At 45.3% G+C, this 143,682-nt stretch overlaps 4 protein-coding genes across 22 annotated transcripts in view; 2 read left to right on the top strand and 2 right to left on the bottom strand.

The window, feature by feature from the left end:
- Positions 1-1,193: 1,193 nt before the first annotated feature.
- On the top strand, positions 1,194-6,934 carry LOC119846141 (aquaporin-5-like). Its single transcript, XM_043506634.1, has 5 exons — positions 1,194-1,614; positions 3,465-3,629; positions 4,095-4,178; positions 4,715-4,896; positions 6,444-6,934. Exons 1-5 carry the CDS (start codon positions 1,252-1,254, stop codon positions 6,472-6,474), a joined length of 825 nt encoding a protein of 274 aa, XP_043362569.1. The 5' UTR covers positions 1,194-1,251; the 3' UTR covers positions 6,475-6,934.
- A 20,337-nt stretch (positions 6,935-27,271) lies between these two features.
- LOC119846095 (exendin-3-like) lies at positions 27,272-32,183 on the top strand. Of its 2 annotated transcripts, XM_038379251.2 has the most exons (4): positions 27,272-27,372; positions 29,125-29,277; positions 30,366-30,431; positions 31,859-32,183. In XM_038379251.2, exons 1-4 carry the CDS (start codon positions 27,272-27,274, stop codon positions 31,866-31,868), a joined length of 330 nt encoding a protein of 109 aa, XP_038235179.1. In that variant the 3' UTR covers positions 31,869-32,183. The 2 variants fall into 2 exon arrangements, with proteins under 2 accessions (XP_038235179.1, XP_043362568.1); XM_043506633.1 differs by lacking the exon at positions 27,272-27,372 and having other exon boundaries at positions 28,786-29,277.
- A 6,383-nt stretch (positions 32,184-38,566) lies between these two features.
- SLC4A8 (solute carrier family 4 member 8) lies at positions 38,567-119,635 on the bottom strand. 9 transcript variants are annotated; one of them, XM_038378398.1, is made up of 25 exons: positions 111,387-111,579; positions 94,948-95,029; positions 89,533-89,667; positions 87,031-87,166; positions 85,819-85,979; positions 83,446-83,634; positions 81,854-81,945; positions 79,819-79,976; positions 79,321-79,408; positions 78,066-78,212; positions 75,647-75,738; positions 72,955-73,129; positions 69,761-69,894; positions 68,514-68,759; positions 64,830-64,935; positions 60,205-60,366; positions 58,286-58,399; positions 57,357-57,518; positions 55,910-56,161; positions 54,216-54,284; positions 53,559-53,732; positions 52,586-52,723; positions 51,492-51,592; positions 49,391-49,493; positions 38,571-39,114 (listed from the first exon to the last, which is right to left on the bottom strand). In XM_038378398.1, the coding sequence occupies exons 1-24, from the start codon at positions 111,498-111,500 to the stop codon at positions 49,406-49,408; spliced, it is 3,315 nt and encodes a 1,104-aa protein (XP_038234326.1). In that variant the 5' UTR covers positions 111,501-111,579; the 3' UTR covers positions 38,571-39,114; positions 49,391-49,405. The 9 variants fall into 9 exon arrangements, with proteins under 9 accessions (XP_038234334.1, XP_038234326.1, XP_038234330.1 ...); XM_038378402.2 differs by lacking the exons at positions 38,571-39,114; positions 111,387-111,579 and adding exons at positions 48,411-48,829; positions 119,493-119,635; XM_038378399.1 differs by lacking the exon at positions 38,571-39,114 and adding an exon at positions 48,411-48,829 and having other exon boundaries at positions 111,429-111,579.
- Positions 119,636-135,151: 15,516 nt separating this feature from the next.
- The window catches only part of LOC119845727, a 10,692-nt gene continuing 2,161 nt past the window's right edge, over positions 135,152-143,682 (bottom strand). For 3 of the 10 annotated variants that reach the window (XM_043506628.1, XM_043506626.1, XM_043506627.1), the window contains 3 exons: positions 142,924-143,050; positions 140,066-140,490; positions 135,152-135,692 (listed from right to left, as the gene is read on the bottom strand). In XM_043506628.1, the coding sequence (XP_043362563.1) occupies positions 135,597-135,692; positions 140,066-140,490; positions 142,924-143,035 (633 nt within the window). In that variant the 5' untranslated portion in view covers positions 143,036-143,050 and the 3' untranslated portion in view covers positions 135,152-135,596. Of the gene's footprint in view, positions 135,693-138,446; positions 138,507-140,065; positions 140,611-142,693 lie in introns of all 10 variants that reach the window. The other 7 variants (XM_038378409.2, XM_038378410.2, XM_043506623.1 and 4 more) reach the window with 4 other exon arrangements.

Here is a 143,682-nt window from a genome sequence, read left to right as displayed (position 1 = left end):
GGCCCTAGGCTGCGACCCAGCCAAACGCATTCCACTAGGGTGCTGAGACAGGATTTGAACCCCAGCTAGGAGGCAAGAAGTGTTTTAACCTCTGTTCCCCACAACCACCCACCTGCCAGATAGGATCAGAGCAGCTGCAAAGAGGAAAATATTTCCCTTTAGAGCACTGCCTCTCAACCTTTCCAGACGACTGTCCTCCTTTCAGGTGTCTGATTTGTCTTGTGAACCCCCAAGTTTCACCTCACTTAAAAACTCCTTGCTTACAAAATCAGACATAAAAATACAAAAGTGTCCCAGTGCATTAGTACTGAAAAATTGCTTCCTTTCTCATTTTTACCATCTAATTATAAAAGAAATCGATTGGAATGTAAATACTGTACTTACATTTCAGTGTTAGCAGTGTAAACAAGTCATTGTCTGTGTGAAATTGTAATTTGTACTGACTTCGCAAGTGCTTTTTATGTAGCCTGTTGTAAAACTAGGCAAAGATCTAGATGAGCTGCAATATGCCCTGGAAGACCTCTGTGTACTCCCCAGCGTTACGTGTATCCTGATGGAGAACCACTGCAACCATGCAGGAGACTGGTCTGCAAAGCCTCAGCATTTGTTCTACATAATTGAAGTCCCAGTTCTAATCCCTGAGTTCCTCCGGTGCATTGCTGGTCTGCACAATATAAATCCTCTAGCAAATCCCCACCTACCCCCGCAACATCCTGCATCAGCTAAGCACCAGGGCCCAGCTTCTAATCTCAGACATGCTGGTGTAAATCAGCAGTGAGAGTCACTCGGGATGGACCCTGAGAGGAGAAAATGACAAGGAGAGCTTCCCCCATCCAGGCAGTGAAACTGGCCAGAAATATGGACTTTGCCACCTTAAATCTAAGGAGGCAAAAAACCAAATACATGCTCCAGTTTGAAAATAAAAGCCAGACCCAAAGAGGCAGCCTGCTAGTTATGCTAACGACCACAAAGACATCGGATAGGGGGCCATTGTCTGGAGAGGAGGAAAGAAACACTGCCAATCAGCTGAGTCCTTCACTCTCTGAGAGGCGCTGAAGTTCTTTTCAGCTGTAAACTTTTCCAGCTGCCCAGGCGGGCTGGCCAATTCCTTGGCTCCACCCACCACTTTGGCAATGCAGCTACCTGCTGCTCCTGTATATATATGGCCCTGCGCCTGGCTGTTGTTTGCAGAGCCCAGACAGAAGAAGCCTGACACTCCTTTCTCTCCGATTACCCCCTCCCAATCCCACCATGTATAAGGAAATTTGCACCATGGCTTTTCTCCGGGCCATCATGGCCGAGTTTCTAGCCACCATGATCTTCGTCTTCTTCGGCCTCGGCTCAGCCCTGAAGTGGCCTTCAGCCCTGCCAAGCATCGTGCAGATCTCCCTGGCTTTCGGCCTGGCCATCGGTACCTTGGTCCAGATGTTTGGTCACGTCAGCGGTGCGCACATCAACCCAGCGGTGACCATCGCGTTCTTGGTGGGGAACCACATCTCCTTCCTTCGGACGGTGTTCTACATGGTGGCCCAGCTGGTGGGGGCCATTGCTGGGGCAGGTATCCTTTACCTGGTGACCCCAATCAACACCCGTGGAAACCTGGCCATCAACGCGGTAAGTCTCTTCCTGCCCACGGATTATTAATTGTGCCCAGGGCCTCAGCAACCCTACGCATGGGTTCCCAGCTTTGCGTGAGGAATCGGACCCGCCACGAGGGTTGATGAAGGCCAGTTCACCCTGGCGCTGGAGATACCTCTGTCCATGCAGATGGAGAGAGATGGGAGCACCATGCCGGCAGTCTTAGCATAACTGACATGGCGCTGACAGCACAGATTTATTATGCTGTGCAATTAATGAGGTGGGTTTTTTTTCCCTACATACTTCTCTTATCCTGAGGGCACGAGTAAGTCACAAGCACCTTTCAGATGGGCTTGACTCCAGCCTCTCTTCCTGGAGCCAGGGAGATCAGAGCAGGGAAAGGAGCTAAGCCAGGACTGGAGGGGAACCCACTTAAACCAGTGTGGGGGTGTGGGTGGGGGGAGAGTTAGGAGCCCTTTAGACCAGTATGCCCAGTCAGAGGAAGGAGGTTAGAAGACCCCCTTAAACCAGTGTGGAGGGGATGATAGGCGCCCACTTGGACCAGTATGAGGAATGTGGTTGGAAGATCTCTCTTTCCAGTATGACCAGTCTGAGGAAAGTAGCTGGGAGACCACTTAGACCAGCAGAGGAGAGATTGGAGGAGAAAGGGGGGCTCTTCATTTTTTGGGAGGAGAGGGTGAGATTAGAAGCCCACTTAGACCAGCATGAGGGAAATTTTGGGAACCCATCTGGGGGCACTGGGAGATCTCTTAGATCAACAGTGGGGAGTGTGGGTGACGGGAACCCCAGTTAGACCAGTAAGAGGCGGATTCCAGCCCCCTTTCAGACCAGTCTGAGGTGGACTGATTGCTGTGCAGGTGTTGATTCTTGGCGCCTTCAGCCTCGAAGGAGGGTTTGCAGGGGCTGTGTGTTCCTCACTGGTTGTTCTGTGCCCCTCCAATCCCTAAACTCCCCCCGCCCCCGCTAACTGTGCCTTGTGTCCCTTAATTTCCCAGTGCTTCCTCGCCACTTCCCCCTAACTGGGCCTCAGCCCCTTCCCAGCCCAATAGGGCTGGATCCTTCTGCCACGCAGCTGGCAAGAGATGAAAACAGGTGCACTGACACCAGGTGGTGATGGCTTATCCCACCCCAATGGCATCCCCGCTGGATCCCCGCTGTTCCCCCCTCAAGTCCCCGTATAGGGGGAGCTTACTCCAGTCCTCACCTCCTCCTCCATGTATTGCTCATGCCCTCACTCACTGAAGAGCGGAGTGTCTCTGGCTGCTCCGGGGCAATTTGGGTGTTAGCAAAGGGAGAAATCTGAAGGTGATAAGTGATTTGTAAATGCCTAGAGGGAGAAATGCACTTCCAGAAGGGGGTAGATGGAGGACACATAGATAGATAGGTTTCAGAGTAGCAGCCGTGTTAGTCTGTATTCGCAAAAAGAAAAGGAGTACTTGTGGCACCTTAGAGACTAACATTTATTAGAGCTTTCAGAGTAGCAGCCGTGTTAGTCTGTATTCGCAAAAAGAAAAGGAGTACTTGTGGCACCTTAGAGACTAACAAATAGTCTCTAAGGTGCCACAAGTACTCCTTTTATTTATTAGAGCATAAGCTTTCGTGAGCTACAGCTCACTTCATCGGATGCATCCGATGAAGTGAGCTGTAGCTCACGAAAGCTTATGCTCTAATAAATTTGTTAGTCTCTAAGGTGCCATAGATAGATAGGTAGGTAGATCAGATAGACCCAGTGGCATCTCCTTGCTAGGAATTTAAATGCAGTTGGGGGGGGAATACTGTAATCCACTGTGTTTTTAGGGGGTCGCAAAACTCTTCAGTCTGGCTCAGCTCAGCAGCCATTCACAATCCTTCTTGTTCACGTGCAGCTGAACAACAATACATCCCCAGGCCAGGCGCTGGTGGTCGAGATCATCCTCACCTTCCAGCTGGTGATGTGCATCTTTGCCTCCACGGATAAACGCCGGACTGACGCCATAGGCTCCCCAGCATTGTCCATCGGCCTGTCAGTCACCCTGGGTCACCTGGTTGGGGTGAGTGTCTGGGTGGCCGGGCAGGAGAGCTGGCCATGGGAGAGCTGGCCCAGCTACTCTCATCCCAACCTCTCCCAGTCGGGGGCGCTGTAAGTAGCAGGGCTGAAGGGCAGGCGATTGGGGGATTCTCCCAGCTACTCCAGCCGTTGGCTCTCCCAGCAGGGGGTGCTGCAGGGAGCAGGGCAGGGGGAAATGAGGGCTGTTCCAATCCCAGCAAGAATCCAGGGAATGGTGCATGGAACAGCACTGTAAGGAATGGGTCAGGAATGCTGGCTGTGGGGAAGCGTCCAGTTATTCCAGTCCCAGTCTCTCCCAGCAGGGGGTGGTGTAGGGAGCACGGCAGGAGCACTGACTGTGGGGGGAAGCCCCCAGTTCCTCCAGTCACACCTGGAGCAATGCCCCGGTCGCAGAAGGACTAGACCAAAGGGAAATGTGATCAGACTTAATTTCCATGTCGCTTTACAGATCTATTTTACCGGCTGTTCCATGAACCCAGCCCGATCCTTTGCACCTGCTGTTGTAGTGAAAAGATTCAGCACCGCTCATTGGGTAAGAATCCCCCTCCAGTAACAGTGGCTCACAGCATGGGGTCTGCAGCACACTGGTTGCTGGTTGGCAGGGGCTGGGCCACTGGTTGTTGGCAGCTCAAGAGCGAGTGAGGTCAGGGCTGAGAACGTGAGGGGAGGGTGTTTGAGTATAAGGAATTTGGGGCGGAGGGGAATCTGCTAGGAGATGACAACTGAAGGGGGCCATTAAGGAAGCACTTAGAGGCCAGTGGCTCCACTGCGCTAGGTGCTGTATGAACATGGAAGGAAAAATCCCCTGGGCTTTTCCATGGCTTGCTGTGGGGAAGCAGTGTGGCCTAGCGGATAGAGAAGTGGGTGGGACTCAGTACATGGGGATTCTATTCCTGACTCGAACACTGGCCTGCTGTGTGATTTGGGACAAGTCATGTCACTGTGCCTCAACTTCCCCATCTGTAAACTGGGGATAATGATACTGATCTTCGTACAGTGCTTTGAGATCTACAGCTGGAAAGCGCTACTGAAGGATTAGAGATTAGCATTCTACCCTTGGCTTCCCAGGTCTTCTGGTTCGGACCCATCATCGGTGCAGTCCTGGCTTCCCTGCTGTACAACTACTTCCTGTTCCCCTATTCGCTGAACGTGTCCGAGAGGGTAGCCATTGTGAAAGGCACCTACGAGCCAGAAGAGGAGTGGGAAGAGCAGAAGGAGCAAAGGACGAAGTCCATGGAGCTGACCTCCCCGTAAGAGCGATAGCTGGAAGGGAAAAACCAAAGAACAAGCCAAGACTCTCAATCTGTGGCCTTACAACCCAAAGACCAATAGTCTCTATACGCAAAAGAAGGGTGCATGTGATATCTGTGCACATACCCTGCAATGTGTGGGTGACTGATACAAATATTCCTGGCCAAAGAATAGAGACCTACACCCAGCAGAAGGGGTCCCACCAACGTCAGCCCTAGGCCAGACTGGCATTGACCCACTGCACCTCAGAAGGTCTTGTCAATTGCTGGGGTATGCCAGGATTTTTAGCATTATGCAATTGTGCCTCAACTACTTGACTTTGTCTTGGGACGAGCCCCAGATCTAAACATTTCCCCCGAGCCAAATACCCCCAGACTCTCTTTTTTATTTTTTTTTTTTGGGGGGGGGGGGGAGAACATTGGTGGAGGTGATAACCTGGTCTGAATTTCACAGCTCACCTCAAATGGGTGTGGGCGATTTCCACTTTTTCTTTTAATGCTCCATGGGTGCCCTGACAGGGTGCCATGCAGTTTTGTTGTAGCTGTGTTGATCCCACGATATTAGAGAGACAAGGTGGGCGAGGTGATGTCTTTTTTTGGACCAACTTCTGTGGGTGAGAGAGATGAGCTTCTGAGCTACACGGAGCTCTTCCTGAGCAAACCCAGCTGTGAAAACCAGTTCTGTGCAGCTCCAAAGCTTGTCTCTCTCAGCCATTACCTCACGCGCCTCATCTTTCACTTAGAGGGTCAACATAACAGGGTCCCCTCGTGATCCTGGATGATGGAAACCTGGACCGTCCTCTGTAGGGTCAAGGAGACATTCAGTAGCTCTTGGTGGGGTGGGGTGGGAATCTTAGAAACAGCCTGGCCTGAAGGGATTGGATCTCCCATTTTGGTGGCCCCATAATTGGCTTTGGGGGATGGAGGGGGTTAATTAAAAAGCCCATGAGAAACAAGCACAAGGCCTTTTAGATTATCCAGCTTCTGCCTTAGAGCATGACTAGGCCTCACCTCTGGGCATTGGGTATCCCACCCCCACCCAAGCAGTGGAGGTCTCTGGGCTTCCCCCTTCAGCCGACATTTGCGTAGGGCTGTACCCCATGGCACAGCAGAGATGGGAAGTGGGGGAGGGACAGAGAAAGGGGAGCAGGGAACAAAAGGAAGGAGACACAGCAAAGGGGGGAAAGGGCCGGGCAGATGGGTGAGATTAACGGGCCCAAGTCTTTCTGTCATCCCTAGGGCCTGGCATCTTCTTGGCAGGGCTGGAAATTCGATTGTTCTCCAGCCACGAAGCACAAGGTCACAACTGCCCAATTGGGAGGTAGCCTGAGGAGCCAGGAAAGGCCTGTAACCTGCAGTCCTAGCTTGCTCCATAGTCCTGACGGCATATCCCGTAAGCCCCAACCACACCCTCAGTTTCTGCTTGTTTTCTTCCCCTTCCTTCTCTTCCCAAGCTTCTCCTGAGAACCACATAATACTGACTAAGCTCTAAGGAGTTAACCCGGGGAAATAGCCTTTCTCTGAATTTCTCTCCACCCTCTGCTTAGGCCCTTGGAAAGGGCAAGACAGCAAGTGTAAAGGAGCAAGACTAGGTGGTTTGTTGTAGAGGATGCTGCTGCTTCTTCAGACGCGCTCATCTCCTCGCTAGCCTGCTGCGTCTTTACCTCCGTATAGCCGTATGCCTGATCTTTCACAAAAGACCACGATACAGGCCGGAGACCACATTTCTCGTGCGTCCAGAGCTCCCATTAAACCCCATGGAAGCACGGGGTGCCTGGAGCGAGGGAGGAGAAAGGGATGGGATGTGGCCTAAGGGCCAGCATGGCTGGTTTCGACAGACAGTTACGGCAAATATATTTTTCCCGTGGCGCATCCTATGTCCCAAACCTTTATCCCCCGGGGAAGCTGCTCTTTCCTGCATTGGCGATTCCTGTTTATTCGGTGCATGAAGGATATGATTTTGGACATTGTACTTGGATCTCTGTAACGTATTGTATTATTTATTGTCAATAAAAGACACCAAGGGTTAATCCTGAAAGCACAGCTGCCCCAGCACCTGATCATTTTTGTTCCATGATGTGTCGCACTAACCCTGGGCAACACCTCTGCTAGTCTCAATTAAGCCCATTATGCAGATGGGGAAATTGAGGCACAGCCATGGGTTAATTTCCAGGGGAACTGTGGGCACTCAGCCCCTCTGCAAATTAGGTCCAAGGTGTGTCCAGGGTGGGCACTCAAAAAATAGAGGCTTAGGTATGAGGCAGCTGCATGGCAGAGCTGGGACTGGAATTCAAGATCACTGTCCCACACTCTGCCCGCAGGTCAATGCTCTCTCTAAATGTGTTAAGAGGAGTCTGATGTTGTGCTAGGCCTGCTCACCACATGATGAGATTTCAGAGCTGGCGTTGAGGCCAGGGTGCAACAATCGCCAGAGGATTATTTATAATTATGTTTTGGAGGGCATTTAAGTGAGCTAAGAGGGAGAGCACAAGTAGGGTTACCAACGCTCCAGGATTGTCCCGGAGTTGCCAGGGAATTAAAGAGGAATCTTTAATTAAAGAGGACATCGTGTGATGAAACCTCCAGGAAGAGGTCCAACCAAAACTGGCAACCCTAAGCATAAACATACATTGGACAAGCGTCCCGCAAGAGCTCTCCCAGTTTGCCCTGAGCAGCCAGACCCTCTGCTGTTCCAGCCCTGGCCTCAGACACATGCAACTCGGCCAAACACACACCTTAATCCCAACCCACAAATCCTACCCTCTTGCCATGCCAGTCCTGAGCTCATACACCCGCAGTTTAGCCAAATACACACCTTAATCCGGACCTTCCGCAGTTTGCTTGCTTTTCCAGTTCTGCCACTCGCATTGGCCAATGCGCCTCATTCCTCACCTGGAATACCCCCTGCTATCCCACTTCTGGGCTTTCACCACACAGCTCTGCCAATGCCCCTCCACCCTGATCCACAGCCCCTCTGCTATTCCACCCACCCACAGCTGTGCCACTGCCCCTCAATCCTGGCCCACAGTCCTTCTGGCAGGGGTTCTCAAACCGGGGGTTGGGACCCTTCAGGGGGTCATGAGGTTATGTGTGGGGTTGCAAGCTGTCAGCCTCCACCCCAAACCCTGCTTTGCCTCCAGCATTTATAATGGTGTTAAATATATTTAAAAAAAAAAAAGTGTTTTTCATTTATAAGGGGGGTTGCATTCAGAGGCTTGCTATGTGAAAGGGCTCACCAGTACAAAAGTTTGAAAATCACTGCCTTCTGTTATTTATTCCAGACCTGTGTTGACCAATATATGATGGGCTAATTATATACATCACATTATCAATATGTATTAGTCACATGTATATTAATATTCATTAAGCACACAATATTAATACAACATTATATTGAATATATATTTCTAGCAGTTGCATGGCCTATGTTTTCTATAATCCTATGCAGGTTAGTTCTAGCTATGTCGGTCCCGGGGTATTAGACAGAGAAAGTGGGCGAGATAATCTCTTTTATTGGACCAACTTCTGTTGGTGAGAGAAACAAGCCTTCAAGCCACACGGGGCTGAGCTCTTCTTCTATAATCCTGTTCACTTATACTCTCTATCCCATAATACTTTGAAAAAACTGAAGGCAATATTGGCATGAGAAAATAAGAAACGTATCAAAGGCAAAAGACTTGTGTTCTGTTCCAGTACAAGATGGGGAGGTACCTTCACAAATTAGTACCTGGAGTGCTGGTCTCCAAAACAAAGGTAATCAAAGTTATAGAACAACAAGTTTAGGAACCGGTCCAAATTGATGGGCTGGATTTTATGTGATGTGCAAAGAGTTTTGTAACTTGTAAAACCCATCCACTCAATACTCCAAGCTGAAATGTGTAACTCGGGCAGCACGCTTTCCGTATGTGGTGAATTTAACAACGCTGCACAAGATGGCTTCCCAGAAACTGGTGTCCTTTTGCTTTCTTCCTGGACTGCACTATCATTGACTTTCAGCAATAAACTTTATTGGTACAGATTTGGTCTCTGGAGACTGTATATTTCATAATGAATCAAAGTGTGGTCACGCAGTTGACTAAGCAATTTACCTACACACACACAGCTCTGCCACAGTATCTCATTGCTGATTTTCAGCAACTCTTGCTGTTCCAGTCCTAGGCTCCCTGACACACAACTGAGCTGATCCATCTCCATCCTGGCCAGAAGCAAACCCCTCCTGCTATTCAGGCTCCACAGCATACCCCATTCTGATACCAGATACCTGTACATTTCCAAGGCCTCACCGGGCTGAACATAACAGGGCCACAGATATGATGCTCAATCGGGATTAGACTGAGGGTGGGCAGATTTCCTGATGGAGGCACAAAAATGTGGACAATGCTAATGTTCTGCTCATCACAAGAGCTTTTCCTCATGGCTCTAGTGAATTAAGCTGACCAGAAGGGGCTAGATCCCCTTGTGTGGTCTTTCACAGCAGTGCAAATCTTGACCATTCCAATCTAGTAGCGCTTTATACCCACTGGTGAAAGTGACTACGTCAAGATACAGGGCACTGTGACCTACAGGCCTGGCGATTCTGGGATGTTTGACAAACGCTCATCATGAGCGGAAGCATGGTCCAGCGTTAGGAGAGCTGGATTCATTACAAAAGGAGGTGAAACTGAGGCCCGGCGACTGGACCGGGGTCAAGGCAGTAGCAGAGATGAGATTCATAGACTATAAAGCCAGGAGGGGCCATTGTGATCATCCCCTCTGCTCCCCGTATAATGCAGGTCACAGGATTTTCCTGAATTAATTCCTGTTTGAACCAGAGAAGTGGTTCCCAAACTTTTTGCCCCTGCTAAGGACCCCTTTGGCATCTACCTAAATGTTGCAGACCCCATTCATTTCTGGTACTACCAGAATATCCCCACCTGTGGGGGAATGCCCCCCGTCTCCCCGCCAGCATTGTGCGGAGGTGGCCATTTTGAAAACAAAATGGCATCCTCCATGTGACAAAACAGCCGGAACACCCTTTCAGTGCATACTGGCCCTGGCTCAAGGCCATGACCTCCCACGTAGCCCACAGCAGACCCTCCTCGGATCCCCACTTCGGGAACCACTGAACTAGAGCGCTCACGGAGGAGAGCCTAGGCCGGCAGCGGCAATGAACTAGTTAGCTCCTCTGGTTCCTAACCAAGCCTTAGCCATGTGGGGTGTGCTCATAAACCGCATGTAGGGGTCAACCATGCCACAAACTGGTGCCAGCTGGCAGTGTGGACAAAGACTAACGCAACCTCCTGACCTGAAGGCCTCATCTACCATATAGATAGAACCATGGTAAATGTAACAAGGCGACGGGTCTACCTGCAGCTTGGCAGCTCCCATGCTGGCATTTGGGGGGTGCCCAGGGAGAACACTGTAGCTCCCCAACACAGTTAAAACCATTGTGCCTGGAGACAGGACCAAGCTACAGTTCCACTGTGCTCCTTGCTTTGCTACAGCACTATTAATGCACAGGGGTGGAGCGCAGCTGTGAATATAGCCTCTGTGACTGGGACTCAAAACACGGAGGTTCTAGTCCCAGCTCTGCTACTATCCTGCTGCATGACTTTATGTAGGTCATGTCCCTGATCTGTGCCTCAGTTTCCCCCATCTGTAAAATGGGGATAATTATGCTGATCTCTTAGAGTAAAAAGTGCTTTGAGAGCGCTTTTGCTGGAAAATTCAACATAAGAACCAGCTGTTGCTCTTAATATAACCAGGTTGCCCAACAGGATACTAATTACAGGGTTGACTAAACTCAGAGCAGTGACCCAAAAGTGAAATATCACCCATCACTACTCTAAGGCATCCACTGTCACCCCTCAGCACAGAAGTCGATCCAGCTAAATTCTGTATACCGGGCTGCATCATCTTCCTTCAGTTAAGCCATTGGGGTGATATTAAAATGTGGGTGCTGCTGTTTATGAGGATGGCTACCCACACCCTAGAATTCAGCCACTGAAAGAGACAGACTGAAACCCACACCGTCTTGCTGCGTGACTGTGGGCAGGTGGCGCCCCCTCTCTGTGACTCAGTTTCCCCATCTCTGTAATGATACTCTCCCTTTCGGCAAAGCACATTGAGCTCAATGGATGAAGAATATGACCGCGCTTAGTTGCATTTTACGGTACCCAACCAAGATCAAGGCGTCATTGTGCTGGGCACTCTACCAACATGCTGAGAGACAGTCCTGCCTCTCAGAGCGGACAAACTAACTAGATAAAACCGGCAAGGGATAGGAAGAAAAGCAACTTGCCCAGGTCACCCCACAGGTCAGAGACAGATCTGGGAGCACCATCAAGATCTCTTGAGTCCCAGTCGGGTGCCTCAGCCATTAGCCCCATCCCGCCTCTCTGTACAAACACGAAGCGGGATTATTATGAGACTCACCAAACGTCATTACACTTGTGACGTCCGGGCTTGTCTACATGGGGACAAAGTGAATTAAGCTAAACCCAACTGAGGCCATTCGAATTCTGGACGACGGCATCCATACCAGGGTTTAACGAATCTGCTTTAAGGACATATATTTGGTTAATTCACATTGGATCTTTGTCTCTGCTGCTTCAGATTCAAAGTAGCTACACAGGGCCACTCAGAAAAATTACTGCAGCCCTTCAGGTCTGTCGGCTGAATGCAGCCCCGCTCCCTGCTGGGCAATAGGGCTTGGCATGTCCTTTATTCACAAACCATTGTGCAAATGGCTCAGGCAATTAGCAATTAGGCAGAAGAGCCAGATCCAGAGCCAAGTCTAGCAACTGTGAGAGTGACTGCAGGGGGAGGGAGGGTCCTGGAATTCAGTCAACCAGCCTGGGGGCACTGGAGAAAGCCTGCATCCCTCACCACTTTATCAGCAAGCCTTCCAGAATGGCTGCTTAAAGTCCCCCTGACTTAGGGGAGTTGTCTGCATTTCCAAAGCTGCATAGGGCACCCTCCAGGCCGCAGAGTGGCAATGGACACAGCCCTGTCTGGTTTTTGTAGACCATGCTAATGCAATCCCCAGTGCAGTGGGCTGCAGGTTGAGAACCACAGCGCACCCCTCCAACCCCCACACAGACCCCTATGCCCAGCACCTCCCGCACAGAAACCCTTCCAAAGAGTGGGGCCAGGAGTGGAGCCCCCGATGGGGGGTCATGCAGCAGGGACCCTAGACTCCATTGTGCGGGGCCAGGTAGCAGCCCTGATCTCAGAGGGCCGGCCAGCCTAGAGCCCACCATGCAGGGCGGCCAGGAAGCCAGATCCCGTGCAGCTCGGCGGCCTTTAGCATATAGCTGGTGTCTACAATGCGGGGGCACAAACTGCATGTAAACCGGGCTAAATACTTCAGCTCCACCATCTCCCCTCAAAAAGTCATCCTTTCTAGGTCTTAACCCTGTGCCTTCCCATTAACACACACAATAAAGGGGGTCTGCAGATGGGGGGGGCTGATCCACCAATCCCATGATCTCGTAACACACATATGGATGAAAGGGTTGCCACATCCTCTTCATCTCTGCTTCTCCCTCCAGCCTTCCCCTCACGCCTTTCAGAAGCAAGGTTTTAACCATTCCTTCGGAGCTTTCTTTGGGTGCTTCTTGGTTCCTTGTAACCGTGCCGCCCCTGTGGGCAGTTTTCGATTCTGGTGAGTGACAGGCGGATAACAAACCCAAGGCAGCTGTCAGGAGGTAAGCGCCTGGAGCAGTTACAGCACCTTCCTCATCTGAAATCTCTTTACATAAGTGGGATCAACACCTGGAACGATACTTAATACCGTGCATTTCTATAGAGCTTTTCGGCAGAGGAGACCACATGGAATAGGGCGGCCTCGAGAGGAAAGGTTTCAGAGTAAAATAACAAAATACTTTTGTTAGTCTCTAAGATGCCACAAGTACTCCTCGTTCTTTTATCTTGAGGGGAAAGGCACTGCTCTAACCACTAGACCCCCTTCTCCTTCCTGGAGCCAGGAATCCTGACTCCCAGACCCCTGCTCTAGCCAGTAGAATCCACTCCCCTCCCAGAGCCAGGCATGAAACGCAGGATTCCCAAGCCACCAGCTCTGCCTCTCTCACCACTAATCCCTCTCAGAACCAGGAACAGAACCCAGGAGTCCTGACCCCAGTCCTATGATTTACTATGCTGTGGAAACACCAATTGCGATCCCAACTCCACCTTCTAGAGCAGAGGTGGGCAAACTACGGCCCCCGGGCCACATCTGGCCCATGGGACCGTCCTGCCGGCCCTTGAGCTCCCGGCCGGGGAGGCTCGCCCCCGGCCCCTCCCTTGCTGTCCCCCCTCCTCTGCAGCCTCAGCTCGCCGTGCCGCCAGCACTCCAGGCGGTGGGGCTGCGAGCTCCTGCCGGGCAGCGAGGCAGGCTCTGGCCGGGCGGCGGGGCTGCCAGTCCTGGTGCTCTGAGCGGCCTGGTAAGGGGGCAGGGAGCGGGGGGGAGGGGGTTGTATAAGGGGCAGGGGGTCCTGGGGGCCAGTTAGGGAGCAGGGGGCGGTTGGATGGGGCAGAGGTTCTGAGAGAGGGTGGATCAGGGGATGGGGAACAGGGGGGTTGGATAGGCTTGGGAGTCCCGGGGGGCCTGTCAGGGGGCGGGGGTGTGGATAGGGGGCTGGGCAGTCAGGATACAGGGAGCAGGGAGGGTTGGATAGGGGGTGAGGTCCTGGGGGGGGGGTGGGGGCAGTTTGCGGCACAGCCTTCCCTACCCGGCCCGCCATACAGTTTTGCAACCCTGATATGGCCCTTGGGCCACAAAGTTTGCCCACCCCTGTTCTAGAGGCAGCTGTTGTCAAAGAAACGCCGTGTGTTGAAGTGGGGGGTGGAGAAAGCCTCAGTCCTACATTTGCAGCAGCATGCTCCAGGCATCAAAGCCAAAACCTCCATCCTGGGTGTGAGCCACTCTCAACGATAGGTTTCAGAGTAGCAGCCGTGTTAGTCTGTATTTGAAAAATGAGAAGGACGACTTGTGGCACCTTAGGAGACTAACAAATTTATTTGAGCATAAGCTTTCATGAGCTACAGCTCACTTCATCGGATGCATTCGGTGGAAAATACAGTGGGGAGATTTATATACACACACAGAGAACATGAAACAATGGGTTTTATCATACACACTGTAAGGAGAGTGATCACTTAAGATGAGCCATCACCAGCAGTGGGGAGGTAGGGGGAGAAAGAAAACCTTTTGTGGTGATAGTCAAGGTGGGCCATTTCCAGCAGTTGACAAGAACGTCTGAGGAACAGTGAGGGGTGGGGGGAAATACCATGGGGAAATAGTTTTACTTTGTGTAATGACCCATCCACTCCCAGTCTCTATTCAAACCTAAGTTAATTGTATCCAGTTTGTATCCTCAGCTCTTGTCCCCTAATGCCCCTACTCTACTTGCGCTATATTGACGACATCATCATCATCATCTGGAGCCATGGAAAAGAAGCTTTTGAGGAATTCCACCATGATTTCAACAATTTCCATCCCACCATCAACTTCAGCCTGGACCAGTCCACACAAGAGATCCACTTCCTGGACACTATGGTGCTAATAAGTGATGGTCACATAAACACCACCCTATACCGGAAACCTACTGAATCGTGTGGTGTGATCTGGGTGAAAGCTGGAGGCATGTAGGTAGGAATCTTATCCTCCCCAAGTCATGGATGACACAGGACTCACTATCTCCTGTTTAGGATTAGCAGCCATGTTAGTCTGTATCTGCAAAAAGAAAAGGAGGACTTGTGGCACCTTAGAGACTAACAAATTTGAGCTACAGCTCACTTCATCGGATGCATGCAGTGGAAAATACAGTGGGGAGATTTTATGAACACAGAGAACATGAAACAATGGGTGTTACCATACATACTGTAACGAGAGTGATCAGGTAAGGTGAGCTATTACCAGTAGGAGAGAGAGAAGAAGAAGAACCAAAAAAAAAAAAAAACCACACACACCTCAAAGTGGTCCATCCACAAGTTACTTCTCTTCCCCAGCACAAGGGAGAGTGGCCACGCTGCAACCGGGTGCTGCAGGGGTTGCTGAGATATCATAGAATATCAGAGTTGGAAGGGAACTCAGAAGGTCATCTAGTCCTACCCCCTGCTCAAAGCAGGGCCAATCCCCAGTTTTTGCCCCAGATCCCTTGCTGGTACACCGGACTGGACTGGCTTACTTTCACCTCTGTTGCCTCCCACTTGCCTCCTGCCAGGGCTAAAGCTACTGCTGTATCATTTGCTTATGAGCTACCCAGGAAACAGCTCACATGCATCTCAACAGATACACTTCCTGTTATTATAGTAGATTGCACTGAAAAGCTAGAGCAATCTGCGTGTGCCTATTGAATGCTTAATTTGTATTAGGATAGCACTTATTGCTCATCACCACCAGTTCCAATAGAGGATCACGTTCTCACCAATGTAGAAACGTTCACATACTTGGGCAGCAGCAGCAGCCGCCAAGATGGTGGAACAAGCCAGGACATCCGGAACAAAATCAATAAAGCCAGGAACACCTTCAGGAGCTTAAATACCATCTGGAAATCATCAAAATACACCACCAAATCCAAGATTTAATCACAGCTGTGTACTTTCAACACTACTTTATAGTGCAGAATGCTGGGGAATGAGAAAGTACGACATGTTCAAACTGTCTTCAGTCCATACAACCTGCCTCAAAAAAAAATCCTCCATATCTTTTGGCCCAGAACAATCTCAAACCAAGATCTATTGACACAATGCAGCCAAGAGGATCTGAGCACCATCATTGCCAGTAGGCGTTGGAGATGGATCGTTCATGCGCTTTGGATGGAAACTGATTCCATCACCAGTGTAGCAATAAGATGGATTCCAGAAGGCAAGTGAAAACAAGGCCACCCACAAACAACATGGCGAAGAGCTGCGGAAGCCGAGCTGAAAAACCTGGGGCACAGCTGGGGAACCATTGAAAGACTTGCCAGAAACAGACAGGAGTGGAGGAGCTTCGTCACTGCCCTAAATGCCAGAGGTGTAGTAGGATGATGATGATGGTGGTGCAGACCAAGATTAGGGCTCCATGGGGCTGGGTACTGTACAGACACCCAGGGAACAGTCTTCACTGCAGAGATAACTCGGGTGATCGGCTAAGGTTAGCTTAGCCCTGGTATGAGGAGCCACGCTGCAAAGCCCTACCTGAGTCACTGGGGCTACTTCTGAGGGCACAGCCCCAGGGTCTTTGAGCTGAAGTGAACTGAGCCATGCTATATTTTTTCCCAGTGAATTGTGAGAAAATTTGACTGTCCTTCTGGATACACAGGGGTTTGGGGGAAGGCACTGGAGGACTAGCAGCCCTTGAGTGGTTTGTTAGTTTATATCCACACTGCAAAATGGAAGGGTTACCAGCCCAAATGAAAGCCTTGCTCGGGTTTTAGCCTATAACCCAGGAAGGACCATCTCGTTCAGGTGTAAAGCTTCATTAAACTCTGATGAGAGAGTTGCATGTGTGGACAAGAAGGGGAGTTAAGGGCAACACCCATGTAATAGCCCAGGTTAAGTGTGCAGTGAACATATAGCCATAGTAAGAGAAAGTCCCTGCCCCAAAGTGATCAGCGCTGGCCTACCTCATCTCCCATGGAAGTCAATAGTTGCTTTCAGTGGCCCACGCTAGCTGGCTAGTGCTGCATTCCCCCTACCTCAATCATCAGGGGTGTGTGCTCACTGCAGGGAAGAAGGTAAGGACACGTGGTATGGTTTGTAACCCGGCTGCAACTTCATTAGTCAAATTACCTCCAAGGTTCCCAGATAGGTAACAACCCAGTACAGTCACCCGCACCCCAATGATCCCTTTGACAAGTCTTTGGGTGCTTCCTCATCACAGTAAGGAGTTCTCCTGGTACCTCCACCCTTAGCATCACCTCCCCATTTTGGGGGTTGAGGCAAGAGGGGACCCTGCCCCCTGCCCCATGAGCACTGCCATAAAGTGCATTGTGGGGGCCAGAGCTTTCAGAGTAGTGTCCTGGCCCCTGGTTCACCCCAGGGCTTAAATTCAGCTAGAGCTGTTTAGAGTGGAGCTCTGGTAATTATTTTCAAAGCTGCGGGGCTGAAGCCCCAAGCCCTGGCACCTCCTGTGGGTGGCTCTAGGAAATGCTCTATGAGAATTTAAGCCCTGGTTTGCCCACTCTATGGTTCTTGCTCTTTGGGATAGAAGGGTCCAAGTTCTGTCCCTGCCACTCCCATGAAGTTCCAAGTGTCCACAGCAGGACATCCAGGAAGCCCTGGATTGGTTACAGGATATTTGGACTCCCCACCTATTTAACTACATGACTTGGCATCCTGCATCCATCCCGGCCCCCATCTGCTTGGCACCTAGCTAGCTTGCCACCTCCAGTAATCGTGCCAGGAAGTACAATACCGTGGGATAACTCAGTGGCTCTTTACCTATCTTTGCTGAACAATACGCTCCTTGTCATGCGTCTCGTGTTACTGAGGGTTGGACTGGAACTAGAAACAAGTTCAAACTTTTAAAAATTTCTTTGCTAGGTCATTTTCTGCAGTGCTTAAAAAAAAAAAGATGATAATCACTAGCACATCCTAGGATACAATAGGAATGAAAATTAAACAAGAGCACCAAAGTATTTTCTCAAGAGACTTCTATAAAAATCTTATAGCAAGAGTAAAAATTCTATACAAGTAGATTCTATAAGTAGGGCAGAATTTGATTTTTATAATTATGATGGATAATAGCAATGTTTATTTTTAAGCTTTTTTTTCTGGTTTTGTCTATTTCAGTGTTCACAGTAGCAGGAAACTGTGGGGGGGGGGGTTGGACAATTATTTAATGACCGTTGTTGTTTAGATGCAAAAAGTTGTTAGTCTCCAAGGTGCCACAAGTACTCCTTTTCTTTTTGCGAATACAGACTAACACGGCTGCTACTCTGATAACCATTATAATACAGGTTTCAGAGTGGTAGCTGTGTTAGTCTTTTGTGAGTCTCTAAAGGTGCCACAAAGACTCCTCATTATAACAAAAATTGTCAACATCACAGGTCAAACGATCCAAAGTCAATAGCCTTAAAAAAAAAAAATCAAACTCCAATAAGTTGTCCAGCAGCATTTTTCTTTCTTTGCCTGTCTAAATTTTGGTTACTGTTGATGGAAAAAAAGTCTCCTTTCATTGGTTCATACAGCGTACAGTGAAGTCAATATTTACTGACATTAACCAATAAAAATCTAAACCTTCAAAACCTACCTCTACATGGATTCTGGACAGGATATGTCATCAAAATTTTCCAAATTTTTAATTGTGGGATGAAATTTTTTATTGAAATTTAATCAGAAGGGGTGAGGAATACCACAGAAACCCACCACAGTTGCATTTGCTTCAAAGACAGGAACACCACAAAAATGAGGAAGGCAGTTAAATGAATATTAAAAAAGGGTCCCAACAGTGAAATGCCTACAAGCAGCTTGAAAACTTTAAGCACACCATAACAGAGGCTCAAACTAAATGTATACCCCAAATTAAGGAAGAAAGAAAGAGTACCAACAACAACAACAAAAAGCCATCCTGACCAAACAGAGTTAATCAAAAAGGCATCCTTTAAAAATTGGAAGTTAAATCGGACTGAGGAAAATAGAAAGAAGGATAAACTCTGGCAAGTCATGTACAATTAGGCAAAAAATAATTTGAATAGACAGCTCATAGTTGCAAATCCCAATGTCTCCTGACCTTGCTTCAGAGAATGGCTTAAGAGCTTAGTGCCAACGGCACCTGGATGCAAGGAGCAGAGATGGACAAATGGCTCCCAGGGCTCAGGGAAATGTTCGCTGCAATCTGCAGAAGGAGCCTCGCTCTAGCTCCTGGGCCAGAGAGCAACACGATGCCACTCCGACAGCCAGCCATGTGTAAAATTGTGTCTAACTGCGGTTGCGAGGGAGGAGGCAAAAACTGATCAATGGGAAAGGGAGTAGGGCTGATTCACAAGGCACAGGATGTGGCTCACAGGAGGTAATTTACAGGGTGGGACTTTTCCTTTCCCCCCCCCCCAACCCCCATCCTTCTATTTAGTGTGATATGGTTTTAGACTAGGTTGGAGTCTAACTTGCAATAAGGTCAGGTCTCATGTTGTGCTCATCAGGAAACTGGCTGGAACATCATGGGGCTCCAGTCCATGGACTTTACAAACCGCAACAATTGCTTTGTTATGTTCTGTGGCTGAATGCTGTGCCCCAGTGTGGCCTCACAGCAGTCATGCTAAACTCCTCAATACCTCTATGTGCATGGTGTCAGGGATGCTCAAATTGCCTCCAGTGGACTGGCTCCCGGTACTCTCTCATACCCAGCCGTCACAGACTACAGGAGCTTTCTCAACCCTGTCAATGAAAACACAAGGATCCCATTGCATGGCAGTCTTTCAGAACCCACCAAAGACAAGACTAAAATCCCACAACCCTCTGTGGAGCCACATGGAGACCTTTACAATCAACTTCGACGCCAAGGCTCAATGGAGAATCACATGCAACGTTTTGACTGCTCAAAAACTAGCATTGCCAACTCTGACTGAAGCTATTCCAGGAGATGTTTCCCCTCTCCCCCCAAATGACAATGTCATTGTCTTAAAATATCCTATTAAAATCTCCCGGATTGCTTTCAATAGTCACCAGGAGATCGATGCTGATTCCGACAGCCTCCAGGCCAATCCTGGAGGGTTGGCTACCCTATCAAAAACAAACCGTTCGCCGTCGACCCTGTCGAGAAACCAGCAGGTTTCGATTTATGTCAGAGAGACTGGTACAGATTGAATCGCATCAGGACAACTCATGGGAGATGTGGACAAGCCCTCTTCAAATGGAAAATGAGGCAGACCCCCATATGCAACGGTGGTCGCCAGGCATAGATGTTGGAGCTCATCGTATCCGAGCGTCCCCTTATTTCACTGGGGGTCTGGAGGACCGGCACCAGTTCACTGCTATGGCAACGTGCTGGCTATCAAACCTAGATATCCATCTGTAATTGCATTCAGAGGTGTAATTGCTGCACATGTAGACATAGTGAAGCTAGCTTTACTCTAGCTAACTCAGGTACCAAGAGCAGTGAAGCTGTGGCAGCCTAGGCTAGCTACCCAGTCACAAGCCCGCGGCTAATTCATGCTTTAGCACCTTCACCACTAGTGGTACCTGAGCTAGCTAGATCAAAGCTAGCTCAGATCCATCTACAATTATAGTTTAGACATAGTACCCTAACCAGTAGGCCATCCTTCCTCTCTACCTTTTATTGCCAGTCCCCATCATCTGCTCTCATCTAAGGATTGAGGGGAAAGGTTCCTCCCCTGTCACTGAGACCAAGTTATCAGAGGCAGTGCAGCCCCTAAAGGGAAAGGCACAGATTAAGCACACAGGACAAACTAGCACTGACAGAATCTACATACATCAGTCATAACATACGCCACACAACCCCTCCTCTTGCCAAAGAGATCACCGCTGGAAGGCTTCGCCACTGAACAGACTCTCAGGAATACAGACAGCAACCAGGGCCTGCAATGAAGCCACAGTCGTGTGTCTCTACCTGTTGCAGATGCTCTGCAATGAACATGTCTGGGATACTTACAGCAGGCTGGGCAGGTGAGATCTGGGCTGAACTGTTCAGCACAGCTCTGATCTGTTCAGACAAGACAGGCTGGGAGAAGGTCCGGTTTACAAGGTCCGGTTGCTGCACATGCACAGACAGTAGGCTGGCCCTCGGAGAGGTCTGCACCATTTAGTTACACCTACTCTAGGATATACAATAAAAGGTACAAGCAGCGGTTGTGTGCTCCAATGGTTATGGGAGGAACTAGGACTCAGGAGTCCTGGGCTCCATTCCCAGGTTTGGGATCTAGTCCTTGAGGGGGCCATTTAGGGATCTGTGGCAAAAATTGGGGACTGGTCCTGCTTTGAGCAGGGGGTTGGACTAGATGATCTCCTGAGGTCCCTTCCAACCCTGATATTCTATGATTCTATGATTTAGAGCAGGAGACCAGGGATCAGGATTCCTGGCTCTGAAAGGGAGTGTGTTTCCCAGTGTTTAGAACCAATCCATGCCTGCTCTGTATTATTGCTATGCTAGGGAGACACCCTGTGGTGAAAGAAGATGGCACTGCAACCCTCCAAAAATTAGACTACGTATGGGCTGGAAGAAGGATCTTCTTCGTGGAAGCATTCAGTATCTGTGAAATAGCTCCTCCCCTCCTGTAAATGTGCCTCTCCCCAGTGTTGCTAACTCTCACAATTTGCTCACGAGTCTCACAAGATTTGGTGTTTTACTTAAAGCTCCACCTCCCAGAGCCATGGGATTTTGTGGCATTCTCAGCTTTCCTTTAAAAGACTAAAGGCTAGTTTCTAGCCCCAGCAACAGCAAAGATTGAAAATGCGACCTGAGTGCACCTTATTATTATGATTTACCTTCAAGTCTCAGAAACCAGCCGCCAAACAAAATGAACCCCCGAAATATATATAATTTAAATCAAAGGATTCGTTTAAAACAAACTCATGATTTCTGAACGTTTGGGGTTAGCAATACCACATATGTTCCCTTCCCCACTCCATGTCATGATCTCAGTGCCCTGCAGGGGATTGGACTACGTGACTCCTGAGGTCTCTTCCAACCCTAATGTTCTAGGACTCCCTTCCAAGCATGCATGTGCCAGGGTTACTTACTATTCTAGCCAGCACAGGTGATGACATCTATAGTTAAGTTAGCCCAACACTTTCCACCATAAGACCCTATTTTCAATGGCTTATAACTCTGCCACATTTTAATCACTTTGGCTGAAGTTTTTCCAGGCCGGGTGTCTGCCTCAAGCTGAATTTTTTAAGTTTCAAACTGCCACACTTCAGATGTTTCCCAGGATGAGGTCAGGGAAAGTTACATTATTTCACTCATGGTAAAAAACACATTTTTACAACTGTTGGGTCGAGAAGCTCCAGCCCCTCCATGCTTTGGAGCAAGGGCTTGAAATTTGGCAATACAATGACAGAAGTCACCACCTGCGCACCCCCTGGCAGCAGAATGCAGTATTACAACTCCCCTCATCTCCTCCTTTGGCTCCCAGGGGCCTGTTCTGGCACGTTGGCCCTCCAGCCAAATCAAGCTCAGTTCGCTACCCCTCCTGGGGTTCAGGGGTGGTAAATAAAAGCTCCAACAAAAGAATCTTCATGTCCAACATAAACCAAAATTATTTCCTGCTCTGCCTGGGCTCAATGCAAAGTCCTTTTCCCAGACTGCCAACTCTCTGGTTTCTTCCCCATGGAGAGTTCAAATTTAGTCAACATGCAATGGGCACCCATTGCTTCCCACCAATCATAGCCCGGCGGCTTTCAAGGGCTAACCTAGTTCAGTCTGTCTGGGCTTCCTGGATCACACCTTGCTCCCCTGACTTATCCGACAGGCCTTTTGCTGCTCTCTGCTGCTTCCTTCTTTGCCACTGAGTGCTCTCAGTACAATCATAGAATATTAGGGTTGGAAGGGACCTCAGGAGATCATCTAATCCAATGCCCTGCTCAAAGCAGGACCAATCCCCAATTTTTTCCCCAGATCCCTAAATGGCTCAAGGATTGAACTCACAATCCTGGGTTTAGCAGGCCAATGCTCAAACCACTGAGCTAGCCCTTCCACTCACCCAGCCTCCTTTTAGCTGAGCCTATTAATTCATGCAACCCCTCTAACTGATATCATCTAAGGGCATGGCAGCTGAGCCAGCAAAGATGTGGATGGCAGAGCCTGGCCATCTTTAGAGGCCTAATCAACCTCTGACAGGCAAGGGAGTGGCCTCTGTGTCTGGAATGCATCTTTTGCTGTCCCCCTGGGAAAACCGCCCAAATCTAACCAAGTGATAAGCCGTTGAAAAAAATTCAGTTTGCACATGCTCAATAGAAATTTGTTGGTGCTCAGCATCTACAGTATATGAAGATGCCATCTAGCACAGAGCATGCTCCATTCCCTCACAGCTCCTATAGGCCAACCAGCTTGCACATGAACCTCCATCGCAAGGCTCCTGGGCAGGACTTTCTCTACAATTGCTATTCCTGGCACCAGTACAATGGTCCCCCCACCTCCCCAGCAGAAGCATGCATTGTCAGTTATGCCCAGATGTCAAATGTTAATATTTTCCAGAGCTTGGCAGATCGCTTAGAAGAACAAAATCCTTCCCTGCCAGGAAAGGAAGGGCTCAGATTTCAAACACAACTGTGTTAAGAGCCACCTATTTTGTCTCGGGGCTAACTGTTCATTTTGGATCCAAGCCATTTTCTTCATGGATTAATGCCTTTCAGGAAATTCTTAAAAAATGGCACCCCTTGGACAATGTTCACCCTAAATAAGTATATCCCAAACGGTTGAGTGGGGTGTTCTTGTAGCTCATGCAAATCTTTGTTACAGTAAAATTCACATTTTTGATCATTACTGGAGTGTTCATCTCATTCTGCAGCTATAAGAATCATGATGAACCTTCATATTTTTAGATATACTGGTTGAAACTGGATTTCCCCCCCCCCCCCCCAATCCCTAGTAGCTGTCACAGTTGATGTCTGGAGTTCCTTACAAGGTCATGAGATCATTACACTATATCATAACAATGTCCCTGCAAACTAAATTGGATAGCATTAATAAACAGGTAATATGGAGTGACGTGCTAGAGAACAGTACAATTTGGACCTGTTTTCCAAAGGTTGAGCTAATTAATCTGTTATTGCCTTGCTTTTGTGATGTCAAAAGCTTTCTTTTAAAACCATGATTATACCTAATTAGCAGGAGGCTCTTCTAGTCCAGCACCCATTTGAACCACAATGATATTTGGACAGTGATATTTAAAAAAATTCCCTCTTTGGTGGAAAGATAATTACTGGCTGCAATAGGACTGTTCCGAGACTGAAAAGCGTGAAGAATGTAAACAGCAGAGAAGTTAAAAAGTGGAGCCATTGCGTCTGCATCAATACTGAAAGTTATAGGAATCAGACTGGGTTGAGTGGTCTGAGAAGAAGAAAGAAGAAGAATGAATCAATTCTGCAACAGAACAGGAAGTAGGAGATTTTCAAAGGTGCTCAGGGCTGTTCCCAGTGAAGTAAATGGTCAAACTCCCAGTGCCAGATTCTAATCTCATTTATACTAATGAGTTGTCTACATGGAAAGTTACTGCACGGCAAGCCATTGTGTGAATCTACAGCACCCTAGCTTGTAACATCCGGTGTGGACACCGCTACGGTGGACATAAAGTCCCTGAGTGCACCTTGATGTACATGTAGATTCACATCCTGTCAGAGCGTTAGAGTAGCACATTGCCCTCTGTTTTGGAGAGCATACTTCATAGTATCTTCTTCCTCTTCCCTCCTTGGTCCATAATTCTTGCTGTTTCTCTTTTAATCCTTTTCTTGATAAACTTTGAAATTCCTGCTTACTCAAAGGAATCAGTTTGTTTGGCAATTTTGAGTAGTTAGGGTGGAAAATATTATCGATTTAGGGTCAGACCAAAAAGGAAAAAATATTGAAACTTCTGGCAAGTCAGAGACAAGGAGGGGGAAAAAAAAAAAAAAAAAAAAACAACCCCAACACCACACACTTCATTTCTGGTCAAATGAAATGTTTTGTTGCAACAATATCAAACCATTTTGTTTCGATTTTGGCCATTTGTAATGAGGATGTTTTTGTTTGTTTTTCCTGCAATGAACAATCAGCCCCCCAAAAGTCAACAAATACCAACAATTTGGCAAAAGTCAACAAAAATTCACAAGACATCTCTGTATTGCCAAATCTGCTTTATTGGGGGGGGGGGGGGCGGGAGGAGGAAGAGGAAGAGGGCAAAAAAAAAAAAGTTTCAGCCAAAAAATTCTGGCCGATTCCACATGATTAAATGCCAGTAGTTTATCTAAAGAGCGGAACCTATTGTTAAAAAAGGTATGCAACATTGTCCATAGATTTGGAGGACCAATAAAGTCGGACTCCAGTTTACACAGCTCTAAACAGGTGGTGAAAATTCTAATTCCCACTGGAGTTCGGCCATTCAAACATTTGCTCCAGAATAGCATTGTAATCAACATGAGACTGGGAGATCAGGGAAATGAGACAAAAAGGGCCGCCGACAGGCCCAGGTCTTAGGGAAAGAGGGTATAGAGTCCCAGGCTGACCTAGCTCACAGGGGTAATGGGAAATCTCCCACAGTTCCAGGCAACAGAAATTCTCCACCAGTGTTTAATGCTAGACCTGGAAACTCTCAGAGACAGGTCTCTCAGCCCTTGCTTTCCCCAAAAGCAAACCTGCAGCTGCCTCACTCCCTCCAAAGCCAGTGGACAGCTCCTTCAAATAGCAACAATGGATGCAATACAGGCACTGACAATTATCTCCCAGCAGCCCCCTTGACTCCTGGGTAGGGGGTGAATAACCTGACAGCATGATTCCTCCCCAATAGGGCTGAGGAGAGGGTGTAAAGTTGCTCCCAGTTACCTCCCAGCCTGAACGAATTTCTTGCTGGAGGGAGTTAAAAGGATTTGCAGCAAATGTTGCCTGTGTAGAATTTTTCACTGCAAAGACTAGTGTGGCATTCACGCATTGGCAGGGAGTGCTGGGGCAGAGGCCATATTGGATAATCATGCCCTGGCAGGGGGCTGGACTGGATGACTCAAGCAGTTTTCCTTCTCTAGCTTCAGTGATATAGAAATGATTAGAACAATATTCACAGAAGGGGAAAAAAAAAAAAAACAACCCCACACTGTGTCCTTTCCCCAGGACACAGCTATCAAAACAAGCTGGTCTGATCAACTCCAAAATACTCTCCAGAGCTGGTCTGAGAACAAGCACCAAATCAGAAGTGGGACCAGATCCTCAGCTAATTTGAATCAGCTTTGCTCCATCAAGATCAGAGTGATGCCAGTTTACACCAGCCAAGCATCTAGCCTGTTGTTTCAGGGGAAGTTAGAGGTGGCCAAAATAGGGCTTGGGATGGAAAGTTTATCCTCAGTAGACGAGTTCAATCCAGGACCCTAATTTAAGTAAGTCATTGTACGACAGTGAGATTCCTTATTTATACTGCAAGAGTGCCTAGGAGGCAAACTTGTGAGCCAGGACCCCAACACGTGTTGAATCCATGTTAAGTTATTTGAGATTCATGACTGATCTTCCAGAGATCAAGGAAGATTGTCAATTTAAGTATTTTTGTCCCAAAATGGGGTGGGTTTATTTGGCACTCTCACTCTTTTCTTTTCACTTGAGCAGAAAGGTGTTTGGAACAGAAACCCTGCAGGCTCAGAAATCATTTCTCCACATAAGATGTGTTGTGGCAATAAGGGACTTTATCTACAAGGAAAAAATTGATAGGTAGGTTGATTGGTCCGAGCACTGTAAAAACAAGTTGCTGAAAGCGTACGTTGAAAAATGCGGCAACTGTATTTTTTGCAATAGACCCACTTAAAAAAAAAATCATGTAATGATTCATAACGACCCATGCAACTAAAAAACGGAGTACCGGTGACCCACCTGTCATCTTTTAGCATCCTGCTAACAAGCTTAAAAGCACTGGTGAGGAGCAGAGTTTAGCCACAACCGGTTTGTACAAGGAAAACAAGATTCTGATTTTAGGAGAACATTGGTTCTTGTGCAAGGTAAGCCTTTTCCCCCTTCTTAGTATCCAGTTTCAGCGCTTTGAAGAAGTGAAGTCAGGGTGATGTATCTGATGGTAGGGAAAGGATTAGAAATTCTAAATTATTCATGAAACTAGGGAGATTTAAAAAAAAAAAATCAAATAATCATTTGGATTTTGACTAACCTTCTCAGGAAGCAGTCTGATTTACTTGCTTCAATAATGTGTCACTGTCCTAGAAGTGACCAGCTAAAGGAAGATATGGGGATAATGAGCAATTTCAGACATTGGGGCTGGAACTAGGGGTATAGGGGACACAGCTATGCCTCCTGGCTTGAAGTGGATTCCATCATTTACTGGGTTTATAATTTGATTCAATGGCTCTCAGCACCCCCCACTATAAAAATTGTTCCAGCATCCCTGATTTCAAACCTTTGAACCATTATTAATTAGACCTTCTAAAGGGTGTGTGGATATATATAAACAAAATATACTAAAGATTGTAAGGTGCTCAGCTGCTGTGGTAATGGGGACCATATAGACAGGAGTGCAGGGTAAGGTTTATTATTATTAAACGAGTCTTTGAAATATACAGCTGTTTTCTTGTAATCATGTACTTTTGTTTAACCATTATATATGCCTATAGGCAATCAGGTCTTAGGATCTAATTTTCTACCTATCAAAATGCTAGAAATGCAGTTTAAAATTACTTGTGTGTTGTGATTCATCCAGCTAAGGCTGGCTTTAATTTGTTGGCAAATTGTAACCTCGGGTGTTATTGTCTTGTACAGAAGGCCAAAATGAAAAGCCTACAGTGGCTCTACCTATATGGACTAGTAATCGCGGTGTTGATCCCAGCCAGCTGGCAGATTGTCCTCAAAGATTTGTCCGATGAGTCTAGGTAAGGTGCATTTGAGACTGACAAGTACACTGCGGGTTGGTGGTACTGGGCTGAAGTAGGTGGAGATACCGGAAATGCTACCATCAGATACAGCTTAACAATGTCAATTACTCTGTTTTATTTGGCTTTGATGCCAGGTGATGGTACGGCATATTACAATGTACGGCAGATGAAAAAGTGAATAAGATGGTGAGATGTATTAGGAAAGGAGCACAGAATATGGACCATGTCATTATGCATTGCAGTATCGTCTAGGAGCCCTAGTGATCATAGAATCATAGGACTGGAAGGAACCTCAGGAGGTCATCTAGTCCAGTCTCCTGCACTCATGGCAGGACTAAGTATTATATAGACCATCCCTGACAAGTGGTTGTCTCACCTGCTCTTAAAAATCTCCAGTTAGAGATTTTACAACCTCCCTAGGAAATTTAGTCCAGTGTTTAAGTATCCTGACAAGATGTTTTTCCTAACGTCTGACCCTAAACCTCTCGTGCTGCAATTTAAACCCATTGCTTCTTGTCCTATCCTCAGAGGTTAAGGAAAACAGTTTCTCTCCCTCCTCCTTGTAACAACCTTTTATGTACTTGAAAACTGTTCTCAGGTCCTCCCTCAGTCTATTCAAGGCTAAACAAACCCATTTGTTTCAATCCTCCCTCATAGGTCGTGTTTTCTAAACCTTTCATCATTTTGGTTGCTCTTCTCTGGACTTTCTCCAATTTGTCCACCTCTTTCCTGAAATGTGTCACCCAGAACTGGACATCATACTCCAGTTGAGGCCTAATCAGAGCGGAAGAATTACTTTTCATGTCTTACTTACAACACTCCTGTCCTGCTAATACATCCCAGAATGATGTTTGTTTTTTTGGCAACCGTGTTACACGGACTCATTTAGCTTGTGATCCTCTATGACCCCCAGATCCCTTTCTGCAGTACTCCTTCCTAGGCAGTCACTTCCCATTTTGTATGTGCACAGCTGATTGTTCCTTCCTAAGTAGAGTCCTTTGTATTTGTCCTTATTGAGTTTCATCCTATTTACTTCAGACCATTTTGAATTTTAATCCTATCCTCCAAAAGAACTTGCAATCCCTCCACAGCTTGATATTGTCCTGATGAACCAGGACCACATTGTGCTAGGCACTGTGTAGATTTAGTCCTGTAAAATACTGACCACACAGTGCCCAGTCCTGTTGTAGTTATGTGGGTGACTAAGATGCAGTGGGTCCTAGTGGGTAGAGCACTATACAGGGATTTAGGAGAGCTGGGTTGCTCCTAGCTCTGCCACTGGTCTACTGGGTGACCTTGGGCAAATCATTTCACTGCCCCATGGCTCAGTTTCCCCATCTGTAAAATGTGGATATGATGCTGACCCCCTTTGTAAAGCACTTTGAGATCTACAGTAGACACACTAAAGAAGAGTGAGGTATTAATTGTATATAGTGTAGCTCTACATAAGGAAATGTATGTTTTGGTTTTATGGTAGCACCTACAGGCTCAGACCAAGATCAGGGCCCTGTTATGCTAGATACTATCCAGAAAGGGATTGTCTGGGCCCTGAAGATCTTAGTATAAACACACACGGGACAAAAGGGATATGACTTACATACAGTTACATTGCCATAGCAAGTCAGCGACAAGGGCAGGAACAGAATTCATGCCTGCCAACTGCCGCTATGGTGTGCTATCCATAGGACCCCGTACCCAACCCAGCACAACACCCTCCTTAACGTTTCCCCATCCCTCTCTCCCGAACAGATGGCAATCTTTCGAATCAAAAAGCGCTCGGAGTTTTACTTCCAACATCAAGAGGCATTCCGAAGGTACCTTCACTAGTGATTTTACCAGATATTTGGACAAGATGAAGGCCAAGGACTTTGTGCACTGGCTTATCAACACAAAACGTTACAGGTATGCAAGTAGAATACGGCTGAAATGGTAGAACAGGGACACGGTTCTAGGTGGACTCCTGAGAACTGAGCAACTTAAGGATTGGAAGGGAACAGCCTCAGACTGCTTGAAAGATTTCTGTCAAAACTGTTTCACAGTGGAAAATTGGGGGTTTTGACAAAATGAATTTTTTCATGCAAGTATGGGCTTTCTGTGGGAAATTTCGATCTTTTGTCAAAAAGCCAAACACCCACCAACCGAAATAGTTTGGCCAAAAACCAAAATAGTTTGGCCCAAGCCAGAAAATGGGTCAGTTGGTGACCCACTTTTCAGGATTCAAAATTTCCACCCAACCAAATTTGAAGATTTTCTGTGGAAATGTTTAGAACAAAAAAAAAAAAAAAAAAAAAAACCCAAACACACCCCACACAAAAACCATCTCTCTTCATTTGTCAAAATTTTCTTTGGAAATTTTCTAGCGGGATGGGGAGTGAGTCAGATTCCCACAGAGAGGAGTCAAGGCTGGGTTATTTAGAACAAACTCTGGGGCTGCCAGGCCAGGCAGACAGACGTGGCTAGCTCTGTTTGAGCTACTGCACTAAAAATAGTTGCTTAAGTACAAGCCCACCTGACCCCCTGGGTGTGTTTTGGGTGGCTGGCCCAGGTCATAATCTCCACACTAGCTTGAACAGAGGTAGTACATGACCATCTACCTGGGCTGGAAGGCCTGCTGTTCCCAGCTGCAGAGTAGACATAGCATAGAGACAGGGCCTCTGAGGGTACCAGAATCCCTCTCTGATCACCCAAATGGCAACACTCCATGCCAACCGAACCCAAAGTGGATTGGGCAGCTGTGGGGGGCAAGCACATGGGTACAGGTGTCTTGGGTGGAAGAATCAGACCCCTGTAGAACAGAAGTCAATGAGGGGCAGTTTTTAAGGGGGGGGGGGGGGGAGTTTCCAAGAGATCGGGCAGAAGGGCAAGATGAGGCATAAATAAAAAATAATTTCTTCTGCTCTTTAATAATGCAGTATACCAAGGAGTGAGGGTTGAATGGCTATTTTGCACAGTTAGTACATTCACAGATGGGTTTTTCTTACTTTCCACAGCTCTACAAAGAGGTACATAAAAGGAGACCACGTTATCTCCTTCCCTTCTGACCACTCACTATTTAGGTAAGTCAAATACACTTTGAATTTCCAAACGTCTATTTCTTGCAAACTGCTCCCACAGCTGGGTTGTCCTGACTTCTGAATCAGACAGCATGAGCTAAAGAACCAGTACATGAGCTTGAAGTCAGTAACAAACTTTGAGCCCCTGAAGCAGGGGGGAAAAGTGTTAGCCTGGATTACACACTCCCTTTGCCTGGGGAAGACTGTCCCAAGCAGAGCGGATTGAGAACATTGTGTCAAAGTCAAAATGTTTCATGTGACTGTATCGATATCAAAGATATTTTCCCAGAAATTGTTTGAAATCATTCAAATTTGCACTGGCCTATTTTGTTTGGACAGTCCTGGTTTATTGCTCTGATTGTCTCATATTAAAATTTTAAAATATATTTTTACATCATCAAAGCAAAAATGTTTCAATGAGATTTTTCAGTGTTTCCAAACTGAAATTTTTTGGCATTTCTGTTCTGCAGAACAATATGAAATTTCAATTTTTCATCCCAATTGAAGACAAAAACAAGTGTCAAATGCCATTTTTGACCAGTTCTAGTACCAAGCATTAGAGATCTGAGCAATTCTATTCAAATCAGCAGCAGATATTGAACTAGGGGCTTTCAGATCAGAAAGCCTGGGCTCCTACCTTCTGAGCTAGATGATCCACTTCCTAGCAGCTCCATAGACCCATGTATATAGTCTAACCGGTTGACTGGACATTGTGTTAGTGTTGGCCAGTCAATCTCCCGAGCAAAAACAATTCATGGAACTAATGCAATACTAGACTGTGGTAAGGGTGCAAGTTCGGCTCTGCTCTGGGCAGTCTGACTCCGTATTACTCTAGCCCCTGGTGCCTCCTGGCTGGCTGGGTGGGGAAGTCATACCTGGCACAGATCATTTTCCTCTCTGTGTTGGTTCAGCTGTGTTGGCCAATGCATTTGATGGGGCAGAGTCAAGGCTCCCCGCCCTTGCCAAGCCGCTCGCTGCCCACTGGCAAAGAGAAGGTAGTAGTAAACTGACAACACTGCTCGATGGGTAGCAATACTGGTAGGCTGCACAGGAGAAAAAGTGGGAGCTTTGTGCCCCGTTACTCCCCTGTGCTGATGCATGTAGAGGGGCAGCATTTCCATGAATAAAGACTAAAACCAAAACAGCTGTCAGCTGATTCTCTGTTTGTGAACAGTCTGCAAGGTGACTTAATTATCTTTCTAGCCCAATGAATAAATTGGTAGCAAACAGTACACGTTAACCAGACCCTGTCTAAAGTATTGACCTAGCAGCTACTGATTTAGGAGGAAATCTATACCTATTTTAACCCCAAAAGTAAGCTATCCATTGCAGTCCCAGGAATCGCTGAACAGCAACAGCTAACACCACTGGCATGTTTCACTGCCATATATTTCTGAGCTCCTGTGGCGTTCTGTGTGTTTGTTTCTTAGGTCCGATTAGCCACCAGACCAAGAAATCAGCTTTGTGGAAGGATCTTCCCATAGCTGTCTAGTGGATCTAGTCACATCTGACAATGATCAAAGGATTCTTCAATGAAACTGAATTGTACTAGGTGTTCATTGCTCCCGGCTATTGTCATGACAAGGTATAGTGAAATATCCAACATCTGTGATGAAATGATGTCAGCACGCCATGTTAAAATGGATTTGTTTTGACCCTTTACACTACTGTTTTCGTGTTGTCTGTAGGCTGCTTCTCTGGCACCAGAGTTTCTGCACGTTCTCGTAAATGACAATAAAAACCATGCTAAATGAAGCCTTTTGTTTCTTCAAGCCAAGATCTGCCATATTTTAGAGCAAGTCATCCTGATAATTTTCCAAGTGGAATTTTTAGTGGGGGGGGGGGGGAAATCTACAAGACAGCATCCAAGGGCCAAAGATATTTAAGGTTTCAAGTCACACACACACACCGAAGCATGTGCTAAACATTAACATAGGCCTGTGTGAGAAAAGCCTTTGTTCCAAGATAGCTATCGCTCTGTACAACAGCTGGACAATGGGGTCCTGGTCTGTGATGGGGGCTCCTAGGTACTTCATATCATGGAAACAGGAAAAGGCTGGTAGTTCTAAAAATAATTCAGCCTGTTGGACTCGAGTTAGAAAGGATACCCCTGCAAGCCCCAAAGTATGCAATTAGATGAGATTGAATAGCCATGCCTTGCTCTTATATAAGAAGACTTTTCCCCCATAGCTCTCAAAGCACTTTACAGAGGAGGTAAGTATCATTATCTCTATTGGGAAACTGAGGCAGAGGCAAGTAGAGTTACCCAAGATTACCCAACAGTCTAGCCAGGAACAGAACATGGTTCTTGGGGATCCCTGTTCCAGGTTCTAGCCACAGAACCAGGGCCATGTTCTGCCCTAAAGCCACCGCTTGAGCACTTTCTTAATTTTAAGCAGCTGCTTGAGTCTCATTGAAGTCCATGGGACTCAGCAGGCACTTTGCCAAGTCAAGGCATTAGCTCAATCCAGACGTATTCTGACTTCATAGGGGTCAGGGACACGTGGCCAAAGGTGGAGCACAGCTGCTAGCTTTATGCATTTCCCCCCCCCCATCCCGGGGTACACTCACCACAGATAGAACCTCCTCCTGGCCACTCGGGGGATTAGCTCTTTCCAGGTCCAAGGCCCCATTCCACTGCTCATGGCATTCCCTGCTGCTGCATTCCCCAGCTCACCATGACTCAGCCTGTTCCCTCTTCATGACTTGACCCTCCAGCCAAGTCACTATGTGAATTTCCCCTTCTAGGGGGACCAAAATCTTTTCTTATAAGCAGTCTTCTCCTTTGCTACTCCTATGGTGCCACTTCCCCAGGGCTGGTAGAAGAACCCAGGCTCACTCTCTGCTCCAGGTTCCAGTCCAGGGACCCTCTAATAGGCAACCGTGGGATCCTGTTGCTCTTTTCCTGGACTCCCTCCTACAGCTTTCAGGAAGTAACAGCAAATCACTCAGTTCTCCCATACCTCCTAACTCCCAGGGAACAGCTACAGGCTACTTCCCTGCAGCCCCTTTCTTTTGCTAGCCTTCATCCTAGCCCCACCTTTTCCATCTCAGCTGAGCATCCTCATCCGCACCCAATTCCCCTCAGCTGTGGCGTTAGCTGATTAATTGGCCCCTTCTCAGCCTCATTAACCTCTTCCAGGCATAGGGGCTAGAACTAGGAGATCTGCAGCTAGGGTGATCAGATAGCAAGGGTAAAAAATCAGGACCTGGGGTGGGGGGAGGTAATAGATGCCTATATAAGAAAAAGCCCCCAAAATCAGGACTGTCCCTAAAAAAATCAGGATATCTGGTCACCCTAGCTGCAGCACCCCCTAGTTTGACATGGTTTCCATCCTATCCCAGGTTTAGTTTGGTCCAATGGCTCTCAGCACCCCCACTATACAAATTGTTCCAGCACCCCTGCTTCGAGGCTGTTGTGGGGTGAACACCCTCTCCCCCAAAAAACAGCTGTAGCTGTATTAGGGATTGTAGAACTTGTTGTTGTTTTATAGCACTTGCTGGCAAAGAAAGGAGATTCTCATCACTGAATCTTGACTTTTTTAAAGGTGTCTTGCCCCTTTCTGAAGGGGGGGGGAAAAAACGAAGTGAATCTAAAATTGAAATAAAATGTCTCTCCTAAGTGGCTCCATAGAATAAAATGCAGGAATGTTGCTATAAGAACTCAACAGCCATGCTCTGTGGCTGTCATCAGTACATTTGCAGATTCCAACTTCTTCTTTTGTTTTTAATCCATTAGAAGTTGGGGGAATTCGCTGTCGTTTGGGAGTCAGGCATCCAACTCCCCAACAGGAGCTGGATTCCTTTTTTGCACTGCTGAGAAATCTTTAAGTGCATGGGGGAAGGTTAAGCCCATTGAGAGGCTTACTAAAGACATAGGTGATAAGGTCACTCTGTGTCTATCCCAGGGGTGGGCAAACTATAGCCCATGGGCCGGAGCCAGCCTGCCAGCCATTTTAAGCCAGCCCTTGAGCTCCCAGTCGGGAGCAGGGTCTGGGGCTTGGCCCACTCCGGCACTCCAGTCAGGAAGCAGAGTTCGGGACCACTCCACGCAGCTCCCAGAAGCCGCGGCATAACCCCCTTCCAGCTCCTACGCGCTCCAATGGCCTCACTCCAATGGCCCGCTCCGGCACTCCAATGGGAGCTGCAGAGGTGGTGCCTGAGGATGGGGCAGCATTTACAGCCGCCTGGCTGTGCCTCTGCATAGGAGACAGAGAAGGGACGTGCCACTGCTTCTGGGAGTTGTTTGAGTTAAGCACCACCCGGAGCCTACACCCCTGAGCCTCTCCCCATGCCCCAACCCCCTGTCCCGGCCCCGATCCCCCTCCCAGCCTCCAAACCACTCGATCCCAGGCTGGAGCACCCTCCTGTACCCCAAACCTCTCATCCCCTGCCCCAGCTCAGAGCCCACATCCTAAGCCGGAGCCTGTACCCCCCGCCCCGCCCCAGCTCAGAGCCCCCTCCCACACCTTGAACACCTCATTTCTGGCCCCACCCTGGAGCCCGCACCCCCAGCCAGAGCCCTCACCCCCTCCCACACCCCAACCCCAATTTTGTGAGCATTCATGGCCTACCATACAATTTCTATTCCCGGATATGGCCCTAAGGCCAAAAAGCTTGCCCACCCCTGGTCTATACAGTAGGGTGCTGGGAAGCTGGGCATGAAAAGAAAAGGGGAAAACATGAATAAATCTTGTTAGAAAAGCTGGGAGAGCTGGGGACGGTGTTGACAGAAATCGGTGAGGAGAGGCTGGCCTAGCCCACGGCATCAGATTAATGTCTATGTCTCTAGCCATTTATTGTACTACACAGACACTGCCCAATTTAGAATCAGCTAGTTGCTTCTTTCACGAATCCTCCCCAGCCCACCCCCAAGTTAAATGACAAAAGATCTTGTCCGCTTTTGCAATAATTAGGGGCAAGCTTTCTCTCTACTGTTATGACACCCTTTCCCTCCACTGTCCTTTTTTCACCCCAAGTAAATACACTCTTCCTACAGACACAGTACATCAGCTACACTCTGTCACATCTTTTGTGCCCAGGAAAATCAGCAAAACAGGTTGCATTCACAGTGCATTTTAATTTTCATCTCTGTTACACCCTTCAGGTCTTGACTCAGCCAGGTGTTAGCCCAACATTAAGCAAGCAAGTCATCCCATGTGACTCCTCACAAGCTTGATTGATTTCCATGGGTTTAGTGTTTGCTCCTTGTTTAAGTATCTTGCTGAATAAAAGCCAAACGCTGTAGAGTTTGTTGAGTAATACGCAGCAAACAATATTTGGTAAGGTTTTCAAATTTTTTTTGAAGGTAACTAGCAGGATCAAAAGGCACCTAAATCTCATTCATTTTGGCTTTTGAAAACCCCATTAGGGACCCAAATACCTTTTAAAATCTGGTCCTAAGTCTCTAGGAGTAGAACTGGGGTTTTGTTTTTTTTTTGGCCCCCAAAAAATGCAGATTTGATGACACCAAAATATTTCACAAATTCATGTCAGTTTCACCAAATTGTTTTAGCTGGAAAAAACCCTAAAAAAAAAATCTGAAAAAATCAAAACTTTTCAATTTTTCCTTCTGAAATTTTTATTTCAAAACTTCATTTTTTTTAAACTCAAATGTGAAGAACGGTTGAAATTTAAACAAAATGTTTCAATTGACCCCAAATGGTTTTGGGTTTGTTCTGCTGACGTTTCGATTTTCTGGAAATTTCAAAACTTTTAGTTGTGAATCTTGAAACTTGTTTCAACCTGAAACAATTTTTAGTTGTGTAGCTGTAGGAGCCTAAGTCCCATTTTCAAAAGTGATGAAGGGCCACATTTTTAAAGATAGTTAGGCACCTACTGGGGTTTTCAAAAGCATGTAGGCAGGCTCATTGAGAGAAATTTGGGGCCCCAGCACGTCACGTTTGGTAGGGCCGCACCTCCACTTCATTTGATTTACACAGACATTTGGGGAGAGGGGGCCTGAGCTCAGGTCCCCAGTACAATTGTCTCCCTTTCCCCGCTCTTGACAGTTCTGCATCTAGTCACCTAACACCCACTGAAATTAATGAGATCGAGGTGCCAAGGTGTTTTTGAAACTCCCACTAGGTGCCTAAACACTTTCATTGATATTTAGGGTAAAAATGTCCAAAAGCACTGTAATAGGTGTCCCTGCCTAGGGTGCCCTGCAGTGGCAGGCCACAGCATGACCTGCACATCTGCCTCAGTTTCCCTTTTTTCCTGCCCACAAAAGAAGCATAGCCCCTCGATGTGAGATACAAAGTCCCTCCTCTGGAGATAATTTATTCATATACACCCCAGTGCAGCAGTTCCTTCAAAAGCCTGGTCGTAGAACCATTCTCAGCAAACCCACAGTCAAAGTATACAGGTACCTCAGTTTTCCCAGTCCTCTGTATTGGGACATCACCTCCAGGTCCCCCACCCAGACATCAGTAGCAGCACTGTGTCCCCAGTTCCATTTGTCTCTAGTCCAGGGCCCCACACTCCAAGTCTTCCATCTGAGAGTGAGCCATCCCCTGACTCATACCACTGTCCCCCAAGAGAGCTCCCCACAGGGGAAGTGCTGTCCAGGACCCATCCCTTGACCTCCTCACCCCTCCGGCAGCTTTCCACTCCAGTCCTCACCCCAACGGCTACCTGCAGTAGGCAATGAAGCCTGAGGAGTGGAATGCAAGTCCGACCCCTGCTCAGGCAGGGCCTGACCAAGCTGGATCTTTCCTTTTCCTAGGGGTCCCATGGACCAAACCTTCCCCAGCTTTGGTCAGTTCTCACCAGCGGTTCTGCTCCAGCCCTTTGCCGAACTCAGCTCTCTTGACAGGGTCTCCCGTAGCTCTCTCCTGCTGCCTTGTTTTTTAGGCAGCTCTCACTTGCCGATCACCTCCATTTAGAGCCAGGTGCCTTCTTGAGCCAGGTACGTTGGCCTCTTCCTTCTCAAAGGGAAGCAGCAATGGGATTTAAGTGCCTAAGCTCCATTTTTAAAAGTCACTTAGGCGACTATGTGTCACTGAAAGTCAATGGAATTTAGGATCCTACGTGACTTTTGAAAATGTTACCCTGAGCAACTTCTGATTATTAACACCTGCTTAACTTGCCATAACTGAGAAGTCCCATTGAGCTCAATGAGGCTATTCATCTGCTTTAAGCTACGCTCATGCTGAAGGGCTTATCTGGATCAGGATCAGAGTGCACTGCCCCACCCCGCAAAACTGAGCTCCTTGGTGCAGTGCTTTTCCTCTACAAAAAAGGGAAAAGCAGTCAAACACATCTGTGGGTTCCTTTGGTTATGTCCGCAAATCCACCCCAGCACTGTTTACTCAATGTTCCCTTCTCCCCTTCCGATTCCTGCCACCTCTCTCAATGTGCAGCGGCAATCAAAAAAAGCAAACGAATCATGAAGAAAGGGATAGATAATAAGACAGAAAATATTACATTGCTTCTATATAAATCCATGGTATGCCCACATCTTGAATACAACGTGCAGATGTGGTCGCCCCATCTCAAAAAAAAAAATATTGGAATTGGAAAATGTTCAGAAAAGGGCAACAAAAATGATTAGGGATATGGAACGGCTTTTGTATGAGGAGAAATTAATAAAACGAACTTTTTAGCTTGGAAAAGAGACGGCTAAAGGGAAATATGATTGAGGTCTATAAAATCATGACAGGCGTGGAGAAAGTAAATAAGGAAGTGTTATTTACTCCTTCTCATAATACAAGAAATAGGGGCCACCCAATGAAATTAATAGGCAGCAGGTTTAAAACAAACAAAAGGAAGTATTTTTTCCACACAACACACAGTCAACCTGTGGAACTCTTTGCCAGAGGATGTTGTGAAGGACAAGACTATACGAGGGTTCAAAAAAGAACTAGATAAATTCATGGAGGATAGGTCCATTAATGGCTATTAGCCAGGATGGGCAGAGATGGTGTCCCTAGCCTCTGTTTGCCAGCAGCTGGGAATGGGTGACAGGGGATGGATCACTTAATGATCCTCTGTTTTGCTCATTCCCTCTGGGGCACCTGGCATTGGCCACTGTCGGAAGACAGGATACTGGGCTAGATGGACCTTTGGTCTGACCCAGTGTGGCCATACTTATGTTCTCTCCAACAGAAGGATTTCTTTCAAATACACTGAAGGTGGCATACAGAGTCAAACAATTTTTTTTATTATGTGTTTCCATTATTTTCAATGAGCTACAGATCAATCAAAGACAGGCACAGTTCTGACTGTTGAGGTACCACGATCACCAAGCAACATTTCACAGACATGAAGCACAAGACAACAACATTTTTTTACATAACAAACCCAAACAAAACCCCCCAACCCTGAAATAAACTCAATCAAATCACATGTCAGACTTTTAGCAAACAGTTTAATTTGTAAATAACATGTCGTTCCATTCTGCTTTCCAGTTTCATTTACATCATCTCTTACAACAAAATAAATATATTTCAGTATCTCTAGAAAGAAAATAAATTTCTCCATTTCTACATGTAGCATAAGAAGAGGAAAAAAAATACTAGATAAAATGTGCCAGCACCTTTTTACCTTTTTTCCTTCCTTGTTTAGAGAATATTATGCACTTCATTTTAGCTCTTATTTTCAATGGGACCGAAGGGAACTAGGCATCAGATTCCCTTTGCGAACTTTGGTGTCTAACTCCTCCCAGCCTTCGTCATTCTCTGAACTAAAAAAATCAGGCAAATTAGATCCATCAGATTTACAGGGGACTATTAAAATATTACAAGAGCGAGCAAAGTCATGAATTTATGTGAATGTAAAATAATCCACCCATTAGAAATCATCTCTGTTTCTTGGTACTATAGGTATTTAAAAAGAAAAACGATGCCAATTTAAAACACTTTGAGCTGATGGTACATTTTGCTCCAGGGGGAAATTTTCAAAGGCACACATGGGAATTAGGAGCCTAATTTCTAGTGAAAGTCAAAGGAGTTAGGTACCAAACAGCCACATGTGCCTTGGAAAATCTTTCCACAGTGTATTACAATATTGCCACCTCGAGTAGTCAAAAATAATGAGTCAGACCCACCCAAAATCACAAGTTGAAATAAAAGCATGAGATTTTTAAAATGATAAATTGGGGGGGCGGGGAGGGGGAGGTCCTGCTGTTTTTTTTTTTTCATGTTAGGGTTCACTGGAGTAACATTTTCAAGTTTTTCCCTGCAACCATGAGAGCTAGATTTTTTCTTAAATAAAAGCTGAGATTCTCATGTCATCACCTGACTCCAGGACCTGGGCCTTCAAATCAAAACACCAACATAACATTTGTGAGACTATCACAAGAGCTGGCAACACTGTGGGATTCTGACTTCATCATCTTGGAGGAGCTAGCTCTGTCAGTAGTGCCAAGGCAGAATGTAAAAATAATCCTCGAAGGAGAGCTATGAAATGTTAGAGCGATGCTTGAAATGAATGAAAACAAAGAATTTATTGTAAAGGAAGGGAAAGGCTAGTAATGATGCACGGGTAGAAGGATTTTGCCCTGAGATACAAAGAGTTTCCATTTTCCCTAAAGCAGAACTAATCCAGACTAGTTTTAGTGGGATTTTTCATCTTCAAACATTGGTGGAAGTATTACCTTTCAAGTCACCAAGATCATCTAGGCCTTTGACCTTTCTGGCTGAAACTGCTGTATTGTGCTCTGTCCTGAATACACCAAATTGTGTCTACACTGCAAAGAAAAACCCATAGAATCCAGTCTCAGAGCCGGGGTCAATTGACTCAGGCTCACAGGGATTAGGCTGTGGGGCTAAAAATAGCAGTGTGAAGATGTCCCTGTTCGGGCTGGAGCCCAGGCTCCAAAACCATCCCACTCCGCTGGGTTTCAGAGCCCCAGCTCCAGCCCAAGCAGGAATGTCTACACTACTATTTTTAGCCCCGTGAACCCAAGTCAATAGACCCAGCGTCAGCATACCCAAAGAGACACCAAGTGGTGAGACCACAGCGGCCTGCTTGATGATGCTACTATGAACCCCAGAACACACACTTGAATTAGCTCTGGCTGCAGAACTGGTTGCAATTCAAGATGCTGCTTCTGCCCCCAGTGGTCTTATGCAGTTGACTGCTGCATTTAAAAACAGAGGGGTTCTCTTTACCATAGACTGTCCATCACTGTGGGTGGAAGACAGTAATAAAAATTCCATGGTGCAGTCCCAGGAACCAGCCCCAGGGGAGCCCTGAGTTTGGAGCTCATCTTGTTGGCCTGGCAGGTGTTAGGGGCTGTCGGGGTGAATCACAGGCTGCATTGTTCTTCAGCCAGCTGCTCTACCTTTCTTCTTGGTTTGCTCTCACTTTGGAAGGTTTATCCTGTGGTAGGGATTTGCCGCAGCTTTGCTTAGCGCTGCCCTCTTGGGACAGCGTTGAGCACCTGGCTCGATGCACTTTGTTGCTGCAAAGAGCAGAACTGGGCAAAAATTGTGGACGGTTTTTGCGGGGTGAAAAAAATACAGATTTGGTGACAACTAAACACTAATTTGTGTGGATTGGGGAATCCACCCCCGCCAAATCCCATTTGCAAGAAGACATGCTTTGATTTTTCAAGTTGAAATGACTTTTGGTGTCCAATTTTCCTTTCATTTGATTTTAAAATAATAAAAATGCTCAAAATCTAACTGAATTCTTTCCCATTCACCAAAACATTTTCAGGGGGAGGGGGAGACATCTTTTTCATTTTCACCCTGTAACTGTGGTGGCAGTCGGTGTTCAATTTTTCATAATTGCCAGAGACCTGAAAAATCTATTATAGCATCCCAGAATCATGGAAGGGACCTCAGCAGGTCATCTAGTCCAGTCCCCGGTACTCAAGGCAGGACTAAGTAATAACTAGACCATTCCTGACAGGTGTTAGAATCATAGAATATCAGGGTTGGAAGGGACCTCAGGAGATCATCTAGTCCAATCCCCTGCTCAAAGCAGGACCAATCCCCAATTTTTGCCCTAGATCCCTAAACGGCCCCTTCAAGGATTGAACTCACAACCCTGAGTTTAGCAGGCCAATACTCAAACCACTAAGCTATCCCTCTAACCTGTTCTTAAAAACATGGAATGACAGAGATTCCACAACCTCCCGAGATAATTTGTTCCAGTGCTTAACTAACCTGACAGTTAGGAACTATTTCCTAATGTCCAACCTAAACCACCCTTGCTGCAATTTAAGCCTATTGCTTCTTGTCCTATCCTCAGAGGTTAAGAAGAACAATTTTTCTCCCTCCTCTTTGTAACAACTTTTTATGTACCTGAAAACTGTTATCATGTCCCCTCTCAGTCTTCTCTTCTCCAGACTAAACAAACCCAGTTTTTTCACTCTGTCCTCATAGGTCATGTTTTCTAGACCTTTAATCGTTTTTGCTGCTGTCCTCTGGACTTTCTCCAGTTTGTCCACATCTTTTATGAAATGTGATTCGCCCAGCTCTAGTAAAGGTCACCTAGTTGTCCCAGAGAGAGGTTCTTTATTGGTCCTTCTGCCCTGTTGTGTCTTCTATCCACCGCAACATCTCATGCTCTTCTGTCCAGCACCCTCCCAATCACAGCATAGCTACCTCCACCCCATTATTTCAGCACAGTATCATCTCTCTCACCCCACACAGCATCCCTTTGAATACTCTCCCCAGAGCACATTCCTCAGCACAGCATCCTGTCCCACAGCACAGCATCCCCCATAAACCCCTGTACCTTCCCCAGCCCAGCCCCATGCTCCTGCATTCTCCACTAAGAGCGGTCTATCACCATGCCCCTGTGAGGCCTTAGGCATGTGTGTAAGAGGAGGCGGCATGGCTAGGGACTGGACATTGAAGTGTTCGCGGAGACACTGCCCTACATCCTTCAGGGAGCTGCACAATTCGACCCTGCTCAGTGGAAGAAGAAGGGAACTTGCACATTTCTATTTGTTATCAATCGAGTGTGAAATCAGTGATGGGCCAGATTCTCCATCATTTACCCGAGTGCCAAGTGTAAAATGCAAGGCTCTAAAACACACGAGGCCAACCAGAATAGCAGCCCTTCGCATTGGTGTAAATGACTGTACAAGAAGAGCAGAGAACCAAGCCTTTCTATGGGATGTCTTTAGCTGACGAATTACAAAGTAATTAGATTCTTTGCTGTTTGCAACCTGCTTCTGCATGTACTGTTCTAGAAACAGGTCAGCTATCTAGTCATTACCGTTAGGTAATAAGTCAACCAATCATGATACGTGGTAGGAAACAGAGATATGCTCAAAACATAAGCAATGAAGATGGCAGCTAAACACTGATGTTGACCCTCAGGATCTTTGGTGTTTTCCTTAAAGCTCCTGCTCCTGGAGTCATGTTGTTATGCAAGAACCTCAGCTTTCATAAAACAAAAAAAGCTTCTAGCCTTCCTGATTGCAGAGAAAAACTTGAAATATGACCTGAGAGCACCCTAGAGGCTCAGAAACTAGAAGGCAAAATGAACCCAAAATGTGATTGTTTCCTCCCTGTCCTCCCGTTTGTTAGTTTTGGTTCTCTTAATCTCATGGTTTTTAAGTCAATCTCATGATTTCTGAACAGTTTGGGGATTGACCATACTGGTTACGTCTCTTGTCTGGGACTGTCTATTTTGATTCTAGCTGAGGGTCCAGTCCCTGGCAAAGCTCTGCAGTTTTACTGTAGGCTGGGTTTTGTTTATTTAAAAGGAAGGAATGTGGTATTGCAGCCAGCTGTGGTTGTGCTGTAAACAGTTCCACAATGTGTGTCATTTTACTCCATCCGTAATACAAGTAAAAGCAGGCCACTTTTAAAGATACAGCCAGCTCTCCCTGAGCAATGTCATCACTTTCAACCACTCCATAGTGCTCTCATTTTTAAAGTAAAAAAAAAATTGTTGCTAAAGTCACTTAAAGGGACCCAGTAGTTATTTTTTATAGAAAGCACATAGAAATAAGTGTTCTCCTGTCCAGTAGAAACAATTGTAACCATTGCATAAGCAAGCCATTTTATTATTTAACGGAACTCATATTTCTTTTTAAAATGGCAGGAAAATCATGGATTTTCTCCATGATATATTTTTCTTCCCTGGAGTGATCAGCGGGAGCAAACAATCTAACTAGTTTGAACACAGAGCTTGATACATTTATGAATACAGTTATATGATGGGGTGACCAGGAGACTGGATTGTATCATTATATAGAATAATGATATAAATGATCATATGCGATAACAGGAGACTGGACTCAATGGTCCCCTTCAGTCTTATTTAATGAAGGAGGAGATGCGATAGCAGGTCCTTACTCCTACAAGTGCTTCTGGATTTGAATGCAAAGAACCCCCCTCGTCCTCAGCTCAAAGGTTGTAGCTGACTCACGAACGTCTAACCACTTGAGGGACACAGACCGCCTTGCTGCGTAAGGATGGGTTACACTGGCACAGACGTCCAGGATAAAATAGCACGTTACATTAATGGATCCACGCCACCACGAGTTCTGTGCAGACGCAGCCAGGCAGGAGTGAGAATAAAACCCAAGCGGTCTGTTATTACCAGGGAAGCGAAAGCAGAGCTAGAACCAGAGGCCTGGCCTTTTCCTTCCTCGAGCTGACACATTTTCAGCTCCCAGGGCTGTTGACCTGAAGGTCCCTCCCCACTAATGGTCATTAGCAGAGAAGATGACTGGAATTCCTCTATGCTTCAGTGGGCCCTTGGTGGATGACTGGATCAGGAACCCCACCCCACCCCTGCATCAGACTGGGAATCAAAATGGACCCTTCTGATCCATCAATCTATGAATTCTGGGCTGAGGGAGATTCCCAGCTTTTGACAAGGGGCCTTAGATCTCTCAGACCCTAGTCCTTACTGCAGCACCTATAGATTGCGGTTGCTTGATGACTAAGTCAAGCCTATTAGCATCTTTATCATTCAATAGCTGAAGGAGGGTATTATGCAAGTGCCCGAGGGAACCAGGCAGCCCTTGCCGATGGAGGCAGCCAGTAAATGTGTGGCCAGCATCTTATTGACCGCAATAGCAAAGGCAGGAGTTGCAAAGGGTGTAATGCAGCCACGTTCCCAATGTGTACCCTGTAAGGACCCTGCTTCAGCACGGGAAACCAAAGCTGCAACCAACAGGCCAACTCTTTTAGATCCTGGCCAGCACAGGATTTTCAAGCTGCAGCCGTGCATAAGAACCACTGCAGTTCATAGCTGTAATTGCTATAGGTAGTGTGTGTGAGGGAACAGGGACAAGTAAACAGTATTCTAAGTCAGTTTTCCCACCCCATAGCACTTTCATCACTCCTGCGATGGAGCTTCCTTTACTTCCCGCTCCACCAGGTATCACGTCTACCATCTGCAGAAGTCTTCTGGGTTCCCCACCATCTTTTCTCAAGATCTGTTTGTATTTTCATGATCCCCCCTCACCTGCCAAACTTACTGGCTGCAAGCTAGGAACTTTTTTTCAAATTAGTCTATTTGTAGGCCATTGGGCTACTCTGAATTGATCATGCAAGTCTTGGAGAAAATCAATTTTCACAGAAACAGGAGCCATAGAAAAAAATCCTTTCCAAAGCTTTTGCGCTACAAGCTGTGGACAGTCTGATATATAAACCATAGGCAGGTAAAAGACCGTTCTAAAGTTTCCATCTCACAAGATGGGTGTAAAGATCAAGGGGTTATAACAAAGCTCTACTGTGATACAAGAAAACAATATAAAGCGCTGCCCAAAAATACTACCCAACAGATTCCTCTTCAACCAAATCTGTTGAGGTAGCAAAAATAATTCAATCATTCCCCCCTACCACCCCATTCTTGTTAAATTTAGAAGGCCTGATTCTGATCTCACTTCCACCATTCAGATGCCAGCATAATGATGGAGTTATGCCAAATTTACACCAGCGAGGCTGGAATGAGGCTCGGCCCTTGTGTAACACTTTCCACAGGCACTTAATAATATAATAAATCCGGCAACTGTATTGAAAGAAGAAACTTCCACTGAGACTATTTCTTTAAGAGAATGAGCGATGTACACTGACATAATGGATGCTGAAAAAGCAATTTACAAAGCAAATAAATCAAAGTACATTCATTTTATAATTCGGGGCTCCATATTCAGCCCTCTGGATGATCATAATCAGTCAGATCAATAATTCTGGAAGGAATAAATGAAAGCATTTTAAAAGAAAAGAGATATATGTTTGGAGTGAGTTTCACTGCAGGCGTAACTGTTCAGGTGAGTAAGTGCTACCATAACATCTATCCACGCTGCAGGACTGTCAGTACACTTGGAAAGCTCTTGATCATAGACTAGTCACATTTGCTTGCAATAAGCATAAAAGATTCCACCAATAAGAAATCCATGTGCTTTTTAAAAACATACGCCCTGACCTTGAAAATCAAACCTTTGGGGACTCTCTTCTTGAATTCGATGGGAACTGAGTTTTGGCTGAGTAAGAAGAGCAGAATGAAGCCCTGATTCAGCAAGGTATTTAAGCACCTGATTGAATTATAAGCATCTGAGTAGGCCCGTGAGAGTCAACAGGTGAGATTCTGAGTTGTGCCTCTAAGAGGCACCTCACAGAGGAGGGTGGGGCTATGTTACCTTTGCGCCTTTCTGATCCTGGCCTGCACCAGGGACTGCAGAGGCCCCTGCTGCAATTTAGAAACCCCGGGGGGCCTGTCAAAGTTATGGCAGCCTCCCGGGCCTGACCTATGGGCCACAGCACTGCCTAGAATCGCTGCGCCCTTTGACGCAACCTTCCCAGCTCTGGCATGCCCTCTACCAAAGAGATGTACAGAGGGTTCATCAGAGGACAGCCTTTTGGTGCTGCCCGTGGAATCCTCCCCAACTGAATCTGTGGCTTGTAGAGTCCCTCTGCTCCAGGTGAACGGGAGGGAGAGTTCTGCCCCAGACTGAGATGAAAGACTAGATGGCCCCTCGAGATTCCTTCCTCCCGTATGATTCCCTTTTGCACAGAACTAGATGTATTTAAAGTTACGTGCTTAAGTGCTTTGCTGAACGCGGCTTCAGACGAACCCTGATTTCTTAAAGGGATTCAACAGCTGATCTGACTGTGATACGCTGCCAAGCGGTATAACAAAGAGAAAGTTCCCAGACTATGATATAGCTAGACAATGTGACAGTCATCTGACAGCTAGTTTTCAGATGACATATTAATTAGTGTTGCCTCTTTCCGCCCAAGAAGTGAGCACCACGAGATTGCAGTTTTCTCCAAATCATGAAGGGTTAGAACCTATTCGCTGAAGAGCTGGTGTGAATAAATCTTGGGCTGACGCTCGCACAGGGGCGCATCATTGCAGCATTCAAGCTTTTTTGATTGGCCTCCAAGGTCACAATCAATGTTTCTGGCCCATCACGGGACGAGGGTGATTCTTCGAAGCAGGCTTATGGAGTCAATACTTACCATTATGAATTGTCGGCAATGTTCCCTGGTCCCATGTGCAGTGCGAGTTAAACACAGGCCCGGATCAGCAAAGCACTCAGGCACATGCTTAACTCTAAGCAGGCAAACAAGCAAGAAAGAAGCATTGCCTGATGGACAGAACACAGGGCACCTGGGTTTTATTCCTGGCTCACTCACCCTGAGCTGGCCTAGCAAAACAAAGCCCTACAGTCAACTCAGTGGCCTTTCTCTGTTTGCCTGCCAGTGAGTAACGCAATAACTTTTGAATGCCATGGCCGATCAATTCTGAAAGTTCAGGGAGCATGCTAGGCATCAACGGGCAGAACCCTATTGATTTTGGACCCATTTCCGCTGCTGTTTGCTCTCCTTGCAGAGAGATGCGTAACAGCCAGGGGGCAGATGCTCAGCCAGGCGGGGGAGTCAAAAAGAGGGGAGAGTAAAGGCAGCTTCATTCCTTTCTCCCTCCTTAGAGGGGAGGAAAAGGGAGAGAGAACGATTGAAGACCCCAGCTGTTCATCCCTTCCTTCCAATCCGGGGGGAAAAAGATACTTTGGAGGGGGGAGAAAAAAGGAGACACCCAAAGCCCCTGTCATGGAGCAGGAATAATGGGGGACCCTGGCCTGGGAGGGAGAGCAGAAGGGCAGTACACAGAACCCCAGGCATGGGGGAGAGGAGGAAATGGGGGTACACAGAGCCCCAGGCCTGGGGGTTGAATGGGGGACCCTGGTATGAGAGGTGGGGGAGAGGAAGTACACAAAGACCCTGGCATAGGGGGTTTAATGGAGGACCCTGGTCTGTGGGTAAGGGGGCATGGGGGTACACAAAACTCCTAGCATGAGGGAGGTGGGGATTGCAGGGACTCCCTAAACAGAGAGGGTTGGGAGGGGATACTCAGGGAGCTTGTGGGGGAGGAATGGAGGGATGCAAGGAGCCCCGGTGTGTGCACAGAGCTCGGTTGACAGAAGCAACAATGCCCGCATGACCCTCCTGTCTAGACAGACTGCAAGCTCTTTGGGACAGAGACTCCCTTTCAGCACAATGGAGCCCTGATCTTAGTCAGCGCCACTAGGGGCTACCATAACATAATCAGCAGAGCTTTTCATTTTAAGCAAGTTCCATTAACTTTGACAGGACTTAAGAATGTGCTTAAAGCTCAGATTTTTAAAGGTATTTAGAGGCGTCGCCATGCGCAGCATTGCAATGCCTAACTGATTTAGGAGCTTAAGTATCATTGCACAAGGGATTTAGGCACTCAGAAGCCTCCTGCCAACCATCCATCCTAAATTAGGCATCGCACTGCTGAGCGTGGCCGGCATGCTTTGCTGAACCCAGACCTTAGTTGCCAGAATGTGTGCAAAATTGCAAAAACTCAAATGAGCATGTACTGAAAAACCAGTTTGCAGCTTTGGTCCAGATCTGCAGAAGATATTCCCATTACACTGGCGCCCAAGGGTCTGTTGCTAGATGGACCTGTTACAACTATTCAAATACACGAGAAGAGAAATCACTGCAGAAACTTAACCAAGAACCCAACCAGCCCAATAGTCAGTTAGGGAAGACCAGTAAATGGAGAGTGGCCCAAAAAGACCAGAAAAAATGAATTTTGTACATTCAGAGTTTATATTTTTAAAAGAAAATCAGATGGAAAATCTTTATCGCTCAATGACTGTGCGGTAGCAATCTCTCTGCCACAAAGAACAGAACGCACGTACAGAGAGAGGCTTAACAACACTGAACTGTCATCGATTGCCATGGCCACCTCAGCTTGCTGGTCTGCAGAGAATAAACGCACACCGAAGCACACCAAAGACCATTGAAAATGTCTGAATGGCTTTCATGTGAATCCAGTTACTTGAATGAAAAAAATACTAGAGGAGACTGGTGGGGGTTTTTTCACCCCTTTCTCCCTTTTTTTAAGAGTATTTTCTCCCCGTGTCTGTACATCTTGGCTCATCCCTGAGTCATCTTCACGGTCTCCTCTCCCGCCGCCAAAGTCAAGGTCCCTAAATGGGAAAACTAAGCATAGAGAGACAGCCTCATTGGCAAGAGAAGGTAACTTCTGCTGTCAGATGCTGAATCATTCCTGCCCATAGGAAAACCACAGGGGTAGGGGGTGGATTTCTGCCAGGGGCAACTCGTGGGAGAGGCACGAAGAGTCAAGTGACCCTCCCCAGGGTCAAGTGCCCCCAGCAGCCGGCCTGAGCGGGGGGGGGGACGGACAGAGACAGAAAGGAAGAGACAGGGACAGAGCCTCTCCTGGGATGCTGCCCAGTGCAGTGCAGCAGCTGCCTGGGATAGCATCTGGCTGTGGTTGCAGCATGCTGCCCCCTCCCGCCCCGGCTCAGCTTCTTGGGACAGTGGCCAAGTGAGCCGGAGCCCACCTCCGCCCCTCCAGTAGGCTCTGAGTCGGTGCCTGTCCCCAGAAGCTGAACCTGGGCAGATCAGGTCTCAGAGAGAACCCCCAAACTAGCTCTGTGTCTGCCATATACACGCTCACACCCATCCAGCTGGTGTACACACGGACATGTGCAGAGGAAGACCGCGGCTCAGTTAACTCAGACCATGCAATCAGTTTACCTCTTCTCCTTGGATCTAGACATTTTCTGTGTTCATGCTGAGAGCTTTCCATACAGTTGTCTTAGGCATTTCATCTGAGATGTTTATCTCTGCAGGATCGTCCCTGCAACAAATATTATAGGTGTTGATGGCCGTGATCGCTATCAGCTCCGTTCAAGCAAAGCACTTAAGCATGTGCTTATTTTTAAGCAGGTGAGCGTCTGAAGTCAACAAGATTGCCCATGTGGTTAAAGTGAAGCATGGGCTTAATGCCTTGCTGGATTATTGACCTTGGCAACCAACCCATACAAGTGCTGAGCATCTACTGTGGGCACTGGGAGTTGCAGGCTCCTAAACCATTTGTGGTGATAAACACCCTTCTGGACATCATTCTAAATGGGCCGGTGTCAATATGCCAGGATTGCAGCCAGCTGTTCATTGAGAAAGCTTCTGTGCAAAATGTGAGGTCAAGAAAGCAAAAACGTGGTCCTGCACACTGTTTGCTCACAGCTTCATTGCCCATTTAGTTAACTTGGGAGTCCTCAACACAAAGGAAAAATGGATTGCTTCTTCAGACTGCATTTGTCTGATAGTCCCAGTCTGGGTGCACCAGAGAGAGGGCTGGTCTTGACAGTGTTTGAAACTGCCTCTTAAAACGAGCACAAAGGAATGTGGGTAACACTCTGAAGAAGCAGAGTCTGGAGTTTTTACTCCCATACAATGAGTTTCCAGTAAGATTAAAAGCAACAGAACAGTATCCAAGAGGTGAAGTGACTGCAACATCCTTTAAAGCAGAGGACCAGGGTGCAGGAGGCATGTTTGGCTGATGATGCTGCAAGTGCTGTTCATAACATCTAGGCTGACAGGGCCCAGGGAAGTAGTAGGTAGGATCCACAATAATATTACATCACGCTTTCCATCTGCAAATCTCACAGCACTTGACAAAAGGAGATAATCACCATTTCCCAGATGGGGAATGGAATCAGTTGGCCCAACGTCAACCAGCAGGCCAATGGCAGAGCCAGGCATAGAATTCAGGCCTCCCACATCCCAGTTCAGTGCCCTACCCACAAGCTGCACTTCCTCACAAAATTTAAAAGTACCTTGTTTTCCCATCCACCACCAGGTCTTGGCTTCAATGGGTTTTCCCATGAGGAAGGGGTGATAAACCTCACGTCACTTTCATTTCAGGACATGTCAGCCACTTGATTCTGCCTAACGGGGGTTGCCAACAAGGATCAATGGGAAGTCTGGCTATTAAGACTCATGAAAAACCCCTTTCACACCCTTAATCGTTCTCCTTATGAATAGAGCTGGTCAGAAAAAAGTCGGCAAAACAGTTTTCTGTGGAAAATGCCATTTCGGCAAACATGAACTTTTTTGCAAAATCGTATAAATTTATAGGGAAAAAAAGAAGGTTGGAAATGTTGAAATCTCCCATTCTGACATTTTCAGAACACAAAGTTGCAATTTTCATTTCAAAATTACTTTTTGTTTTGAAATTGACTTTATTTTTAAAACATTTTTAAAAATAAAAAGGGTCAATGTTGAAACAAAATGTGTTGACTGATCCAACACTGTTATTTTTAAAATTTCTTTTCAGAAGTTTGGCATTTTGTCCCAATTAGGGCTGAAAAAAATGTGAAATCTTGACTTTTTCGTAGGATGGAAAATCTGTTTTCCAACCAACTCTATTTTATTAACATATCTGATCTCACAAGCGGTTATGAGGGAGGGGAGTGGAATCAGTTCATGTTAGGAATACCACCACAGATGTCTGGAGATTTCTCTCTACACACTCAATCTGCCTAGGGAGTGCAAAGCTGTGTAACGGCCTTTGTATTTATTGGAATATGAAGGACATTTAAATATGCGGCATTAGAAGAAAGTCAACTTTTTTTTTTGGGTGATTGGATTATAATACTAGGGTTTGGATGTTCAAAGTGCCCAACTCTCACTGAAATTCAACACCCTTAGCCTGCTGTGAAAATGCCAGCCTAGATCACAAATGCTTAGAAAAGCCTGGATTGATGGAAATACAGTATATCCATGAAGATACTAGTGGAGCAAAGAATGTGACAACAAAATATTCCTGCTGGGGGATTTCCTTAGTGAATTGTACCTGGTATTGTTATTTCGTGCTGGAACAGTCATATATTTCGTTTTCCCCAATGGTAACTGCATTACATTTGCTTCAGCAGCTTCCATCATTTTCTGAGACTCCTGTTTTAAAAAAACCAAAACAAGTTCTCTCTCTGTTGGGCAAGAAATTAAGGGCAGTCTCACTTGCTTAATTCTGCTGGCCAGAGTCCAGATGAAGTAGAACCATGAGAGCAAAAGGTGTTGGATCTTCCGCTCCAAGTGCAAGTGGATTTTTTTTGACCTTGCCTTCTCTGACATACATAAAGAGCAACATGTAAATTAAAAAAAAAAAAAAAACAATCCTACCCAAACAAAACAATCCATGGAACACAGAGGATGAGAGAATGAACCACATGTGACCAGATGTTAACCACATCACTTCATGCATGACTGGAAGGCATTGAGATACTACAGTGATGTGTGTGGTATAAGAACCCATATAGTATAGTACAGTGATACTCACACTGAGACTCAGGAGCCGCAAGTGGCTCTTCAATGTGTCTCCTGCGGCTCTTTGCAGCACATGATATTAAAACACTGCATGATTTAACTATTATCCAATCTAAGTTATTCAGGAATCAGGATCCTTTTGCTAAGTTATTAACCAATTGTACTTGGTCAGTCATTTTGCTGATTTTATATATATATATATATATATATATATATATATATATATATATACACATACATACATACATACACACACACATATATATGTATATAAATTCACACTACTGTGGCTCTTCTGGGTAATGTAGATCATTAATTTGGTTCCTGAACCCCTGAGGTCTGGATATAACTGGTACAGTATATTGTATAGCATAGTTCTGGCCCACCTGGTGTGTTGTATAGCCTACAAAACATTTCAACTTCAATGCAATTGCATTTTCCAAAGGAAAACTGTTCCGTTGAAAATTACCAGCCCTAACCCTCCTGCTTCCAAATACATTTTATTGCTCTTTATTTTTGGTCCTCCAGCCAGGTTTCAATCTATAAACAAAGGGTTATACTGGCAAGTAGAAGTGTTATGAGTTCATAGGCACTGTCTAGCCTGGGACACTCAATGGATATTACCTCTTCTTCCTTGGCTTTATTTTTGGCATCATCCAGTTTTTTCTTCTTGCTTTCTGGCATAAGGTCATCGAGCCAGCTGAGCTCCCGCTTCGAGAAACAGAAATCCATGACTTGGCGGACAAAGACCAGAGCCAAGACCTACATGGATACAAATGAACAACTAATCAGTTCAAAGAACAGCTAATCAGCTCAAGCCAATTTTCATATTAGAGTTCACCAGTGAAGTCGATTCAGGTATAAATGGGTCAAATGGACCAAGTCGATGATGGTTTCACTCAATTTTCAGATTCAGAACATCTTTTGTTTTCAGGTATGCCTCAATCCACATTCTAAAACATTCTGAAAACACAGTGGGCCCGATCCTCATGTACTGAGGCCCCTTAACAGTGCTCAGGTGATGCACAGGGGCCTTGACTTCATTAGGGAAAGGTGTGTTTTTAAAACATGGTAAAATCCTAGTGTAGACAAGGCAAACTATCATTTTAGCAGGCATTAGCTGGTCGAGTTCAAGCCTGGACTCCGGCTCTGGGTTGTCCTCAATCAGTTAACTACAACTGCCTTGTTCACACAGGGATTTTGACATGGTTAGTTCACCCATGTTAAAAATACATCTTTTTTCCTAGTTTGGACATGGCCCCAGAAGCAGGGCTAATCCCTATCCAGTTAACCTAGCAAGCATAACAGAAATGCTGCCCCAGCTCATTCCAAATGGCAGGCTTCAATGAGACTGCTCATATGAGTAAGGGATATAGACAAGGCCTTTAGGGATCTCTTCTCGTTTGCACCACACAAAAGAGCCTGAATAGGGAATTATATTGACACTCATTTTACTTTGGCATTGGAGGCTGTAGGGGAAATGAGACTCAGTAAGACCCTTACTAATTCTTGAACAAAACCACCAATCACACCCTAAAGCAGATGGCTGGTGTCTATCGATACAAACCATCCAGCTAGAAAAGAGCAAGAGCTTTACCATCATGGGAAAGACGATGGCAGCAGGAGAAGCTTTAATGGCCCAGAGTAAAACAAGGCACGTCAGCTGGATCACGGTGAAGAGATGTACTTTTCGCAAGGGGACGTGCCGTAAGTAGATAAAGTCGGGCTGGTGTTTTGCTGGCATTCCGAACAGCTTCAGGCGATCAAAGAACTGAAAAGACCATGTACAGAAGAAGTTCTGCTTACACAGGATTTCAAATGCTGGCCGAGATTTGCATTTAGTAGTTTAAGTTATTAATAGGAAGAGAAATAAAAGAGTCTCCTTTAAAATAACAATCTAGTAGGATGTTGAAAATTACCATATGCAAACAGGCATGAGTCTTTGTCCCCCCTTAGTGGCTAGATCATGTGTAGAGGTTTGTGATTCTACTACTGCCTGTAAGCTAATGGACCAGGTCATTTAACTCAAGGATTAATAACAGCACCATATAACTCTTATACAGCACTTTCCATTGGTAGATCTCAGAACACTTTACCAATGGGGAAACTGAAGCACAGGGTGGGCAATGACTTGCCTGACATCATCCAGAAAGCCAGTCGCAGGAATAGAACCTAGGTCTCGGGACTCCTACTTCAGTGCACCATCCATTGCCACACTATCTAGCACACAGCCTTGCGCTACAAAATTACATACCTGAATTCCTCCGAGTGAAGAAACGCCCATGTAAAGGAACACACCATAAAGCACAGGCATCGGGATAAACTGCAAAGAGAACGTAAGTATTAAAGATAAATGCATATACAGTAAATAACAGCCATATAAGGCTTGCCTACCATTAAGGCTGACATTTTTCATGCTTCAGCTCTGTCTCGGAATGACTTTTTGGGGGAAAGTTACATCAAAAACGATTCAGTCGTTTCCAAGAACGAGATTAGAGGAAAGTAGGTTATTTCGCCAATGTTCAAATGTACTTCTCAATGCTGCTGCATTCTGTGACATTAACGAAAAACCATCCCCCTAGTTCATTGTGACTACATATAAGGCTAGCATGCTTCATCTTAGCCCACAGGTAACGTTTTGGGGTGAAAACTTGTAGGACAGTCTGTGCAGCCGCTATTGAATGGTTAGCCTTTATGAAAGCAGTGCATGCTGGGAATCACAGTCAATTTGTAACTGGAAGACCAGCAGGTGGATGTGGTACTGGTCTAAATAAGCTTGATTTCATCCAGTTTTAAAAGCTAAAAAGGAATAAGCCTGGCCCTGGCTGGAAGAAAAAAAGGAGTTTGTGGTACATGCTCATGTGCTCCAGGATGATGGCCTAGATGTGACCCGAGTCCAGACTCTGCCTCCGTGTCTCCCTTTAGCTTTAAATCAGTTCCATAGATGGGAATCCATCCAGGCAGGCTTTCCCCCTCCTCAGCACTCTGGGTCTTACGGCTTGCACATGCCTCCCCATCATTGACACATGCAAATGGGAGAGCTCCTGTGTGCAAAACCCACAGCCAGGCACATGTGGCTTTTGCATGTAAATTCACATGCACATGTGGTGTGGGCATGAAAAACACATGCATAGAAATATACACGCACAAACAGAGGGCTCATTTGACAATCTGGCTGTATGGGTCTGCCACCTTATCCATTAACCCTCTTTAAGGGTATGTCTTCACTGCATAAAATTGTGTGTTCTTAACTCAGGTTAGCTCAGTTATGTTAAAATAGCAGGGAAGACGCAGCAACTCGGATTTTAACTCAGGTTAGCAGCTCGAGATAAAGTCCATGGGGAGACTGAGGTTGAAAACAAGTTGCTAACGTGAATTAACAGCTGAGTAGACATGTCTTCACTGCTGTTTTAAACAAGGTTAGCTAACCTGAATTAAGAACGTACCTTTTTTTTTCAGTGAAGACATACTCTAAGATGGAAGCCAGTTCTGAGGAAGTGAGTACAGCGAGCTGCCACCTCTTATGGTAATGCCCCTTGTAATATTTCTTATCACATTATCCATGGAAATAGGAACGTGGGAGTTGACAGACTGGATCAGACCTGAGGTCCATCTAATCAGTACCAGAGGAAGTGCAAGAAACCAGCAAAAGGCAAATGTGGGATAATTTGCCCTCCCATGAAGTCTCACCTTAATACTTAATAGCTAGAAATTGGCTTAAACCCTGCAGCACAAGAGTCTCTATCTCTTTTTTTCCCCTTACATTATCTATAACAACTATGGATATTATTGTTATCCATATAAATGTCCAATCCCTCTTTGAATCTTATTAAGTTCTTGGCCTCGGGGACATCATGTGGCAGTGAGTTCCACAGTCCAATCACAAACACAATATTTCTCCATATATTTATTGTCCTGATGAACTTTGGGTACTTTGTGTCCTGTTACCTTTAACACAGCAGTCATGAAGACGGAACAGCCCATAAGCACAAAGATCATGAGGCCAGTGACTCTTTGCTCTCGTATCCCGAGAAATTTCGGTTGTTCTCCTGGAGCTGAGGAGCCAGACTCTAGTTTAAGGCTGTTCACATGGGTGATGGATAGAACAGTTGCAGCAACAAACCAGGGCAGCCCCATCACGGAGCACACACCAAGCATTATTGCAACCATCAGAAGGTCCAAGTGGTAACCACATCCTTTCTGCAAGAAAACAGAATCCAGTGAGACAAGACACAAGCTTTATCCAAAGGGATGATCTTTGAAAACAGACTAATGGGTTGAAATCCTGGTTCACATTAATGGCAGTTTTGCCATTGACTTCAATAGAGCCAGGATTTAACCCATAGATATTAAGGCCAAAAGTGATTGTTATGATTAGCTAGTCTAATCATAACAAAGGCCATTCACAGAATTTCACTCAGTTATTCCATATCTTGAGGTTGAGCTGGAGCACATTTTTCAGAAACACAAACTAAACCTTGATGTACGATGCACAAGTTATGTTTTTTAATTAAATGCCATGTAACGATCTGAAAAACACCAATATTAATACAAGAAATAAAGAAGTGCTGAGTTATTTGTGTTCATAAGAATCCTTTCAGAAACAGAATTCATAATTTTTATCCAGAAACATTCCAGCAGGAAGATTTTATGCTTTAATAAAGCACCTTGGAAAACTAACATCCTTCAAGTCTATAATTGTCCAGTCATGTAGAAATTAACTTTGAAGTAGAGTTTGGTGTCAAAACATTTCAATTCCTTTTCTTGTAAAAAAAAATCGATAAAAACGAAAAACACTCAAGTTTGTTGACATTTTTCTTGAAAAACCGTCCAAAAAAATCTAACTTTTGGAAACTGAAAACCAACAAAAAAAATTAGCTTTTTTAATATGAAAACCTGGAAATTATCAACACAACCAGATTTTTTTTGGTAGAAATTTCCATTTAATCAGAAAGCTATTTTTCATCAGAAAAATTTTGACCGGTTTTATTTTTAAGTAACTAAGAAGAAGCTACAATATGAGTTACTTTGTGGTGTGTCAGACTAATTAATTCCCGTCAGAGATGGTAATACAAACGTCTCCTCGATATTTTGGTTTTAGGCTAATTTATCTGTTAGGAAGATTATTGGCCAAATTCTCTGTTTCTCTGCTCCTTGTGTAGTCATTTAGGGCCTAATCCAGGAAAGCATCTTTATTTAGGAGAGCAATTAAGCAACTGCTTAAAGTTAAGCATGTGCTTAAGTCAGGGCCTTGCAAAGTGAGTGCAAAGCTGATGTAAACTGCTACCATTCCGATTTGGAAGCATGTCACGCTCACTTTGCACAGGGGTAAATGACACAAGGTTCAGAGTAATGGAGAATCAGGTCTCTTCATCCACTCCTCAAACACTGTTACCTTGAGTTTATGCTCCTTTCTGTTTATGATAACAGCAGTGATTTGCTGGTCCATGAATATCAAGATGGTGCAGAGAAGAGCTGGGATGAGAGCTGCTAACACCGTCCACCAGGGATTGGGTCCTATCGGGCTAATAATCCACCCACGGTCATCTCTTGTCGGCTACAGCAAAATACATACACACAGCATAATAAAAGCCATTTATCGAAGCAACTGTACCATCCATTCTCAGTCATTTTTCTATCTGTGTACTTATGGGCCTCACAGTCTTGAATGTATTTATCCTCAATACCCCTGCAAGTTAGGGCAGTGCTATTGTCTTCATCTTACAGATGGGGAACATGTTACTAAAGAGAACATTTTCAAAAGCTTCTAAAGGATTTAGGAGCCTATGGCCCATTTTTTTCAAAGTAATTTATGCAAAGTAATTTAGCCCATTGATTTAGGCTCCTAAGGCCCAGATCCTCGAAGGTATGCCTTAACTCCCATTGAAATCAATGAGAGTAAGTTACTAAATATCTTTAAGGATCTAGGCCTAAGTGCCTAAGTCACTTCTGAAAACAGAACATCCCCCAAGCCACTCGAGTGCTTTTGAAAATTCCACCCTGAGATTTGAAGAGGCTTTCCGAGGTCACCCAGGGATACAGTGACCAAATCAGGACAGAGCTCACATCTCCTGAGTCCCACTCCTCCCTGTTCCAACCACTAATCCCCACCTCTAGGAACTGTACCCAGGAATCCTGTCTCTCAGTTTCCCCTGCTTTAATCACTAATCCATACACCCCATCCAGAAATGGGGTCCTGAGTTCTAGTCTGCCATCCTCCATCCACTAAACCTTGCTACCTTTCACAACATACAGCTCATTTTAAAATGTCATTACAAATGTGGATTGTTCAGTGAAACCAAATCTGTTACACCATTTGATTACCTTGAAGACACTGGGAACTTGTAGCTTTGGTGATGGGACTCCAATTAAGAAATCAAAAGTCACCATAGTGAGGATAGTTAAGAAAACAGCAAAGTCACTTATCATGGCTCGTACCTGGTATGAAAAATTAAAGAAGCAGTTGGCATTAGTAAGGCTGCGAGTTTGTCACGGAGGTCACGGAAATCACGGATTCAGTGACTTTCTTGAACCTCCGTGACTTCTGCAGAGGCTGGTGCAGTTGGCCTAGGCTGGCTGGTGCTGGGGCAGTCTCGGACAACCCTCCACCCCAGCAGCAGCAGGTGTTTGGGTGCATGTGGGAGGGGACTAAGGGTTGGAGCAGGGGAGGGAGTAAAGGCTCTGGGCAGCACTTCTGGGGGCTCCCCAGAAGTGGCAACATGTCCCTCCCTCAGCTCCTAGCTCCACGTGCTGCCTCTGCCAGCAGGCACCGCCCCTGCAGCTCCCATTGGCTGTGGTTCCTGGCCAATGGGAGCTGCGGAGCCGGCGCTAGGGGCAGCACATAGAGCTAGGAACTGAGGGAAGGACATGTCACCACTTCCGGGGAACTGCGAGGAGCTGGGTAGGGAGCCTGCCTGCCCCGCCAACCCCCCGCCAAGCTCCAGTGGGGGTCCCGGGCTGCTGTCCCCTGAGCACCCACAGTGCCCCCGGACCACCCACCCGAGCGCCTGCAGCACCCCCAGGACGCACCCCCATGACCACCTGCAGCACCCACCGGGCCGCCCTCCCACGATACCCGCGATGCCCCCAGGCCGTCCCCCACTAAGATTTAGTCAGCAGTATATAGTACAAGTCATGGACAGGTCACGGGCTGTGAATTTTTGTTTACTGCCCGTGACCTGTTCATGACTTTTATTAAAAATACCCATGACTACAATGTAGCCTTAGGCATTAATAAACTGTCAAAACAAAGCAATAGACAGTACAGTCAAAGGCAAATGATCTTCCCATTGAAATTCTTTCCCTTTTTATTGTTAAACGTAATGTTAATTTTTAGCAAACAGCCAGATTCAAGCATGCTTTTTAATACACGAGTCTACCATTCAGAATTATTTTTAAATCCCTGGATTCTTCTCTTTAGGAACATATCAATACCCGCAGTCAATTCCAATAGTCCTATTACTTTATCCATATTACTGCATTCTCAATTTAGCAATATTGGTGTTAGTCCAAATTGTTCAGGTGCCTTTGAGTGCATGCAATGAGGTTTGTGGGCACTGGCTAGATTTCACTGGACAAGGATCATTCTAAATATATCACATATATACCCTGATGTGCCGGAATCATGCCATGACATCTGCTTCAATACATGGAGAACTTGGTGATATTTCCACTACAGCTGTTTGAAAAATATTTTTTTCTCCCCCAGGAAAAATGTTCGCAAAAAGAAAATGAGTACTTGTGGCACCTTAGAGACTAACAAATTTATTAGAGCATAAGCTTTCGTGAGCTACAGCAAAATGTTGATTGTCAGACAAAATATTTCAGGCAAAACCCAAAATATGACCATTTGGAAATGCTACCAAGATGCTGCATGGGAGATGTAGTTCAGGAGCCTCAAGCTCTCATTCTCTTCTATAGTCTGGGCTCCCAGCTCAAACTACATCTCCCAGGATGCATTCTGATCGCCCCTCTTGTAAGGGGAGGTAGTGGAGCGCAGGAGTCCCTGGCCATGGTGCATCATGGGTGATGTAGTCTACCTGGGAAACCCAGACCATAGTGGAGGATCAGGACATGAGATCAATGAATTATAGTTCTCATGAGGGACCATAGCAAAATTTATGACCAGTCCTAATTTCCTCACATCCTTGGAATTTATATCAATATACACAACGAGAGCTACCACGAAATACTGGTCTTTCAGGAAAGAGAGGGGTGGCAGTTAGTCACCATCTTCTACCTACTCTTGTTGGGAAATAGTGGCTGGTTTTAAACATCTTCAGTGCACCAGACATGATGAAGGTGGCGAAGAAGAGAATGCACGACCAGAAGAGGACATCTGGCGTATAGGGGCCATGGTGCCCACAGGCAGGTCCAGTAAATTCACCACGCATTTTCCGACATTCCTGGAGAAACAGGTAATCAAGACACCACCATAAACACACACGATGCCCGTGATACACCACTAATGTCATGTGACATCTCAATAAATGGGCTCTTTAAAGGCCTTAGTATCTGCATAGTATAAAGACAGCATTCAGAACTAAATCCTGCAATTCTTACATAGACCAAACTCCCACTGACTATGATGCGCCTTTGGCTGACAGCATGTAGCTTTAATATGCATTAGGTAGCAACATGTAGGAATGATCAGAAGGGATGTAATGATTCATGGATATTAACACCCTTTTTTCATTCACAGATTTGAAGCCCTGAAGGGACAGTTAGATCTAGTAAGACCTCTGATCCCCGAACTCTGAACTTGACAGGAGTAAATTAGTTACTTAAAGTCTCCATCCTGCAAACTCTTAACAGATGAGAGTCATCTCTTGGGGTCATGTTTTCAAAAGCGTTCATCGCTCTATGGTTCCTGTCATGACACGTAGGGCCAGATTTTCAAAACAGCTCAGCACCCAATCTGCTGACTAGAGCTGGTCAGAAAATGGATTTTCTGTCCCTTTGAAACATTTTGGAATGTTGAGAAAAAAGAAAAAAAAAAAAAAAAAAAGAAAAAGAAAAAAGGTTCCAAACCATGATAAAAAGCCAAAAATTTCAAAATTTTTCACAAAATGAGATTCTTAAAAAAATTATTTTGTGGGGGTCATTCGAAACATTCAATAAATTTGAAATGTTTTGTTTAGATTTCGAGCTCTTTTAAAAATGTATTTTTATTTTTTATACAAAATAAAGTACATTTAAAAATGAAAAAAATTTGAAACAAATAAAATAAAAACTTGTGTTCCAAATATATCAAAATGGGACATTTCAATGTGTTCTAACTGTTTTTTTTCTTTTCTATTTTTTTAAGTGAAATTTTACTGCAAATATAATTTTGCAGAAAATGTAAGTTGCATCCAAGTGGAATTTTCAGATAGAAAACTGTTTGGACAAAATTTTTCGGACCAGCTGTAGTGTCCACCTCTTTTGACAATCTCTTCCTAATCATTGGCGTGCTTATGCCTTAAGTCACTTATTAACCTTGGGTAACCAAGAACTCATCTAGCATGACATCCAATGAAGTGAGCTGTAGCTCAGGAAAGCTTATGCTCAAATAAATTTGTTAGTCTCTAAGATGCCACAAGTCCTCCTTTTCTTTTTACCTGAATCGTTGCACTAATGACCTAATTTGTGCAAACAGTGCTGTTTACTAATGGAAAAACAGTAATGGAAATGTAATGGAAAAACAGCTGAAAGTATTACAGTCCTGCCAACGTGCATGTGATCTTAATAGAGTGGAAATGATACCAGTTTTATTTAAAAACTACCCCCTCAAAAAAAAAATGCAATAATGTTTTTCATCACAAATTGCTAGCAGAATATGGGCTATATTGTGGTCACCCTGTAGCGTGCGCTAGAGTGCTGAAAGGGCAGGGAGAGCTCACACACGAAGCAGCTGCAATCTGTCACCTTATGCATCAAGGAAATTGGGGGTAGGCAAAGAGACACAACATTGCTCCAGGTCCGACAGGAAGCTAGCTAGGAATCATCCCCTGCTAGCAGCAGCAGGCTACCAAGCCAACACTAGAGGAAGTGCAGGCTATATAGCTACAGAACAGGTATAGTCCTGCTGCTCCTGAGCATGGGGCACTGTTGCCAAGTCTTATGATTTTATTGCAAGTCTTGTGATTTTTTTTGCTCCTGGTTTTTCAGCGGACTGGACTCATGATTGCTCACCATTTGGGGTTGGCTGTACGGGCACTAGCCCTCCTGATGCATTATGCCTGCCAAGGGCAGTCATACTCTTCAGATTTGCTTGCTCAGGCAGGGCTCCTCCAACCTCCCCTCCCAGCTCTGACCTGGCTCACAGTCAAATCCTCATAGGTGCGGGCTTAGACATTACCAGTAAAATGCATTTAAACTGGCAGCTACCAATGGAGATGCCTACTCACTGCACAATGGCCATCGAACAAGCATGAGGTAAGTTAGGGTGCATTAAGGAGGGAACAGGCAGCAGGTTTAAAACAAACAAAAGGAAGTATTACTTTACACAACGCACAGTCAACCTGTGGAACTCACTGCCAGGGGATGTTGTGAAGGCCAAAAGCATAATGGGAGTTCAAAACAGAATTAGATAAATTCATGAAGGATTGGTCCATCAATGGCTATTAGCCAAGATGATCAGGGATGCAATCCTTAGCCTTTGACTGTCAGAAGCTGGGACTGGATAACAGAGATGGATCACTCGATGACAGCCTGTTCTAGTCATTCCCTCTGGGGCACCTGGCATTGGCCACTGTCGGAAGCCAGGATACAGGGCCAGATGGACCATTGCTCTGACCCAGCATGGCCGTTCTTATTAACAGAGAACAAAACCCAGCGTAACGCTGAACTGTAAATCAATGGCACATCCTCAAAACTGTGAATGCTGCTTTCATCCCTGAGACCTCATAGAAAAAAGAATGAGGAGTCCTTGCGGCATCTTAAGAGACTAACAAATTTACTTGGGCATAAGTTTTTGTGGGCCAAAACCCACTTCATTGGATGCATGCAGTGGAAAATACAGTTGGAAGATTATATATACACATACACATACACATATACACACACACACACACACACACACACACAGAGAGAACAGGAACAAATGGGTGTTGCCATACCAACTCTAACAAGACTAATCAATTCAGGTGGGCTAGTATCAGCAGGAGAAAAAAAAACTTTTGTAGTGATAATCAGGATGGCCCATTTCAAACAGTTGACAAGAAGGTTAATTGATTAGTCTCATTACAGTTGATATGGCAACACCCATTTGTTCATGTTCTCTGTGTATATATATATATATTTTCCTACTGTATTTTCCACGGCATGCATCCGATGAAGTGGGTTTTAGCCCACAAAAGCTTATGCCCAAATAAATGTGTTAGTCTCTAAGGTACCACAAGGACTCCTCGTTCTTTTTGCTGATACAGGCTAACACGGCTACCACTCTGAAACCTCTCACAGAAAAAGGAAGAATTCAGGGAAGGCGAGAGAGGGATGGAAAGGAGGGTTAAGTCAATGATAATGGTGGAAGAAGAAGTAAGTTCTCATGGAAAAACCCACAGGAAGTGATCAGAAGATTTTGGGAAAAGACCTCTATGTTCCACACAGGGTCCCCGATTCCAATAAGGGACTTAAACACACACCTAGCTTTAAGCAGTTCCCCATCTCACCTGTTTAAGGTAAGGCACATGCTTAAGCACATTACTGAATCCGAGTCCCGGGCTTGGAGTAATGAGGCCCCAAATCAGGAAAGCACTTGCGCACGTTTTGAACTTTAAGCATGCGCTTATGTCCCATTGACTTCAATGAGACGTAAGTGCGGACTTAGAGCTGAGCACAGGATTGCTTTCCTGAACAGAGATGCTTTCCTAAATCAAGGGCATAGGCAGGCTGCATTTACTGCTTGGATCTTTGCAGATGATCACCTCCCCTGGCCAAGAGAATGCTGGTCCCAAGCATTTAAACTCGAGCTGGTGAGGAAATTTTTGACAAAATGTTTTTCCATCAGAAAATGCCAACTATAACTTTTGGTAGAAGGGGTTAGTTTCGGCAAAATTTTCACAGAACCTGCATGGGATGTCAGGGGAGTGACCCCTGAATAGCCAATGACCTCGGGATTAGGGCACTCAGCTGGGTGACAGACAGAGCAAGGACTTGAACCTCCCACATGCTAGGTAAGCATCCTAACCACCAAGCTAGACTCATCTCCCTCTGTCCCACTATTTTCTGGTGGAATATTTTATTTATACAAAGTGCAGCAGCCCCAACAGAGATTCTGACTATATATTCCAGCTGACACTCACCTGGAGACCCAGGTTCATCTCTCCTCCATATCAGGTAGAACAGGTCTCCCGTAGGCCAGGTGAGCACTGTAACCACCAAGCTATTGCAGAGCAGGCCTTAGGCTCGCTTGCTCTCTCTGTCTCTCGTATTCACAGGAAACGGTGAAAGTTTTCCGTTTCATTGCGGTGAAAACAAATGCTGAAACCTTGACATTTTTTGCAAAAGAGAATTCCTGTTTTCCAGCCAGCCCTAATTTTAAACTCACAAGAATCTGAACTGCATTATTTCTATTACAATAGTTTAGTACGGTTTGAGGCCTGGGGTAACTTAGGGGACATAAGTAACAATTAGCAGCACGAAAAGGCAGAGCTAACATTAGCGGGAGTGTGACATGATGGTTATTTGGACCTTGACGCCCTTCTGCTGCCTTCTGATCTGTATACGGTGATCATACTGCAAGTGTGAAAAATTGGGACAGAGGGTAATAGGCACCTATAGAAGACAAAGCCCCAAATATCAGCATTGTCCCTATAAAATCGGGACATCTGGTCACCCTAGATCTGTAATATGCCACAGAGAAGAGCACAGGGGCCCATGCACTTACACTGACAGTGAGGTTTGCCCACTCAATCGCAGAAGGGACAATCTTCCTGTCGCTCCAGAACTGTAGGGTTTGATTGCTGGGATTTTCAGGAGCAGCACATTTACAGCTAAGAGCAAAGAAAACATATTAGGGTTAAAGTATCAAAAGAGGGGAACTCCTCAGCGATAACAGAACCTCGTTGCATAATAATTATACTTCGCTTTAATTTTTGGGAAGGATATGCTGTATTCTTAGGATTAAGCACAAAAACAAAAAGGTTTAAGAGCAAAACTGAGCTCAGTCTCCATTACAGAGGCACAACCAGCACCTCCAAAGCAAAATATGTACCATTATCCACAGTGTGCAGATGGGGAAACTGAGGCAGAGAGCAGGGAAGGGGCTTGTTCAAGGGCTCCTGAACACAAGTCTCCTGACTCCCTGTCCAGTGCCCGAACCACTAGAACATTATAATGCTCTCAAAGTACATAGCAAAACACCAGTGGTTTCTAGGTGTTGGTGGATTCCCTGTTCAAAAGTTCCCACACCTCTGTGGCACATCTCTGCGCTTTACCACTAAACAGTCACACATTATGTCAGCTGGAGTTCAAGAAGCTTAGCCCCTGCATTAAGATCCAATCCAGCAAAGCACTTAAGCATGTGCTTAAATTCAACTCCTGACACTTCTATGGCCTTCACCATCATATCTGAACATCTTACAATCACTGGTGGATTTGATCCTCCCAACTCCCCCGCGAGACAGAGAAGAATTATTACAGGCACATTAAGTGATTTGCCCAGGGTCACACAGAAAGCCTGATGCAGAGGGCTTGTCGACAGCTATTCCAGAAAAAGGCAGGATGTATCTTCAAAGCAAAATAGCTAATCCTGAACAACATGGTGTGTGGACACTTATTCTGGAATTTTCTTAATCCACTTCCAAAGCGGATTCTGGAATAAGAATGTCCACACAGGGAGCTATTCAGGAGTAGCTAGCAACTAAAGTTGGGTCTCATGAACCCAGCCCATTGTTCTATCCACTAGATCCTAATTTTTATTAACAGTAATAAGTCACCAGGACTAGATGGGATTCACCAGAGTTCTGAAGGAACTCAAATGTGAAATTGCAGAACTACTAACTGTCGACTGTAATCTTTCATTTAAATCAGCTTCTGTACCAAACGACTAGAGGATAGCTAATGTGATGCCAATTTTTAAAAAGGGCTCTAGAGGTGACCCCAGCAATTACAGACCAGTAAGCCTGACTTCAGTACTGGGCAAACTGGTTGACACTAAAGAACAAAATTGTCAGACACATAGATGAACATAATTTGTTGGGGAATAGACAAGATGGTTTTTGTAAAGGGAAATCATGCCTCACCGATCTACTAGAATTATTTGAGGGGGTCAACAAGCATGTGGACAAGGGGGATCCAGTGGACATAGTGCATTTAGATTTTCAGAACGCTTTTGACCTGGTCCCTCACCAAAGGCTCTTAAGCAAAGTAAGCAGTCATGGGATAAGAGGAAAGGTCCTGTCATAGATTGGTAACCGGTTAAAAGACAGGAAACAAAGTTAGGAAAAAAGGTCAGTTTTCAGAATGAAGAGAGATAAATAGGGGTATCCCTCAGGGGTCTGTACTGGGCCCAGCCCTATTCAACGTATTCATAAATGATCTGGGAAAAGGAGAAAGCTGCGAGGTGGCAAAATTTGCAGATGATACAAAAGTACTCTAGATAGTTAAATCCCAGGCAGACAGCGAAGAGCTACAAAAGAATCTCTCAGACCTGGGTGATGGGGCAACAAAATGGCAGATGAAATTCAATGTTGATAAGTGCAAAGTAATGCACACTGGAAAACATAATCCCGACTCTACATATGAAATGATGGGGTCTGTAACGGGGTGATCACCCACTCCGGGCCTGAAAGGGTTACAGCCAACCCTGGGAGAGGGCTGGTGCTGCAAGCCAAAGGCTAGGCTGATGGGGAAGGCAGCTACAGCTGGGGCCACGCCCCAATCAGGGCACAGCTGGTTTTACAAAAGACTGTGAGCCAGGTGCTTAAGCAGTCTCTCTCTAGCTGTGGAGAGAGAAGGGTTTGGCTGTTTGGGAGCTCACCAGGGTGCCTAGAGCGAAGCAGGACTGGGGAAAGGCCTGGGGAGCTCCAGGCTGGAAAACCCCCAGCCTGCAGGCCTTGCTGAAGGCCTAAAGCAGATACTGGGGTTGCAGAGGGGCAGCCCAAGGTTAGGCAAAGGCAGCAGGTCCAAACCTTCCTTGCCAATGATGAGTAGTGCAGACTGCAGTCTGCCCCAGTGTGTGGGTGGCTAGATGAGGACTGGCAGTAGCTGCTGAGGCAAGATGGGGACAGAGGGTGGGGATTCCCTGGAGAGGGGAGACCCAGACTGTCGGGGTAAAATAGGGGGCAGAACCCTGATGTAGAAGGACATGGGGGGCCTGAAGCAAGTGGGACACTGGCCTGCAGAGGTGCTCCAGAGGCTGGAGAGATAATTCCCAGGACTACCAGTGGGAGGTGCTGCACCGGTGAGTTGCGCCTTATAGTAGGGTCTAAATTAGCTGTTCTCACTCAAGAAAGAGATTGTGGAGTCATTATGAATAGTTCTCTGAAAATATCCATTCAATGTGCAGCGACAGCCAAAAAAGCAAACAATGTTAGGAATCATTAAGAAAGGGATAGATAAGACGACAAAAAGTATCATATTGCCTCTATATAAATCTGTGGTATGCAATAATCTTGAATACTGTGTGCAGATGTGGTTGCCCCATCTCAAAAAAGATATATTGGACTTGGAAAAGGTTCAGAAAAGAGCAACAAAAATTATTATGGGTATGGAACAGCTTCCATATGATGAGAGATTAATAAAACTAGGCCTTCTCAGCTTGGAAAAGAGATGACTAAGGGGGGATATGATAGAGGTCTGTAAAATCATGACTGGTGTGGAGAAAGTAAATAAGGAAGTGTTATTTTCTCCTTCTCATAACACGAACTAGGGGCCACATGAAATTTATAGGCAGCAGGTTTAAAACAAACAAAAGGAAGTGGTTTTTTTTTCCCCCACACAAAGTGCAGTCAACCTGTGCAACTACTTGCCAGAGGATGTTGTGAAGGACAAGACTATATAACAGGGTTCAAAAAAAAAAAAACCTAGATAAATTCATGGAGGATAGGTCCATCAATGGTTATTAGCCAGGATGGGTACGGATAGTGTCCCTAACCTCTGTTTGCCAGAAGCTGGCAATGTGTGACGGGGGATGGATCGCTTGATGACTCCCTGTTCTGTGCATTCCCTCTGTGGCACCTGGCATTGGCCGCTGTCGGAAGACGGGATACTGGGCTAGATGGACCTTTGGTCTGACCCAGTATGGCTGTTATGTTCTTAGCCATAGACCAGTGCCGGTCCCTGAAATCTCCCTGACGGAGCTTAGGAAGGTAACAAGCCAGTCCCTGTTATCAAAAAGGCTGAGAAACGCTGGGCTAGATCATCTTCATCTAATCACATGTTTAAACTCTTCTTATTCAGCAAGGTGCTGCAATTCTGCTAAAGTTAATGGGAATTAAACATGTGCTTAAGTGCTTTGTTAAACAGGGTTGGGCTTAGGCACATACTTTGCTGAATCAGCATCTTACTGTCCTGTTTGATAAGAGTAGCTTTAGAAAAGGAGGAAAAAAAAAACGCAAGATGAACTCACTAGTAGAAGGTAAGGTGGTTGAGCTGACTGTGCATGTGGACAGGGTAGGTTGCCCCTAGCTTAATCAGTTTCTCTAGAGCTTCGTAGATGAAAATGATACAGATCAGAGAAGCAAACGCTTCTTCAGTAAAGCGAGTGATGTAGCGTACTAGGGAGCTGGAGTCTGTTGCCACAAGGACGATGCACAGGAAAGCAGTCCACAATCCAATACTGGTTCTCAGGGAAAGGTAGGAGAGTGCGTAGTCTCTGCAAAAAGGAGCCAGGGACATGCGCCAAAGGTCAGAATAAGCGAACAGGTGTACTGTTTTCAGTGAATGGCACAGGACATTGGGAAGGATTTTATTCATGCATTAACACTCTTATGAGAACCAATTTAGTGCATCATGGCTCTCCAGGCCAACCACCACCATTTAAGGGTGTAGACCAGGCAAAGAAGAGCTCAAATCTATTATTATTTATTATTAATCAACCTAGCAACGGCCCAATTAAGCCAGGCACTGTACACTTCTATATTAAAATTTCAGTCCTTGCCCTTAAGAGCTCACAGTCTTCAAACACACACAGGCATAACATTAAGAATGTACAATCCTTAAATTCAATGGGACTAGTCACTATGGCTGGTAGGAAATTTTCCATCCAAAAAAATTTCCATTGATAGAAAAGTGGATTTCCAATGAATTTTTTTTTTTTTTTTTTTTTTTTTTTTTTTTAAAAGAAAGCGTCTGCTTTCTGTGGAAAATTTGAGGTTTTTTGTCAAAAAACAATGCTTGGAAACCAAAATATTTCAGCCAAAAATGAAAGATTTCACTTTTTGGACAAAGTTTTTCAGTATTTAAATTTCTACCCAAAAATCAATATTCTCTATAGGGGAACCACTTTTCCATCAGCTCTATTAGTTAAATGCTTAAAGTTAAGCATGTGCATAAGTGTTTCCAGGATCCAGGCCTAAAAGACAGGACATATGAAGTGGATGAGACAAACAAGCATTTGGGGATGGGTGCTAGGAACTTGAGAATGTGCGTAACTTTAAGCATATGAGCAACACATTCATGCCTCATGAAAGTCAGCATATTGTTCACCATTCCAATTTTGTTTAAATCTATTCAAACTATTCCAATCTAACACATTCACTCTCGAAAGAAGCACTGTTTTCTTTGCAAGGAGGAAAGAAAACTGTATTTTATACCCTGTTCTTTTAATCTGCCACCTGGGTCAATTCTGTACATTCTAAAGAGCACAAGCCTTACTTGCAGAACTTGAACAAAATCTTTTCAAACACCAACACCGGTCCGGTACTTCCTAAGATAGTGAGGGGTTGTCCAGCAAACAGAGAGTACACAACTCCAGTCATCGAGGCGCCAAATAAGGATTCTATTGCACTCTGAAGTAAAAAACAAACAAACAGATAAATATTCCTCCATCTTTAAGTTTTACACACATTGGGTCTGAATCTCATTTACACTTAATCCACTTTACACTGCTCTGTCAGTGCATAAGGGTGGGCGTAAACTATCTTCACACCATTTTAAGCTGATTATACACTGCCAGAGCGCTGTACGTGGCCTTAGTGGAGAATTCAAGTGATTATTTTCAAAAGAGACTAACACCCGGACAGATTTTTAACGGGAATCCGGCACCCAAATCCCTTAGTTGGTTTGAAAATCCCAATCTGCATCTCTTTGCTTGCATTTTATATTACTAAATAGCAATATGCATATGGGTGTAGTACCAAGGGACTTTACTCAGCGACCGAGGAGGTCCTTCCCAGTCCTATAGTCCTTTTGATGGAACGAAATACACTGCCTCAGTTTTCCCAGCTGTACAATGGAGATAATGATAATGCCCTCTTTTGTAAAGCGCTTTGAGGGCTACTGTTGAAAAGTGCCAGATAAGAGCTAGGGATGAGTATTGTTTATGGATTGCAGTATATTGGATTTAGTGAATAAAATCTGCAAATGCCTCTTCCTTCCTTAAGATTTTATACAATTTGGGGAGTTCTGGACTCTATCCCATGACTGCAAAATGCAAGGCCGTTCAGAGGGGGGCCCACGAGGGCCATTTGGCCTGGGCCTCAAGCTCAAAGGGGGCCTCAAATTTAGACGCTTTTTAATTTTTTGGCATTTGATAAGTTTCGCAACTTGTTTTTGTGCACATCCCTATCAGACCAGAATGTGACACGCTCTCTCAGCTTAGAGCTGCAAATTTAACGAAATAAGAGATGTGATTTGGTAAAAGACATAATTTTTTTTGTTAACTGATATAGATTGTCATATTAAAGAGTTTAAAATGTTCATAAATATTAATAAAAATATATCGCACAAAATTAGACCACGTGTCATCATTTTTTATTTTTATTATGGCTAGGGGCTTCAAAAGCTGGAAGTGGCCCAGGCCTCTCTAGACCTCTGAGAGGGCCTGCATGTAAAAGAATACAATGCATAGTGCTGAATGAAAGTGGCGTAGGCTCATGGCACACTCTTGTGAACCTTTACATAAATACACAACCTGTGGGGGTGCGGGGAGATAGTAACACAGGCAAAGACAAGACGAGGAGTTGTACAGTCTAATGCAGCACAATGGGAAACCAAATTACGAAAGACACTGGACTCATGCCCACAGCGGCTAGCCCCTGCTGCCCCTTCTATTACAACAGCTACTCTCAGTTTTTAGCACACTAGCTCAATTGGAGCTAGCACGGATCGGCCTCCTCCAGCTAGAATCTACATCTCCAGCTCCAAATAAGTATAGATGTACCCTGAGAGTTTTACATGGACACCCATCATATTCTATCTATGCCTCTCATCCTACCTCCAGCAGGATCTTAATTTTAAATAGCAGTCACTCCGCCAGGTTAGGGTTATTCACCTATCCAAACTGAACAGGCTGCCCCGTGGAATAACAGCTTTGAAAATGTAACATTGAAAGCTACGCTTTGTTCGCGTGCCCGAAGTATATGCCGCACACACCATGGAATTCCATGGGACAGCAGCTTTGCTGATGTGAATTGATATCGTTCCACCAAATCAGTCCGTGTTGCCAACTCTCAAGAGTTTATCATGAGCCTCATCATATTTGGTAGGGTTTCTTAAAGCTCCAGCTCCCCGAGTCAAGTGATTACACGAGAATCTCAGCTTTCATTTAAAAATAAATAAATTTCTAGCCTGCCTGGTTGTGGAGAATCATAGAATCATAGAATCATAGAATATCAGGGTTGGAAGGGACCCCAGAAGGTCATCTAGTCCAACCCCCTGCTCAAAGCAGGACCAAGTCCCAGTTAAATCATCCCAGCCAGGGCTTTGTCAAGCCTGACCTTAAAAACCTCTAAGGAAGGAGATTCTACCACCTCCCTAGGTAACGCATTCCAGTGTTTCACCACCCTCTTAGTGAAAAAGTTTTTCCTAATATCCAATCTAAACCTCCCCCATTGCAACTTGAGACCATTACTCCTCGTTCTGTCATCTGCTACCATTGAGAACAGTCTAGAGCCATCCTCTTTGAAACCCCCTTTCAGGTAGTTGAAAGCAGCTATCAAATCCCCCCTCATTCTTCTCTTCTGCAGACTAAACAATCCCAGCTCCCTCAGCCTCTCCTCATAAGTCATGTGCTCTAGACCCCTAATCATTTTCGTTGCCCTTCGTTGTACTCTTTCCAATTTATCCACATCCTTCCTGTAGTGTGGGGCCCAAAACTGGACACAGTACTCCAGATGAGGCCTCACCAGTGTCGAATAGAGGGGAACGATCACGTCCCTCGATCTGCTCGCTATGCCCCTACTTATACAACCCAAAATGCCATTGGCCTTCTTGGCAACAAGGGCACACTGCTGACTCATATCCAGCTTCTCGTCCACTGTCACCCCTAGGTCCTTTTCCGCAGAACTGCTGCCGAGCCATTCGGTCCCTAGTCTGTAGCGGTGCATTGGATTCTTCCATCCTAAGTGCAGGACCCTGGACTTATCCTTATTGAACCTCATTAGATTTCTTTTGGCCCAATCCTCCAATTTGTCTAGGTCCTTCTGTATCCTATCCCTCCCCTCCAGCGTATCTACCACTCCTCCCAGTTTAGTATCATCCGCAAATTTGCTGAGAGTGCAATCCACACCATCCTCCAGATCATTTATGAAGATATTGAACAAAACGGGCCCCAGGACCGACCCCTGGGGCACTCCACTTGACACCGGCTGCCAACTAGACATGGAGCCATTGATCACTACCCGTTGAGCCCGACAATCTAGCCAGCTTTCTACCCACCTTATAGTGCATTCATCCAGCCCATACTTCCTTAACTTGCCCCCTAAAGGCTCAACTAGCAGAAGGCAAATCAATAGAACTCAGAACATATTAGCAGCAGTGAAATTCAATGCCTATTGCTCTTGGTGTTCTCTGATGTAGCTTGTTCTCCTAGGAATCATACATTATGCATTAGAAAAAAATATTCTTACTATTTGTCCGTCGGTCGCTTCTCCAAGCAGCCCCCCAAAGGTAATCACGGGGGACATGCAGGCACAGTATAGGAAGAGGAAAGACGCCAAGCACTGCAAGCTCAGAGCATCCCTGAAGTCACTCCAGAACCAAGGAGCTTTTCGTTTTACATCCATGATCAAACCACCAAAGAGCCTGCAAAAAAAAAGAAAAGAAAAGGAGATATTTTCCCCCCTACTGGGGACAACTATGGCAGGTTTGGTTTTGTTTTTAACAAGAGACAAGCAATGCTGTCTTGTCTTGCAAATTCTCTGATGCAAGCCACTCTACACCTTGCTCTGACACTATTCATAATGAAATGATGCCTAACTCCAATGCTTTCCATCAGATCTTAAAGTGCTTTACACAGGAGGTAAGTGTCAGGAACTCCATTTAAAAATGGGGAAACTGAGGCACAGAGAGGGGAACTGACTTACCAAAAAAGTCACCCAACAAGCCAGTTGCAGAGCCAGGAACAGAACCCAGGTCTTGTTAGCCACAGTCCAGTGCTCTATCCGCTACTGCTATGCATTAAATTGTCTGCGTTACTGGGCATATGAACAGCATTACGTTCTCAATCATTTTTATACACACACGTACCGCACCTAGCACAATCGGGTCCTGGTCCCTGACTAGGGCTCCTAGGCGCTATGGTGATACAAACACCAGTATAATGAGGAGTTCCAGTGCTGTTCAAATAATTGTTTTCACACCACAGTGAGAGAAATCTGGATGCAACAACACCCCTGGTTGTGATTAAACCTAGGATCCCTAGATCTTAAAGCATTAGCTGCTACCACTTGTCCTAAAGAACCAGCCATTAGGATGGAAATATAGGTAGATACGATAACCTGGTGGATAAGCCACTAGACTAGGGGGAAGGAACTGCACTCAATCCCCAGCTCAGGCAGAAAACATCCCGCGTGATTGTGGATAAGACACCTAAGGTATCATGTATCTCATTTCCCCATCTGGAATATGGTGACAGTCCTTCTCTGCCTAGCAGAGATGCTGGGAAGATAAAACCCATTAGTCATTGGCAATGTTCCCTCTAATTTTTAACAGGCCATGTGCGCAAAAAATTTCTTCTGTGCAAATTTTTGTGCGCACGGTGTTTTGCCGTGTGCGTGGGGTTTAGGATCTGTGTGCGTGCGCATACGCGCACAGCTTAGAGGGACCAGTGGTCATTGGGATATACTCAGATACGCTAAAGGGGGTTATATAAGCACAGAAGCTCAGGGACAGTTGCAGGACCTCTCTACATGGTCTAGCCACTAGAGGGAAACAAAGAGCCACATCATGCTAATGAGTTGCCCCTATGTTTTGCTACCCCTTCCTCCATAGAAAATTTTGACAAAAAATGATTCCCCCTCCCCTTCTTTTTGTTTAAAAAAATTCTGAGAAAAATCTCAGCTTTTCTGTGTAATACTGAAATCCTAAATATTTTTATTTAAAATGGCACTGCAGTGCCTCATGGGCACTGTAGTTCAACTACCTTATGTTCCCATTCTCCTATACAGGCCAGGCGCTCTGGCAGGACTGCATATCCCATGCTACACCACCACCACGAATTGCTATGATGCAGCCACTCCCCTCAAAAGGGGGAGAAAGTGGTGCATCATGGGAGATGCAGTCCAGCTAGAAAGCTCCAACCATAAAGGAGAATGGCAGCATAAGCCACCTAAACTACAACTCCACAAGGCACCATTTTGAATGGAAATATTTCAGTTACGATATTTAGGTTTTCGATATTGTGCCAAGAAGTCTAAATTTTCCCTTAGAAAACCTTCCCATTTTCCAACCGGCTCTGTTGTTAAGGCTTATATTCTTCCTTTAATCATTAAAATGCATCCTTGTGGAATCTGACTCAAATTAAGGCTCTTTATCCAAATGTTCCTACCTACAGATACGCAAGATACAGTGCATTACTGGTCATAAACCACGTTGCCTTGTGCAGGAAACACACCGTCTTTACTAAGCTGTCCTCTTCAGCGACTCTTGTCGTTTGTGTTTGTTAAGAGCTCCACTGAGCTCTTTGTTTGTTAAGAGCTCCAACAAGCTTGACTGGTCCCACAAATCCAGGAACTACTCTGCTTAGACTGGAGCGTCATCATATACTGGGCACCTTATCTATTAACTAATTGATAACTAAATAACTAATTAGTTGATAAGTAATTGATAACTATATTAACTAATATAATACACCTCTCCATTTTAAAGTGGTCTCAGGACAAGTATTGACCCACAGATTCGTTTTTCCCCCGTGAGCCCATTTCTGAAACAAAATATTTTGATTTTTCAATTGAAAAGGACTTGTTTAGAAATTTCCCTCACTTTGATTTTTAAGAAATTCACGCATGTGAAAATTGCTCCAAGTTAAACAAAACACTTCATTCAACCCCACATTAATGTTCTAGACTTTTCAATTGACCAAACAATTTTTTGTGTCAACTTGAAACTTTTTTTGCCCTGACTGTTAAAAAATTATTATTATTATTATTACTATTTATTATTTATTTATATTATCTTAGCAGGTAAGAGCCCCTGTCGCGCTAGGTGCTGTACAAACACAACAAAAAGACAGGTGCCAACCCCAAAAAAATCTATTATTCGCAAAGCTCTAGGGCAAACTTTAATGAGAGGCAGATGAATGTTTAATCTGGTCGCACTAACCTTCCTGTTCGTTCAAGTTCGGGTCCACTGTGCTGTTCTGGCTCAGTATGGCAAGCAGTGCCATTAGGGACACATGGCAGCTTCCTCTTGTCCTGTTAAAACAGAAACTCAAGAGCGAGATCTTCGTGGTGTTCGCCTCTAGATCCCAGACATCTGATTGTTAGACACTCTTCCGTGCTTAGTAGAGTGTGCAGGAACTGGGTAGTAGCCAATGAGAAGCGCAGTCAGGAAGGTAACAAATACTTTCCTCACGGATTGTATTTTCTAAATGGACAACCAACCTGATTCTCAATTACTTCGGGACAATCTCCACTCATTGATACATTTTGCTTTCCACAACCAAATCTCTGTACAACTTTTCATGAGTGATGTAAGCCGAATATTCGGATTCTAATATCTAAACTTTACTGTTAAATCTATTCACCTAAATTTGGGTTATTGCTGATTATATACTCTATGTATCATATGACTTAAAAACTAACTTTATATTTGTGGATAATCTAAGCACTATACCCAGATGTACAGACACTTTTCCCAAACTATGTATTATATAATTTTTTTAACACTAGCTTTAATAAAAATTTTAAATTCCCTTGTGCGTGAGCTGCTCTGGTAGCTTCTGCCATAACAGAAAGGCCCACTAAAGAGCTACCAAACTATTTAAAGGGGTATTACCCAATTCCTATACACTACACTAACGCCTTGATCTTGCAAACACTGATGCATGCAGTTAATTTTATGCTGTCAATGGCACTACACACACAAGTAAAGTGATACTCATGTGTAAGCAGTGACGGATTAGCCACAGGCTAGGAACCCCAGCCAATTGGGGGACGCCAGAAAAATGGGTGTCCCCGTGCCTTTACCCCACTCCCGCCAACCACCCGGCACTCCTACTGGGGAGCAGGGTCGGAGCGCGGTGTCTTGCCCCACTCTTCCCACCCAGCTCTCCTGCCAGGGAGCTGGGGAAGCCCCTGCATCCTGAGCTCGCTCCCTGGCAGGAGTAATGGGTGGGTGGGGGAAGCCCCACGCCCTGACCCCATTTCTCCATCAGCAGAAGCTCTCCTGCTGACATAGAGCTGTGCGCACAAGCACTTACGTCGGTGTAACTTAACATCACTCAGAGGAGTAGCTTATTCACACTGTTTCTTTCACATTCTATTTTATCTACGGTGACCAGATGTCCTGATATTAGGAGCTTTGTCTTAGATACACAACTAAACCTTCATCCCCCCGAAAAATAAAAGTGTCCCAATTTTTCATACTTGCTATCTGGTCACCCTAATTGTATCCAGGGCAGCATTAGGACCTTGCCACATCTCTACACTGAAACATCCAGCCTCATTAAGAAACTCTGTTGCAATTATTTATTGATTTGTGTTCATTTCTTCTGACTTGCACATAGTGGTCGGCCACCAATTGCAAAACCAGAAATAGAATTAAACAGCCCCAAACTCCCACTCCACAAATCAACCCCTACCTGCCTTTGAAGGTTGTACTAACAGATACACTTTGCACAGGCACAAAAGATGAACACACCATAGTCTATTTTGGACTGGACGGACACAGCTAGATCCAGAGCTGATGGTCTCTCGCATGGAACAGTGTTCCACCAGCCCCTCTCTTTGAAATCCAGACTGGCCACCTCTGCTATCTAAGTACTTATATGGTCACCATTACTGTAGTATCCCCATGTCTCACAATCTTTAATGTATTTATCCTCACAACCCTTCTGTGAGCTAGTGAAGTGTTATGATTACAGCTTGGTGTTTGCATGGAGGTTGCGGAAGTCACAGATTCCGTGACTTCCTGCAACCTCTGTGACTTCTGCAACAGCCAGTGTGGCTGACCCCAGGGCCACCCAAGCAGTTGGCCATGGGGACCACCCGAGCAATAGCCAATGCAGCTGGCCCTGGAGACCGCCTGAGCAGCGGTCCCGGGGCGGACGGAGCAGTGGCTGGCCCCGGGGCTCTATCCCTCTAGAGGTAGCCAGACACTGGTCCCCAAAGGGGGCTCCCCCCAGCAGCTGATGCTGTGTGCTCCCCTCTGGCAGCACACCCCCCGCCCCAAGACTCAATAAGGGATATTTATGGTATAAGCCATGGACAGGTCACAGGCAGTGATTTTTTGTTTCTCGTCCATGGCTTTTACTAAAAATACCCATGATTAAGTCATAGCCTTAGCAATGATCCCCATTTTAAAGATGGGGAAACTGAGGCCGAGAGAGGGGACGTGACTTGCCCCAAGCCTGGATGAGTTGCAGAGGCATGAATAAAACCCAGGTCTCAAGTCCCGTCCTGTGCTCTGTCCAGTATGACACACTGCTTCACAGGGGTCTCATTTGTACAGTTCCTGCTCAGACATCCCCGTCAGCCATTCTAGTCTCTCTCTCATTCTGGAAGTGAAAAATGTTACCTACCTGGGAAGGTACATATTTCGGTGGTTCAATTCTAATCGATGGATCCCATTCTCCAGGAGGCAATACCGTCACCTGATCCAGGAATTCATCAATACCAGCTACAAGGTCAGCACGGTCTTTGGCTTTATAAGCAACGTCATGGAAAATCTACAAATAAGAGAGTAAGGGTTAGGCATGCTTAGCTTGGAAAGGGGAAACTGAGGCAAAGAAAGATGGAGTTACTTGCCCTTTGGGGGGTTAGACTAGATGACCCTTGCAGCCCCTTCTAACCCTATGGTTCTATGTCATACAGGAGTTCAAAAGCAGAGCAGGGAACCAAAAATAGGTCTCCTGAATCCCAGTCAAGTGCCTTATCCACTAGATCACACTGCCTCACTTGAGTAATAACAAAAAGACAATAATAATGGGCCAGATTGTCAAGTGCTAGTTGACTAGAGCTAGTAAGAGAACGAGGTTTATTCCCAGAGAAAATTTGAAGAGCTCAGTGGAAAAAAAAAATATTTTGATTCTGAAATGCCACTGATTTGCCTCATGGGAATTGTAGTTTGGTGACCTCATGCTCCCATTGTCCTGTAAAAGCCAGGTTCTCTGGTCAGACTACAACTCCCATGATGAACCATGGCCTCCCCGCTTGGACAGTCACTGGCTGTGGTGCATCATGGGAATTGTAGTCTGGCTGGGGAACCCAGTACACAGAGGAGAATGGGAGCCTGAAGTGCTTGAACTACAAGTCCCATGAGGCACTGGGGTGGCATTTCAGAGTCAAAATATTTCAGGATTTGGCCGTTATATTTCAGCTTTTGACTAAAATATTTCAAATTTCAGGCATTCAGTTTTTCAACGAAAAATCAGAATGTTCCACAGAACATGCTTTTTGCAAAATATTTTGTTTCATTGAAATTAAACTCAACCTTCCATCAAAAAGCAATTTCAATGGAAAATTTTCAGACAGCATATTCCTCGCTCATAATCAGGGCCATTGAGCGGAGTTGTTGAAAAGCCGGACACATATTTTGATGCCTAAATGGGGGCTGAGCTATTTTGCAAATGTGGATTTTGGCTGCTGCTGGGGAAGAGAACAAATTTCCCTAGAGTTACACACCCATCTTGATCTCATTCTTTATCTGATCAGTCTGGAAACTGACAGTACATGCCCTTAAATCCTGGGCTGAGAGAGAGAATGATTTAGAAGAGGGCAGAAAACAAGGAAATGCAAAGGAGAAGAGCTGAAATCGTCACTTGTGCCATACCATACCTCATCTGTCATGAGGGTAGCCATTGACCTGCCAATCTCATGGTACTGATGTGCTTTCCCTTCTGGTCCCAACAAGAAAAATAAGAACCTGGCCACATAAAACAGAGAAAAAATGCCTTTATTAAAATGCTGGGAAAGAGCAAAAAAACTGTATGAAGTTTACAAAGGGATCTGCACAGTAAATCAGCTTCAACAGGAGTTAGCACATAATGCTCATGGACTTGCAATGGGAGTTAGGCACATTAATGCCTCTGAAAATCTCTCCCTTTAAGTGTATTGCTTCTGTAAAAACTTCACTTCACCCACTGGATGGAGTTCATTCGGAACCCATCCCTGTGCACTGAGCTGATAAAAGGCATAAAAGAGTAAAGCTGGCCTGAGTGTAGTGGGACTTTCCATAGATTTTTTTGGATCAGATTTGAATATATAGACATATTTTAATTTAATTTTTAAATATTTTTTAATTTAAAAAAAAGGTAAAGTGTTTAACATACTTACCTTGTTGGGATCGGGACTTCCGTCATGCCTGAGAGAAGGACGGCTGGCGTCAGACGCACGAACGCCACCATGGGACGAAGGAGGAAATCCAACTCTCCGACTAGAACATTGGAAGCTTCTGCTCCAGTAGGAATTTTCTTCATGAAATGAAGCTCCGCCTAGTTATGAAGAAATAATTTTCAGACAATTAGGAGTCACTTCTCCAGATCAACAACTGTGCCTTTGAGGCCTGCTCTCTACACAGATTTTATATTGGTTTAATTATTCTGGTTGGAGGGGGTGCTTTTCTACTGAAATCATTAAATCGATACAACCGTAGCATGGATGCAGTTGTACTGTTATAAAGGTGCCTTAGGACTTGTTTACGTGGGAAAGTTTTTTCTGTATAATCTAAGGAGCAGAGATGAGCTAATATTTGATATTATGTTCAGGGGGAGAGGGGGCAAACCAAAAAAATCTGAAACAAAATTCAGTTCGGTTCCAGTCAAAAACTGAATGTTTTCGATTTTTTTTTTAATGAAACGGGGGGGAAAAAACTGAAGAAAAAAATTGGTTTTGGTCAAAGAAAATGTTTTGGTTGATCTGAAACTAATTTTTTCTTTTCATTTTCATTTCAACCAAAAATGTTTTGTTCAACCCATAATGAAATGTCTTTGGGGGTACTTTTGTTTTGGGACATTTTGGGGTATTTTGACTTTTTTAAAAAAAAAACAAAAAACCACAATTTTTTTTTCTGTTGAAACTACTTGCCAAATTCAACCCAAATTTGTGAAGAGTGTCACCACCTGGAAAAATCTATTTTTTTGGTAAATTTACTATTTCTCAAAAGAACTTCACCCGGCTCTAATAACGAGTGAATTTAAATCTATATAGTTATTCCAGTATAACCTCCCAATGTGGAATAAGCATCACATGTCAATGGTTGATCTCAGTGGACAAATGGTTAAGCCAAGATGGTTTGGCCCTTGGGTTGGGCCAAGTTGTAAGAACTCAGGAACAGATTTTCAAGTTCTCAACACCCACAATTAGGATCTGATTTTCAAAAAAGCTCACCTCCAATTTAGGCACCTAAATAAGGATGTCTGTCAAAGCACTCAGCACTAGACCTGTGCAAACAACCAATTTTTTGGTTTGCAGCCCAAACCAGAAAAAAACGGGGGCAAAATTATTTTGGGTCACATGAAATATTTTTTCAACCTGAAAGAAACTTTGTTTCATTTTTCGAGGGGAGGCGTGTATATTTTTTAATGGAACTGAGGTAAAATTCAAAAGGAAAAGTTGTTTCCAATCAAAATGATTCAGTCGGAAAATGTTGCAACCAAATAATGTGTTGGGGTTTTTTTGCCATTTTTTCCCAGCCGAAACATTTCAGCGAATTCAACACAAGTACACAAAAGGTTTCAGACAACCCAAATCTGTATTTTTTAGCCAAAAAAAGGTTTGGCTAAAAAATGTCACCAATCTCTACTTCATCCCCATTATGAAATTTGGCCAGTTTTTTCAAGCAGGCTCCTCATAGACATTAAGGTCAGAAGGGACCATTATGATCATCTAGTCTGACTTTCTGCACAATGCAGGCCACCGAATCTCACCCACCCACTCCTGCAATAAACCTCTCACCTATCTCTGAGCTACTGAAGTCCTCAAATCATGGTTTAAAGACTTCAGGGTGCAGAGAATCCTCCAGCAAGTGACCCGTGCCCCATGCTGCAGAGGAAGGCGAAAAACCCGCAAGGCCTCTTCCAATCTGCCCAGGAGGAAAATTCCTTCCCAACTCCAAATATGACGATCAGCTGAACTCTAAGCATGTGGGCAAGATTCACCAGCCAGATACCCAGGAAAGAATTCTCTGTAGTAACTCAGATCTCACCCCATCTAACATCCCATCACAGGCCATAGAGCCTATTTACCATGAATAGTTAAAGATCAATTAATTGCCACCCAGCATGCTGAGCTCTCGAAACATCTGGCCCCACCAGATTATGCACATTGCTTGTATTTACCTTGACTGACACAGCCACACATAGCCTCTCACCTTACTTAAATCCATAGGACTAGTGTCCTGGGTCACTCCGTTTTTAACTTCTAGATTGGTAGTGCCAGGTTGAGTAGACAGCGTGTGCATTGCTAAAAGAAAAAGATGTCAGAAAGCCCAAGGAAGCATGTTTCCTGTGCACCATTTGTGGCCAACACACACGGCTGCAGGACAGTAGTTAGTACTTGTGATGTACTGATCAGCGTTGTATTTGCATGGATGCTAAGTAGTCACACACAGCTACCATCAGCTAGAAGGACTCTAAGGTAAATATATAAACAGCTTTTGAGCTGCCGAACATCAGTTCCTTCTCCCAAGGTCCCATCATAAAAAAACAAAATAACTAAAGAGAAATAAAGAAAAGAAAACCCTTATAGAAACTTCCTCCCAATTTCCCTGAGACCCATTACAAGAAGTCTTCTTATTTTGGGGCGTCTTGATAAGCGATAGCTTCATGTGTTTTACAGGATCACCTGCATCCGATGAAGTGAGCTGTAGCTCACGAAAGCTTATGCTCTAATAAATTTGTTAGTCTCTAAGGTGCCACAAGTACTCCTGTTCTTTTTTGCGGCTACAGACTAACACAGCTGCTACCCTGAAACCTCTCTTTTCTAATTCATGTTAAAGGCTGTAGCTTCACTGCAGGAAAAGGTGCATCTTTTACAAGGCCTGGATAGTTTTGACCTCAGTGTAGCTATTTGAGGTTAATTGTATACCCCTCACCTAAAATGCACTGTCTCCCATAAGATTTTACATTGACACTTATCAGAGGGGTAGCCATGTTAGTCTGTATCCACAAAAACGAGGAGTCTGGTGGCACCTAAAAGATGAACAGATTTATTTGGGCCTAAGCTTTTCGTGGGTTGCATCTGAAAAAGTGGGGTTTTTTTACCCACGAAAGCTTAGGCCCAAATAAATCTGTTAGTCTTTAAGGTGCCACCGGATTCCTCATTGTTTACATTGGTACTTGTGACACAGTGATCCGTATTGCATGAATGCTAAGGAGTCAAAACTACCAGCCAGCTGGCTTCATGATTAGAGCTAAGCACCGTTTTTTGACTGAAGCTTTTTTCAGCAAAAAAGTGCAGATTCAGCGACAATGAAACATTTCATGAATTCGTGTCGGTTTTGCCGAATTGTTCGTCTCGAGAAAAAACAACCAACCACAAAAAATTCCAAGAACATTGAAATGTTTCATTTCGACATTTTCAAAACAAAATAATATGATTCTTTTGGGTCGAGACGACACACGGCAGCACAGAAATTTCGTTTAATTTTCCTTTGTTTTTGAAATGCTTGAAATTGAAATGGAGCATTTTCTTTGACCTGAAATAAGGTAGGTTTGTTTTTTTTTTTTGCTTCACAAAAATTGCAAAATATTTCATTTTTCAGAACTGCCAGCAAACTGTAAAATCCATTATTCCCTCAGTTTTCCAGCTTTAATTGTGAGGTAAAAAACCAACACTGTGGTTTTTTTCAGTGAAGTCATAGATAACTCAGCTGGGACTTGTGCTCCTTGGTGATTTAGACCTTTTGGAAAATCCCATTTCAAAGGGTCAGGCTGTCTGAAGGCGTGACTCAGAAATCCTCACCCGTTTTGTCCAATAAGTGTGGATCCGACTGCTTCTTGCTGACGTCAGTGAAAGATCGGACAATCGGAAGGAGGTTGTTCCTCTTCTTCTCGTTCTGGTGATGATGCTTTTTTAAGAGGGCATTCCGGAGTCTCTCTCTCATGCTTTCATCAAAGTCACTGCTTGGTTCTTGCTGATCCAGGATTATATCTGGGGGTGGGGGAAAAAGGCAATTCTCTAGCTTGCAACAGGCACAGATTGCGTCACTGATGCATGTCCACGTGCTAAATGTATAAGCCAATAGGAAGGATGGTACAGTAATTAGGGTGCTATTCTAGGACTGAATTTGTGTCCCTGCTCTGCCACATACGTCCTGTGTGACCCTGGGCAAATCTCCCTATGCCTCAGTTACACCTGTAAAATGGGATAATAGCATTCCTCTATCTCCCAGGGGGAGCTGTGAGGATAAATGCATTAATGAATGGGAGGTGCTCGGAGTCCTCAGTAAAGCAGGCCGTATAAGTACCATAGACAGAACTAAACATTCCCCCAAACTATTCTTATTTAGCTCTGTGATTAGAAAGACTTCATGGGAGACATTGTAGCATTGTTAATACGTCTTTGGGTATGCCTGCACAGCTGCTTGGAACATATTTCCCAGCATGGATAGACAGACACACGCTGGTTCTGCTTGAGCTAGCACGTTAAAAGGAGCAGCGTGGCCGTGGTGCCACACGCAGTGACTCAGGCTAGCCCTCTGAATGCATACCCAGGGGATCAGGCTTTTACTCAGACAGATAACTCAAGCAGAGCGAGCACACGTCTGTCTAACCATGCAGAGAAGCACACTCCCAGCTGTTGTGTACACATATTCTTTGTCTTTCAACGGAGGCAGGAATTTTTCTTTGCTAAAAAGTCTCTGCGAAATGATTATTCACTGCTTAGCTAATGCAGTTATTATTCCTCATTCTCAGTAATGCAGTTTTCTTTCCTGATTGCATTGCTCTACACATTTAACCAAATTATAACCAGTCTATAACTGGCTTCCCTAAGATTTCTTGGATAATTGACTGTAACTGGCAGCGCTCGGGGAGGAATGTTCTAAGAACGGATCTGACATCACCAGACGTTGAAAGAGTTTGAATGGAGACCTGCCAGTCAAAAATAATTTCTACAAAGCTGCTTTCTCAATTACCCTCAATTATCTCCTCAACAGAAATGTATTACTTGGTCATCTGCCAAAGGAAGCCTGGCTTTGAAAGTTAGGTCTTGTCTACACATTGCAAAATAAACAAGGGACTGAATATAAAGTGCAAAAACTGTTCTGCACTAACTTCCTGTATGGACACATCTATTCCACAGTAAGGTTTTATCTACATGGGGAGTTATTCCAAACCTACTATTCTGATTTATTCTGAATTGTCTCAATCCACTTTGGAAACGGATTAAGGTAATGTAGAATTAGGATTTGTCCACATATGAAAATCAACCAAAATAAGATTGGGGCATGAATTTAAAAAGGATTAACTATTCCGGATTATCTCCATGTGAGGATGCTCTTACCCCAGAGTAAGAGTGCAATATTCTGAATGATTTATAATGTAATTATCTTAATCTCAACTATTTGGATTAAGCTAATAAGAGTGTCCACTCATGGCATCAATCAGGAACAGTTATTACATTTTAAATTTATACCTTACCTTATTCCGAATTAATTTTAGCAAACGCTAAGAGTATCTTTTTGCAGTTTAACTTAATCCATTTTCAAAGAGGACTAAATTAAACCAGATACAAGCACCCCTGGTGTGGAATAAAAGTGTCCACATGGGGAGTTCATGCCTGCAATAGCTAGTCTGGACTGTTTTCCTATATAGATAAGCCCTTAAAGAACTTGCGCAGTTCACACAGATTCCCGTGTCTTAAAGCAGAATAAACATAGGTGAATTTGTAACAAATAGTTTATTCAATGAATTTTACCTCTTTTTCTGACCCCAAATGGTCCAGACATACACTTCTAGTACAATAGCATGTTAACCTATTAGACTCATTTCTGTTTTCTGAAGTTATTCTCCAAATGATTTCTCTGAATAATTCTAATTCTGTAAAACATGAGAGAATTTGATATTTGAAAGATGCACATTTTTGATTGTCACACGGTCTGTTTCTGGACCTTGCTTGGACGAATGTAATCAGGATTACAGGGTGGAAAAATCATGATTCCAAACCTAAAGTTCAGTTTCTGTTCATATTTGCTGTTTTGATGACATCCCTACCGAGGATTTTGCAGGAACAAACATGGTGCAAAGGAAATTTATTTCCTTCAAAAATGCACAAGGATATTCCCTGAAGTTTTTTCTCTGACATGACACAACTGATCGCTCACTAGAGTGGTACCTGCAATTTCCTCGATGCTGTTGGCGCACATATCCAGAAGGACAGTCCCGTTCATGATGCAACTCCTCAGTTCAAAGAGACTGTGTAATGAAAGTGTCGCAACATAGGGTTTGCTCCAGCGTTCTCCTCCATCCTCCACATCCTCTTCGAACTTCAGCCACCTGGAAGCATGGCAAACCAAACACAAATAAATACCGTACCGGCAGCGACCAGTTCCAGTGAAAAGACCCTTAAGCAGGTGTTGCAGAGATACAAAGCTGTGTTTGAAATCTACACAATAGACATTCGGTAACTCAATTAACGGTTCAAAGCTGGAGAAGGGAAGAGGATCGAGTGCACACGTTTTTTAAGCAGCTGAGGCAGAAATTTCCACCAGCTCTAATAATGCGCTGAAGGGTCTATTTTATATTTATTTTACATAAGGCAGATCAGCTGCTGGGATTGGACGACAGGGGATGGGTCACTTGATGATTGCCCTGTTCTGTTCATTTCCTTCGAAGCATCTGGCATTGGCCTCTGTCAGATGAAAGGATACTGGGCTAGATGGACCTTTGGTCTGACTCAGTGTGACCATTTTTATGTTTTTAGTATAGTGCACAAATGCCTCATAATCTTTAAAGCATTTTTCCTCGCAACATCCATGCCTTTCTACTTTATATGGTGCCCATTATCCTAGTACCTAAGCATCTCTCAGTCTTTAATGTATTTAGCCTCCCAAGCCCCTGTGATGCAGGGCATCGCTACCGTCCCCATTTTACAGATGGAAAACTGAGGCAGAAAGAGACTAAGTGACTTGCCCAAGGTCACACAGCAAGCCTGTCTTACAGCAGGGACATGAACCTGGTCTCCCATATGCCCAGGCTAACACACTGATCACTGGACCATCCTGCCTCCCCATGTCTGTACATCAACATGCCTGCCTTTGATTCTTCCACATGCTGTTCTTACACCAGAGGTGTACGAAAAAGCAGAGGTGCTGTGCTATATACAAGGGATCTGCATCATATCTTCCTCCCACACTGCTTTACCAAGTCACACTCTGGAAATGCCAAGACTATGAAAGCCCTGACTAGCAGCAGCATCTCTTCTTCCAGCAGGTGGTGTCATTGGGCAGCACTTCAAGGAAATGGGACCAAAAACATGGCGTGATGGGAGGTCACAAAAAACACATTCAGTTTCATTGAGCCGGTGGAGTATATAGTTTTGTGTCACCTGGCCGTTTCCTTCCATTCTGCATCTTCCCCTTCTTTCACACAGATTTCATCCAGCTCTGTGAACAAATCATGGGGAACATGCTCCTCATCCTCCTCCATACCAAGGATAAACTGAACTCGCTGAGACGGGGTGTCTAATTAACAAACAATTAAAGAGGCATCTGCTGTGACCAGGTTACGCCATTCAAAAAACGCCACATTTAAAAGGAAGAGGTTGATCATTGTTATATGCATCGAAAAGAAACAGCACGCCAAAGATGCTTGGTTTCAAGCCGACCCACATGTCAGAAGCCAAATATAAAATTCATAGGCATCGACTCCATGGGTGCTCCATGGCTGGAGCACCCACAGAAAAAAAAAAGTGGGTACTCAGCACCCACTGGCGGCCCTGCCAATCAGCTCCTCTCCCTCCCACCAAGCATCTCCCGCCCACCGCAGATCAGCTGTTCAGCAGCGTGCAGGAGGCACTGGGGGGAGAAGGGGTGGGACGAGGCACTCAGGAGAGGGGGCAGAGCCTCGGGCAGAGCATGACTCAAGCACCCTCTCCCCACCCTGTCCCTGCCTCCTGCCTCCCCCCCCCCCCCGGGAAATTAGAAAGTCGGCGCCTGTGATAAAATTTGTAAAAATTTGCATTATTTGGAACATGAGCTCTTTGGAGCAGGGATTCTTGTTCTGTTTATACACCACCTAGCACAACAGGGTTCTAGCTCATGACTGGAACATCCAGACACTACCAGCACAGTAACAAAATTAATAATAATAAAAGGAGAAGAAGTAGAAGGAAAAATTCAAAACATTTGATTAACAGGCGTTTTAAATAAATGCAGGTTCTGAGCAAGTACAAATCTGGGACTAAGATACTATCACTTCCCCAAAAAGAGGGCCCATGTTTACATGATGTTGTTTGCATGAGACATTACAGCAAATAGACTTACATAAAACAACAGAATAAAGCCCCAGTGTTTAGTATTGTCATGGCAACACCTCAAATTCCCTATTGAGTTTGGTCCTAAATACATCATAATGTTAGTGACCTTTCGGTTAATGCCTCTGTCTTTTCCACTAATTCATATTTCCCCATCTCACCTCACCCCTACTTCAGGAGTATCATATGTAAGATACTGGAGGTAATTGGCCCACGCTACTCAGCACTGGCGAGGCCTCAGCGGGAGTACTGCGTCCAGTTCTTGTGCCACACTTTAAGAAAGATGTGGACAAATTGGAAAGAGCCCAGAGAAGAGCAAAAATAAATAAATAAAAAGATTTAGAAAATGTGACATATGAGGAAAAGGTTAAAAAAAACGGCTATGTTTAGTCTTGAGAAAAGAAGACTGGTTGGGAGAGGGGACAGGATAGCCATTTTCAAATATGTTAAGGGTTGTTAGAAAGAGAACAGCACTTAGTTGTTCTCCACATCCACTGAAGGTAGAACAAGAAATAATTGGCTTAATCTGCAGCAAAGGAAATGTAAGTTAGATAGTAAGAAAAACTTTCCAACTATTCAAAAAGGATAGTTACATACTGGAATAGATTTCCAAGAGAGGTTGTAGAATCCCAGTGATTGGAGGTTTTTAAGAACAGGTTAGACAAACACCCGGCAAGGTATATGTGGTCCTGCCTCAGTATAAGGGCATGGACTACATGACCTCTTGAGGTCCCTTCTAGGCCTACCTTTCTGTGATTCTATTATTATACATGTATTTTGCAAATTAAAAATCCCCCAAAGGAAAGAACAGAGCCAAAAAGTAAAAACGAATCATGAAATATCACGACTGTTCCCAGCTTTCACTTGGATAACTGCTTGTATGCTGCATGTTTCTCTTCCACCTTTCCTCTGTCTTATCTATTTCAACTGTAAGCTCCTTTATGATAGGGATTGCTGCTTGCTATGTGTCTGTATCACGCCTAGCATAATGGGGCCCTGATCCTAGTGGGGGCCTCTGGGTGCTTCCCCTACAAATAAAAAATGCTGATCATAAACAATTACTAGGAGTAAATTCTTGGCCCTCACGAAGCGAAGAGCGAAAGCTCCCACTCACTTCAGTGGAGCCAGGATTTCCCCTCTTAATTTTCGTACATGCTAACTAGCACGAGTTTGGTTCCAACTATTTCAGAGCGACTAAAACGACTAAAAAATTCAGATGTTGCTTTTATCAGGGTGAGATTGGGCAATGAACTTTCAATGTCCAGTGCCCCATGTTATCCCAAGAAGAGCAACACTAGGCAATTTACCAACTCTCGTGGTGGATACTCCATCCCTGATAACTTTCAAATCAAGACTCTGGGTTTTTCTAAATGATCTGCTCTAAGAACTACTTTAGGGAAGATCTCTCGCCTGTGTTATACAGGAGTCACGCTAGATGATCATCATGGTCCCTTCTGGCATCGCAATCGATGAATCTACTAAAAAAAAATTTATTCCCATTACCTACATAAGTTATGCTCCATCATTAAATGCACACTATGTCCCCATCATACATTAGCCTGAGGTTTTATTTACCATGAGATTCCTGCTCTTCTTGAATGGTTCCCTTCGCCCGGTCTCGTTTCCTATGTTTTTGGCCATGATTCCTGTGATGTCTGTGGCTTTGTCTCACCAAAGGCATCCGTACCCCAACGTACAGTGTTCTGTGCCCTGCAACAAAGCGGAATCCCATTAGTCGGTGTCACTCTTAGCCCCACAGTGCCTGTCAAGATGAATGGTGCCCATGGTATAACATTGCTCTTCATATAGCTACGCTTCATAACTTATAATGTTAAAAGTCAGTAAAAAAATATATATATATATAACACTTAGGTCAGCATTTCTCAAACAGGTCCATGAGGGTACTCCAGGAGGTCCACAGGCCCTGCTGATCAACTCCTCCCTGTTCCTTAACTCCTCCCTCTCCCTCCCAGAGCCTCCTGCATGCGTGTTCAGCGGCATGCAGGAGGCACTGGGAAGGAGTGGGGACTGGGCACGCTTGGGGGAGGGGGCAGAAAGAGGAGGGGCAAGAGTGGAGAGGGGGTGGGAAGAGGTAGGGCCTTGTGGAAAGGGGTGAAGTGGGGGCAGGACCTGGGGCTGAGCAGAGGGCTTGAGGCTCTGCAAAAAAATTTGACATCAAAATGGGTGTCCTCAGGTTGCTAAAGTTTGAGAACCGCTGACTTAGGTCGTACAATGATAGAGTTGAGCAAAACATCAGAATTTCATTCCAGGGGGAAATTCTAATATTTCAGCTTCTGTTTTCATCCTGAATTGAGAAAGAAAAAGTGAAATATCAAAAGTTTTCATGGACCAAAACTTTCAGGAACATTTTGATTTGGAAACATCGGAACGTTTCGTACCAAGTCAGTTCAGCATTCATCATGATAGAGTTGGCTGATGATCCAAAAATTGGCAGGGTGGTAAATAATGAAGAGAACAGGACACTGATTCAAAGAGATGTGCATTTTCACACAGCTACATGCACATTTATACACCTAGGGACAAAGAACGCAGGCCATGCTCACAGGGTAGGGGACTCTATCCTGGGAAGCAGTGACTCTGAAAAAGATTTGGGGGTGATGGTGGATAACCAGCTGCACATGCGCTCCTAGTGTGACTCTGTGGCCAAAAGAGCTAATGCAAACTTGGGATGCCTAGGAGCCAGACCTGCTGGCTGCTTCCGGGGCACAGCATGGTGCCGGGACAGGTAGGGACTAGCCTGTCTTAGACCCACCGCTGACCAGGAGCCGCCCAAGGTAAGCCCACGCCTCAACCCCGAGCCCCAACCTCCTGCCCCAGCCTTGAGCCCCCCCAAACCTGCAGTGTCCTCCTGCCCCCCAAACTCCTCATCCTCAGGCCCACCCCAGAGCCTGCACCCCCAGCTGGAGGCCTCACTCCCCCCTGCACCCCAACCCAGAGCTACTACCCACACCCTGAACCCCTCATCCCTGGCCCCATCCCAGAGCTTGTACCCCCCCAGCCCAGAGCCCATACCCCCTCCTGCACTCCAACCCCCATCTCAATCCACAGCCCCCTCCCACACTCCAAATCCCTCGGCTCCAGCCTGGAACCCCCTCCTGCGCCCCAAACCCCTCATCCCCAGCCCCAGCCCAGAGCCCGCATCCCCAGCCCAGAGCCCATACCTCCTCCCCCACCCCAACTCCCTGCCCCAGCCCAAAGCCCCCTCCCATACCCTGAACCCCTATTTCTGGCCCCACCCCAGAGCCCACACCCTCAGTTAGAGCCCTCACCCCGACCCCCGCACCCCAAACCCCTGGCCCAGCCCAATGAAAGTGAGTGAGGGTGGGGGAGAGTGAGCCACGGAGGGAGGGGGAATTTAGTGGGTGGGGGCGGGGCCTCAGTAAGGGGCGGGTCAGGGGGCGGGGCCTCGTGGAAGGGGCAGGGCTAGGGTGTTCGATTTTGCGCGCCACAGGTCTCTGGCCTGTGTTACACAGGAGGTCAGACAACATGATCACAACGGACCCTTCTGGCCTTGGAATCTATAAACTGCACCTGCCTGTGGGGCCCCAATGGGAGACATCGTTCAGTTACCTTTCATTCTCGTGCTCCTATATGGGCCCAGCTCCCCAATCTGACTACATCTCCCATGATGCACATACACTATGCAGCCTGGTCAGAGGGCAGACCACTATCCATCATGGGAGATAGAGTCTGGCAAGTGGAGAGTGTAGAATGGGAGCATGAGGCACCAAAACCGCACCGCCCAGCAGGCACTGGGGTGCCAAAGTTTAAAGTTGAACTGACTCAAAACTAAACATTTTGATTCAATTCAGTAAGCCGAAATGATTTGATTCGGGTAGAACTGATGTGAAACAAAACGTTTCATTTAGATGAACGCAACAGAAAATTGGAAAACATCAGCAAAATTTGAATTTTGATGGTGCAGAAACTGCATTTTCGGTGGGAAAATATTTTCAACCAGATCTGTAAGATAGGAAAGTTTGTGTAAGAAGCAAGAGCGTCAAACATACAAATCTAGCCTCCTAATTCTTTAGTCTGGACTGGCAAGATGTTGTGGGCCTTTACACGAGGTTTATTTTGGTTTGCCTTAGGCCAACCGGAAACAGGTTAAAGCTAAACAGAAATAAGCTGTTCTTAAATCAAAATAAGAATGTCCACATAGAAGTTTGCATTGGCTTAACTACTCGGGTTTAAAAACCGATTTAAGTAAAACCAGTGCAACTTTCTCATTTAGACAAGAACTCAGTCTATATTCTCTCAACTGAGTCAGTCAGATATCTGCAAAAGAGCCATTTTCACAGGGTCTCTTAAAGGTCATGGACTTGTTCTATTTTAGATCTGACATATCTGATTTATTTTATTATTACAAAGTTTCAAAAACAAGGCACTAGCTTGATTTAAAAGACCCTTAAGAAAGAAACAACCCTCTTTGCAATTTACAACTTTAATAGTATATCAATCCCAACAGCTCATTAAGCAGAGGCAGAAAGTAATTATTTTCAAAGCTTGCATAAGGCATAGCATGAGAGAAGATCAGGTCAATCTCCTGATAATGAACTGTATTAGACAAAAAAGAAAAGGAGGACTTGTGGCACCTTAGAGACTAAAATTTATTTGAGCATCTTTCGTGAGCTACAGCTCACTTCATCGGAAGCTTATGCTCAAATAAATTTGTTAGTCTCTAAGGTGCCACAAGTACTCCTTTTCTTTTTTGCGAATACAGATTAACATGGCTGCTACTCTGAAACCTGTATTAGACAAATCACAGCCAGACACCTTACGCATTCAAATTATTCCAGTGGCCTATCAAAGCTGGGTTTTTCTACCTGCTCAACTCAGAAAACATGGTGATTAGTCATTCCACTCCTCTGCTATTTCTAATGTTGTTTCCACTGGAGTTTTTTTGTTCCTTTATTTATAATTTTTTTTAAAATATGAAAAATGTCTGCTGCCTCTCTTATTACTAATTTAAGCCCATTTTGCCAGAATGAACCTGAAAATGTAATGCGATTCTCTGGCCTCTGTTATGCAGGCCACCAGACTTGGTCATCATAGTGGTCCCTCTTCTGGCTTTGAAATCTGTGAAAGTAGGGACAGGGGATGAAGCAAAAAATCAAAAGGTCAGGTCATATGTTGCCCTGTATTCTGAGTCATCACCGGCACCAGTGCAAGGCAAGTGCAGAAATCTTTAGGCCAGGCGTGTTGAAGACACAGCCTGAATGGTATATCTCTGTGCCCTGAACAACGCACACAGAGTCAGCAGAACCAAAGTGCTCTCTCTCCTTTTCTAAATATGTTTTGATCCCTCACAAGGGTTGGTCTTTACTCAAAACACTAGGTTGTGATAGGATACGGCATGGAGGCAGCACCGAACACTGCTCTGCAGCAGAGGCCCACGAGCAATGATGTTGGAGATTTGTCCACTTTGTCAGCTAGATAGAACATGGGGAAGAACAACCAAGGGAGAGACTTTCTCCCTTCCCTCTTCCACCGGGTCCTATTCTCCTCTGCGTCCCCTCTCCCTTCCCTTGTCTCTCTATTTAGCTAATCCCCTCCCAAAAACTCCCCACCTGGAAAAAAAATCAAAATTGATGGGATTAACATGCCGTTTGCCACCCATCACCTTGATCATTCCCATCAGGCCTACACTATGAACGTACATCAGTAGAACTACGTTGCTCAGGGGTGTGAAAAATCCACACCCCTGAACGATGCAGTTGTACCGACCTAACCCCCAGTGTAGACAGAGCCATGTCATGGAGGTGGATTAGCTACGCTGACGGGAGAAGCTCTTCCATCTGCATAGTAGCATTTTCACTGAAGCACCGATGCAGTGTTTTAAGTGTAGATCTGCCCTTATGCCCTTTTCTCCTCTCCTTAGCCGGTCTCTGCACCTCCGTCCATTGCTCTACCTTTGTATAGCACTTAGCACAATGGGGCTACGTGCTCGGTTGATCCCTACGCACAACCAAAATCATCATCACAATTAAAAACTCACAACGATTGACAGAATGTCCAATACAATGTGGCATTCCGTGCAAATAGGAACTCTCCTACTTAGCATTGGGTCAGCTAATTCCTGGGTAAACTACCTGGAGTAAACTACTAATTCCTGTTTCTCTCTTTCCTTTGGGAGCTTCTCAGCAGAAGGAATCACAGAATCATAGAAGAGCAGGGTTGGAAGGGACCTCAGGTGGTCATCTAGTCCCACCCCCTGCTCAAAGCAGGATCAATCCCCAACTAAATCCCAGCCAGGGCTTTGGATCCCCAAACAAAGTTTGCACGCCGTGGTGGAACAGGCCGGGAGAAGGAACACATTTTACTCATGGATAACTTGCAGGCCGAAACAGGGCTCAGTTTGTCAAATGACAAATCACGGACTACCCACATATTGCCCAGATCTGCTCTCAGGTCCCACTGCTTCCCTTTAGCATGAGGCCAGTCAATGGGCCAGAATCTTATGCACAGTAACACCCCAGACTGATGGGAGTGAGACTCCATTGTCTTTTAGAGCTTGGGCAACGACTCTTGGTGCAGTTCGTCTTCCAACTGGTACAAAAATGTCACGCGGCTGAATTAGCGTTGCAAAGTTCAGCCGTGTCCAAAGAGCCTGATTCTCTGTTGTTCTACCCTCGTGCTGCCATTTACGCCAGTGGGCGTAAAATGCTGCCAAGCCCGAATGCTGACAATTTACACCTCACCTTGCACTGGTGTAAAGGACTGCACAATGGAACACCGGGCCTCAGGTGTGTCAGGAAAAGTAAATCTCAGTGCTAATGGAGGGCGGGGAGAGGGGAGCAATCCAATCGCAAAGAGACCGATGAAAGTTGAGTTATGGCCAATCATTTATCTGATCTGGAACTTTATTAGCCAAGAAGTACATTTACTCCAGGTTCCATCTAGCTAGACATTAACAATGTACTAGAAAAACTGCAAAATATAGTTATCAGCTGCAGGCTTGGACCTTACCTTCCAGCTCTTCTTTCTCATAATGAATATTGATGACATTACTGGTCCCACCTTGATCCACCACCGCCTCTTCATCGACTCTCTGTTTAAAAAACAACACCAAAATGTGCAACTAGATAGAAGCAATTTCCTAATTTACTCACTGTGCACAAGATTTTCAAAGTGACTTAGGAGAAGAGTGGGGTGCTATTTATCAACCAAAAGTCCTTGCTGGTGAAAAATGCAGATTTGGTGGCACCAAAACATTGGCACAGGTCTACTTAGGAGCACAGCATGGGATTCTCAAAAGCAGTGTTGGCCTAACTTTGCTTCCAATGGTAAAATTTCAACCATGTGTCTTCCTATGTATTTGTACAGCACCTAACACAGGGGTGGGCAAACTTTTTGGCCTGAGGGCCACATCTGGGCATGGAAATTGTATGGCGGGCCATGAATGCTCACAAAATTGGGGGTTGGGGTGCAGAGGGGAGGGTGAGAGCTCTGGCTGGGGGTGCGGGCTCTGGGGATGAGGAATTGGGGGTGCAGGAGGGTGCTCCGGGCTGGGACAGAGGGGATCGGAGGGCAGGAAGGACATCAGCACTGGGGCATGGGGTTAGGGCAGGGAGGCAGGCTCCGGGTGGTACTTACCTCAAGCAGCTTCCAGAAACAGAATGTCCCCCCTCTGGCTCCTACGCAGAGGCGCAGCCAGGCGGATGTGTGCACTGCCCTGTCTGCAGGCACCGCTCCTGCAGCTCCCGGCCAATGGGAGCTGTGGAGGGAGCGCTTGGGGTGGGGGCAGTGTGTGGAGCCCTCTGGCTGCCCCTACGAGTAGGAGCCAGAGGGGGGATGTGCCGCTGCTTCCAGGATCCATGCGGAGTGGGGTAAGAGCCCGACCCTGTTCCGCAGCTGGAGCGGAGCAAGCCTCAGATCCCACTTCCCAGTGGGAGCTTGAGGGCTGGATTAAAATGTCTGGAGGGCCGGATGTGGCCCCCGGGCCATAGTTTGCCCACCTTTGACCTACCACAAATCAACCCCCATCCTGACTGGGACCAGCAGAACTCTTGAAGAAGCAAGGAGCTCAGTGAAAGGCTGTTATTTAAATATCAACAATATAACGGATCGCAGTATTGCCAACTCATGATTTTGCTGCGAGTCTTGAGATATTTGGTGGTTTTCTTAAAGCCCTAGCAACTGGAGTCATGAGATTCTCATGCAATCACAGGTTTCTTTTTTTAAAAAACCCTCGTAATTACAGAGAAAAGCTCAAAATGGAAGGCAAGTGTACAGTAAAATTTAAGAAAAACACAAGATAAATAAATTGATCCCAACCATTTGGAGGGGATGGGATAAAGCTCATGATTTTTAATCCAACCTCAAGCCTTGTCTATGCACAAAAGTTGTACAACTTTAACTATACCAATATAGTTTAACCAGTATAGTTAAAGTGATAAAGCTCCCCTAGTGTGGAAGCAGGTATAATGGTATCACTGTGCGTATACCGGTATAATTTATTCCCACATGGGATGGGGACTAAATTATGCTGGTACAAGGCACCTTTACATTGGTAAAACTATGTCCATACAAGGGTCTGACTATATTGGTTAAAAAAAAAAACCTACATAGAAGGGGACACAACACTGACCAGCAGGTCACACGTGCAGTAATTCCCAAAATGATTCAGGCCAGAGAAAATGTTCATATCTCAAAATTCACAGGAGACAAGCTACAGAATTGAAGCTTAGCAGCAACCAATAAGGACACACATGAGTCCTTCTTGCTTCTCCCTGAGTTCGGTGTTGTGGAAAGGGGCTACCCCTTTCTGACCAAAGAAGCAAAGGCGCAGCCAGGCGGATGTGCACTTATGCTGCAGTTTCAGCACCTTCTGGAAAAAAACTGATCATATTTTGCCCCTCTCTTCATGATACATTTCTGCTATTAATTGTTAAGACTTTCAGCAGGGGAAAAGTACACCACACTAGCCTTATTTTTTCTCTCTTGGCCCTAGGAAGGCCAGTTGTGCAAACGAATATAGTAAAAATCTGCTGTAAACAGAATTTCTCAGAAGAAAAGCAAAACCTTTTCACCTGTAAAGAGCAAAGAAGGACTCTGCGATGCAATAGTGATCACTCTTTATTTTGCATTTGTTTCAGAATTTATCTTATTCCCTTTAACTCACATAAGACATTGAGGATCTTTTATATTTGCCTTCTGGTGTTCTTGAGTTTTTAGGGTTTATGTTTGCAAGTTCTTCTCTTTAATCACAATGACTAGAAACTCAATTTTTAAAAAAAAAGAGCTGAGATTTCCACATCATCACATGGCTACAAGAAAGACGCTTTAAGAAAAAACATTGAAAATCAATACAATTGCAAGAGTTGGCAATGCTGCTTTGTGGAAACAGGAAAACTACAATGAATGTTGCTTATACATATTAATTGGCTCGAATCAAACAAGAATACTAAGCTTGATTTAAAAGCATATGTTATGTCAACATCCATAGTGCATTAACTTGTAAATGGAGAAGTAATTAACACCTCCATCTGCTTCAGAAGGGATACACAGAAGTAGCTCCTTTCTTTGTCACCCACTCCCACCGCACTCCTCCACCCTTTTATCCTTGAATTGGATTTTTTTTCCTGCATGCCTTTCTGGGTGGCTAGCCCTTTGAATCTGGTAGAGGCAAACAAACCATTCAGCTCTGAACCAGCCATTCTGGCTGATGTTTGCTGCATCTCACTCTCTATTAGAGGATGGGGTAGCACATGCTCACAGTCCAGTCTGGATATGCGGGTGCAGCACACTGGGCATGCATGGATTTTGTTATAAAATACACTCTATAATCAGGACCCTTGGAAAGAACAAAGTTTAGAGACTCCCACAACTTGTGTGGGGTGCCCCCAAAAGATTTGCAACCTCTAACATGGGACAGGCAGCTGGAATAAGTCAACTTTTTAAAATAAAAATCCTCACCATGAGCTTGTTTCAAAGAGCTTGTGGTCTAAGGAACTGGGGCAGGGATGGTCTCTTACTGGACTAGCACAATGGAGCCTAGATCTTGGTTAGGGCCTCTGGATGCCACCATATTAACAAGAAGGAGAATAGCGGAGGATTGAGGGATCCAAAAGCAAACAGCTGAACAGAAGTGGTGAGGCAGGTAGATAAGGTAATCAGGAGGTGAACTGGAATTGTGCTGTCTGGGGCATTACCTGAGAACAGAGGGGCTATTGTAACCCAGTGGTGACCATGTGTTACAGGCTCCCTTCTGTGTCTGATTCACAGAGCATATAAGCCTGTTACAGCCCTAGCTTTAGCTCAAGTTATAATAGCTGATGCTTTTTCAGCTCTGCAGATCTGCAGTTCAAACCCGGCCAGAATGGCAGCTATCACTCTATGCTTAATTTTGGCATATTTATGACAGACCCAAGTCATGTTGATGTTTTGAATGTGCTGGAGTTTCGTTAAAAAGAGAATGATAACTCCACAGAAAAAGACCTTAAATTGGAATTGTCACCTTAAATTGATGGGGGTTTGTTTGTTTGTTTCTCTTTTGCATTATTATTTCAAAGTAGCAACATCGCTTGTAAATAAGCAACGTTCATTCCTAGGAGAATCCTAGCTATGGCAACAAAAAATAACAGGAAACAGCTAAAATACCAGAGGTTGTTCCAGTCGGAGAACGAGAATTAATGCTTAGTAGCCCCCCAAGTTCCAATTTCAAAGTAAACTCGTTACTACTTTGTTGCAAGAAAGCAAATTGGTCCTATTCTGCAGAATTAATTCACGTTAGCTAGCAGCAGGCTTATCATTACAAGACCAGTTGACTTTCCATTTCCTAATTACTCCTGTAACTCTCTCTGCTTCTGTCTGTCCCTTCTTAGCAACAGTCACCCAGATCACCTCTGGCAAGGTTTCAGACAAGCATGGAACCACCGCAGACAGTAAGCAGCTTCATTTCTGAGACAGCATTCAGATCCTGATTAGCATTTGTCTTATCTGGCCCTTCTTAAAGGGAGCATATAAAAGCAATAGCCCTGCACCACTGCTGCAAAACTATATGTAATGCAAATTTAAACTCTTCAGCATGGGTTGTTTTTCAATTAAGGTCTTCAGTGGTATTGCCTGCCCTTTGCATTCCTGCCTGAGCTAGCATTTGCAAAGAGGTCTGACCAAGGTGGGAGAGGCTCACGGTACTCAAGACCGTGGATATCACATTTATGTAGCCCATTCCCAAACTTGCTATTCAGGTATATCACCCACATATTCAAGTATCAGGAGGGTAGCCGTGTTAGTCTGAATCCACAATAACAATGAGGAGTCTGGTACCACCGGACTCCTCCACATATTCAAGGATGTCAATTGCATGCTGACCAAAACATGCCACCTTCGAACGCATGGAGTGGATGAAATAACCCATGTGATGTACACTACACATCAGCCGATCATGGAAATAGTACGGTGAGCTGCACACCACACCTCAGTGCATTGAACCCTTTTATGAATCCAATGCAATTTAACAAAGCAGATACAGTGCAACAGCCACGAAAGCTGCTAAAACAGTCTGCATCAATGCTGCACCATGTGGCTTCGGCGAACCCTTTGCCCTATATTTGCTAATGAAAAAAATCACTATTGCTGGGAGTTCAAACAGCAGTGGTTGCCATTTAAAAAAAATCAATATTTGCCACCTGATACCACAGGGTCAATATATTTATAGTTCTAAGAGGAAACTGTGGTAATGTAGGATACTACAGTATGGTAGCTGTTGGCAAATATTGACTTGGGGCCAACTCAGAGGTGAGTCAAAGGGAATCTAACTGGGTATAATTCACATCTTTTCCCAACCCCTTCTATGTGTAACCTGGATCAGTTTGGATTCCCTTACACTGAGGTAGATTACATGTGTGAAATTCAGAAGTGATGTGTAAAACATAGGTAAATGGGTGTGAATCTAAAGCCAGATCTACACTAGGAACTTTTGCTGGTAATGTAATGTCTACAGGGGTGTGATTTGTGAGTGGATAGGTTTTTGTTGGGGGTGGGGGGGTTTGCAGCATTTCTATAACAGCAAAAGCCCTACTGTAGACACAGTTATACCAGCATAAAAGTGCTTTGGTCCATATAGCCTATTTTGTTCAGGGACCCAGTACAAACTGCACAAGCAAAAGAATTTTTTTACCAGAATTATTATTATCGTTTAATATTTGTACTACTGTAGCACCTATGAGCCCTGTGCTAGATCCTGTATAAACACCAAACAAAAAAATGGTCTCTGTCTGAAACAGCTTACAATCTAAGGTCTGGTCTACACTAAGGGGGAGATCGATCTAAGTTACGCAACTTCAGCTACATGAATAACGTAGCTGAAGTCGACGTATTTAGATCTACTTACTACTTACTGCGGTGACTAGACGCGATAAATTGACCCCCGCTGGATTGATCGTTGGATACAGCCAGATGGGAGAGAACAAGAAAACAATGAGACACTATTGATAAGCACTGGTGTCAGCACACCACCAGACTAACTATGCTGACCAAAACATGCCACCTTCGAACGCATAGAGTGGATGAAATAACCCATGTGACGTACACTACACATCAGCCGATCATGGAAATAGTACGGTGAGCTGCACACCGCACCTCAGTGCATTGCAAGGCTAAGTAACGAAAAAGATCAGCCTGAGCTTAAATTCTGTAGAAGCTCGCAGAGAGAGCGTTGCAGAGCATAAGTGCTTTGGCTGCAATTTTGTCATTTCTTTTCCACCCTAATGAATGATGAGTTAATTCCACCATGATTTCAACAATTTCCATCCCACCATCAACCTCAGCCTGGACCAGTCAACACAAGAGATCCAATTCCTGGACACTACGGTGCTAATAGAGATGGTCACATAAACACCACCCTATGTCGGAAACCTACTGACCACTATTCCTACCTACATGCCTCCAGCTTTCATCCAGATCACACCACACGATCCATTGTCTACAGCCAAGCTCTCCGACATAACTGCATTTGCTCCAACCCCTCAGACAGAGACAAACACCTACAAGATCTCTATCATGCATTCTTACAATTACAATACCCACCTGCTGAAATGAAGAAACAGATTGACAAAAGAGTAACAGAAGAGTACCCAAAAGTCACCTACTACAGGACAGGCCCAACAAAGAAAATAACAGAACACCACTAGCCATCACCTTCAGCCCCCAACTAAAACCTCTCCAACGCATCATCAAGGATCTACAACCTATCCTGAAGGACGACCCATCACTCTCACAGATCTTGAGAGACAGGCCAGTCCTTGCTTACAGACAGCCCCCCAACCTGAAGCAAATACTTACCAGCAACCACACACCACACAACAGAACCACAAACCTATCCTTGCAACAAAGCCCGTTGCCAACTCTGTCCACATATCTATTCAGGGGACACCATCATAGGGCCTAATCACATCAGCCACACTATCAGAGGCTCATTCACCTGCGCATCTACCAATGTGATATATGCTATCATGTGCCAGCAATGCCCCTCTGCCATGTACATTGGTCAAACTGGACAGTCTCTACGTAAAAGAATAAATGGACACAAATCAGACGTCAAGAATTATAACATTCAAAAACCAGTCGGAGAACACTTCAATCTTTCCAGTCACACGACTACAGACCTGAGAGTGGCTATCCTTCAAAAAAAAAAAAAAAAACCACTTCAAAAACAGACTCCAACGAGAGACTGCTGAATTGGAATTAATTTGCAAACTGGATACAATTAACTTAGGCTTGAATAGAGACTAGGAGAGGATGGGTCATTACATAAAGTAAAACTATTTCCCCATGTTATTTCTCCCCCCACCCCACCCCATACCATTCCTCAGACATTCTTGTTAACTGCTGGAAATGGCCCACCTTGATTATCACCACAAAAGGTTTTGTTCGTGCCCCCCCCCCCCCCCCCCCCCCCCCCCCGGTAATAGCTCATCTTAAGTGATCACTCTCCTTACAGTGTGTATGATAAATCCCATTGTTTCATGTTCTCTGTGTGTATATATACACACATCTCCCCACTGTATTTTCCTCTGAATGCATCCGATGAAGTGAGCTGTAGCTCACGAAAGCTTATGCTCAAATAAATTTGTTAGTCTCTAAGGTGCCACAAGTACTCTTTATTTTTTAGTTGAGAAAATGGAACAGTGATAAAAATATAAATTCTCCAGGGATTCCTCGAGACGCAGTGAGAACTTTCCACTAGCACTAATGCCAGAGTGTCTGTTCACAAGGCACTGCTTGGATTTCTCCGACACCATAGATCGGGCGCTAGGTCTCTGCGATTATTGTTTTAAAATCTAGTACATGAGGAACAGATCAAATGGGAAACCCAGACTTGAGCTTAGCACGAAGCAAGTCAGGAGCTGTCATTCTGAGGCCCCCTAATGCTTATCCCCTAATGCTTATACCCCCTAATGCAGTATAAACAGCCTGATCCTTTTCCAAACTTTGGGCCAGATTCTACCATTAAGGCCCAGAATTGAGTAAGGGGGAGTCCAGCTATTGTGCACCCCCCCCCACCGCATAAGAGGGTTCACCTTTTGCTCAACTCTGCAGCCAACCAGCTGCATCAGATGGCCCCCGGCTCTAACTCCTCCCTGCTCCTTTTAGGGTCTGATCCTACTGCACTACTGAAGTCAAGGGGAGCTTCTCAACTGATTCCAATGGGCACAGATTAGACTCCTGAAAGCGGCCCTAGCATTGAAAAGCCCTTGTGACTGGGAGAATGTAAGCACCCAGTTGGATAAGCAGAGACATTTTATCCATCAGGGCTGTCACTCCTGGCTCCTTTCACCAGCACTTTGGCCCAGATCTGTAACCAATTTCTATGGCAGTTAGGAGCCTAAATACCTTTGAGGGTCTGGTCCTAAAGCCCTATAAAGAGAAAAATTCCAAGAGCTCGAATCTCTGGGAGGTAAATCCCATTTGGAGAAGTTAGCAGCCCTAACAGGAGGCTATTGCCGAAATGCGATTGTCCTTGATTGATCAGGAATATTGACTATCTTGAAGGGGAGAGTCATAGCTAGAGGGGAGAAAGTTACCTAAAGGAATAACTGTCATTGGCAGGGGAGTGTTTTCGTAGCTCCTGCTCTGCTTTGAGAAGTGGTTGCAGCATGTTACAGAAGCGAGAACAGGACTTCTGAATTCTCAAGGGGCAGCAGAGGAAAGCTGTGGCACATGTAACATTTCTCCAGCAGTAACAAAGGGCCTAATCACCTGCTCCCCCAGAGAAAACCCAGGGAATGGCAGAAACCTACACAGTTCTTTCCATAGTCTCCTACTAAGCATGCCCTTAAGGGGGAAGTTTGGTCAGGACTCTACACCTTTTCTAGGTGGCAAAGCCTCTCAACTGCAACAGAAGTTTGTGGACACTGAATCCTATCATATGAGCGTTATGAAGGTGCATAACCCTGACCTGAACCAGGGACTGGATCCAGAAATGTCAGAACCCCCAAATAAATGTACCCCCTTTATTATTCTCAGCGAGCCTCTGCTTTGTAGCAGCTGTCAGATACACATCTATCTAGTACATCTTCTATTCCGGATATTCATATTCAGGATTCTAGCCGCATGAACTAACTTCATACTTTCATTGGTCCTTATTCCTTCAACATTCCCTTTGCTGTACTAAACTGCAGGAGCCCTTTCCTTCTTTCCCTTTTCTATTCTCCTAACACCCACTGCTGTCTATATTCCTTTGAAATGTTCTCAGACATTTTGCTTCCAATGAAACACCTCTCTCTTTCTTCCCCACTCCTGCTGAGAAGCTAAAGCATTTCACTTCCTAAAGTGATAATGAGGTTTGCCACTGGTTTTTTATATTTTATTATTATCATCATTATTCTTTTTAAAATCCCCATCCTTTTAGTGGCAGCCCAAGCATCTAGTACCTGCAGTTTCTCCGATGTCATGGTGGTTTTCAATTCGGCCACAAGGCTGCGAATTTGGTCAATCCCCTTTTGTATTTAATCCAGTGTCCAGATCAGACCTAGGACCAAATTCACCACAGGTATCGCTGTTTGCCCCTAGTTTGCTGCATGCTCCATTCGAGCCACAGGGATAGAGGGCAACTTTACAGCAAACCCTTTTGATTAAAAAAGAAAAAGAAGCCAACTTAAAACTTGATTAGCTCTTAAATACTTCAATCCTAGTCGTTGCACCAATGGGGGGGGGAGGGACAATGGTCACTTAAATACTACTCTAGTTAGTCCACCTGGTAAACCCTAAGAGGCATATGACTCTCCGCTCTGGTGACAAATGGCACAGCATGGCAAACAGCAAGTGGGGGTTGATTCTACTGGCTTCTGAAAATACGCATCACAGCCAGAAAGGTTCTATGCGGTTTTTAAAAGATATTGCACCTGAATCCGAGAGATCTGTGGAATGGATCCATCCCAACTGGCATTTACATGGATGCTATATCCTTCAGAGCAAGCAGGGCCATCGCCACTACAAAATTCAAGAGAGTTTTCTTTCCACTTAGTTTAAAAGCTCTTTGACACATAGGCTTCTTGAACTTGATTCCCATGACAGGAGTTTTTGCGTAGGGTCAGCCTGGAGAAAGGTGTCTGTGGGCTAGTCTTGACTGAAATCAAATGTAAGACTGAAAAATAAAGCTGCAGACTTGTGGACCTACCAAAGAACTCACGTAGCATGCAGGGAAGATGTTGGGGGCATGGCCAGAGCATAAAGCACTCTACCCATCCTGAACTGGTATAGATTAGAGCAATCCCTAGGCTGCTCTAATTATCTGGAGGGACAGATCGGTTCTAAAAACCACGGAGCCATAAATGGCAATATCCACTACTGCATATAGCAGAAACTTTTGGAATAAGTGTTAAAGGCCCCAGCATGCCAAGGGTAAGAGGCACATTCAGCACAGATACATTTAAAGCTAGAGGGGGTCAAAAAAAATTCTGATAGAACAGTTTTCTGTTGGAAAGTGCTGATCTGACAAATCAAAATGTTTTGCATGAATATCTTGATTTTGTCAACATTTTCAACACAAAATTATCAAAATGGAACATTTTGAGAAGGTTGAAGTGGTTGATTTTGATACAGTATCTCCGCTAACCGGTGTGCCAGGCTGCCAGGCCCCACTGGGTTGTTTCACTCACAATAGACACAGTCCATTTCTTTTCCCCATGTGGATCTTTAATCTTTAGAGTCTCAGCATCGCAGACACAGTACAGGCATGCATCAAGAGAAGCCTTCCACCCAACTTTCTCTACCACACCTAGCTCATTCTCTATTCTCCCCACTTACTTCCTGTTCCTGCCAATTATATATCTTCCCTTATTGAGCTAATTACCCCATTAGCCCAAGTATCAACAATCTCCACATAACAGGTTGATTAGCTGCTAACAGAGATGATTGCAGGCATCTAAGTGACTAGGATACTACAAAAAGAAAAGGAGGACTTGTGGCACCTAAGAGCCTAACTAATTTATTTGAGCATAAACTTTCGTGAGCTACAGCTCACTTCATTGGATGCATTCAGTGGAAAATACAGTGGGGAGATTTATATACACAGATAATTCATGTTCTCTGTGTATATAAATCTCCCCACTGTATTTTCCACTGAATGCATCCAATGAAGTGAGCTGTAGCTCACAAAAGCTTATGCTCCAATTAATTTTTTAGTCTCCAAGGTGCCACAAGTCCTCCTTTTCTTTTTGCGGATACAGACTAACACGGCTGCTACTCTGAAACCTAGGATACTACAGCTACCATTCTGTCACATATAGTCAAAGTATTTCATTTTGTACATAATGTTACATATAATATTTCATTTATTGTATATAATATGAGATTGAATTGATAAAGTCAAAATGAAACACTTCACCCTTTATCTAAATGAAACATTCCAAGAAGGTTGTTTCAATACTTCCAAAATGACATTTTTCTAAATTTTCATTTCAAAAGGGAAAATTTGAAATTTCAAATTTTTTTTTGATTCGGGACAAAAAGGAAATTTCTAAATGTCAGAATTTCCCATGGAACAGAAGTTGAGTTTCAACCATCTCTATTTAAAATCTATCCTTTCTTTTCAGATTGCCTGAAGTCAGAAGGGTGATTCCTGCTTCATTGAATTTCCCAGCATGCATTGTGCAGGAGATGCAATAACTTCCACAGAGCCCCAGTGGAATATGAACCTGGCATATACAGGGATAATCCAATCACTTATTTATACTGTGCTCATCTCCTCTCTCTCACAAGTGATAAATTACTTCTTTTTTTAAGCACGGCTAATTAGTTATATGCTACAAATTCACTTCTTGTAATGGGCTGGCTTACTCCTACTCAGGACCAAGATCAACTGCCCAGCTTTAAAGGAAATGCGACACTTAGTGTAAAATGACCTGGTACGTGAAAACGACACCAAGGTCTAATCAATTAAAATCAGGTCATGATTCAGTCTCAGATCCCGGCTGCATTTTTATTATTTAACAGTAAAACCTCAAAAGGAAACAACTGAAGAAACGAAAGAGGCAATCTGCAAGAAGTAATAAAAAGAAAGAAAGTATTATGGTCAACTGTTATGTTTCACGGCATACACACAAAGAAGTTAGATAAAAATATGAAATACTCTTGTTGGAAGGTTGCAACATAACACGACTTTCTTTCTTAGAATTCAGACTGATAACACACAAGAACCCACAAACATAGACCAAGCAGGCTGCTCCACACAAGAGAGACACACAGCTCAACACCTTATTCTAGCTAGAGTCTGCAGAACTGACTCAGACGCATCCATGCTTCCCTGCAGAGCCCCTCACCTTGCAAGCAGGATCAGGAAAGCCCTTACAAATTAAAGTGACAGCTTACAATTCCAGCACAGTTTTCAAATATTCCACACCAACTGTTTCAAATTTAGGAGCCTAAACGTAATCACACAGGGCCCCACAATTAGAGCTAGATTTCCAAAAGAACACAAATCCTGTCTAGACACCTAAATAAAGCTATTCATTATATGAAAAATTCTAATATGACTTTTTGTTCTGATGTGGGATGAAAACAAATTTTGAAATACCAGAATTTCCCATGAGACAGAAATTCTGATATTGGATCAGTTCTCGTATAAACAGAAAGGGCAACAGGCCAGTTTACACTCATTATTCACACTGGGCAAAAAATTCAAGCATCATAAATGCTGAACAATTGCAACACAATGGTTACAATAATTTAATAAATTAAGGCGTGATTACTAGGGCTAGTTGAAAATTTCCCATCTACTTTTTTTTGATGGAACTTTGGGTTTTCAACTAAACAAACAGTTTTGCATAAAATGTCTGCTTTCCTCAAAAAAATTCAGTTTTTCATTGGGACACTGGCCATTTTGACAAGTATCAGGGGTAGCCATTTTAGTCTGTATCCACAAAAACAACAAGGAGTCCGGTGGCACCTTAAAGACTAACAGGTTTATTTGGGCATAAGCTGTCGTGGGTAAAAAGCCCCACTTCTTCAGGTGCATTCAGATGACCATTTTGAAACATTTGGGGGGTTGGGTTGGTTTCAACAACAAGTCATAATTTTCTGCCAAAAGTTCTGATGACACATTTTTTGCTTTGAATCAAACTTTTCAAGGGAAGCGGGGGGAGGGATAACATTTTCCAAACACTTCTAATCATTAGTAAGACCTGGAAATAATTATTTTAATGTAAGTTTTTAATCCTGACTTTAAAGTGAAAAACAGGTTGTGGTGATGCTCAGTTGCATAAAATTTGCAATGAAAGACAGCTGCTGTTTGGAACAATTTCTCTCCCCTACTATAAATACTTTCCGATGAGCTAGATCTTTTAAAAATCAATGCAATCACTCTCACAAAGTGCCTGGAGGTACAATAGGCAATTCTCAGAAAGAATCCTGGCTGATGAAGGGAAATGTTTATGCATTATTCCAGAAACAATAAAGCTGGTCTAAATAGGGACTTTCTCCTGAGTGACCTCAGGCTTTCCCAGATCTGAGAGGAACTCAATAAATCATCCTCTTTATCAATAGGAAGCTAATAAAAGAGGACTGAATCGAAACTGGATGCAAGCAGCATGTGAGGATAAATCCATTAAAGATTGTGAGATGCCCAGATACTACAGTAACGGAGGCTAGATAAGTACGTTCGATTCCTTGATCACTGTCAGTCTGGTTTTAGATCTGGAAATCTAAGTGCTAGGTTCCCAGTCACCTTGGTATAGAGTGCCGGGTGTATGATACAGAGAAGACACTGGCTAGTGATTTATTCTTAGCAACATACCAGGATCAGAGATCCATGCTGATGTTTTTTTAAAGACTTAGCAGCCACCTTGGCTACTACTGGACATAAAGTGAAGTAGATTCTACTGCAAACTCTGGAAGGTGTAGATGGGACTCTGTTTGCTTCCTAGAGAAACCCCAGAGGGCAGCAATGGGTATTTTTTCATCCACCATGAAGGGTCTATTGGCCCAGCATTTCACAATGTTCTATTGTCACTTGTCACTATGCAGTTCACTGACCTCATCTAACCTTGACAATGTCTCACCCATGCTACCCTAGTGTCTTGTTGAGACAGGTATCTGGTTCAGTCCAGATTAAGATGGAGGTGATGTTAATTAAGGGAAGCAACCACAGAATATGGCAGGATTAGGGCCCACTCCCATGACTGAAGGGTGTGGCCATAATTTGCCAAAAAGGGTCATAATCTTGGAGGAGGAGGGTGGACAAGAGAGTCAAGGTGGTCCATTGGACAGTGCACTGGACTGGGAGCCAGGAGATGTGGACTCTGTTCCCAACTCTGCTAACAACCTGCTGTGTGATGTTGGGAAAGTCACCACCTGTTTCCCCTCCCACCATTTGTCTGTCTTGTCTAAGTTCTGCGGGAAAAGGACAGTCTCTTGCTATGTGGATGCACAGTGCTTAGTATAATGGGATTCTGATCTCAGGGCTTCCAGGTGCTATTCTAATACAAACAATAAATAATATTAAGTGACTGCATGCATCAAACTTAGAGGCTGTTAAAAAAAAGTAGTCCTAAAAGTGGATGCACGCTCTCCTGAGCAGACTTTTGAACAGGTTATGACTGGTTATTATATTGAAAGATTTAGCAATCTAATAAAGCTGCAATATTATGATCTTTGCAACAACACAACCTATTCAGAAATCTATTAACCTGCCTCCACTTCCTGACAGATGCAAACAGTTTTTGTCATCCTCCCTTGATCTCCCTTGGATATCTTCAGTTTGTGTAATTCTCTCTCAGGCTGTATGGCTGAGAATTCAGACTCCCTCAGCAGGCATCCAGGACTCGAAGCCTTGATTCTTAGAGCTAAGTAAGTCGGTCTTTGAACAGCAGTCAGCCAGGGAATTTGCTATTATCCAAACAGAATGGATTTTTCTAGCTTTTTGGCTCTGTGCCTGCTGCTTGCACAAGTTTGTCATCCTTCTGATTCCCTAAAATAAACATTTGATGCAGAAATTTCCATAAAAACAGAATATTAAACTTGCCTAACCCTTTGGAAAATACCAGAGTACAGCTGATCCTATTAACTCTTTAAGCAGCTTTATATTGGTTTCATAAGATGCTAGCCAAAATTTTTCACCCAGGAGTGCCTAAGTTAGGCTTCTGAATTCATAGTTGGCCATCTAAATACAAGCAGCCTGATTTTCAAAAGTTCTCAGCACCCACAAATCCAGCCGAAGTCCATGGAGTTTGCTGATGCTCCACACCTCTGAAAATCAGGCCGTCTTTATCTAGGTGCCCACGTATGAATTTAGGAGCCTAATTTCAAGCACTCGGTTTTGAAAACATTACCCGTTCTATCTAGTCATTTGCAACACCCTGCACTAGATACAGAAAAATGCTGAATCTCAACCATTTTCTCTAATCAAATTAAAAATGAGGCTTCTCTCTCAGGCACCGTGTTCCAATGCCTTTGGATGCTCACTGCTGCAGCGTACCTTGTCTGTCTAGTGTAAAGCTGCCAGACAGTTGCTATAATCTTTGGATATCCTTGTTGCACGGTTCAGTTATCATGCTGTGGCAGGCTCAATGGACCACAATGGCTGACTGCTGTTCCCTGTTGGAATGACCTTTTCCAACCTGTGTTGCAAGGCCAGAGTTGCCTTAACAGCTGGCGGGTATGCACAGCTTTTCTTCATCAAACGTCTTCTTTTGCCCAGGAGGCTAGTTACGCTAGCAGCTCTACTGGGACTTTTCTAACAGAATGGACAACACAACGTGTAACCTTAAATTAAACCAAACACTTATGAGGACAAATGAAACTGACTTGAACAACAGCCTGACTTGCTTGTTCACATGGTTAACTTCAGCAATCAACAGACAGAGAAGAAAGCAAAGAAACCATTAGAGAAGAATTAATTGATATTCCAGCTTGGCCATCTGGGGAGGATGGAACCATTTCTCTCGCTTACACAACATCAAAAGCTTTCAGGGAAAAGAGAAAAAAAAAGAGCAGGATCAATCAAATAAGGAAAGAGTTTATCAGGAAATCTCTCCCAACATTAACCAGTGATGTGACGTGTGAATATTGTTATTGAATAAGGATATTATGGTCGTGCTCTGGGGTGAGCCTCAATCCTGATCTGCTAGGCACAATACAGACATAGCAAAGTTTCCTGCTCCAAACAATTTATAAATCTAACAACAGAGGCTATTCTGCCCCACTCAGTAAAACACACGGGAAAGATAAACTAAACTGACAACGTTCCAACTGTCCATTCCCAGAGGCCATCTTCTGTGTTACTGAAAACTTTCAAAAACCTTGAGGAAGGAGCACAATTTTAAGGATTAGAGCACCAAATGAGGAACTCGAGATACCTAATTTCTTTCCTGGCTCTGCCACTGCACTACTGCGGGCAAGTCACTTTACTTACCTGTGCCTCAGTTTCCCATCATCAGTAGTATTGAAAGTGCTTTACAAAGGAGATCAGTATCATTACACTCATTTTACACATGTGGAAACTAAGGCAAGGGAAGGGGAAGTGACTCACCCAGCAGTAGAGTTAGGAACAGAACCCAGGGCTCCTAAGATCCAGTCTATGTCTCCATCCACTAGACCACAAACACTTAATGTACTAACGATGGGTGCTTAGATACTGCAGTGATGCGGGTTGTATAAGAAGCTGTGTAGAAAAGAATTCAGGCAAATTTATTATGTGTTTGTACAGGCGCTGGCACAATGGAGCCCCAATCCTAGTTGGGGGAAATAAAGTAATATAAATAACTCATAATAGAAGAGATATTAATTCAGGTTTTGGTTTAGCCAATATTGAGAAAAGAGAGAGCTTTTCTAAAAAAAAAAAAAAAAAAAAAAAAACCCAATATTTATACAGAATAACAAGAATCCAACTCATTTCAAAGCAGCTGCTAGTGCCAACACCCACTTCTTGGTTGGATACATACTCTTTCCATTTTCTAAAATTGTACCTGCAGTTGAGGCACCGCTGATAAGCCCCCAAGCCAACCCACCAGCCACTGCATCAAACAATATTCCCAACAGCAGCAGGCTTTCAGACCCTTTCCTTCAAGGATGAGTTTCATTTCTCCAAACCAAAGAAGTACAAGATAAACCAGGATCTACCTCCTGCAGGAACCAACCCACTCCCTACAAACCACATCCTCTAACTGAGCTCAGGCTGCCCTTTATAGCTCCCAGCATGCCTAGTTCTGAGTCACATGCTCCCATCACATGACCTCTAGACTCATTCTCTTTATGGGAAATGTAGTCTGCTCAGGGGACCCTGGCCAATAGTGGAGAATAAGGGCATGAGTCACCCAGACTACAGTTCCCATGTGGCACCATAATGGCATTTCCAAATTGAAATTTTGGGGGGTTTCAGATGTTCAGTTTTTCAACTAAAAGTCCATTTTTTCTACAGAAAAAACAAAACTTGAAAAATTGTTTTGTCCAAAACCCGATTTTCCACAAAAAACAGTTTCAATGGAAACATTTCAACTAATCCTCATTTTCACCCATTGTCTTCCTATATGGTTGCACAATACAATGACTCCTGTGTCATTACTCTTATTACTAATTTTGTGTATTCCAATAGTGCCTATGAGCCCACATCATGGACCAGGACACCATTGCGCCAGGTGCTGTACAAAGACAGAGCAAAAAGACAGTCCCTGCCCCATGAGTGTTGCAATCTATCATGTCACTGTGCATCCACATAGCAAGAGACTGTCCTTTTCCTGCAGAACTTAGACAAGACAAACTGTGGGAGGGGAAACAGTGCTGTTGATGCTGCCAGAAGCAGCTGCTAATTAGATTTTATTTTTTTACTGATCACTTTGCCAAATGCAAAGTTATAAAACCACGGCACCACTTTCTTTCTAAGGCCACTACTTAGGATTTACATCTCAGAACTTGGAGGACAAATTCGATGCAAAAACCAAAGATGCATGTGATCCATTTCTGCATTCAGTAGGTTGGATCGGCTGTGCCTTCTCACTGAATGCAAAGGCGCAGATGATACTGGTGGGCCAGGTTGCAGGAAAAAAAATGGACGAGCATGTACAGTATTTGCATATGGTGATCCAGTGTATTCCTGGGGAATCACTCAGTTATCCACAACCCAGTTAAATGCCCAACTAGTGTTTCACCACCTACTTGATCATGGTCATCAGACGTACTAAGAATCAGAAAAAGCTGATTCATGTCTGGGAGCTATGTATTCTCCTCTTTCTCCCGTGTATAATCTGCAACCTTTAGTTAGCATTTCTCAAGAATGCCCAAAGTTAGAGAAGAGGACTGGGAGTCAGGACTCCTGGGACTCAATTTATCAGTTCTGGCTGGCTGCTTTGTTCAAGCCTTCAGGCTGCATGAACCGAGGCCCTGTCTATATTGTGGTTTTGTGTTTGGTTCCTTGCTTGCATGCTCTGGTGTAGCTACAGTTAGTAGAACTCGCCCTAGGAGATAAGGCTCCGGTATGCTGTGACCACTGCCTACCGTAAGCTGACCAATCCTTTCTCATTGTTTCCTTGTACTTCCCTGTCTGTCGGTATCCATCTCTTGATCTCTTCGCTCATATCTACACTGTAATCCCTTTGGGCAGGGAATGTCTTTTGTTCTGTCTTTGTACAGCACCTAGCACAAGGGGGTCCTGGTCCCATGACTCGAACTCCTGGGCACCACAGTAATACAAATAATAATAACAGATACACAGCAACTGCGTAAATCAGTGTTTTCCCCAGTGCAACTTACTGGGGTAAGTTTCAGTCCCATTTGTACTGGTGCAATGCGTTTGTGTTAGGCGTTTACACTGGTGTAATGGCAACAGTGTCAGAGGGCTTATTTTGAATCTCCCAGGAGCTAGAGCCATTAGGCTAGAGGCCTTTAATACTTGAGTCATGGTACACCTGGTATTGAGCGTGTATAGCAAGGATGGAGGGATGCCCACACAGGGGAAAATGACCCTGTGGTTAGGGTATTTGCCTAGAATTTAAGAAGCCTAGGTTCAAGTCCCTACTCTGCTAGAGACCTTTAGCAAATCCTTTAGCCTCTCTGCCCCTCAGTTGCTCATTTGATATATAACAGGCACTTCACTATCTCATAGGAGTGTTGTGAGGATAAATACATTAAATGTTCAAGGTACTACAGCAGAACCTCAGAGTTACAAACACCTTGGGAATGGAGATTGTTCGTAACTTTGAACAAAACGGTCGGGTTGTTCTTTCAAAAGTTTACAACTGAACATTGACTTAACACAGCTTTGAAACTTTACTCTGCAGAAGAAAAATGCTGCTGTCTCTTGATTTTTGTGCTGCATTTGTCTTTCTCTCTCTCTCTCCTCTCTCTCTCTCTCTCTCTCACTTTCGTCTCTGCTGCTGCATGATTGTGTGCTTCCGGTTCTAAACGAGGTGTGTGGTTGACTGGTCAGTTGGTGACTCTGGTGTTCAGAACTCTGAGGTTCTACTGTATGTTATTAGGGTGATGGGGATATATAAGCACCTCAGATACAACTAGCATGTATGTGAACCAGTTGAGTAGGGATGATTACTTTGAGGCCCTGGAAGAAAGGTGCTTTCTACAGCAAGTGCAGAGCATAGTGTAATCCTCATCTGTCCAAATCCGCACTTGTCCAAGCCTCTCTTTCTAATCCATTATCTCTTCTACTCTAGTCGCTTGATTCCTGTTCATTCTCGCTCCCAGGCATCAAGAGCTGGCCAGTGATTTTTCAGCACTCCATTTTTTTCCATCAGACAATGCCGGTTTGTCAAAACCAAAAGGGTGGGTGTGAAAGGGCCAGTTCTGATTAATTTTTTCAGCCTGAAAAAAACCTGTGAAAAAGTAAGTTTCAAAATTGTTCAGACATTTTGTTTCGGCATGTTCCAAATGAAAACATTCCCCGTTTTCTGGGTCGAAATGACCTTTTGTTTTGTGCTGAAATTTAAGCTAATTACAGCCCCCACAAATTGATTCAAAATTGTGGACATTGAAACAAAACTTTTCAAACTGATCCAAATGAAATCTTTTGATGGACCCAAGCAATTTTTTCCCCCCAGATTTTCAGTCCGCAAAAAATTTCAAGATTTCGACCTTCTGTCCTGATGTGAGACAGGCAAATTTTTGCAAACCTTGAAAAATGCTGCACAACTGGAAAGCCATTTTCCACTCATTTCTACTTCAAACTGAGCCAGACTATACAGAGGAGCAAGGAGGCCTAAGGTGACACCCTACTCTGTTTCATGAGCTGCCATCATTGCATGTCACAATACACTGGGCTCGGGAAGAGCAGCTGCCACTGACTGCAATTCACCCTCATGCACAGGTGAATGGGAAGCAGGCAAACTTTGGCTCTCTCCCTTCCAGCGCACTGAGCTGGCAAACAGCGGGAAGTAAACTGCATCAGGAAGAGGGTCACGATTCAGTCCCTTCCTGGGGCACTGCAGCGCCGCATTGCCCATTACTCAGGGCAGACTGCAAAGTACCAGACTTAGCCCATGTTTGGTTCTGTCCAAGCACAATTCAGAGTCCACCACATTATTGTTACTATTAACCAGAACTAATGTGTTCTTTATGCTTTGGCCCATTAATGGCCTTTTTGGAATCCCATGAGTAGATACCTTTTAAAAAGACAGAGGATCAAATTGTTAAGCGTATCATCCTAGGAGCTCTAAACATATCTTGCTAGCCTGTTTGCAAGTTGAACTGGGGCCAGCTGTAAGGTCCTTCTTAGACCTTTCAAGCAAAAATCACATTTCCAGGCAGTGAGGATGTATAATAGACATCCAAGTGAGAAATGATGAGATACAACAAGAGCTGCCAGAATTGGTCACTTTCAGGATCTCTGTATTTATTTTCAACATACGTAGGCCATTATTGATAACAATGAATTCAGCCATTGATGAGACCAAGGGGCATGGAGAGATGTAGGAAAATGAGGTTACAATCCACCAAAAAAAAAAAGACAAACAGTTTGGAACAGTCATTTCCTTATTCTGGCTTTTTTTATTTATTTATTTGGTTATTTTCACTCATCACAGATGTCCTCCCTTGCTAATCTATCTGCCACCTGTTTATTCTGCTAACCCCTGGACTACTTCCCCGCTTTAATGACAATTGATGAAACTAAGGGCTGGATTCTGTGCCTTGTTCGGCGCTTCAGCACAAAGCAAAGACAAAGAGTTGGCTGTCCTTCTGTAGGCAAGAATCTCCAGGTGGTGCAGAACCAGCAAAGGGCACTCAACATCCTCTTTATCCCAGTGCATGAGACATCCCCGGAGGAAAGGGGCCATGGGCAGAGGGGCTCTTTGGGGCAGGGATTGTCTACTACCCTGAGTTAGTACAGCACCTAGCACAATGGAGCCCCTGTTTTCAGACAGCCCTTAGGTGATACTGTAATAAACATGACTTATAATGATCTCTGCACCCCCTGCTCCACAGCTACTGGAAGGGACTGTTGGGCCAGGCAGACCCCAGGATTGGCGAGTGTAAAAGTAGCTTAAAACCGGTCCCTGTCCCCATCCTGTCCTCAGTACCGTTTGCCTGGCCTAGCAAATGGCCTTAGGTTACTTTTCTGATACTCATGGAGAGTTGGGGGAAAACCAGTCACAAGATGTGAAAAATATATAACCAGGACTAAATCCCTAGCTCAGGGAAGGGAAAAGGAAAACATACTCCTTGTTACTGTGTATAGGAGTAAACATCACTTATTATGTGTAACCCAAGCAAATGCAATGGATGAACTGTCCATGCTAAAGTACAAAATATTGCAAGCTGAAGGATGCTTCTCCACCTTTTAAGGGTGAGGCCAGCGGCCTCTTTAGTTTTTGCATTTGTAGGCTTGTATTGTTTGTTCAAAGTTTTCCCTTCTGCTCCTGCTCTGGAACTTTTATCTGCCTTTATCGCCTTTGCAGTGGTAAGTCAGGACTTCGGCTGATGTGTGTTAAGGTGACCAGAGGCTCACAAACACAACGGCTTGCACATTAAAAATTGTCACTTTATTATACATTGGGAGGGATAGAATCACAGATGCGTAGTTCTGGAAGGGACCTCAGGAGGTCATCTCATCCATCCCCCATGCTGAGAAAGGACCAGTAGACTAGACCATCTTTGACCAGTGTTTGTCCACCGGTTCTTAAAAACCTCCAGTGATGGGGATTCTACAACCTCCCTCGAGAACCTGTTCCACCCCTACACTATTCTTACAGTTAGGAAGTTTTTCCTACTTTCCTGAATCCTCCCTCCCTCCCTGTTCTACTCTGGGCAGGACATGGTGAGCGATTGTGTCAGCACAGTTGCGGGACTAAGCAACAGCACCAGGGCTCAGAAGAGCTGGCTTGTATTTGCTGGCTCAGCCACCGTCTGACCTTGACCAGATTAGTTCACCTATCCGTGCTTCTGTTTCCCCTCTTACTGTTTGTCTATTCAGGCTGCAAGTTCTACAGAGCAGGGTCTGTTTCTTACTATGCATCTGTACGTTACCTAGTGATCCGGGGCCTTTGGGTGCTACCTTAACACAAATAAATCAAAAGGATACTGAGTCGTTATTATAAAGCCAACAGCCACTATATTCCCACCCCTCCAATATACATCACTAAAAACCTGATAACTAACAGAAAAATCTTGTGGGTATTAGGTGCCAAACTCCCCTAAGCTGCTTTGAAAATCCCACCTATAATATCGTTAAGATACAAGGGAAAAAACAAGCTTGTTGAAAATCTATGTCTCCCATTCTCTCTTCCTCCATCCTCCCTCACGCATGTGCACACACACACACACACACGGTGCAAGAGAGAAATAAGACAGCAGTAATCTGTCAATCGTTATAGTAAACTGCAATTTCAGGGAATCTGAGTCGTCTGCCTCCCCCCACACACCACTCCCAGCTGACATTGAGCATGCAGCTTGCAATCCTTCCGCCTGTTGTCCATACCGGACTGTTTCTTTGTGTTCTGGAAGCTCATTCGGCATTTGCCCATATGGCTCCCAAAAACTCAGCCACTGTATGTAAAGCCACCTGTTTAGTGAAGCCAGGTGCCAACTGGGGAGAGTGTTTGGATTCCACTCAGCGGCTTCAAAAGGGTGTGGGGGGGATAAATGGGTTCTTCTTATATCTCAGTGTACATCTTACACCCCAAAGGTCAGTGAACCCGGACAGTTCTACACTGCAGGGGCTAGGACTGGGCCCCTCGGATTCCCCTGGGGCATTGTCTGTGCATTGCCCCCACCCCACCCCCAGAGGTAAGTGGGTTTGGATGGTTCTCAGCTCTCTGGGGGGGGAACTGCTCTCCCCTTACCTCTGAGGGGCAGTAGCTATGTAACCCCCCTCCCAAGGTGAGGGCATCTGGACTGCTCTCTGCAGGGGGCAGGAGTAAGGGGAGCAGTGGAATTCAGTCTCCCCTTAACCCCAGGGGCAGTAGCTATGCATATCCTCCCCTTCTCCCCCCCGCCTGCAATGATTGCATGAGGACAGCTCTCTGCAAAGGGAAAGGGGGAATTTAGTCTCCCCTTTCAACCAGGAGCAGTAGCTGCATATCCCGACCCCCCCCCCCCCACTGCAACCCCTCCAAGGTGAGAGCATCTGGACAGCTCTGTGCAGTAGAGAAGGGGTGGGCTGTGGGCAGGGAGGGGAGGGGAGGAGGGATTTGTGGACAGCTCCTGCAGATGGGGCAGGGAGGGGAGGGAGGGATTTGGGTCTCCCCTTATTTCCCAGGGGGAGTAACTCTGTCTATCCCCCTCCTCCAAGGTGAGCCCATCTGGACAGCTCCCTGCAGGCAGGGAGAGGCGAGGAGGAGGCAGGAGGGCTGGAACAATCCGTATAATGGGGGTGCTAAAAGCCATTGAATCAAACTGTAAACCCTGTCTATAGTGGAATCTATTTCAAGCCAAGGGGTGCTGCAGCACCCCCAAGCCTCTAGCTCCAGCACCTATGGGAGGGGTTGGACTCCCCTTACCCCATAGGGGCTGTAGCTATGTACCCCCTTCCACCCCTCAAGATAAGTGCATCTGGACAGTTGTCTGCATAGGGGGGAGGCAGAAAGGGAAGAGGGGAATTTGGTCTCCCCTTTACACTCCCCCCCCCCCGCGCCGCCCCGGGGCAGTTGCTTTGTATATCCCCACCCGCAAGGTGAGCGCACCTGGACAGCTCCCTGAAATGGGGCTGAGCGCCGGGAGGAGAGCGGGGGGATTGGGTCTCCCCTTACCCGCCTCAGCAGTAGCTGCGCACCCCCCCCTGCAAGCCCCCCCACTCCGGAGCCAGACCCCTTCCCTCGCAAGCCCCCCACTCCGGAGCCAGACCCCCACCCCGCAAGCCCCCCACTCCGGAGCCAGACCCCCACCCCGCAAGCTCCCCACTCCGAAGCCAGACCTCCTGCTGCAAGCCCCCCACTCCGGACCCAGACCCCCTCCCTCACAAGCCCCCCATTCTGGAGCCAGACCCTCACCCCGCAAGCCCCCCACTCCGGACCCAGACCCCCACCCCGCAAGCCCCCCACTCCGGAGCCAGACCTCCTCCTGCAAGACCCCCACTCCGGACCCAGACCCCCACCCCACAAGCCCCCCCACTCCAGAGCCAGACCTCCTCCTGCAAGACCCCCACTCCGGACCCAGAAGCCCCCCTCCGCAAGCCCCCCACTCCAGACCCAGACCCCCACCCCGCAAGCCCCCCACTCCAGAGCCAGACCTCCTCCTGCAAGACCCCCACTCTGGACCCAGAACCCCTCCCCCGCAAGCCCCCCACTCCGGAGCCAGACCTCCTCCTGCAAGACCCCCACTCTGGACCCAGAAGCCCCCCTCCGCAAGCCCCCCACTCCAGACCCAGATCCCCTCCCTCGCAAGCCCCCCACTCCGGACCTAGACCCCCACCCGCAAGCCCCCCCACTCCGGACCTAGACCCCCACCCGCAAGCCCCCCACTCCGGAGCAGACCCCCCCGCTCAGCGGCTAGGAAATGGCTCCGCCGCGTGGCAGCAGCCGCAGCTCGCCGGCTCGGCTCGCAGGCTGGGCTCGGCCCCTGGCGCCGGGCTGGGGACCGACCCCCCCCAGCCCCGGCCCGCATTCCCCGCGGCGGCGGCCCCGGCCCGGTACCTGGTAGCTCAGGACCGATGCCGTCCGGCTCGTTGCTCCCCGCGGGCATGGCTGGGGCAGGCGGCTCCGCCGCGCCGAGCTCCGCTGCACCAGCCCCGGCCCGGCCCGGCCCCCACCGCCGGCGAGGCGGGCGGCTCCCCCCAACCCAGCCGCCGCCGGCCGCTGCCCCCCGGCCGGCTCCCCGCGCCCCGGCAGCCAATCCCGGCCCGGCGAGCGGCCACGGGCGGGGGGGCGGTGCGGGGGGGGGAGGGGAGAGGTGGGGTACGGGGGGGAGGCAGGGGGAGCGGAGAGGTGGGAGATGCAAAGGGAGGGGACAGGTGGGGAGTATGGGGGAGGGGGGAGGGGGGGTTCAGGGGAGGGGTACAGGTGAGGGGAGCGCTGGGGGTTGCAGTGGGAGTGCAGAGATGGGGAGGCAGGGGGAGCGGAGAGGGTGGGAGATGCAGGGGGAGGGGGACCAGGTGGGGAGTATGGGGGGAGGGGAGAGGTGTGTGGGTTTGGGTGAGGGGGTACAGGTGAGGGTAGCGCGGGGGTTGCAGTGGGAGTGCAGAGATGGGGAGGCAGGGGGAGCGGAGAGGTGGGAGATGCAGGGGATGGGGACAGGTGGGGAGTATGGGGTAGGGGAGAGGTGGGGGTTCAGGGGAGGGGTACAGGATTAGGGGGAGCGCTGGGGTTGCAGGTGGGAGTGCAGAGATGGGAGGCAGGGGGAGCGGAGAGGTGGGAGATGCAAGGGAGGGGAAGTGGGGAGTATGGGGGAGGGGAGAGGTGGGGGTTCAGGGGAGGGGGTACAGGTGAGGGGGAGCGCTGGGGATGCAGTGGGAGTGCAGAGGATGGGGAGGCAGGGGGAGCGGAGAGGTGGGAGATGCAAGGGGAGGGGACAGGTGGGGAGTATGGGGAGGGGGGAGGTGGGGTTCAGGGGAGGGGACAGGTGAGGGGCGCTGGGGGTTGCAGTGGGTGTGCAGAGATGGGGATGCAGGGGAGAGGCAGGGGGAGCGGAGAGTGGGAGATGCAGGGGAGGGGACAGGTGGGGAGTATGGGGGAGGGGGGGGGGGGGGTTCAGGGGAGGGTACAGGTGAGGGGAGCGCTGGGGTTGCAGTGGGTGTGCAGAGATGGGGAGCAGGGGGAGCGGAGAGGTGGGAGATGCAAAGGAGGGGCAGGTGGGGAGTATGGGGGGAGGGGAGAGGTGGGGTTTGGGGAGGGGTACAGGTGAGGGGAGCGCTGGGGTTGCAGTGGGTGTGCGAGATGGGCAGGGAGGAGGCGGGGAGCGGAGAGGTGGGAGATGCAAAGGGAGGGGACAGGTGGGGAGTATGGGGGAGGGAGAGGTGGGTATGGGGGAGGAGGCAGGGGAGGGGCGCTGGGGGTAGGGGACGGAGAGATGGGCAGGGGAGGCGGCAGGGGAGCAGAGAGGTGGGATGCAAAGGGAGGGGACAGGTGGGGAGTATGGGGGAGGGGAGAGGTGGGGTTTCAGGGGGAGGGGTACAGAGGAGGGGAGCATTGGGGTTGCAGTGGGAGCAGATAGGTGGGAGATGCAAGGGGAGGGGACAAGTGAAGGGTATGGGGGAGGGAGAGTGGGGTTTCAGGGGGAGGGGAACGCTGGCGTTGCAGTGGAAGTGGAGAGATGGGGATGTAGTGGAGGGCACATGGGGAGTGGAGAGATGGGAGATGCAAGGGGAGGAGACAGGTGGGGAGTAGGGGGAGGGGAGTTGGGGTTTCAGGGAGGGGTACATTGAAGGGGAGAGACGAGGTTGCAGGGGTAGGGGGTACAGGGGAGATGAGAAGTGGGGGTTCAGGGCAGGGGTACAGGGAAGGGGAGAGATGGGGATGCAGGGAAGGGGTACAGGGGAGGGGAGTGGGATTGTCTGGGGGGGTACAAGGGGTGAGGATGTGGCTGTTGGGGATATAGGGGAGAGATTATGGAGGAGGTGGGAGATACAAAGGGAGGGGAAAAATGGCAGTTATGGGGTAGAAGAGAGATGGGGCTGCAGGGGACCAAAAGGGGGAGGGGAGAGGTGGGAATGCAAGGAGAGGGGTACAGGGAGAGAGAGGTGGGGTTTTGCACAGAGAAGGGGTACAAGGGGAGGGGATATGGGGGTTGGGGTAGAGGGGAGAGGGTATGATGGAGGTGGTACAGGGGAGGTGAGAGATGGGGCTAAAGAGGGAGGGTGAAAAGGAGGAGAGTGGTGGGATTGCTGGGGGAATGGGTACAAGGGGTGGGGATGTGGGTGTTTAGATATAGGAAGAGGGTATGGTGGATGGGGAGTTGCAGGGAGGGAGTACACGGGGAGGGGAGAGATGGGGTTAGTGATATAGGGAAGGGTGGGGATGCAGGGGAGGGAAGAAATGGCGGTTGCAGGGGGAGGGTACAGGGAGGGAAGAGGTGGGCTTGCCGGGGGAGGAGGTACAAGGGGAAAGGATGTGGGGGCTGTGAATATAGGGAGAGGGTATGGCGGAGGAATATGTGGGGAGGGGAGGTTGCAGGGGAAGGGAGAGGTGGGGTGGAATATGGTGTTATGGGGATTGGTGGGAGTTGAAGGGGAGGGGAGATGTGGGGTTGCTGGGGAGGGGTACAAGAAGAGGGGATGTGGTGTTGGGGATATAGTGGAGAGGGTATGGAGGAGGGATACAGGAGGCGGTTGCAGGGGAGGAGAATACACAGGGAGAGGAGAGGTGGGGTATGGTGATATAGGGGAGGGATGCAGTTGCAGGTGGGGAGGAGTGGGGGGTGCAGAGGGAAGGGTACAGGGGAGCAGGTACAAGGGGAGAGTGAGGTTTGGGGATAAAAGGGAGAGAGTATGGGGGAGATGGTACAGGGGTAGGCTGAAAAGAGGTGGGGATGCAGGGAGAGGGAGAGTAGAGACAAAGGTATGGGGGAAGGGAGGCTAGAAGAGATAGAGAGGTTGCGGGGGGAGGGATAAGGAGGAGGGGGATGGGGAAGGGGCTAATGGAATATAAGGAGGCAATGGGAAATCAAGGAGGAGAGGTGGGTGGAGAGGGGAGAAATGGGGAAGGAGAAAGAAATCCTTTTCTGGGTCCAAGATGGATGAGCAGGGGGATGCGTTAGGATGGGACAGTCAGGACAGGAGCGCCCCAAAGCTCTCTGCTAAAATTTTGCCTCCAATCTGGAAGGAGAGCCGAGGCATTTTCCCTGCCTCTGATGGAGTCCATGGCTTTCCTCCCTGCCACCCCCAAGCTCCCGGTAATGCTAAATCCTACCTGCTGGAGAGTATTTTATTCCTTTATTTATTGCCAAAGAGCAAATCCAAATGCTTTGCCTATGGAATGGACCAGATTGTACCAAAGGATGCAAATTTCCAGGTAACATTACCTGAGGGACGGAGATCAGGAGACACCCACCCTTCCAAACCCCCCACACCTTCATATTGCACATGCTGACCCCTTTGTTATCGTCAGTCCACTCAGTGTATTTTTTCAGGAACAAAGGCTAAGCATTTCCAGCATCATGCAGCTTAGGAGAAATGTGTTTGCCCAGCAGCACTGCCTCCTTCTTCCGCTAAGGAATAATTTATTTGCCAAAAAGTTGCTGGTTTCGGGCACGGAAACTATTCACAAATTCAGGTCAGATCTGGCAGATAAATGCCAGATGATAAAAAAGGGGTAAAAAATGAAATGTTGTGGCCTTTTATTCAAAGTAACGTTTTGGTTTGCAATTGAGCTGGATTTCTTTTTAAAGAAAAATTTAAAAGGTTTAAAAACACCAGATAACCAGTAACTAATGAAACCAACAACCAACCAAAAATAGTTTGGGTCAAACACAATGTTTTGTTTGACCCAAAGCAAATAATTTTTTGGTTGGTTGGTTGGTTGGTTTGTTTGTTGAGGTGAAAACACAAAAATTCAATTTTAGTGTGACCCAAAAATATTGTTTGTTTATTTGTTTGTTTGTTTAAATTTTTCCGTTCAGCCAACAATCCCCTCCCCCAAAAAAACAACTATTCACTCAGCTCTAATTGTAATTCAGATTCATACTCACAATTATTCATTTAGAATCTGCACCATCTCATGTTAAAATTAATGGCCGTTGGCTCAAGCCTTGAGAAAAATATAATGAAATATAGCTCCTCTGAATGCAGACATTAAGAGCAAAGTCTATTCTGTGTAAACCACATGGCAACAGATTGACTTTTTTAGAGATGTGAATCATAGAATGATAACGTTTGAGTTTCTCTGATTCATGATGGTGTGGGGAATGGACCTATGCTCATGAAATCAAGAGAAAAACCATAAACTGATGTGTATGGGCCAGATGATTTTTACAATTTTGAAAATAGATTAATAGATTCTAAGATCAGAAGACACCACTTTGATCATAGAAACATCGAAATATAGGACTTGAAGTGACCTTGATAGGTCACCTAGTCCAGTCTCCAGCACTGAGGCAGGACTTAAGTATTATTTAGACCAGTGGTACACATATCCATATGCAATGGTCTTCCAGGGGGTACATCAACTCATCTAGATATTTGCCTCGTTTTACAACAGGCTACATAAAAAGCACAAGCGAAGTCAGTACAAACTAAAATTTCTTACACACAATGACTTGTTTATATTGCTCTATATACTATACACTGAAATGTATGTACAATATTTATATTCCAATTAATTTATTTTATAATTATATGCTAAAAATAAGAAAGGAAGCAATTTTTCAGTAATAGTGTGCTGTGACACTTTTGTATTTGTACGTCTGATTTTGTAAGCAAGTAGTTTTTAAGCGAGGTGAAACTTGGGGTCTGCAAAACAAACCAGACTCCTGAAAGGGGTACAGTAGTCTGGAAAGGTTGAGAGCTACTGATCTAGACCATCCCTGACAGGTGTTTTTCTAACCTGTTCTTTAAAAAACCTCCAATGAGGGAGATTCCACAACCTCCCTAGGCAATTTGTTCCAAGTGCTTAACTACCCTGACAGGAAGTGTTTCCTAATATTTAACCTAAATCTCCCTTGCTGCAATTTAAGCCCATCGCTTCTTGTCCTATCCTCAGTGAATAAGAACAATTTATCAGTCTCCTCTTTATAGCAAACTTTTTACTTGCTTGAAGACTGTTATCATGTCCCCTTCCAGTCTTCTCTTCTCCAGACTAAAGAAACCCAATTTTAAGAGTCTTTCCATGTAGGTCATGTTTTCTAGCCATTTAATCATGATTTTTTTCTCTCTGCTGGACTTTCTCCAATGTGTCCACACTTTTCCTGAAGTGTGGTGCCCAGAATTGGACACAGTACTCCAGATGAAGCTGTTTCAGTGCTGAGTAGAGTGGAAGAATAACATCTCGTGTCTTGCTTACAACACTCCTGCAATACATTCCAGAATGACAGGTTTCAGAGTAGCAGCCGTGTTAGTCTGTATTCGCAAAAAGAAAAGGAGGACTTGTGGCACCTTAGAGACTAACAAATTTATTTGAGCATAAGCTTTCGTGAGCTACAGCTCACTTCATCGGATGCATCCAGTGGAAAATACAATGGGGGAGATGATTTATATACACAGAGAACATGAAACAATGGGTGTTACCATACACACTGTAAGGAGAGTGATCACTTAAGATGAGCTATTACCAGCAGGAGGGGGGGGGTAGAAAACCTTTGTACCGATAATCAAGGTGGGCCATTTCCAGCAGTTAACAAGAACGTCTGAGGAACAGTGGGGGGTGGGGGAAATAACATGGGGAAATAGTTTTACTTTGTGTAATGACCCATCCACTCGCAGTCTCTATTGAAGCCTAAGTTAATTGTATCCAGTTTGCAAATTATTTCTAATTCAGCAGTCTCTCATTGGAGTCTGTTTTCAAGTTTTTTTGTTGAAGAATAGCCACTCTTAGCTCTGTAATCGAGTGACCAGAGAGATTGAAGTGTTCTCCGACTGGTTTTTGAATGTTATAATTCTTGACGTCTGATTTGTGTCCATTTATTCTCTTGCGTAGAGACTGTCCGGTTTGGCCAATGTACATGGCAGAGGGGCATTGCTGGCACATGATGGCATATATCACATTGGTAGATGCGCAGGTGAACGAGCCTCTGATAGTGTGGCTGATGTGATTAGGCCCTGTGATGGTGTTCCCTGAATAGATATGTGGACACAGTTGGCAACGGGCTTTGTTGCAAGGATAGGTTCCTGGGTTAGTGGTTCTGTTTTTAAACTGTGGTGTGTAGTTGCTGGTGAGTATTTGCTTCAGGTTGAGGTTGCTGTCTGTAAGCAAGGACTGGCCTGTCTCCCAAGATCTGTGAGAGTGATGGGTCGTCCTTCAGGATAGGTTGTAGATCCTTGATGATGCGTTGGAGAAGTTTTAGTTGGGGGCTGAAGGTGATGGCTAGTGGCGTTCTGTTATTTTATTTGTTGGGCCTGTCCTGTAGTAGGTGACTTCTGGGTACTCTTCTGGCTCTGTCAATCTGTTTCTTCACTTCAGCAGGTGGGTATTGTAGTTGTAAGAATGTTTAATAGAGACCTTGTAGGTGTTTGTCTCTGTCTGAGGGGTTGGAGCAAATGCGGTTGTATCGTAGAGCTTGACTGTAGACAACGGATCGGTTGGTGTGGTCTGGATGAAAGCTGGAGGCATGTAGGTAAGTATAGTGGTCAGTAGCTTTCCGGTATAGGGTGGTGTTTATGTGACCATCGCTTATTAGCACCGTAGCGTCCAGGAAGTGGATCTCTTGTGTGGACTGGTCCAGGCTGAGTTTGACATCCCAGAATGACATTTGCTTTTTTTGCAACAATGTTACACCGTTGACTGTCGCTTAATTTGTGATCCACTGTAATCCCAGATCCTTTTCTGCCCTACTGCTTCCTATGTATTTAACAGTGACACTTTGAGTTCGTTTCCCAGACCTGAAGAAGAGCTCTGTGTAAGCTCAAAAGCTTGTCTCTCTCATCAACAGAAGCTGATCCAATAAAAGATATTACCTCATCCCCCTTGTCTCTCTGTACTCCTTCCTCGGCAGACATTTCCCATTTTGTATTTGTGCAAATGATTATTTCTTCCTAAATATACTACATTGCATTTGTCCTTACTGAATTGCCTCTCATTTATTTCAGACCATCTCTCCAGTTTGTCAAAATCATTTTGAATTCCAATCCTGTCCTCCAAAGCGCTTGCAATCCCTCCCAGCTTGGTATCGTCCACAGACTTTATAAGTGTACTCTCTATGTTATTATCCAAATCATTTATGAAGGTATTGACTAGGATTGGACCCAGGATAGATCCCTGCGGGACTCAACTTGTTATGCCCTTCCAGCTTGACTGTGAACCATTAAAACTACTCTCTGAGTACGGTTTGCACACACACCCGTAATAGGTTTCAGAGTAGCAGCCGTGTTAGTCTGTATTCGCAAAAAGAAAAGGAGTACCGGTGGCACCTTAGAGACTAACAAATTTATTAGAGCATAAGCTTTCGTGAGCTACAGCTCACTTCATTGGATGCATTTGGTGGAAAAAACAGAGGGGAGATTTATACACACACACAGAGAACATGAAACAATGGGTTTATCATACACACTGTAAGGAGAGTGATCACTTAAGATAAGCCATCACCAGCAGCAGGGGGGGGAAAGGAGGAAAACCTTTCATGGTGACAAGCAAGGTAGGCTAATTCCAGCAGTTAACAAGAATATCAGAGGAACAGTGGGGGGTGGGGTGGGAGGGAAATACCATGGGGAAATAGAAAAGGAGGACTTGTGGCACCTTAGAGACTAACAAATTTATTAGAGCATAAGCTTTCGTGAGCTACAGCTCACTTCATCGGATGCATTTGGTGGAAAAAACAGAGGAGAGATTTATATACACACACAAGAAATGAAACAATGGGTTTATCATACACACTGTAAGGAGAGTGATCACTTAAGATAAGCCATCACCAGCAGCAGGGGGGGAAGGAGGAAAACCTTTCATGGTGACAAGCAGGTAGGCTAATTCCAGCAGTTAACAAGAATATCAGAGGAACTATTTCCCCATGGTATTTCTCCCTCCCACCCCACCCCCCACTGTTCCTCTGATATTCTTGTTAACTGCTGGAATTAGCCTACCTGCTTGTCACCATGAAAGGTTTTCCTCCTTCCCCCCCCTGCTGTTGGTGATGGCTTATCTTAAGTGATCACTCTCCTTACAGTGTGTATGATAAACCCATTGTTTCATGTTCTCTGTGTGTGTATATAAATCTCTCCTCTGTTTTTTCCACCAAATGCATCCGATGAAGTGAGCTGTAGCTCACGAAAGCTTATGCTCTAATAAATTTGTTAGTCTCTAAGGTGCCACAAGTACTCCTTTTCTTCATGTGAGATAGTATCAAAAACCTTATTAAAATTGAGATATATCACATCTACTGCTTCCTCCTTATCCACAGCTTGTTGCCCTGTCAAAGAAAGATGTTATCCTGTCATCTAGTTTCACTTTCTGTAAATCACAGGCTATAAAATTTCCCTTCTTATTCAGGATAGAACTTCGGAGCTTTCAAAAGTAGCTTTTAAAAACATATGCCAAGAGCAATGCTCCCATTTTATATAGCTTTAGCTGTAATTCTTCTAATTACAGTGGATTTTTTTTAGTTATTAAATAGATTCAAATGGGCATTTTCTGTTTATGTGCTAGTTTCATATTCATTTACTAAAGGTATAAGGAAACCTTAATCTTCCCCATGTCTTACTGGAAGCTGAAATAGGAAGTGTAACTTGGTAAATTAGTAATTAACAGAGTCATTACTGATTTCCTATAACTCATGGATGACCAGATGGTATTACATTATAGGTGGTGATAAACTGATATTTATTGCCCTTTTTTGTCTTTGAAAGAATTCCTGGAACCAATCAAAGGTGTTTTATCACTGCTAGGAGAGGTTTTGTGGTTTCTCCAAGAAATATTGGTTCCGTACATACTGTAAGAAAATATTTCATGAACCCATCATTAAGACCCATTTCAATGGGATCTAGGAGCCTACTTCCCTTAGTACGCCTTTGAAAATGCCAGTCTAAAATACCTGTGTGTGTATGTGTGAGTATCTACCAGAAGGTCATACACTTTGTTGCTTACATAGGGCAAGCTGGACCCTCAGCTGGGCCCCTCTGCAGCTAGCCCCACCTGCAACTAGACCCTTACCCCCTCTCTGACCAGACCCCCCAGCTGAACCCCAAGTACTCCCATTCCAAGCAGCCACCCCCTAGCCAGGACTTGCATCCCTGCCCTCAAGCTGGGCCCCTTGTCTGTACTCCAGCCAGGATCCTCCCTCCCACACTCTGGCCAGTCCCTCTCACAGCTCGTTTGCATTTCAAAGGCTGGATAACAGAGCTTGGCCTATATGAGCCATTAAGTGTGCAACTTTCTAGTAAGCTGCTACCTGTGTGTAGAGAGCAGCAGAGAGAGCTTCCTCTGCCTTCAGCGCCATATGGGCCTTCTGTGGGCCTGATTTTAGTAGAAATCAGGCTTTTCTGATCCTCTGATTTTCATCAAAATCAATCGGTTTCTGCCCTTGAAATTTTGCAGTTGATCTGATGCAATGTTCAAAAGTGATCATGTTACAACCAGCCAACCAGAAAAAAAGGGAGAAATGACATGAAGTCGAGTATGGAGCATTGTTTGTGAACGAGTCATTAATGCTGATTTCTAAGTTTTTAGCCAATGAGAATGCAGAGGCAGTCAGTATCTGATTGTTACTGTCCAATTAGCTTTTGTCTACGCAAAACCAAGAGGGGAAATTTCCACTCTCAGTTATGGGCGTAACACTCATTGACTGTAATGGATTTACTACAGATTGATACCAGCGTCACTAACAGAGAACAGACTTTGGCCTATATTTGGTCACCATAACATTACAATGAGTCCCAATTGCCCTGGTTCAGTTAATTTGTGGCAAAGACTCATGGAATATATTTATCAATTTTTCCCCCCTCAGAAACAAAAATAAAATCATAAACCAGTGTTTAAATATGAGTAATATACAACAGCTATTAGGCAGTTACATTAGTACTTCGGCCTCTGAATGCACACAAGGTGTACTATTATGTTTATGTCGTTTAAGGCCTCTCATGTGTTATCCCTAAATTAACAAACTCCCAGCTGATATCAGGAATAGGTCTGAGACAGTGCCATAATCAGGCATCATGCCTTTTCAGAGGGATAGCAACTGTAGCAACCTGAAGGATTCATAGATTCTAAGGCCAGACTGGTAAATAGTTACATTATTGTCTGATCCAAGTGACCATTGGCCATTTCAAGGCACATCTTGTGAACCAATAAGGATATAAACTGGGTTGGTCAAAAATTTTCCTTTGAAATTTTTTTACCGACAGAAAAATGGACGTTTTGAGCGAACGAAAAATGTTGCATAAAGTGTCTGTGCTCCTTGAACATTTTTGACTTTTTGTTGGCAAGCTGAGAAAACAAACATTTTCAGCCCCAGAAAAACCCAACTCTTTTGAGCCTTTTTCAGCTGAGATTTTTTCGTTTCTCATCAGAAAATTGGCAAAAAATGAAAAACAAATTAAGTTTCACTTTGCTGAAGAAAAGTTGAAATTTTCCACTGCAAATTTCAATGACAGCTTTTTCTGGTTGATATTTTCTGTGTGTGTGGGGGGGGGAAATGGCATTTTCTGGCCAGCTTTAACATAAATTATATGCAACGGGAAAGCCGAGAATCTCACCTTCCCACTAAGACGAAGACCTGAGAAATGCATCCACAAAACATTCCCGGCTGGTTAGATGATTGCCAGGGAGCGGATATGCTTGTTTCTGTGGGCAACAGTATCCATAATAAATTCAGTAGTAAAAATAAAACCTTATGGGGGCTATTGCACATCCTATGCAGCGTCTGAACTTGCGAACATCAGTCAACATGTGCTTATTCAGAAGTGAAACCGCATCCATTTCAGTGAGCTCAACACAGCCCACTAGACTGAGATGCCACCTACTCCCTCTGCAGTTCAGACAAACATGCTGAATTGAAGGTTATTTACCGAGCAAAGGAATTGTCATGCCAATGAAAAGTACTAGATTAAAAAAAAAGTCTTTATGTCAGTGTGGATCATCTGCCTAGTGACTAATGGCCCCTTACAACATGACATTTAAAAATGCAACAAAGCATGATCAAAAAGTAAAGCTAGTTTTTATGGCACTTGCTAGGGTTAGGCTGTGACTCAGTTAGGTAGGTTAGCATATGACTCACTATAAATCTGTGAGTAGTGCTGTTGAAGTCAATGAGGCTACTCACATGCTTAAAGTTAGGCACATGCTTAAGTAGCTTGCTGAATCAGAGACCCAGAAAAAGATGCACTCAGTGCAATTACCCATGTGGTGCCACCCCTCACCAGTGCAATGCAGCCCCACACAGACACACACACACACTGGTATCGCCTCATACACAACACAAATGCTCCAAGCACGCCTCACTATTAGAGTATCATATACTATTACTTTATGTAAAAGAGATTGTCGATCAGCAATACACCCAAGACATGTTTAGTTCCTGAGAAAATCCTTCTGTACTTCATTATTATTTGTAATAAAGTTTGCTACACTGGCTTTCAAAGCAGAAAAGATCTCACCTTTTCCTTCTGGCAAACTCTCAGCTTCCCGATGCCAGCTAGAACTTCATACCAACCAAATGTATGGCCACTCCTCCTGTGCTGGCTTTCTGATACGGTCCTTCCAGTAACTCAGCACTGGGTGAATATTCTCTGGACCACAAAGGAGCATAGTTAAAAGCTGTCCTCTCATTATTATCTGGAGTAGTCTAGCTGCAGAGTGTGTGTGTGGTATGCCGGGGCGGGGCGGGGGTATTGAAGCCATTTCTTCTGGCTGCAGTTATGAAGCAAACAGGAAAGGGGAAAATGATTAGACTTTTGTCCGAACGCTTATGAGTGAACACATGAGACTTAAGGACTGGAATATTCATTGGCCTACAGCAAAATAATCGGTCTGATTCTCCTCCCACACGGCTGTGAAACATTAGTAACTCCACCGAAGTCAGAGGCCTCGCACCTGTATCAAGGTGCAATGCTGTGATGTACGTTAAAAAGTTGTTGGTCTCTGCGTAGAAAAAGCTCCTGGCATCAATGGCTCACACCCAAAAAAACCCCAAACTGTCATTAATCTCCCCTAAGAAAAGCCTGGCTATTGTGATACACTATAAATATGACCTGGCATTTGTATAAGTCACAGTGACACTACTGCCATCTATCACCATATACACCCACCTTCATCCACAATCTCCGCTGCATTCACATTTGGTGCCAGATGTCAGAGTCTTAATGGCACCTCAGATCAGGAGGAAAGGTTAGACGCTTTATGTCCAACGAATGTTCGATTTAATTAGCGCCCCTTATATTGGTGACTTAGAAGTCCAGCTCAGTATAAGTTCTTCCTTTCTTTTTCTATTTTTTTTTTGAAAGTTACGAGGGTGATTAAGAGGTTGGTTGCCACCAACACATGACAGAACATGGCTTAGGAGAATTAACAAGCTCAGACATTCCTTTATTGGAGAGGCTACATTTATGGGAGGAGAAGTAGATATTATTTTCTCTTTGCCAGCACAAACAGGTACTTTTGCTGGAGAATGAACCCAGGCCTGGAACTATTGGAAGTTTTACCACTGATTTCAGTAGGACTAGGATCCGGGCCGATATGTAAATGATGCCAAATAACTTTAACCTGCTATTCTGGATACATATTGTGTCCTGGAACGATAGGGTAGGTGTGGGGTATTGAGGACTGTACTAAGATAGCAAGCTGTCACTTTACGAGTGGGCGAGGAGGGTTTTCCTGGTCTTGCTTTCAGGCTAAGGGCTCTACAGGGAAGTAGAGAGATGATCAGAGACAGTCAACATAGAAAGAACCAGCCTAGAACAAGGTGGGGTGAGTTGTGCTGCTATGGCTTACTTTTAATGGGTGTACCTCTTCTGCCCCACATACGTAACCTGACTTGGGAATGAAGCACGTTTCTCTGTGTTAACTCTACAAACATATTTCTGCAATCTCTTTAGAACCCCGTCTAAGTTTTGTCAGCGTTCCTTGGAATTCCTCCCCAGTTCTTAATATGGCATCAAAATAACAGACAACACCATTTACCAGGGAACAGCATACTCTTAAAGCTTGCAATTCCAACACAGTCCTCAATACACCACAGTAGGATGTTCAGCAGAGCTCAGGGTTGGCTTAACTCTTCTTCCACTGAAGTCATGCTGGATCTAACTCAGCGCCCATTAAACCCACCGATTGACTTCAGTAGGGGCAGTGCTGGTTGCTACAAAACTCCCACCCATTTGAGTAGGGGCTTACGATACTGAGACATTCCCATCGACTGCATTTGCCTCCTGTTTTTCTGATACTCCATTTCCCGGTGCAACTGAGGGGGGCCTCTAGTGTCACTTATATTACAAAGTACCTTCCCCCACATACGGAGGTGCAATACAGTCCATGTACTAAACAGGAGCACAAAAGAAGGACAATCTCTCCCTGGCCGGATTTGTGCACATTATTGTATTGCCAGCAGGCTGGGTGAATGATAACATGGGACCATTGATGAAAGGACAAGTCTGGAGGCTGAACTTGAGATTTGTAAAGCTAGCTAGGGGTGTTAGCTACATTAAAATTAATTGGAGTAGAGTGGCTCAATTCTGATATCTGAAGGCACCTGTTTTCCACTGGCAATATGGCCTAGCACATAATGCCCTGGACTGAGATTCTGAAGACCTGAGTTTGATTCCTGGTGACCTGCTTTGGTGACCTTGGGAATGTCATTTACCCCCTGTGCCTCAGTTTCCCAATCTGTAAAATAGAGATAATGATACTGATCTCCTCTGTAAATTGCTTTCAGACTGACTGATGATACGAGCTAGGTAATATTATTAGAGCTAGGGAGTATTATATTTTTAGGGCATCATGAATTACTCCCTTATAGTAAATTAATTGCCACTCTTAGTAAAGGTAGGAGCAAAGTGAAGATCAAAAACTTGCAAATGGAACTGATCCATTACAAGCTATGGCTCGGGAGCGTTTGCTCAAAGTTACACAGGAAGTCAGAATTGAGAATAAAGTCCAGGCCTTCAGAGTCTTAGTCTAGTGCTTCACCTACTTGTTCCCATCGCCTCCCATTGGAAAGCAGCTCTTCCCAAGGGACTAAATAGAAAAACACAATAATGACATGCCTGTCACATCTTTGAGCAGGAGGTATCTTCTGTTCACATCACCATTTTCTGCTTAACACCTCTCTAAATACACAAAAGGCCCCGGGAAAAGCTTGTGAAGACCAAGACTGTAACAGGGTCCAAAAAAGAACTAGATAAGTTCATGGAGGATAGGTCCATCAATGGCTATTAGCCAGGATGGGCAGGGATGGTGTCCCTAGCCTCTGTGAATGGATCACTTGATGATTCCCTGTTCTGTTCATTCCCTCTGGGGCATCTGGCACTGGCCACTGTTGGAAGACAGGATACTGGGTTAGATGGACCTTTGGTCTGACTCAGTCTGGCTGTTCTTTTATTCTTATCACCACTAGATGGTGCAGAACCTTGCTCATGCTCATTAGGGGATCGATTAAACAGGCACCGAAGAGGTTTTAAGGAAGAGTGAGAAGTGGAGTAGCTTTTGCCATTCGTGATAAAGAGACTATTTAACAGGGGCTTATCTGTGTTAACTTTGTTTTTCATCTAAGTTAGAGAGACAGCATGGTTTAGGGAATTGGGAACTAGCATGAGACTCAGGTGATCTCAGTTCTTTCTTAATTCTGCCGTTACCCAGCTCTGGGACCTCAGGCAAATCATACCAACTCTTTGGGCCTCCGTTCTTCCTCCTACCTTGTCTATTTACGGTACGCTTTTCAAAGCGGAGACTGTCTCCGACCATGGGTTTGTCCAGCACCTGGCACAATTGGACCCTGATCTTGGTTGAGGCCGCTAATCCTTCTATGAGAACAAATAATAATTCTCTACTTCCCTGCCCAGCACCTGCTTCCATGGATGTTCATTCATCTGGTTCTCTATCACAAGATTTCGAGCTGAGTCAGAGAAGCAGCCGTGATATAAATAACTGTTCAGTGGCATGAGAAGGTACTGATCTTTTCCCCAGCCATACTGCTGGGATAGTTTCTGCCCAAGTAAAATGCTTGGGATACCCAGCCATGGATAAGTCCACTTACCACATCTGACCATGTACATATAAAGCATGTGAGCTAACAAAACATAACCGCCTCTCTCAGAGCCTGCAGAACAGAAGCTGCTTTAATACCCCTGAAACCCAGCAATCAAAGGCCACCAAGAGGCATCAGCTGATGTATTAGCCAATTGGATCACAGGAACGACATTTCAACATTCAATTTAACATTTGAGCCACAACTGCCTGAGCTAAAAGATCCAACTCAAAGCCAACCGAGCTCAACCAACTTTTTTGTGTGATTCATTTCCGCCGCTGCCGCGCAAAAACCTGCCAATTTGGACTGAGCAAAACAATTTTGGGGGGAGGGATAGCACAGTGGTTTGAGCATTAGCCTGCTAAACCCAGGGGTGTGAGTTCAGTCCTTGAAGGGGCTATTTGGGATCTGGGGCAAAAATTGGAGCTGGGTCCTGCTTTGAGCAGGGAGTTGGACTAGATGACTCCCTGAGGTCCCTTACAACCCTGTTATTCTATGAATTCACAAATTTGGGTCAATTTTCACAAATGGGTTTGGTCAAATATCAAAAAAATCAGAACTGTTGAAACAGTTCATTTTTTTTTTCCATTTCCAAAATGAAACATTTCGTCTTAGAGTATCACTTCATTTTCACAAATTGCTATTTGAAAAAGATTTAAAAAATAAAAACTCAGAAATTAAATAAAATGTTTCATTCCATTCAAAACAAAGTCTTTTTTTCACTTTTTGAGCTTTGCTGGAAACATTGAAATGTTTTCATTTCGGGTCAACCCAACCCAGAAATTCTTTTCACAGCCTTCCAGTTCAGCCACTGAGTCAAGAAGTCACTTATTCCAACAGCTCTACAGTAGGCTCATAAACAGAAAGCCATCCTTTGTAAACTGGGTTACAAGTACATGATGATACCAATCCTATTCGATATGAGCTATGAGACGCTTGTAATAGTTTCCTTGTGCTTTTCCCCAGCTGCGAAAATGACTTGGCAAAAGTCACAGGTCTGTGTATGCAGTGTACCCTTGGAGTTCACAATCCCCGCTGTGACCAAGTGGACTGTCTTCTACTGCCCATCCTGGAGTCCAGGAAGTCTAGAAAATTATTAAAGGGAAAGAGTGATAACTGGGTTAACCAACATAGGGGTATTATTTGTGTTTGGCTTTTAACTATGTTTATTTCCGTGGGTCTTTAGTTCCCATGATCAATCTTGGCTTCTTGTTTAAAAATAGGCACCGCTTTCAGGAAACTACTTGACCAGTAGCTGGCCTCTGCTGCACGGGCTATAAAAAGAGATCACACTGGTCTCCAGGGAATTCCCCTGTGCAGGACCACCTAGAGCTAACCTCTATGACCCTATGCTGCCCCATTGTTCCACAGTGTATCAGGTGTGCTGGGGGCCAAGGCAGGAGAAGGGGTTGCTGTAGTGCTTAGCAATACAGCTGTTGTTAAGACAGAGCAGCCCCAGGACTGCTCTAACTTACCCCACAGCCACGCCATCCCTTGGAGCAGGCAGAAGGTGCAAACATGGTTTAAAGCTGGCTTTTGCCCCTGCCCCTCCTCCAAGGTTGCACCTCCTGAGAGATCCAGCGCAGAATCTATCCAGCTGTGTCTCGGGCCATAGAATCTGATATGTCCTTCGCAGCAATGCCTCTGTTCGCACTTCAATTCCTTCAGAAACCCCTGGGTGATCCCCCCCATCCTAATTATTTATGGCACTTGAGTATCTCAAGTTGCCCATCGCTTCCTCCTTGTAGACTCCAATCTCTGCCAAAGCCACAATGTGATCAAAGGGCTTTTGTGAAAGGTCAATTGGAAAGCTCTGTAATTTCCTTTTTACTGCTTTATTATTAAGTGCTGATAAGGCACATTTGGATTTTACAAGACACGTCCATTTTTTTCCTTCTTAAAAAAAAACAACCCTTGATTCAGTGCTGACCATCCTTAGTAGTTACTATTAATAGTGTAATTATAACGAGATCCCCGTTTTTGGAAAAGTGAAAAGAAATTACGCAAAAACATGCTTGCATTACAATAAACTCCCCCCCCCCACCAACAACAACCTGTATATTTCATCTATCTGTTGTGTCTTGCCATTATTATTTATTTGTACTCCCACCACACCTTTGAGCCCTACTCATGGACCAGGATCCTATTGCACGAGCAGCTGTACAAATATAGAACAAGGTGACGGTGCCTGCCTGCAAAGAGTTTACAATCTGACAAGAGACATATGGACAGAAGGAGGAGCAGAAGGAAGCAATCAGACGGAGGGATTTAAAGGAGGCTAATGAAGTATGGTCTGATTTTTCTACTATGGGTTTGAACAGTGCCTTGCACAATGGAGCTGTGACAGTATGTGAGTAGCCTAAGGTGGACTCCTCGATCTGTGCACCTCTGCCAGCATCCCCACAGGGGCCAAAGAAAGGCAATCAGTGGTTAAGGACTGGATGGCTAAACACCTGTCAAAATGATTTAGCTTATCAGCGGGGGACAGTTAAAAAGAGAGACGGAGAGGAGGAGATGGCTGGACCAGAGAGGCCTAGGAGACATCTTGCCTCGCATCGGAGGAGAAGGTAAAAAGCCTTCCATTGTGAGAGACAGGCACTCGTATGGCACGTTGTAAAACAAGCATGTGGTGCTGAATCTACGCAGGAGTGTGTGAGGTCCGTTTGCAGTGGGGACTCCAGAGTGATGGAAATCTACCCTGTGTCAGAGCCCAGATTCTTGATTGGGGTCTCTAAATCCTACTGTTAAACAGAATTAATTATGTGATAATGGCTGAGCTTTTCAAAGGGGCTTTAGGAAGAGGGTGCCTAACTCCACTCAGTACCGTGGAAGCAATTTACCCAGGCATCGTGCTGGATTCTCCATCACTGACCATTTTTTAAGTCAAGACTGGATATTTTTCTAAAAGATCTGCTCTAGGAAGTATTATGGGGAAGTTCTCTGGCCTCCATTATCCAGGAAGTCAGACTAGATGATCACAATGGTCCCTCCTGGCCTTGGAATCTATGAATCTATGAAGGGGAAAATGTTGCCTCTAACTTATTAGGGGTCTGTAACAGGGTTGCCCCTTTTAGGGCCCAGGGAGACTGGGGAGCAGCCAGCCCTGTTCTTGAGAAGAACACAGAAAACATGTGCTGGGAATCATCTGACCCAGCTGACAGCAGCAAGGGATTGGGTCTGATGAGTCCCAGCTCTGGAATATAAATGAGGGTCCCTGCTCCATGAGGGAGCCTGGGACCAGGAGAGGACTGGGAATCATATTCTCTTGGGGCTCTAGCAAAGAACTGCAAGAGGGCAAGCCGATTCTGCAGACTACCCTAGACTGGGAAATATATAGGGCATTAAGCTGCTGGAGCCCAGCTTGAGAACCGGGCTAAGGCTATGTCTACACTTAGAATGCTATAGCAGCAGAGTCAGTGTAGACACTCACAAAAGCGATTGGAAGGGTTCTCCAGTCACTGTAGTTAATCCACCCACCACGAGCAGCGGTAGCTAGAATTTTTCCATCAACCTAGTGCTGTCTACACCGGAGGTTAAGTTGTCTTAACTGTATCACTCAGGAGTGTGGATTTTTCACAGCCCTGAGGGACGTAGCTGGGTCAATCTAGCTTTTTTGGTGTGGACCTGGCCTAGTATTTTGTGGCGGTCTGGTGTTCCATGTTTCTTTTTGAGTGTGTGTGCGCTGCAGGATAAACGGGGCCCTAAGCTAAGGACTATAACTGGACGTGGCAGAGTGTTGTCCCAGGCTGGTGATAGAGTGTCCAGGTCTTTGAAAAAGATTAGTGGGGATATTACATGCATTTGCAGCGTGCCCAACAGAGCAGTGGCCGAGCACTTACCCTAGATGGACCAAATCATCTATTTTTCAAAAGGCTTTGGATGAAGTTCTTTGGACAAGGCTGTGAAGGAAAATATCAATATGGGGTAAGCAGCAAAGCCTTGCCAATGAATTAAATATGGCTTAGTTATAAGCAACACGGAGTTAGAGTGCAAGGTTGGTCCCTCTGAGGTGCAGAAATGCATGGCAGGGTCCCTCAGTATTTGTTGGGGTTTGGACAATATTCTAGACTATTCAGAAAAGGAGGCAGATGGTAGCTGAGAGTGAAATGGCCCAGAGAAGGGCAATGAAGGTGATTAGACCCTCCAAGAGTACTTGCAAATGGGCTGTCGCCTAAATAGTGCTTGGTAAATTTATGAGCAAAGACATGTATGGTGATGCGTTACAGCAAGGTTATCAGATCTCATGCTCAGGGCATCAACTGGCTGCCCCAAGGCTCAGGAAAGAATTGCTCCCCATGTGTACAGAGTTAAACAACTGGCTAGATACAGTATGGGGGGGGAGTGTTAATTTTTTTCTGGTGATGAATCCAGCACTTCCCCCTTGAAAACACGATGCTAGAGCAGATGGGTGAATGGTCAGATCCCGCAGAGCAGAGCTTCCCAAATTGTGGGTCACAATCCCAAATGGGGTTGCGCCATCCACAGATGGTGTCACGGATTCCTATCATGTGGAGGACACCATTTTGCTCCGCGCAGCCAGTACTTAATTTGTAATGAAAGAGGTCCCAGGGCTCCAGCAATGAGGTGCTGGGGCTCAAGCAATTTTTTTACATTCATAACTGACACAGCAAGCTCAGAGATGCCGGGGCTATGAACTGCCAAGCCAAGAGGTGATGGGGCGCAGCCCTAGCAAGCCCTGGCACAAATTAAGCAGTGTGCTACAGTGGATGCTCAGCACTTACCAGCCAGAGCTGTTCAGGGGCATTGCCGCCGATCAGCTGTTTGGCGGTACTGCCAATCAGCTGATCGGCGGCTCAGTAAGGGGATTGGGAGAGGGTGGAGAGCAGCAAGCGGGTGGGGACCTCGAGGAGGAAGTGGAGCAGGAGTGGGAAGAGGCGGAGCGAGGGTGGGGTCTCGGGGAAGGGGGCAGAGCAGGGGCAGAAAGAGGCAGAGCAGGGGTGGGGCCTTGGGGGAATGGGTAGAGTGGTGGTGGGGTCTTGGGGCAGAGCAGGGGTGGAGCACCTCCGGGGAAAACTAAAAGTCAGTGCCTATAATCCCAGAAGGAAAAAAATCATTAAAATTGGGTCGTGCTGGCAAAAAGTTTGGAGAACCACTGCTGTATGGCAAATCCTACAATCTATTGGAGAAAGAGGATAGCCCCGTGATTCGGGTTTATGGGTTTGTGTCTTTGCTCTCCACAGACTTTGGGGCATGCCACTGAGCTTTTCTGTCCCCATCTGTAAGGTGGGACTGATAATAATTCCCTCTTTCACCAGGCTGTGGTGGGGATAGCTATGCTGGAAACTGTTAGGTGCTCAGATACTACAGTAAAGGGAGCAATAAAAGTAGCTAAGCAGTCTTTTTGTTCTATATTTGTACTGCACCTTGCACAATGGGGTTTGGTCCAGGGCTATAGTAATACAAATAATAGATACTGTTATGTAACCATATACTGTACCTGCGTGGGTCCTCGGATTTCTATAGGAATTTTAATTTCTGCAGCTTGAAGGGAAGTACTTTCCATCTGTGAATCCTGTGGTGCTTCATAAAGATCCAAGAAACTGGGAAAGGAGCCTACATCCTCTGGATTTAGGGTAGCAAGCTCTGGAGGTATGGGAGGGGCTGTGGATTTCTCCTTTTCCGCTTTCAAGGCAGGAAACATCACATAATTTTTCAACAGCGTGTCACAAGCCGCCTTCTTGCCCACGTGCGGTTTGTGGTGGTTCTGGCTGGAAAGTGCTATTGCAAAATCTGCCTTCCCCTTAGTGCTGCTTGACAAGCCGTTGTTTGCCGCACTCAGGGGGTACTTAATAGCAAAATGAGAGACCATGTCTGCATCTTGTGGCTGGTCCCGAAGAACTGCAGTGTTGGGCCATGTAGGAACTGTTGGGTTGTAAAGGATAGAGCTGGGAACCTTTGGTAACTGCTGTTTGAAGAAGAGTCTCTCTGATTGTGCTAACCCCCCGTCGTCTGTGCACTGGATTGGCATCGAAATTGGCATGTCTTTAAAAGAAAACAGTGGGGCCACTTATGGGACTGAAAGGAGATTATTGCTTTTGTTTGCATCTCCCCCCAATGGTATCAATCTCCTTTTGTGAATCATAGCCCTGGAAGACAAACACTGGTGACTGGGCATTGGCTATACAGCAGATATGGCTACCCCCTCATCTCAATGGGCTTCTCCTGAGCAGGAAGGTAAAGGCAATTCCATCTACCATTGCTCACCTTGCTTAATTATGGGACGATGGTAAGTGCTCTATACCAGCACACAAATGCAAATGAGCCTGCCTGGTAGCTAACATCACAGGCGAAAAGAAAAGGAGTACTTGTGGCACCTTAGAGACTAACAAATTTATTAGAGCATAAGCTTTCGTGAGCTACAGCTCACTTCATCGGATGCATTACTGTAGCGGTAGCTCACGAAAGCTTATGCTCTAATAAATTTGTTAGTCTCTAAGGTGCCACAAGTCCTCCTTTTCTTTTTGCGAATACAGACTAATACGGCTGCTACTCTGAAACCTATCACAGGCGAAGATAGCCTTGAATCTTAGTAAATCCCTTCTAGCTTTGAATTCGGAAAAAATTACAAAACTCTACTAAGTGAATGTGGAGGTTTTTTTCTTTTTTGCATCTTGTGGAACGAATGATGTCAGTGATGTCACAGGTTGATGCATTCTGGGATTTCTCTAGCAAACTAGGAAGTATCAGAGAGGGAAGAAAGAATGTTTAGATAGGTGCGTTCTAGTCTACACTATCTAGATTCTTATACCACACTCATCACTGTAGTAATAAAAATAACAACCTAGCCCTTTCATCAGCAGATCTCAAAGCAGTTTACAATGGAGGACAAAATCACTAGCCTCTCTGCATCTCAGCTTGCCCACTAATAAAATGGAGAAGGGGCTGTGCGCTAAGCCACATTGCTCTGAGTAGCTGAGCACCTTCCAGTATTGCATTAAGCAATCTGACTAACTTCTCTCATGGGAGTGTTCTCTTGTCTTCTCCCCAGAGGGAGAAGTGTGTGCGGTGCAGTGACTTGTTTTGGATATTTTTTTTATCTAATACATAGAGACACATATTGCTATATGCAAGAAAGCATGGTCAAAGACATGTGCATTGCATTGCATTCTGTGGCAATGCTTATTTATTTGATGTATTATGGTAGCACCTGGGGGCCGTAGTCATGGACCAGGAACCCAGCGCTGGACAAACACAGAACAAAAAGACAGATCCTGCCCCCAAAGAGGCTAGCAGGGCAATCCAGAAAGTATTTCTGATCTTTAATCAGCTCTCCTGGTAACTTTGCATCTTTTAAAAATGTATAGTCATAAGCTCTCTGGTGCTCTGGCTTTGATTGAGCCCCTCTCTAATACCAATAACAATGGATGGAATTTTGGTTACAAAACTGTTGGGAAAAGCAGGATTTTCACTTGGGGGAAAGTAGGGGGGAAATTGCAAAAAGAGGAAATTTGCTCAGTTCTATTGCTAGTTTCCCTTGAATTTTTTGCTTCATAAATGAATCTCGTAGGGCATGTCTACGCTAGAGGTATAATTTCCAAACCTCTGGTAGATAGACCCACACTTGATCTGACTGAGCTCGCATGCTACAAGTCGCAGGACAGCTGCAGCGATACCAGTGGCAGTCAAACGGGACAAATGCCCAGTTTTGCCAAAAAAAGTCGGGACGGCTGGGACAGGGCCTAAAAAAGGGACCATCCCAGACAAAACGAGACGTATGGTCATCCTATGTGGACGTATGGTCCATAGACTATTAGGGTTGGAAGAGACCTCAGGAGGTCATCTAGTCCAACCCCCTGCTCAAAGCAGGACCAACAGCCACTAAATCATCCCAGCCAGGGCTTTGTCAAGCCTGACCTTAAAAACCTCTAAGGAAGGAGATTCCACCACCTCCCTAGGGAACCCATTCCAGTGCTTCACCACCCTCCTACTGAAATAGCTTTTCCTAATATCCAACCTAGACCTCCCCCACTGCAACTTGAGACCACTGGCAGCTCCAGAGTACACATACTCTAAAAGACGCTGCATCTGCCACGAGTCCTCCAAGGATTCCAAGCATGATTCTTACCTTGACTGTCTGCTTGGTATTCAACATCCTTATTACGATGTATAGGGTAGTTCCCATCCAACACAGCATAAGCAACTGCCACAACAAAGTGTGCCCCTTCGGACCAGCTACGTGCAGAATCCAATTATAAGGTATGTGAATTCATGTTTGCCTGAGCTTCACGTCTTCTTTAGGGGGCCAGAAATTGTAACCAGCACAAACCGAAGCATGGAGTTAGCAGTGTCCCTTACCAGTTACGGGTTCCTTCTTCACAGTCAACTTCTGTAGCAGCTCAGCCTGCTTTGCACATAAATCTTGCAGGTGTGTGAATTCTTGGTAAAGCTGGAAAAACGCTTCTTCCATTTCTCCAGTGCCTGGCTAACAGAAACCAAAAACTAGTATAAAATGATTAGCCCTGAATGTTACTAAAGAAGAAAGAGTAGCTAGGAGCCAGGCAGGCACTGTGATGCAGTTTTTTTTTTAGGAGGAGCTGTTGCAACTGATATGATTATTATTTATTTGAATTGCAACAGTGCCAACAGAGATCAGGACCCCATTATATTGGACACTGTATAAACACATAATAAGAAGCAGTTTCTTCCCCCAATGCATTTGCAATCTACCAGGAAAAGACAAAGAGTGGGTGGGGGAAGAAAGGGGAAGTGATTTGCTCAAAGTCACAAGGTCAGTGAGTGGCAGCAGTGGGACTAGAATTGAGGTCTTCTGACTCTTAGCTCAGCAGTCTAGCCACTAGGTTATGCTGCTTCTCAGTAATTAAAAGTGGGAAGTTTGTAATTACCCTTACTATAGACAAACTTAGCAGGCCTGAGTTTCCTCATTGATTTGAAGAGGGCGCAGAATAAAGCCGTCATTCAGATATGTTTAGGGCTGCTTCCTCTGTGGGGGGAAGGTTTGCTTTTGCATTACCCATGAACCATTACCATCAACCCATGGGGAGTCATGAATTTCATCCCACCTGTGACCACTAATGCCATGCAGTAGCATAGCAA

Source organism: Dermochelys coriacea, chromosome 20, assembly GCF_009764565.3.
Source record: "Dermochelys coriacea isolate rDerCor1 chromosome 20, rDerCor1.pri.v4, whole genome shotgun sequence".
NCBI lineage: Eukaryota > Metazoa > Chordata > Testudines > Dermochelyidae > Dermochelys > Dermochelys coriacea.
This window is presented reverse-complemented; position numbering and strand designations above follow the sequence as displayed.

What these genes read in the sequence shown, in the direction of transcription:
- LOC119846095 (XM_043506633.1), top strand. Translation starts at nt 28,964, where the DNA reads ATGACTTACATACAGTTACATTGCCATAGCAAGTCAGCGACAAGGGCA. An exon ending in ATCAACACAAAACGTTACAG is followed by an intron (nt 29,278 to 30,365) that starts GTATGCAAGTAG and finishes TACTTTCCACAG; the next exon opens with CTCTACAAAGAGGTACATAA.
- SLC4A8 (XM_038378398.1), bottom strand. Translation starts at nt 111,500, where the DNA reads ATGAAACTCATCCTTGAAGGAAAGGGTCTGAAAGCCTGCTGCTGTTGG. An exon ending in TGAGAAAGAAGAGCTGGAAG is followed by an intron (nt 89,668 to 94,947) that starts GTAAGGTCCAAG and finishes GCTTTGTTGCAG; the next exon opens with GGCACAGAACACTGTACGTT. An exon ending in CTACCCTCATGACAGATGAG is followed by an intron (nt 78,213 to 79,320) that starts GTATGGTATGGC and finishes TCTTATTTGTAG; the next exon opens with ATTTTCCATGACGTTGCTTA.
- LOC119846141 (XM_043506634.1), top strand. Translation starts at nt 1,252, where the DNA reads ATGTATAAGGAAATTTGCACCATGGCTTTTCTCCGGGCCATCATGGCC. An exon ending in GATTCAGCACCGCTCATTGG is followed by an intron (nt 4,179 to 4,714) that starts GTAAGAATCCCC and finishes TTGGCTTCCCAG; the next exon opens with GTCTTCTGGTTCGGACCCAT. An exon ending in TCCATGGAGCTGACCTCCCC is followed by an intron (nt 4,897 to 6,443) that starts GTAAGAGCGATA and finishes CCCTCTGCTTAG; the next exon opens with GCCCTTGGAAAGGGCAAGAC.